A 121896-nucleotide genomic window follows, 5' to 3' on the forward strand; every position below is an offset into this window, starting at 1 on the left:
GGAGTGAATATTGCAGAGTTAAATTGTCTCAATCGTTAAAAAATAAAAATAAAACATCAGGTCCAAAGGAAATAAAGTCACAAAATCAAAAAAACAGTTTTATATGATTCACAAGACCAATCAATGTTCACCTAAGTGTGTGACTGACCATTTATTTTCACCACAACAAGAAGACTCACAAAACATTTCATGAAAAATAAAAAATAAATAAAAACAGATTCCGCAAAAAGGCAACCTGACATTCTTACTAAGATTAATGTAATTAAAACCAACCAACCAATCGTGAAGTAATTAATTAATTCTGATTAATCGCATACTTTGATAACAAAAACATATATTTGCATTTAAAAAAAAAGTAAAGCATATATATTAAAAATATACGTACAAGTTTCTTGAAGGTATGTGCTTTGGTGCAACATTAAACATAAGTAATGTAATGTAATGTATTTATTTAGATAGTGCAGCATAAAAGTATTTGTAATTACAAATAATAAAGTTTATTGTGGAAATCGGTGTTCAATAAATTATGAAAGCTCCTTAACAAATGATTTTAAATATGAGTATAACGTGAAAAAAATGAAATTGTGAGTCATTTTAATTTCAGAATCAGCAGAATTTCATGGCGTGATGCAGCCATAATTCGAGGAGGCTGATCAACGACCTGTGAGGAGATAAGGTGAACAGGACAGGCTCTAAATCTCAGCTTGACTCACCGCCTCCCCCTCCTCTGGCTCACCCGGGCAGCCTGCTGACAGATGACCCACTGAGCAGTCCGGGCTGTATCTCTCTTCTCGGGTCATCCTTTGCTCCAGGAGTGATAAGTGGCTCTGAGCCGCTGTAGCTCATCCTGCTGCACTCCTTCACAGCTGGAAACAAACCAAAAAAACAAAGCTGTGGCTGACATCTAAATCATGAGAGGAGTTTCCTGACGGAGGTGAATTTCATGGCTGTAATTGGTGGACATTTCTACCGTGTTATTGTTTGTCATAGTCGTGGACTTCCAGCACTTTTCTGGAGGCAGCAGCTTCAGCAAGAATGCTGAAAGTTCTGCTCCCTGTATCCTTTGTTTAGGTTTCCTGGGGGACACCGAGACATTCCCAGCCCAGATTAGAGACATAATAGTTAAAAATATCAAAATCAAAAGTATTGTTCAGGAGATCATTTTTTTTGTGCTTTTTTTTTAAGCATAAAGACAATAACAAGTAAAAAAACAGAATGAGTGCACGAATGCTCCTTCCCAGGTGCAAAATAAATAGACTCAGGGACTCATTCATTCCTCGGGCTATTAAATTGTACAATTCTGAGTTCGGGGGCAAGAGTGGAGTAAAAGTATCATGATTTTCTGTTCTATGTTAGTCTTTGTATCCTTTGTCTTTGTTATTTTTCTTTGATCTATGTTCTTTATCTTTATCTTTAGACTTAGATTGTATCATCTTGTTCTTTCTCTTTATTTCTCTTTGTTCTTGTTCTTATTTTATTTTGATTTTTTATTTTTATGAAAAATTGCTGTATTTGCTGTGGATAATTTGGAAAAAAACAATCAATAAAGTTCTATCTAACCTAACCTAACCTAAAAAACAAAAAAAAATTCCACGTTTTTCCATAATCATGGAAAAATGAGAAAAAAAAACAAAAAACCAAACATACATGCAGTATAATGGTGAAGAAATTTGGTTGATAGTGTTAATTGTTTAAAATATTGAATAACAGTTCTGGAAACACCTCTCATCTCTGAAAGTGTTTATCTATATCACAGCTATTTCTCCTATAGATCCACAAATGCACAATGGAATCGGGGTCTATACTGAGATGGTACATGTAAGTCAGGTCAACAAACCTACGCCTACAGAAAATGTAAATCAGAATTAAAAAATAATAGCCTAATGAATTTTAAATTCAACAGCTGTTTGCTGCAACACAACGGAAGAAAAAATCATATTTGACCGAGTTTAAAGATTCATGAAAGCGCCTGCATCGTCATGGTACAATGACGGAGAAGTGGAAGTGTCATTTGTGCAGCTGAAAAGTGATATCGATCCTTGCCCGTAAGCCTCCACAATGCATGAATGCAGTCAAAAAGAAAACGAGTTTTCCTAAAAAATGTTGAGCTATTATAGCAATAAGTGTCCTTTCTACGGATGATCCATGGAGCAGACTGTCAGAGGTTCTGCTTCTGCACAATTCTTTGTCAGAGAATTATGGATCTAATGGTGCAAATTGCAGCTAGAAAAAGAAAAAAGCCTGTATTTCATTCATTAATTCTATTTGGTTTATTCTTTTAATGGGGTCGGGTTCTGCTACATTTGAAGATTTAAAACACATTGAAGAGACAAGGACATGAGCATAATAATCACCAATTGCAAATGTATATTTTTGGACTGTGGGAGGGAACTGGAGTGTGTCAAGTTGGCACAAATGTGGTCTTTGTCAGACATGTTTATAGTGAGGAAATGGTTGAAGTCATTCTTGACTGTTATGGTATATTTTGGAATTGTATAAGCCAACAATACAATACAATAAATGCCTTACTAAATCATATTAATCCTATAAACAATCTAAATGTTTATCACTTAAAGGTAGGGAATTCAAAAACCATTCACAAGTTGATCATATATATATTAAAGGTATAAATAAATTAAAGACATATTTTCATCAGACGTTGTTAACCAATGCAATCTTCTCAGTCACCAGCAGATGTCACTGTACTCTTAAAATGTTGACAATACTTTTGGAAGGAAGGTTATCAGCGGTTTTAAGATAAGCCATACCTATACACTTCTTCTTCAACTTGTGTCATTTCCTTGCGTTAAACGTTTGCTCCCAATAAATCTTAACAGCTTCATTGATCAAATATATCCACCAGTAGGTGGCAGCACCACAGCGTCACGGGAACAAACTCTACACCTGTATTTCTAAATCTTTTCAACCTCGTTTCTAAGACATTTCCAGGGTGTACGCGTTGTCATAACGACTCATTTACCTGTGCGTTCAGGTGAACATGCAGCCGCTTTAGAACACACGCACGTTCGTCACAAGCATCATCCGGGGAGCGAGAAAATATCTAATACCATGGCTGACTTGCTGCTCAGCTGCCATGTCTGGCTGATGTGAGCTCGCTTTAAAAGACATGTACATAAATTAAATTGCTCTTCTTCATCCTCCCAAACAGGAGGACCAAATAGTTTGAGATGTGTTCATTAAAAACATGTAAATAATAACAATTTCATTAGTTTGTTTTAGTTATTTTCTTAATATATTTTAAGAAACTACAGATTTTTGAGCAAAGATTTTCTAGCTCATGCTTTAAATTTTTTTTTTTCAGCTGATCCAAACTAGTTAGGATCATAGTTGTTATACTTTATACAGTAGATAAAGTTGGGCAAAGTACTATTGCCACAGTCTTTTAATTCCAGCCAGTTGGCTTTCTTTCGTAACAGCAGTCGTAGAAGCAGAATAAAAGCTGACAGCGACGCTGGACCGTGTGCTGGCAGGACAGAGCGTCGACCAACCAGAGTGCTGCGTTTCATTAACCAGTAATAAAAGTCAATTGATTTATAAATGGCCAACTTTCAACAGCTCTACAAGTGAAGCCTCCAATGGTTTAACGGCAGGAGAGATTCAGAGATTTCTATGAGGAAACAAAAAGAACTAAAATAAGGTAAGGTTTACATCTTGGCAACACAAGACCCTGTTGTTGAAGCTACTAGAAATGTTTCATGTTCTGTGGTTCAGTTCACTTTACTTCATCCTATCAAATGTGATGAGAGTTTGCCCATTTAAGACCTGCTCCGGGGGCAACATGTGGCCCTTTGACTGTGTTTATGTGGCCCTCAAAGATCATGTTGAAACTAACAACTTTATTTTGTATTTATTTTCCATTATTTATCACTAGTCTTTAATATGAATTTTGTTTTACCCTCCACATTTTAGTTTTTGTTGCCCCTTAAAAAAAAAAAAGTGAATCTTAAAAAATATTTTAGAAAAAACCCCCATAAAATACAATTACATTTTATTTTTTGCATTTTTAGCTTGATATTATAACTTGGTTTTATACTTTTTGCTATTTTTTGCAGCCACTTTATAAAATGTAGCCACTTAGAATATTAAATTGCCAACAACTGGGTTTAACTGGTCCCATCTGTCTTTTTGTTTTACTTAAAGAAACAGTGTGTTTGTAATAATATCATCAGGTAAATGATCTGTAATAAAACTGCACAATGGGCATAATATACTGTCGATTTTTCTCATTTTTTTTTTTGTTTACGTTAAACTAATGTTTTATAAATTTAAATTTCCAATGTATGCATTTAGAAATGGAAGAATAGAAGTACAAATCTAAAACCTGAGGTAAAAAATGTAAATACAATTGTTTCACGTCACAATAATGAAAAGTTTTGTCTGAATTCTCTACTGATGATAAGTTATTATTATTCCGTCTGGATTTTCTTCCTGATTATCGATGTTATTCAGCGCTCACAGGGACAGGAGCTTCGTATGGGCGCCCCCACAAAAGAGGGTGAATCCTGGTGGTGTTGCTGTACAAATATGTGCTGAGTCGGTCCTTCGTGACTCACCCCTCCGTGGCTTCCTGTGCTCCCCCCAGAGCATAAGACAGAAGGTTATCATCTGTCTCCTCATTTCATGCCCTGTAGCACTCAGTCCAGCTATCAAGCCCACTCTTGATTGATACCGAGGACGTGTTTATTCTTGCTATTGACTCGGGAGTTATGCAGCGTCCTCATAAAAAGACGACCTTTTCCTTGTGCGGGAGAAGACATGCTCGCGGAGAAGATCAGCAGAAGAAGAGCCGAGATAACTCCGGTATCAGGAGCAAATGTGGCAGAAAGAGCGGCTCAGGACATTTCCTGCGTGTACGATAACTATTGTCGGAGGTGCAGGTGATGGTTTGACCGATCTCCAGGAACAATTCTTAGGCTGTTGATTTAAAGGCGGCCTAGATTGCCAGGCGTTGTGAACAAGCGGCCGCGGTTCTTTTGGCTCGCTGGGGAAATCTGTTTGGGCAGCTCGGAGTTGAAGAGCAGTTCCCTTTTACTCCCGGTGAGAAGATTGCTCTCATGTTTTATTGAATATTGCCCTCGGCACCTTTCATCCTTGACAGTCTGACTCCACTGAAGGTCCACCTCCTGACCTTAATGTTCAACCAATGAGGTGCCAGGTTCGCTGGTGCTGACCCCTCCATCAATCTCATCCGCTTCCTCTGGTCCTCTGGGTAACATTTATGAGTCGCCCTCCGACTGCGTTGATAAATCGTCTCCTGGCTTCAGCGGTGTTTACCTTCATCATGCCTAAATAATCCACGGTGCGGTCGGTCTGGTTCAACGCTCCAATCACAGACTGGACTCGACATTGTCTGATTCAATAACGCTTCGTTGTATTTTACAGATAAAATGCCTGGAAGTCACTATATCCTCAGACATGACCTCCAAACAGGATTACAGAGGATTTTAAACATTACTGCCCACATAGGTCAGTTGCATCAACTTCTCTACCAGTTGGTCGGTTCCAGGATTATAGTTTTACTTTAGGAGGGTTTTGAGTTTCTGTGTTGGGGAGGTTTGTGTTGCAGGTTTAATATTTGGAAGGTGTGTTTTTGGCCTACAGTATATATTGAGATGTTGTGTGTTTCTGTCTATATATCGGTATTGTGTAGGTTGCAGTGTATATATCGGGAAGTTGTGTGTTTTTCAACTTAGAGTATACATTGAGATGGTGTGTGATTCTGTTTATATATTATAATGATGTTTGTTTTGCAGTTTATTTATGGTTATGGTGTGTGTTACAGTTTATATATTGTTATGGTGTGTGTTACAGTTTCTATATTGTTATGGTGTGTGTTACAGTTTATATATTGTTATGGTATGTGTTGCAGTTTATTAATTGTTATTGTGTGTGTTGCAGTTTATATATTTTTATGGTATGTGTTGCAGTTTATTTATTGTTATTGTGTGTGTTAAAGTTTATATATTGGTATGGTATGTGTTGCAGTTTATTAATTGTTATTGTGTGTGTTGCAGTTTATATATTGTTATTGTGTGTGTTGCAGTTTATATATTGTTATGGTATGTGTTGCAGTTTATTAATTGTTATTGTGTGTGTTGCAGTTTATATATTGTTATGGTATGTGTTGCAGTTTATTAATTGTTATTGTGTGTGTTGCAGTTTATATATTGTTATGGTATGTGTTGCAGTTTATTAATTGTTATTGTGTGTGTTGCAGTTTATATATTGTTATGGTATGTGTTGCAGTTTATTAATTGTTATTGTGTGTGTTGCAGTTTATATATTGTTATGGTATGTGTTGCAGTTTATTAATTGTTATTGTGTGTGTTGCAGTTTATATATTGGTATGGTATGTGTTGCAGTTTATAAATTGTTATTGTGTGTGTTGCAGTTTATTAATTGTTATTGTGTGTGTTGGAGTTTATATATTGTTATGGTATGTGTTGCAGTTTATATATTGGTATGGTATGTGTTGCAGTTTATATATTGGTATGGTATGTGTTGCAGTTTATTTATTGTTATTGTGTGTGTTACAGTTTATATATTAGTATGGTATGTGTTGCAGTTTATATATTGTTATGGTATGTGTTGCTGTTTATATATTGTTATGGTATGTGTTGCTGTTTATATATTGTTATGGTATGTGTTGCTGTTTATATATTGGTATGGTATGTGTTGCTGTTTATATATTGGTATGGTATGTGTTGCAGTTTATTTATTGTTATTGTGTGTGTTACAGTTTATATATTAGTATGGTATGTGTTGCAGTTTATATATTGTTATGGTATGTGTTGCTGTTTATATATTGTTATGGTATGTGTTGCTGTTTATATATTGGTATGGTATGTGTTGCTGTTTATATATTGTTATGGTGTGTGTTACAGTTTATATATTGTTATGGTGTGTGTTACAGTTTCTATATTGTTATGGTGTGTGTTACAGTTTATATATTGGTATGGTATGTGTTGCAGTTTATAAATTGTTATTGTGTGTGTTGCAGTTTATTAATTGTTATTGTGTGTGTTGGAGTTTATATATTGTTATGGTATGTGTTGCAGTTTATATATTGGTATGGTATGTGTTGCAGTTTATATATTGGTATGGTATGTGTTGCAGTTTATTTATTGTTATTGTGTGTGTTACAGTTTATATATTAGTATGGTATGTGTTGCAGTTTATATATTGTTATGGTATGTGTTGCTGTTTATATATTGTTATGGTATGTGTTGCTGTTTATATATTGTTATGGTATGTGTTGCTGTTTATATATTGGTATGGTATGTGTTGCTGTTTATATATTGGTATGGTATGTGTTGCAGTTTATTTATTGTTATTGTGTGTGTTACAGTTTATATATTAGTATGGTATGTGTTGCAGTTTATATATTGTTATGGTATGTGTTGCTGTTTATATATTGTTATGGTATGTGTTGCTGTTTATATATTGTTATGGTATGTGTTGCTGTTTATATATTGGTATGGTATGTGTTGCTGTTTATATATTGTTATGGTGTGTGTTACAGTTTATATATTGTTATGGTGTGTGTTACAGTTTCTATATTGTTATGGTGTGTGTTACAGTTTATATATTGTTATGGTATGTGTTGCAGTTTATATATTAGTATGGTATCTGTTGCAGTTTATTTATTGCATGGTATGTGTTGCAGTTTATATATTGTTATGGTATGTGTTGCAGTTTATTAATTGTTATTGTGTGTGTTGCAGTTTATATATTTTTATGGTATGTGTTGCAGTTTATTTATTGTTATTGTGTGTGTTAAAGTTTATATATTGGTATGGTATGTGTTGCAGTTTATTAATTGTTATTGTGTGTGTTGCAGTTTATATATTGTTATTGTGTGTGTTGCAGTTTATATATTGTTATGGTATGTGTTGCAGTTTATTAATTGTTATTGTGTGTGTTGCAGTTTATATATTGTTATGGTATGTGTTGCAGTTTATTAATTGTTATTGTGTGTGTTGCAGTTTATATATTGTTATGGTATGTGTTGCAGTTTATTAATTGTTATTGTGTGTGTTGCAGTTTATATATTGTTATGGTATGTGTTGCAGTTTATTAATTGTTATTGTGTGTGTTGCAGTTTATATATTGTTATGGTATGTGTTGCAGTTTATTAATTGTTATTGTGTGGGTTGCAGTTTATATATTGGTATGGTATGTGTTGCAGTTTATAAATTGTTATTGTGTGTGTTGCAGTTTATTAATTGTTATTGTGTGTGTTGGAGTTTATATATTGTTATGGTATGTGTTGCAGTTTATATATTGGTATGGTATGTGTTGCAGTTTATATATTGGTATGGTATGTGTTGCAGTTTATTTATTGTTATTGTGTGTGTTACAGTTTATATATTAGTATGGTATGTGTTGCAGTTTATATATTGTTATGGTATGTGTTGCTGTTTATATATTGTTATGGTATGTGTTGCTGTTTATATATTGGTATGGTATGTGTTGCTGTTTATATATTGTTATGGTATGTGTTGCTGTTTATATATTGGTATGGTATGTGTTGCAGTTTATTTATTGTTATTGTGTGTGTTGCAGTTCATATATTAGTATGGTAGGTCTAGCAGTTTATTAATTGTTATTGTGTGTGTTGCAGTTTATATATATTGTTATGGTATGTGTTGCAGTTTATTTATTGTTATTGTGTGTGTTAAAGTTTATATATTGGTATGGTATGTTTTGCAGTTTATTAATTGTTATTGTGTGTGTTGCAGTTTATATATTGTTATTGTGTGTGTTGCAGTTTATATATTGTTATGGTATGTGTTGCAGTTTATTAATTGTTATTGTGTGTGTTGCAGTTTATATATTGGTATGGTATGTGTTGCAGTTTATTAATTGTTATTGTGTGTGTTGCAGTTTATATATTGTTATTGTGTGTGTTGCAGTTTATATATTGTTATGGTATGTGTTGCAGTTTATTAATTGTTATTGTGTGTGTTGCAGTTTATATATTGGTATGGTATGTGTTGCAGTTTATTAATTGTTATTGTGTGTGTTGCAGTTTATATGTTGTTATTGTGTGTGTTGCAGTTTATATATTGTTATGGTATGTGTTGCTGTTTATATATTGGTATGGTATGTGTTGCAGTTTATTTATTGTTATTGTGTGTGTTGCAGTTTATATATTGTTATGGTATGTGTTGCTGTTTATATATTGGTATGGTATGTGTTGCAGTTTATTTATTGTTATTGTATGTGTTGCAGTTTATTTATTGTTATTGTATGTGTTGCAGTTTATATATTGGTATGGTATGTGTTGCAGTTTATTTATTGTTATTGTGTGTGTTACAGTTTATATATTAGTATGGTATGTGTTGCAGTTTATATATTGTTATGGTATGTGTTGCTGTTTATATTTTGTTATGGTATGTGTTGCAGTTTATTTATTGTTATTGTGTGTGTTGCAGTTTATATGTTGTTATTGTGTGTGTTGCAGTTTATATATTGTTATGGTATGTGTTGCTGTTTATATATTGGTATGGTATGTGTTGCAGTTTATTTATTGTTATTGTGTGTGTTGCAGTTTATATATTGTTATGGTATGTGTTGCTGTTTATATATTGGTATGGTATGTGTTGCTGTTTATATATTGGTATGGTATGTGTTGCAGTTTATTTATTGTTATTGTGTGTGTTGCAGTTTATATATTGTTATGGTATGTGTTGCTGTTTATATATTGGTATGGTATGTGTTGCAGTTTATTTATTGTTATTGTATGTGTTGCAGTTTATTTATTGTTATTGTATGTGTTGCAGTTTATATATTGGTATGGTATGTGTTGCAGTTTATTTATTGTTATTGTGTGTGTTACAGTTTATATATTAGTATGGTATGTGTTGCAGTTTATATATTGTTATGGTATGTGTTGCTGTTTATATTTTGTTATGGAATGTGTTGCTGTTTATATATTGGTATGGTATGTGTTGCTGTTTATATATTGTTATGGTATGTGTTGCTGTTTATATATTGGTATGGTATGTGTTGCAGTTTATTTATTGTTATTGTGTGTGTTGCAGTTCATATATTAGTATGGTAGGTCTAGCAGTTTATTAATTGTTATTGTGTGTGTTGCAGTTTATATATTGTTATGGTATGTGTTGCAGTTTATTAATTGTTATTGTGTGTGTTGCAGTTTATATATTGTTATTGTGTGTGTTGCAGTTTATATATTGTTATGGTATGTGTTGCAGTTTATTAATTGTTATTGTGTGTGTTGCAGTTTATATATTGGTATGGTATGTGTTGCAGTTTATTAATTGTTATTGTGTGTGTTGCAGTTTATATATTGGTATGGTATGTGTTGCAGTTTATTAATTGTTATTGTGTGTGTTGCAGTTTATATATTGTTATTGTGTGTGTTGCAGTTTATATATTGTTATTGTGTGTGTTACAGTTTATATATTAGTATGGTATGTGTTGCAGTTTATATATTGTTATGGTATGTGTTGCTGTTTATATATTGGTATGGTATGTGTTGCAGTTTATTTATTGTTATTGTGTGTGTTGCAGTTCATATATTAGTATGGTAGGTCTAGCAGTTTATTAATTGTTATTGTGTGTGTTGCAGTTTATATATTGTTATGGTATGTGTTGCAGTTTATTAATTGTTATTGTGTGTGTTGCAGTTTATATATTGTTATTGTGTGTGTTGCAGTTTATATATTGTTATGGTATGTGTTGCAGTTTATTAATTGTTATTGTGTGTGTTGCAGTTTATATATTGGTATGGTATGTGTTGCAGTTTATTAATTGTTATTGTGTGTGTTGCAGTTTATATATTGGTATGGTATGTGTTGCAGTTTATTAATTGTTATTGTGTGTGTTGCAGTTTATATATTGTTATTGTGTGTGTTGCAGTTTATATATTGTTATTGTGTGTGTTACAGTTTATATATTAGTATGGTATGTGTTGCAGTTTATATATTGTTATGGTATGTGTTGCTGTTTATATATTGGTATGGTATGTGTTGCTGTTTATATATTGTTATGGTATGTGTTGCTGTTTATATATTGGTATGGTATGTGTTGCAGTTTATTTATTGTTATTGTGTGTGTTGCAGTTCATATATTAGTATGGTAGGTCTAGCAGTTTATTTATTGTTATTGTGTGTGTTGCAGTTTATATATTGGTATGGTGTGTGTTTCAGTTAATATATTTGGAAGATGTTTTTTTTATCTTACAGTATATATTGAGATAATATGTGATTGTGTTTATATATTGTGCTTGTGTGTGTTTCTGTTAATATATTGTGATTGTGTCAATTTCTTCGGATGTCTTCAGACCTTAAAGAAACAAATGTAAAACACAAGTGTTTTAAGCCATGTATCGTGCAGAATAGTAGTAACAATGACTAATAAAGGAGTAATATAGTTTCATTGATCATCAGAGGTGGATATATTAGAAAATATGTGCATTTGACTTCACTAACTAAAAGACAAGTAATCTGAATACACAACATGTTCCATTTACAGTGTGTATTACCAGATTCATGCATTGTAACCTGTTTGGATCACCACTGAAATAAAAAATAGAGGATATCTCAATAATGAAGAACAAAACTATCTGGGACAAACCAGTGGGAAACAAAATCTCTTGTATGAAGCAGAAGTGGGAGTCACCAGATCAGAGGTGAAGAGCATGAACCACTCATCTGTGTCAGAAAGAGTGGGAACTGATGATATCAAGCTCTTCATTAATGATGTCATCAAAGAAAATGTGGGGCGCAAAGAGGAGTGAAAAGTTCACTCAGCACACTGGCACAGGATCAGCTGCCAGAAAAAAGCTGGGAACACAGTTCCAAAATTAGAGCTAAACCGGGAAGAGAAAGTTACTCAAGGCTCCTTGAGTTGACCATGATTATTTATAAAAATGTATTATAATAGAAGATGGTATTGTCCAAATCTATGAAGTCCTAATGAGGTTCCCATAGGAAAGAATAGGAGAAGCTCATTAAACTGTAGTAGTACAGTAGTATCACTGTTAAAAACCAAAGGACGATAATTGTAGCACCAGAAGAAAAACTTTAAACTTTAAATGTATGACTAATAGATTACAGTATAATTAGACATGTGTATCATAATCACTTGTTCTTTAGCCAGCTCGGAAAGCAGTGCAGATATCAGTTTCTTAGTATGTGTTTTTTTCCTGCTAAAATCATCCATCTGCACCGTTTCATACATGCACTATTTAGTCCCAAAATAACACTAAAATAATGTACAGTTTCGGCACCGGAATTGAATAAAATCTATACAAATCTCTATAATGGAAAATTATACATCAAAATCAACTTCTGAAAATCAAAGGCTCAATACTTTTCAATGTAAACTCGGGGATTCAAAGGCTTGTGTCAGTGTTCAAACGAAAAATGTTAATACTTAAATGAATATAGAGTCTTTTCTTTTAACCAACCAAATGTCAATTAGTCAGCGAACTGGAAACAGTACAGAGGGGAGTGGGGGCAAGATGCACAGACCACTAAAAGAAAGGAAAAAAGGAGATGAGATGCAGTAAAACTCGCCAAAAAAGATGATTAAAGGAAAGCACTGATGAAAAGGAGCAAGTGTCCAAAACTAAAAATCCAGAAGGCTAACACCGTCAAGAAACAAGGTAGAGTCTACATCACACCAGTCAAACTGTGAACGAGCTGACGCTGGTCTATGGGACGTCTGGTGTTTATAAGGGGATCATGACTGACTTAAACAATATTCTTCTCATTTTGCCTCCCTTATAAATAAACTGGTTTAAAAAAAAGCAAAACAGTAAAAATAAATCAGACTCAGCTCAGGTAAAATATACATATTCGTAAAAGTTTCACTTTTACTTTCTTTTGTCTTACGCTGTCACTCTGTTGCCACAACAACATGAAGGAAAAACAACAATAGCAAGTTAAAATGATCAATACTCGGATAAAAAAAAAAAAAGATCCCCTTTTCACCATTAGAGCACAACATGTCATTTAAACTAAACCAGTCATTTTGATCCCCGGGAGAGAATCAATTGAACAATCTTTATTTAAGAAGCACCTTGCTCGCCTGAGACACAGCTCAAAGAGATAAATGGATAACAAGTTGAGAAAACAACAGTCGCACAATAAACAAAAGAAGACATCTTTAGACACAACTATTTTCATAAAATATTTAATACAAAAATTGAAATGAGAAGAAGGTTTTGAGGTACAACAATTAGTGTTGCTCTCTTTCTTTATTAAGATAATGAATAAAAAACATGATGGGAGGATTTTAAATTTAACTTTTAATATTATTTAACTGTTTTCAGTCAAATGTAGTGGAATTATGTTGCTTCAAAAGTCAGGGGAAATAAATATCAATCATAAATCATCCTTGTCAGGCGATAATATAGGCTGACGTGTGGATTGAGACTTGAGATCGACACAGCTACTCCACATCTGGGATCCATCTGTTTATGCTTTTCAAGACTGAAAAAAATCTGTGCAGATGTGACATTGGACTAGTTTCCACACTGACTGATCCTCTTCCTCACAGAGGCGTCAGTACTAGGGAGGCGAAACAATGTAGAGCAGCTGCAGCATTTCTTTTCTCAAGAGTTAAATTTCAGAAAAAACTCAGGTTTATGAAGATAGAAAATATACATTTCTGTTTAAACATGAAACTCTGATGTGGTTAAACATTAACGCTTCAATAATATTTTAAAGTTAGTCAAGCGTAAGGAGCAAATTTTGAACGTGTGTGTGTGTGTGTGTGTGTGTCTGTGTGTGTGTGTGTGTGTGTGTGTGTGTGTGTGTGCAGTCAGTCCTGGCCTGCCTGCACGGGTGTGTCAGAATACTCTGTTGTGGTTGTGGGATTACTCCAGGGATTAGCAGGATACTGGCAGCGCACATCGATGGGACAGAGATGACAGTTCCAATCACGGCGTCTCCCGCTCCAGCCCTTGCTACTTCCTGGTCTTACAGCAGCAAAAAAACTGCAGATTATACAAGAACGACAGCAGAGAAGAAGTCCTGCATCCCCACTGCGGAGATTAGGCTCAACTAGCTCTTCCTTGCTGCCTGCAAGGATGCAGCAGAAACATGGTGATCTGGCTGTAATGCCCCAGTTTGGACGGGATTAAAGCAGATATTTTTTCAAGGCTCAAACAACCAACTTTTGTTAAGTAAAGAATGAGCGGGAAACCTTTGATTGCGCTGTTTTGCTCCACCTCTTAAATTAAGCCAGCAAAAATAAATGACAATTTTTACAGTAAACAATTTTATTTTGTATATTATTTTTTGTATCTACACTAAAGATAACTTTCTTTAGTTCTTTTTTTTTTTTTTGTAATCAAATTTTGAATTTATGGTTTATAAATTTTGTATGTGCATGTTTGGGTTTATTGTCCTTTTTCGGTAATTTTTGGACTTTTTGGAGGAAATTTTATTGTCCACTTCTGTTCTCAACATTGCATTTAAAACATTTCCAGTAAGTCCACCACCTCCATCAGTGTTTTCTTTGTTTGCCCAAAGATGGTGAAAGGTAGTTGCAAAAAACCCCAAACTATTTTCATTCATTAAAACCAATTAAAAAACCTTAATAAATAAATGTATTCGTACCATACACATATATTACTTGTTCCTGTTCTGTCTTTACATATTTCTTTTGGTTTGTTCATCATTTTGTTTGCACCTTTCATATTTTTAACATTCTTTATTCTTCCATTTATTGATTTATTTTTATGGGTTGGTTTACGAAGTGCATTGCTTGGACTTTGTTATACAATTTTTACCATTCTTTTTATTGTATTGCTTATTTGTCTTTTAAATTATTTTTGTACGTTTTACTTTTGCATTTATTTTGTATTTTCCTTTCTTTATTAATGTATTTATTGGTTTATTTTATGTATACGTTCTGCGAGTGCATGTTGTTTGAAACTTATTTTAATATTATGTTAATGTTAATTTATTTTCTTTTATTTTACTCCAATGACTGGTACCATGTTTTTAATTTAACTGAACTAGCAATTAGTATTTTAATTTCAGAAGGAGTTGATGGTGCATTTTATGTTTGTGCATTATTTTCTATTAATAAAGAAAAAATGTTTATATATTTACTTTGTATAATGAAAAATAAATATGTTTTACTACACATCAGGTTGGTTCATTAATTATTTAAACAAAATAAAAGTGCTGGTAAAGACCTGTTTTTTGTCTTACAAGTTCTCTGAAGCTCGACCTCCTTCTGCACCCATCTGTCATTAAACTTGCAGTGACTCGTAATGGACGACTTGTATATCTCACTAATGCAACGTTGAAATTTTAAAGTCGGTTTTTCCACTTCCCTTAATATGAAATTGGAAATGAAAAGGCTAATAAAGGAGAATAAGGTGCCTTCACATATTTAAAGTCTCGTCATAAGATTTGAAGATGTTCCTGAGCAGGACGTTTAAATTCAATGAATCCCTAAATGAAGAGATGATGGCTGTGGTTGTTCATGGAGCTTTAAAAAAAAAGGTATTCATCAGTTCATCTTAACTTTATTGAATTGACGTATTAAAAAAAAGGAGTATGCTTAAGAAAAAGAAAGAGAGGAAGGTCAAACCATCACGTACAGTCGTTCAGAGTGAAGTCCTCTCAAGACTGTGAGGACCAGTGAAGAGATACAAGGAGCACCACTCAGTCTTGCACAGCGAGGCGATCACTCGTGTGAAGATGAGCTGGCAGTTGACCTCTTCCTAACACTCCGCGGAGCTATGAATCACAGCATGAAGGTCAGTGAAGGTATCATCAATTTCCTCACACAATGATAGGATCCAGTTTGTCAGAGAACGCTTGGATCTCTGTGTCAACAGTGAAGACGTCAGAAAGTCTAGTTACTCCATGAACCTTTCACACTTTCTGTCAAAACATATATAAACTCTAATATTTGACATTTTCAGACACAAATATCTCACGGAAGAAGAAAGATATAAAACGATGTTTAAACTTTCTTCTAAAGCATGGTAGACATTATATAAATTATAGAATAAAACATTTCTGTAACAGGTTACTAAATGAAAATAGCTCTATGTGTTTTGCAAACCCTTAAATATATATAATATATACTTATCTTTGTAAGTGAGAAAGATTAAAACAAAAATAAATCCGTTGTAAGTTTGCTTGTTTTTGCTGTTGAGATACAAAACATTGAGAGAGTTTTCTATTAAAAACTGTGTTTTAAATATCCCTATTTTTTAAATTTCGCCTATAAAATGGTCAATTAATGGGTGTTTCAATTACTTAGAGTATCTAATATATAAGAAGTGTCAATTAATGTATTGTTTTTAACAGACTTGAACCGATGCAGTTCTAGTCATTTACATTCAAGTCCAAGTTGTTGCCTGCAACTATAAGTTTCCACCTGCAGGGGTTAATATAACTGTATTTTCTTTCATCTTCTGGCCACAAAATAATTCATTAGTGCCCACGACATAGTGTATCCTGGGCCCGGATTCTTTTTTTTTTACCATGTCATGTCTGGGGCTCAGTAAAAATGAATTTGCTGTGAAATCGCGAGAGTGGGCTGTGCTCTTTGCCCTGTGACGAAACAACTATGAAAGCTAGATCAAATCCCACGTTGATCATTTTGACTTTTATCTACAGTTTAAAGTTAAAGTGAATGGTGTTTCTACGTGAACCTATGCCAGAGCAGGAAATGTTTGAAAAACGTAACAGATGTACGGCTTATTTGACCCTGTCCTATTCGTTCCTCTCTGGTCACAATGTTTCAGTCTCTGATTATAATGGTTCAGTCTCTGATTATAATGGTTCAGTCTCTGGTCATATTGTTTCAGTCAAAATGTATTTTTGCTGGAGAAAAATTTGATTGAGCCGCACGTTTTGATGTATTTTTTGTTTGTATGCACTCAACAGTGCAGGGCGGGAAAAGTGCCAAAAACGGACGGAGGATGAATAATAATAAGAGGCGCAGGGAACAACGATAGGTCTATTTAAAGTGATATAAGTTAATACATTAAAAACAAATTTGATACAATTCATCAGACCAATCAGTGTCCACTTCAGGGTGTTACTGACCATTTGTTTTCAACCCGACAACTTATATATATTTATTTATTTTATGAAAAAGGTAACAAACAAACAATGTAGGGAACAAAAATGTGATTAAAATGTTTACTATAATTAATTAATCAGGATTAATTTCCCACAAACGTATCATAAAAATGAACAAACCATGTGTAAAAGGAAAACACTAACTAAAATGGTGCATTATAGTCTCCGGGGAAGAGAGTGAAGTTGATCTAAGACGAAGAGTGTGTGGGTGCATGTGTGGGTGCGTTTTTTTTTCGTGTTTATTCATGTACTTTAAGTAAAAAATACATATTAATTTGTGACTACTTTTCATGAAAAATTCCAGCAGCACTCGAGCACTTGGCCAACACCACTTGAAATGATTCCAGTGCCGCTTCTCCACTTCTAACAAGTATATATCACAGGCTGCTTATGATCTGAATAACCTTTATAGTCAAGTCTGATGAATGCTAGCAAATATCCCACGGTGACATCAGCGAGCAGCTTTTTGGACCCTGGAGAATAAAGAGTGATTCGGGCTTGTGGCTGTGTTTCAGATCCGTGCGTCTCCTCGCGTCTCGTTTTCTTTCAATTGGCGTAGAGTTGGGATGCGGGTTCAGCGTGCAGGTGCGTGTTGGTAGATAACAAGCATTTACCTCCCACCTCAGAAGGACGCCGAGGCCTTGTCTTTGTCATTTAGGAGCACAAACTTTCATCTTTTCAATCCGCCGCAGAAGAAAATATATTCCTGCACAGCGCTCATTATGGCACGCATGTGTAGGAATGCACAGTATTGATGATGTGTTCTGTTGCACACCGAGCTGCTGCACACGGGAGCGCCACGATCTCTAATGGTGTCGAACTGTTTTATGACGCTCAGGTTTGATGTCGGATGTTTGTGGGAGAAGTTTGACTTCAATAGCAGCCCAAAGACATTCTTATTGACTGCTGGTTTGTGTGTTTTGCGCACATTGTCTTCTGCATTTTCCCCCCATTGTTGACTTAAAGCACATCCCGAACAGGTTCAGAGCTGACTGTAGATCAGTGTTCATATCTACTTAAAGTCAGTTGGGACATCTTGCTGCCATTTTCAGACCGGCTGATGGTGCATTTGTTTTTATTAATATGATCAAAGTATTGGATTATTGTGTCAAACTCAGGTGTTGGTTTTTTTCAGGGGAAGTGGATCAGTTCAAGAAAAGGGGGAACAAGGGAGGCAGAATAACAGAAATACAAATTCAAATAGGACATGAACTTAATTTTTTTTTTAGTTATTTGTCATTTATATGTTATAAGTTTGTTTTTAATACATTTCTATTTATTACCTTTCCTTTAGACTATAGACTACTCATTTATACTAAAGTGTAACATAACATACATACCTGACTCACCAGGATAATGATTTCACCCATAATGTTGTGACAATTTAATAACAATTATTCAGATTTTTTTATTTTTATTGATTAATCAATTTTAAAAGGTATCATATTTTCTGAAAAGTGTTTAAAGGGTAACTCATGTGAAAACCTAACTCTCCTGACTCACTCACATGTTTCACATGTTGAAGTCTTCCTCTCCAAGATGCAGTAAGTCTCTCATCATGACCATGTTTTGAACTTATTACTTTATAAAGTTTTCCTCTGTCTGAAATCTCGGCAAATGAGAGGTTACAAGAGCAGACTCCATTATGACATAATAATGTCTTCACTCCTCCTCCAGCCAGCTGTAATCAAGCCTCCTGTTTATACAACAACTGGCTTGGAGCTGGAGACTTCAGGGATTGAGGATGTGCCTTGATGTTTGACCAATCACAGCAAAGTGGGTGTGGTTATGATCAACAAAGTGTTAGCTTGTGGGCGGGGCTTAAGCACATTTTCTAATGTAAATATTCAAATGAAAAGAGAGTTTAGTACAAACACACACATACTGATGAGTACAATAGATGAGTTGTAAGATCTATTTAAGACACACTTAAATCAACACCTTAGTTGCCCTTGAAAATGTTGGTTTATCAAATAATTTTCCACATATTTATTGATTTGAATCAAGGATCTTAGTAACTTTAAAGGTCATTTTGTTAAACTCAAAATGTATTAATAATCATATAATTATTATAAAACATGTAATACTGCATTAGTGTAGTATCAGGTTTATTGAAAGCTGATTTGACCCTATAAGTATTTTTGTTTTTGTCAGCATCTAACCCTGGTATTCTTTGTTTAGTCTGCTACTAAGTGTCTTTAATGCTGCCTCACAACAACATCTGGTTAGTCGGATTAGGGGGGGACAAGCCACCATGTGATTAATCCATACCACAACAAATAAATGTTCTTTTTCTCATCAGCGACGTCTCAGTCATTGACAATACATCAACCGGGCTGAAGTGTGTCTAAAAGTTAATGAGGCGCCGCCGTCAGTCTTACAAACAAGAGACCGAATCTTTAATCTTCTGAGCGTGAGTGTGACCATCCAGTTTTTATGGGATTTGGGGATTTGAAGAAGGCCTATGACCCTGCTTCTGTCATCAAGAGAGCTGTGGGAGGAGTCTTATTTGTTCCTCGACCCTTTTTTTAGCTGGAAAATAAGACTTTACATTGACAATAAATCCGCTCCTATCATAAACACTCTTGCAAGCATCTCCAAGTACTATACGGAGAACTTTATTGCCCAATTACTCAAGATATATTGGTCAGTTTCTTCTTCTTTCTGTCTCTTTTATAGATTACTTTATATCTGACTGAAAAGCAGGGGGTCTCAAACTAAAGCGTTTTTAGGGCCACCAGGTTTTGTTGATACAGGGCCACAAAATGAACCGTCACTCAATTCTCTTTACAATAAGTCTAACATTATTGTGGGTCTTTGAAGTGAATAATAAGAGTGAGTCCTTAAGAAACTTTCATCTGGAGGTCATTGCCAAAAATATTGTTGCAAAAAAAGTTATATACTTAAAATATTATATTATTAGTTTCGAAAATTCAGTTCAGACCCACAGCACGTAGTGGTTTAAAGCACAGCAAGAAAGTTGTTCCGCCTGTGATGGCGTTTACTCCAGGCACTCTGGTTTCCTCCCATAGTCTGGAGTTCGAAATCAGTACTCTTTTAGTAACTCACTATTTTCTACTACCTACACTGTTAGTTTTAATATATATTTTTTATACTATGTAGCATTCAGTCACAGTCAATGATGCAGCAAGGCATAGGGCTATATTCCTGACCTTAACCCTTGACACTTGTTCTAAAGGCTGGGGGTAGATTTGGGACGCAGCCTAAAATTTCCATAGGTGTCAGTTGTTGTTTTCTCAATGTGAGTTGAGTTTTTCCTCAGAATGTCTGGTACACTTTGCAAGTATGTTATCCAATAGTGATCATCAAAGTAGCTCATTGGCCTGTTCCAAAAACACTTTGTTTTACATTTTGTAGGTCTTTGATGAATATCTGTTAGCATTGAACACATCAATTTTTCACTAGCACTTCTGTTCAATGGATGGTTTGATCAAAAAGTTTAATCTAAGCTTCTGCTTCTAAAGTAAAGTTTTAGCTGAAATCCAATAGTATACATCGGTCTGACACAGTTCGACAACAGTTAATATGCTGCACTGTCTGATATTTATCCTAAGTTTAACATCAAGATGAAAAGGTATTATAAAAGGTATTATAATAAAACTTTCATTCATGTTATTAAGTGTTAGGAGTGGAGTGAAAGTATCTGGATGTTCTGTTCCATGTTAGTCTTTGTATCTTTGTCTTTGTTGTTTTTCTTTCCTTGACCTATGTCCTTTGTCTTTGTCTTTAGACTTAGATTGTGTCATCTTGTTCTTCCTCTTTATGTTCTTCTTATTTTATTTTTTATGTATTATTTTTTATTGTTTATGAAAAATTGCTGGCTATTGGTAAAAAACAATTTCCCAAAGGAGACCTCCTGAGGGATCAATAAAGTTTTACCTTACCTTACCTTACCTTATTAAACAAAGGGCGCCACCTATTGAGTTTTAAAAATAGGACAATGTTTCATGAAGCGTCATCAACTCTTACTAGTTGCGATTCCTCGATGTTTAACAAGAAAATGATACACAACTGACGAACACAGTCGACAAGAGTAGCTGTTAGACATAAGGAAAACGTAAACACAACGTGAAAAATGTTTAAACTAAACTAGATCTACTTATGCAGTCAACAAAGGAGACACGCCTGGATAATGGCCACTGCATTAACATAAACGTAAATTGACAAAAAGTCTTCCACAAACAGGTTCCATTAACATCACTGTAAATATACCCCATAAGACATTTCACGCACCTATTCAACCATCAGTGCGTCTATTATCGTGAAAAAATGTAAATTTCACTGCTGTTGTTTTCTCACCAAGTAAACCGCTGTAAAGACAGGAGGAAGGTGTGTGTTGCTCAAATATGCTTGTCAAAGAAGGACTGATGCCCGCTGAAATGGATTCTCCTCCTCGTGACACATCTATCAACACTTTATGACCACTTTCCTCACTCCGCTGAATCCATCTTCGTCACAACATGCATATCCAGGAGCTTCATGTTGTTTCTCATGCACGCGTTCCTCTGTACTGTACGTTAAATGTTTGGACAGTTTTGACAGATGGCGCTCGGAAGGGTCAGAGTACCGTGCGGCAGGCTCGGGCTGATTTAAATGAAAATCCAAGCGAAGTGTCATCAATTCCACCCAAACAAAAGAAAGACGTGTTTTTCTATTTGTGTTCAGAGCTCAGTGAATCCCACGGAACGTTTGTGCTCATATGCATGTATAACCAGCATTTGTGTCCTCATTGCACGCTCTGTGCTTGTGTATAAATATGCATGCATGAGCGTGGCTGCTTTATGGCCGCTCTGCTGCCACTAAAACATCAATCCCAGATTTTGGGTGCTAAATCTTGCCCTCTTTAACACTCTTTTTTTTTTTTTTGTTGGTGACTCTCAATGTGTGAGGTGCAGGTGGAAAGGATGGGACCTAAATTATCCCAGGATGGTTCTTGTTGCATCTGTGAGCAGCCAAGAGAGGGGAGAGTGTCCCCTGTAAGTTTGAGGCCATGCTCACTGATATTGTCAGGTTTGGAAGCATTCCACGTGTTCAGATGTTTGTGGAAGACAAAAGAGATGTACTGTTCACAGAATCCTCGATTTCTTCTCAAATATTTGTACTCATGACTCAAAATCTTTTCCTTTTATTCTCTGATACGATCAACTCTTTCATTCATGAAGTTTCTAGCTTAAAGAAAGGGAATAAAGTGCTGAAAACCTGATGATTTATGACGCAACCTCAAGCAACAATGGTTTTTTTTTTTTAATACTTCAGCGACATCTGGACTCCAACCATCAGAGGGCACCAGAAACCAACCTGCTGCAATTACAGAGGTTATGCCGTTTCTTCGAAGAGTGGTTCTATTATCCACGCTGGTATTACAAAGAAGACTATGAAAAAGCCCTAAAGTGAAACATTTAATTTTGAATGAGAAGTTTTAATGAAGTGTGATGCAAGTGAGTTCTAATGAGGCTGGATTGAGACTTCAAGAAGATTCATGAGCCAACAAGGTTGCAACACCTTGACTTCTGGTTTAGTGTAACGTTTGTCTGGTTGGATTGTTGCCTGTGATGTTTACCAAGCTAACACACACATGATGTCCAACTAAGAAGCTGTGCAACAATCAACAAAGGAACAATTTAACTATATTGTACAATGACACTTTTGAGGATGCCTGTCTATATAAAAAACTTTACAGTATATCAGACATGTTCAGTTCTATTATAATTATCTGGTAATTAAACAACAATTTTTATATTTTTGTCCGTTTCCTAAGCTCCAATTTTTTTTTTAAATGTGTCAAAATGTACTTCAAAAAATTAAGAAGATTAAGAAAGATGTCTATAATCAACTTTTAATTGGACATCAAGGAAACTTCAAGGAAAAGGTCAATGTTAGGAAAGTCCCACATATATTGACTACAATTAGTGTAAGTCAACGCACATCATCAATCCCGGAAATCTCCACCTACAAGAGACTCGTTGAATAAACAAAGCGGGCCGCAATTACAGCTGGCTGGAGTAGGAGTGAAGTAGGTTATGTTTTAAATAATGTTTGAAAGGTGTGGGTGAGTCAGGAGAGTCGGGTTTTCACATTAGTTGCTCTTAAAAGCATTTTTTAAAAATTCGATTTTGTCCTTGAAACATTACAACCTACTTATTTATTATTTCTTACTCCAACATTAATTTTTACAAATAAGAAGAAAGTCTCAAGCATTGTCTCACAATTAAAAAGTCAAGCTTATTGTTAACACTCAGAGCAGGTGTTATTACCAAGTCATTACATACGTTATGCTTGTTAATAGTGCAAGTTGCAGTCAATCTGTGGTGAAATTTACCTCCCTGTAACAAAGAGCTTTTAAATGTACTAGTGAGTCACATTATATACTGTAACTGTATACTGTATCTGTATACTGTATACTGTTATTTTCTTGTTCTTATTTTATTTTGATTTATTTTTTATTTTGTTATTTGTTTTATAAAAAAAATGGCTGTATGTATTGGCTATTGGAAAAAACATTTCCCGAAGGAGACCTCCTGAGGTTAAGTTTTACCTTACCTTAACTATTTTGAGGGGCCATTAAACAAAAAACATAAAAGGCAAGCCTTAATTGTTATTCCATTATATTTTATTTTATTTAATACATTGTTTTTTTTCAATGAAAATCATAAACATTTTCCTAAGTATGTTAAACATACATTTATTTTGGAAAAAAATACTCGTAAAGGAATGAAAATAAAACAAGAAAACAAGAAAATCCTGAAATTATCAACTTAAAAAAGTTATGACATGTTTAATCATTAAATAACAGTTTTTTTTTTTTTTTATCTCTGTGTGTTTTGATTCGGAAAATCTGAATTGCATGTATTTAAAAGTCACAGACTAGACGTAGACAAAGATTGCTTTAATTTTATTTATTTTCTTTTGCGCATCTGGATTGCATCCTTCTGAATAATGTTATCATCCATCCATCAAATCAATCCAGCCAAAGATAACACAGGAATGGAGACATCATCCATCATCCAATAAACAAAGTGGTTATTTTGGGACCACCACAAAGTGACTGTTAGGGTACTTGTTTTGTGGTGGAAACATCGCGGGGTTAATCCCAGCAGCTGCGTGGACGTGGCTTCCTGAGCGGATGAGCAGTGACAGATGATGAGTTTAGTGCTCGCAGGATTGCGCACAAGACAGTCAGTGATCCGCTAACAGGCGCTTGACACCGCAGAGGAGCGAGAACAGACCCAATCCCGAGGAGATCACGAACACACAACTCCGTTATTGATCGCAACTGGAGTCCATCCATCGAGCGCGCGCGGGTTTTTTTTTTTTCATCCTCTTTCTTTCGCGGACACAATCTTCGGGACATTTTTTTCTATTTTTTTTTTTTATATCTTCCAAGATTGCCGCGCGCAACTTTTACGCGTGGATCTGCAGACAGGTCGTCACAAGCGGGGAGTTAGGAGTGCACGAGAGTGTGACCACAGCCAACATGAGAACTGCAAGAACTGGGATCAGATGTATCCTCTGCTGAAGCGAGCCATCAGACTCTTAGACCTGGTCTGGACCTGAGCAGTTTGTTGGTGCCAAAATGAGTCTCTCTTGCAGGACCTTCTTACACGTGATGCTGGCGTCCATCTCCACGGTGCTGACACAAGGTGAGTCTTTTTTGAATGTGTGATGGATGACGTGCTTCATATCAGACTAATGAGTGAGTCCAATGGATTGGTTGATTGATCACAAGTGATCGGTGGAAAGTGGGGTTTCGTGTCGGTGTCACAGTGAGGAGGTGGCTTCTCTTCTCAGCCAAGGAAAAAGAAAAAAAGGCTTCTCTGGAGGACCTAAATAATAGATGGCATGTCCTCTGTGCCACAAACTTACATCTTGACCCACTGTGAACAAAGGCTGACACGAGCATCTGTGCGTGGCTTCTCCGCTGCAGTGGGGTGCCAGCTATTAATCATTTAACAAGAAATCCAAGAGAACTTGAAAAGATCCAGAGATGATGACTTACCTCATAAGTACACTTATTCATCTCTCTCTCTCAAAAAAAAACTCACCAAAAAACTAATTTCACTTTAAAGTCATACACTTTGTGAAATGAGAAATTGGATAAAACCATTACTGAGCCATTTACTCTAAAGCCCATAAATACCTGATAAGATAGCTATTTCCGAGGAATGTAGTCTGGCGATTTATCTGGATAAAAAAATATGACAAAAAATGGGGGAAAAAACTCTAAAATCTGATTTTTTTTAAGCAGCTTTAAGAATCTCATTGGACATAGCAATCCCTCCCAATCACTGCACAGGCTTAAGCTCCTCTCAATCTCTCTCTCCCTCTCGTCTTATCTCTTCACCCTCTCACTACTGAGGCCCACAGAGCATTACATGCTATATGATCGGCAGTAGATCATCTTTATAATGTTTCCCGAAGCCCGCGACACCGGGGTGTAATGTTGTCACCCTCACTTGGCGGAGAGATTTAAGCACTCGGGCTAACTTTTGTTCCACAGTGTCCATGATTGGAGTGCTCCGTGTAGTTCATTGACTTCGAGCAAAGATGATATTTTTAATCTAAACTTGAGTAAAATATGGATATGGCTGCGGTTGCTCTGTGTTTTTACCAAAGTTAGGAGCATGAATAAAGGTGGTTGCGCAACTATCAAATTGAAATTGTAAGTTAAACAAGTCTGATATTAGTTTGTTATAATGTAAGGACAATTGCACTTGGCATTAAAAATAAAAATTCACCTGTCAACTCAGGGCACTGGGGCCAAATCTAGCCCGCCAAGTAATTTTATATGGCCCCTCCTGATGGTTGTGCATTTCATGTTGATATTGAGACGTATAAAGCTAGCAGTGTTTTCAGAGTAAATTGATGTCAATGGAAAGTTTGATGAAGAATAAACATTCTATAGCATCAAAGAACCAAAAGATAATTTGGAAATCACATTTGTGCACCTTTTGTGATTGAACTTGACGCCCCTGCTCTGGTTTATTTACATAAGACCTGAAAAATTATAATAACAATCATAAAGAATAAAAAAAAAAAGAAAGACAAAAGTGTACTTGGGTCAAACAAGAATTCAAGTAGAAATTGACTCATTATAAGGGTTCTTTCAACAACTATGTATTTCAACAAGAAGCAGCCATAAACAAAAAGTAAAATAAAGAATAGCATCTTGGGAAAGATCCATTCCATAAAAAAAAACAAAAAACAATTGTACTGTTATGAATCACCCAAATCTGAAATGTAGTTTGAAATGAAATCCAATTGCGAAATGCATATAGTTTCAGCGTCTAATACATGGTATTTGTTGGAGGGGTTAGGCTGAAGAAAAAAAGAAGAAAAAAGTTTTTAATTGTTTTGTGGGAAACTTTCTGTTTGAGACTTTGGCTCCTACAAGGGATTGTGTGATGTCACATATTGGCTTTTATGTTGTTGATTTTAAATATATAAATTATAATAAAACCGATATCATTTACAATTTTATAAAAATGAAAATAATGCAAAGTGACATTTTACTTATGTTCCTAGCTTGTCATTTTGCTCTAATGTATCTACTCTTCAGATTTAACCTGCTGTCTTCCATTACCGACGACAACATATTGAATTTAACGTTGTTTTAAAAGGTCTGTTGAAGTGACAGCTGCCAACATACATTTTTGAGACTATGTGAGGCGTTCATAGACAGTTACTATAGCAACACTGGTCTATTTATTGATTCATCTTTAATGCACTCAGTAAATGGCACACATTTTCAAATTGCTGTCACAACCCATAACAATAAATCCTCCTCCCTTACATCCGATGCGAGTCCGTTTGTTCTGATAAACAGGCACATGTCAGGCTCACAAAGCTGGATAGGAAGGTGGCGTGGTGGCATGTCAAAAGAGTGCCATGTTAGATTGACATATGAAAACCTGCGGAGGTCAAGTTTCAGAAGAGTTTATATCGAGCAAATCTCATTTGTGCATCTTCTGCTACCCAGAGAGTTTGGTTTGATTGGCAACATGTTTGGATTAAAGGTAAAACATTTTCAACATCCAGACTTAAGTCCGGTACTTCTTTAAAGCCTCTAATACAACAGCAAGTCTCTGAAGTTGACCTGCTTGCAAAGCGAGAATCACATATTGTAGATTTGAAAGTCCAATTAGGAGAACGCTAGATAAAGAAGCTGCATGACCTTAGCTATCAAGTCTGGAATAGCAGCGGAAAAAAACATTCAAACTAACTTTACACTGTGTGTCTATCTACGTGGACGTTGAACAGCGAGCGCGACAGAACCTCAATGCTCCACAGAGCCAGTACAGGTTAGCGGCGACAAAAAGATCAAAAGAATAAGGAGACTTAAATATGAATGATTTTATGGTTTGATGTTATGTTGAACACTCTTTTAATGGGTTAGAGTTAAACTGAAAAATCTCTCAAAAGGAGTCCCGTCATTTCTCGGGTGATAAGCCGCTACTTCACCTTTCACAGGTTATCTATAGATCAATGGCCTCCAGGAGGCGCTCTATGAGAAGGAAAAGCTAAACAGACAGGTGGAAAAGATAATCCAGCGAGGAAGACGATGGTTTCCGGAACAAGAGGTGGCAGTAATAGCAAGACTCAGGTAGCAATAGTTATATTTTGAATTTCTTCATCATGGCCACACCCTCATCATGGAAATCACACGGTAAAATGCATATGACGCAACTTTAAAGGCGATGACATGCTATACATTAGCTCACCATATTAATGGTGAGATGTTGGAGACGGCAGCGTTATCAACTGACTCATTTTCGAACTGATTCCCTTATCGGGTTCACAGGGGGCTTGAAGCCTATCCCAGTTTGTTCGGGCGAGATGTCGTACGCACACGATGACATGCTTTGGATGTTGTTTTATTTATGGTGATTACAGGGAGAACATACGAACCCAACACAGACATATCAAAGGTTATCTCAAGCTGCAATTAAACTACCAAACAAACATTCCTGCAGACAGTCAGTCATGCAAACCACTACACATTTTTCCCTTTATTTTTTTCTTGCTGTGTTACTGCTGTGTTACAAGCGCTGTTCAGAAAAATCATGTATTCAGCATTTATCCTTCTGAAGCTTATAGACAGGTGCAGCCGACAGTATATCTGTACAAATTACTTTGTTTCTAAATTGTTTTTTGAGGCTTATTTTCAGGTGCACTCTATAGGCTTTACAGTAGGAGGCTTCTTTTGTTCTCTGCTAATACACACTCTTAAACAAGTCAGGAATCTGCCACCTCTCATTTTACAATGCATGAAATGAATGATATGAACAATTTGTAGTTAAAAAACTCCCCATTAATGGACATTTTCTGGCTCTGACGGTGCATTTCAAGAGCTCATCAAGTGAAATATTACTGTGATAATGCACCAGTGGATGCGATGACAGTCCATCCAAACAATGCATCTTTAATTAACTTGGTCTTATTTACCATAATTTGACACTTTTGACACCACAAAATATCTTCCCAGGATCCAAAGCTGATTAAATATGAATAAAATAAGTTAACTTTCAGATAGCGTTTGAGTCATGTGAGTAAGTGATGTAATATTGGCCAGTAAAGATTTCTAAGCAACAATTACAATTGAAGCTTATAACGAAAAATGTAACCTTAAAAAAAAAGGCAGTGATAACGTTCTGACTCAGACGAGGATACAAAAAAAGTCTGTGTGTCTTGGAAATGAGTAATTTAGAGGTTTGAACAGCTGCCACAGCGGATTGGCCGTCGTGTTTATCAGCCGAATGCAGCGCTTGTCATACTGAAGTTGCCTTCAATATGTGCACAATCATGTTCACGTGTGTTTTTATGTACGAGCCGAAAAACGCCATATGGGCCCTTCCACTGCTCTGCACATCCATTTATAGTTGGTGTACGGAGGTGGGGGAGATTGCCATATTATTTGTTGTCGGTGAAATATTTAAACAGTGAGCTTACACATATTTTTTGCAGGTGATAATTAAATAAATGATTGTCTCCGCCAAAGAAAACTTCACTAGTCAAAATACCCTTGTATGTCAACCAAGATTACCACTCATTTCCTTTTTTACTTCTTACACTTCATTGAACATATTCAAACTTATTTTTTTTCCTAAAATTTAAATAGAATATTTTGACCTTCACAAGGTAATGTTAGTTCTATCAAAAGTTTTCGGCCATTTGCAATACATCGATTTGACACAAGATATTGATATAACTTTTACATGCACAGAAAGTTTGAGGATTCTTTATATGCAGATGATACTTAATGATTTAAGGCAAAATGTGTCTAGTTGTTAGGGTTTTGTTCCTAAAAGAGACAAACAGGTGATAAGAAAAAAAAATATATATATATATGTAAATTGCACTGATGGTAAGATGAAGGGTCTCATTTGGTTAATTGTAAGACCAATTTTTTTGGTCAAAACCTTCAGACCCGGCGATAGTATTAGTATTATAGCAGTATGTGCTCGCTTTTTTTGCACAGTCTCACATAGTACCCATTTTCTACAATATCAATAATATATTAATTTGCAATACAAAGTTTTACCAAGAATATACATAATATGTTCATTTTATAATCTTGTTTTCATAATTGTAGCCCATTCATCATATAGGTTAGCATGGAATAGATGAACCCATTAATTTTAAATTCAAAATTAACTTTTTAGTCACATATATATATATATATATACAGTACTGTAGTCTACTTAGTCTATTCAATCTGGTTGTTTTCTCACGCCAAAGAAAGTGGTCGATTTTTTCACGAGGAAAATTCCAAGACTTCCACAGGTCAGTCTAGTTCAAGGTGATAAAACAAACCAGTCAAAGACTTCATTATCGGGAACTTGACCTGGCCTGACGGTGCAGTTGTGTTGGTGGGAGGAGGATTGAGAGGAGTTGCAATTAGCTGTGTAATCCTGGTTCAAGATGGTCACCTGATAAAGAGTGAGTAATCAAAGACAGATGGAGCCAGAGAACGGGCCGCTGGAAGGAGGATCACTGGCGAGGGATTAGAAGAGGGCAACCTGGGTTCGATGGGCCGTCTGCCACCGGAGAGGGCACCTGGAGATGTGATCTCGGAGGAGTTGTGGTGTGACAGTGAAAGGGACATCAGCGGGGATCAACATGTCGTCGACTCCTTTGCTCGCTCCCGGAGGAGTGTGTGCAATCATATGTAATGGGCACCCCACGTCGGCAGTTGACCTTGCTACTCCGGGGCCCAAGAACGCTCACAGATCACAGTTATTCAGTGTCTCGATTGATTCTAAAGGACAGAAAGAAATAGTCCCTCATTCAGCTCTGAACATTAAACTTTGCCCGTGTAATTCCTTCCGATGATGATCTGTAGCTACTACTAGTTGATTATTTATACATGTTTATTATCTCAAGGTGTGTGTCAATACTTCTGTTTATGACTGGACTCACTGTTGACTTTCATTCACACCCATCTCAGCACTGCCCACTGAAGCCTGGATGTTTATTAAAGATTCAGTCGGGGCCTGAGAGAAAATACGATGAATATATATTCTGGATAAAATAATTGTGGTGACAAGCTTGAGGGAAAGTGAATCCCTAATAACACAATGTCAATGTTTTTCGCCAGAGATGGCGATAATGAAGAGATGATGATAATTACTTTGGAATTCATTAGTGACAGAGAATTGTTCCCAGGTGATTGTTCAGGATTGAATTGTCGTCTGATAGAACTTCTGTCTTACTCAAGGCTCGCCAAGACCAGCCATTATACAGAAACCTAAAAGAAAAAACACAAAATTGTATTCCAAATATTGCAATAATAGTGGCAGCAAAAGGAGAGCTGAACTGTAGGTTCGTCATCTATGTTTTCACATTTTATTCCCCGCAAAATAAAAACATTTTTATACATTTTTGAACACTTAACAATACAAATTGTTAACCGTGACAGCCTCGTAACTCTCTGGAAATCTCATTCCAGCAGATTCCGCTAAAGGAAGAACTTTTTGCCTTAAAACAAAAACTGTAGTTCAGAGCCATTGTCATGATGTACTTTATGTAAAGGATTTAATAAAATGATCAGTGGATTAATAATCTCAGAATAACCCGAGCTCTAGTATGATGAAAAAGATACCCTTGTAGCTCTTGTGTACCATGAGAGTTCCTGCTATTGGAAATAAAGGGTTTTCATAGAGACTTTGCAATATGGTTACATTGCAAAACGACCAAAACATTATTAACATAAACTTTAATATTTGCCATTATTCTTACAATCTTTAGGGGGAATAGATAGAGGTGGTTATTGCACAGGTTAAATCCAATAACATTGACACAAAGGCACTGCATGAAAAACAAAAAAAAGGCCGAAAATTTTAACAAAAGTGATTCTAAAACTAAATTAAATTGTTTGTAATACAGTTACTTACGTACTATGAGTATTGATTTTGGGATTGATTTGTTCAGACAAACAGGGCAAACTAAGTAACATCAAAATGACTTTAAAAGCAAAGAGAGGCACCAAAATAAAGCATTGAAATCTGTGTTGCTGTTTGGTTCGGTTACTACCGCTTATGTCAGAGCCAGTAAATATATTTGGTGCCAATATAGTCTATCTGTACAGATCTCTAGCAATAACAGGGCTACAGTCTGTCACTCTGCAAATATATTTTTCTTCTGATGAGTGATGGTTTATTCTCTTGAGCTAATAACGTACATTTAATTAAAGGTTTCGCCTCCCACCAAATGTCAGCGGAGATATCTGTATCCCTACAGTGAGAAGCAACAGGGATAGATGACACGGATAGTGACGCCTTGATGATGATGGTGTTAACAATGAAATGATGAACCGGTAGATAAGAAAAGTAATAACAGGGAGACGGATGGACTGATGGAGACGGAATGCGAGTTCATGCTGCTGGTATTAAACGGCACATCTGTCACAGGGGCAGCAGGAGGCCAAACCGGGGCAGCCCTGCACGGATGACACAGACGGAGCGAACGTGACAGACGCGTGTCTGGATCTGCAAAATGGAAGAACCGTGTCGCTTGTCCATCCGTCTCATTGTGAAAACACTCTGCTCGCAGATGTGTGCCGTCAGACATTAAGGAGGGATGTGTTTTTCCTAAAAAAGGGAAAAAACACATGTGATTGGTGGACCAGTTAAATCTGTTTGGCAACTGTTTATGATGCTGAAAACCTCTGATTTCCTCTTAATGGACTTGTAATTATAGAGAAATCAGTGGGAGTGTTGCTTTCTCTGGGCCATTCATCATCATTACATGGAGTTAGCTTTAGCGGTTTTAGGTTGGAGCATCTGTAATTATGGTCTTTGATTTGTTGTGGTCACTGTGCATCATCTTGCGTTCCAAAAGACATGTTTTCCTCCCTCTGTTCGCTCTCCCTCTAAAAGACGGCAATTAGCCTTCAGATAAACAGCACGCACTCAATGTCAGCTGCTATATTAATCTTATAATTCTATCAAAACATCTGGTCAGTGAGGTCACATAATGTCCACGCTAGTGCTCCAGCTTTTAGAGAACATCATTCAATGTTTACGCTGCTGGTTTTAATCTCCTTTTGGTTAAAAAACCCCAACTTGCAGCACATTTGTGATTAGTCTCGAGACAATCTTCCCGACAATCAACTGATGGATCTGTCCATGAATGTATATAGTCTGATCGTGGTGCTTTCAGTGCTTTTCCCTACCTGCTGACTTTCTGAAAATCCATTTTTAATGCCATCCAGGGGTGTTTGATTCTCCTGCTGGATGAATCAGATATCACATTTTCACAAAGCATATGATCAAAAAGAAAGATCGCCTCAGTGAGAGATGCCCCCCCGGGGAGAGGAAAATTGGGAAAATAAATGTGAGTGATAATTACGTGGTTACCCAACTTGAATAATGGCTACTGTTGCCTTTTTTTCTCTCAATGATGGTGTTTTACAAAAAAACAAATGTGGTTTTGTATCTGGACTGAAATGTGTAAAAGCACTGAATGTTTTTTTTTATTTTTATTGTTTTGAATCTGTCGTCAAATTATCAGTAAGCGCTTTAGAAGAAGAATAGAAAGAGAGAGTGGAAAGAAAGAGTTCCAGCAGTGAGTTAATTTCAAATTATTAATGATAATCAGTATGAATTAAAAATTGTGTTTGCTAATGGCAAGAAGAAATAGCCTGATCATGGATTAAGGTGCGTGGTTGATGGTTTCTTAACCACTAGGCCACCAGAAATGTTTTTTTTAATCCAAATGTTCTAAATGAACAGCTTTTTTGTCTCTAAAATCACACCAATGAATTAAAATGTTATATATAAAACAGTGATTTGATGTATGCTGTTCTTTATGTAGTCACGTTTTCTGATTTGGCTTGTACTGAACGGAAAACGGTTGTGTTAGCATTAGCGGCTGCTACAAGTGATACCGGTGAATCAAAAGATCCTTACCTAACCTCCGAGGTAAAAGTATTGAATGCCTTTTATTAACTAAAATCAAGATAAAGTTATACAACGTTTACAACAAGGTTTTTTTCACAGATAAACGTGAAAATGCATCAACAATTGATGGGTTAATAAAATGCTTAGTTCTAAAGGTATTAGAATTGAGTGTCAGACACTATTTTTACAACATACACATACCAATGTATTTTTCATTTTTGTTGTGATTCACAAATATTTCAATAACTTCCTTGGCAGAGGTAATAAATGCCCTTGACCAACTTAATATCATACATTTGAATGTTTCCGATAAACCCCTAGAAGCATATTCTGGAATAAGCATTTGCGTCAGAAATGAGCTAAATAATGATTGTACTGATGAACCCTGACTGTGCCTTTGATACTAATCTTTGTCCTCACAGGAACCGATAGGTTAATACTCTAAATGATGAAAGAAAAGGTCAAGACCTTTATTTTTTAAACTTTGACTCTCTGAGCGCAACACATATTAGAGCTTAGAACATGCAGACAATAAGTCTTATATTCAACAATATCTCATAATTATCATTGGCAAAAATCATTTTGCGAAAGCTGCTTGTGGAAGAATGAAATCCATCATGCATCTGTGATTCCGCTCAGATGTGGGCCAGCATGTTTAGGGACACCACTAGACATAAACCCTCTGCACTGTTCTAGTGTTCCCAATTTCCCTCGTTTGTGCATATTTTACTTCATATATAAAGTAGGAAAGAGGCACTCATTTGGAAGTTTCAGCTCCCAATCCAGCTTTTCTTTTCCCTCTGTAAGCAGAAAAGTCACACGACCAGTAAAGTTTGAAATTAAGATTATCACGGTGTTACTGTGTTTTTTCAGGTCAGAACTTCCTGCCCTGAAATCTCCGAAAATCCCCACTTCTCTTGCCGTATTTTACATTATAATCTTGTTTACATGAATTTTGAGGTTAAGCCCTTTTAGTATAATACTTTGATCTCCATTCAGCTGATCATTTGCCCTTGACCAGCATTGTGCTGAAAGTCTGGAGAAGTGCATATATGTTTTTTATTGAATTTTCCATTCCAATCCTTGGAGACCTGTAATCTTTCTTTTTTTTTTAAAGTGGGCTTTTACATTTGAAAGCTTTATAACTGATTTGAGCAATAACGGTGGACATCTTCTTTTCTTTATCTTTCAGATTTGAGCGCCAAAGAGCTGAGTGACAGTAAGAGCCTTACGCCTTTACCCATCTTTCTGCCGGTCAGCTACGAAGTGCGAGATGCCGACTACCTCTTCCTAAAGGAAGCCGGCCAGGACTTCATGAGGAACAGCAGCATGAAAACCCACACGCAGCCCTTTGTCATACTAAAAGCCAGTCGCCTGCCTGTGGTCAATGCGAGCTACAGAACGATGTCCGCTGAACAAGCAGTGCCTCTCGATCTCCTCCAGAGTGTTCAGCTCTTCAACGCTCCAGACGTCTTAACCTTCAACTGGAAGATCCTGTCTTTTGTACTGACCCCGCGGGTGTTCTCTTCCAAGCCCAAAGTGCGAATTCTGTTTTACGTTTCCGGCAGGGATTGGGGCAGAAAAGTGAGTGGTGTGGACGAACTGCCGTGCGTGAGTGTTTATGCCTTCTGGCAAACTCAAGAGGTGAGGGGTTCCTGCGCTCTGGGAGGGGAGAAGGCCACCTGCATGGCCGAGTTATCCCCGCCTCCCGGATGGTTTGCTCAGGGCTCGGACAGCACCAGTCGAGAAAGACAGGATCCATCGGCTGGAAACCCAGTGGAACTGTACTACCAGGCCCGGCCGAAAGTCAACGGGAAGTGCGTATTTGTGGACGGGGGTCGCTGGGGACAGCAGACCGAGTTCGTCCCGGTCACGCCCATGAAGAGGATTGGAAGTGTACGTCTGCAGCAGGTGCCTAAAGGAATGGCCACCCTTTCCCGACTCAAACTGGGCAACTCAATCATCATACGGACATCTTCAAAACCCCTGAAGACCACCGACATCGCCACCTTTTATGTCCTGATGGCAAGCTCCGCTCAGCTCACCAACTTCACACTGAGGTAGGACTCGCTCCGCCTGAAACCCCGTCATTATTGGATGCTTTATAAGGATTCAGCGCAGAGAAGAGTCCTCTAACCGAGAGCGCTCTCAGGAATATAGCGTTATTAGTCAAATTCATATTAGGGATGGATAGTCATTTCTCAGAATATACGATACCTTCTGGGATTTGCAGTGGATTAATCATGATGAATACGAATTTATCTATTTGAGCGGCACAGGCCTGTTAGAAGAACTGACGTCAAACACAAAGTCCTGGAATAAATAATATGACAATATTGGAGCTTAAATTAAATCCCTCTGATATCGACGAGCTCAAAGCAGACGTTTAAACACTTATTGGTGTCCCGAGAATGGGTTTAGGAAACGACTCAATCCCTCATTTATCTCATTATTTGTGTTTGTGCAAATTTATGCAACATGCATGTACATTTTATATGATTTTTTTTATATATATTCTAGTGCAGTACACCTTATTTAAAACAGTATTTAAAGAAGCAGTTATAAACTTTAATTACAGTGTACCATATTGTTATAGCAATATAAATGCATTAATCAAAGAGACACCAGACGGATATAAGATCATAAGTCATCCACTCACGTGCGTCACACACATGTTGTCTTGAATTATTGCCTGTTGAATTGAATACGGCCTTGTGTTCAGGCATTCTATCATTGAATTTCAGGACTGAAAAGACTACAGTGACCTTCTATTTCAATGTTTTTCCCTCCCTATGGATTTTAATTTAAGAGATGAAATCCTTAATGGGGTAATATTTGAAATGTTAAGGATCGTTATTAGGATACGTTATGAGTCATTTGATGGCTTCCACTGTAAGTAAAAGTATTTCACGTATCCTCTGTGTATCCGTGCCATGTTTAAAAAGCTTATTTACAAGGTAAAGCTTCAGTCTACATCCATCAGGATTCAATTAAATGCGTTTCCAAGCCATCGAGGATGTGCTTACATGGGCAGAACCTACTCTAGTAAACAAGGGGTGCCAAACTCAATCACACAAAGGGCTAAAGCTTTAAACACACAGTCCAAGTCCAAGATATTTGGGGCCACATAAAATGACTTGGCGGTCCTGATTCTCACTCAGACCTTGAGTTTGGCACACAAAGTATAAATCAAGATGCACTTTACAGAATATGTTCAAAGCTGATTAGAATCCGAACTCCACGTGGATCTCCTTAAAGTTATACTTTTAATGTAGCATGTCATTAAGCTTTAAAACCTATTTTTTAATTACGCGATTCATCTCCGTCTATAAACACCACCTGTCTATGTTTTTAAAGTTGTCTCTCGACGATTATAAGATTTGCAACGTAAACCTCCTCAGCAAAAGTTTTACAAATGATGTTTGAATTGAACAGAATCATCGTTCTCAGCATGTGTTTATATACAGTATATGAACAGACTTAAGAAAAGCCTCAACTCTTCATAACGACAGAAGTTCAATAGAATTATTGTTTGATTCTGTCAACACAAAATCATAAGAATCATTGGCATCTTATTTTGTCAACATCTCTCATCGATAAGACTCAATTAACCTGTGTTATCTTAGGCCTGAAAACCAATGTGTTTGAGGTATCCCTTGTGTTTTCTCTTTCCTGAAATAACAGGAGGGTTAACATTCAAGTCAGTAAATTGAACATTATCTATGTTACGCTACATATAAGTTTAACAATACACTAAATGCTAAAAGCCAAAAACTGGAATTTGTAGCATTGGTAAAAAACTAAATGAATACTGAATTAAGGGATGTTTAAATTCTCATTGCAGATAGAAAAAACACCGCAATAACTGTCAGATTATCCAGAAATTACTGAAATTACTTTTGAAAATTGACTTGAAGTTGAACTCTGAGGATTCACATTTTTTCCATTGAGTAGATGTTTGTCTTATTAGAACATGTAAAAAAAAGTTTTTGAAATAAAGTTGTTTCTTATCATATAATAAATAAATAAATAATAATAATAATAATTATGAATAATAAACACATTTTATCTCATGCATTAGGAAGAAAAAAATGTTATAATTAATGTTTAACAGGCTGCCAGTTTCAAGATGAGCTAAATACATTTTAGGTTTCTTTTGGGTTGTCTGGAGAATGAACGATTATTTTTGAGTGGACATGCGTCAGTTGAAGTGTTCCAAAGAGTTGGATTGAAGGCGGTTTTTAATGGACAGCCAGTGCTGCTCTTGAGCTATTGACTTTTGCATTAGAATACCACTCGGTGACGTAAGAAGCAGTTCTGTTCCTCAGTTGACAAAGGTGATAAAGCGGTCCCTTAGCGTTCTTACAAACAAGTTCCAAGATTAGTCAAATTTTTTACTTTACAAGACTGATTTCGCCATCTCCATTCAGTCAGACCTATGACCAAAATCAGGGCAAAGCATAAATCAATAGGAAAGTCGGTGACTAGCACAACGCTGATGGAAATATTGCATCGTGTCTGAGAGTCTCTCTCGGGCGTCTCTCTCGCTTGTTACTCAAGGCTACTTTACCAAGGAGAAATAATGCTCCGTGCGTAGATTGATGTACCGAAGCTGTTTCAAAATTAAACGTCTCCCTCTCGCCCGACTGTTTTCATGGTCATTCCCATTACTATTCCTTCGAATATGGTCAGACGTCATCCCACAGCGCAAACAGGTGAAGATTTACCCGAGCTTGATTAAAGACTGATTCCCACTTTATTATTCCAGACACTTGCTGCTGTGAGGACGTGAATAATGGTCTGTCTAATGGTCAAATGCATTTTCATTTTATTCCGCACATTATTGATAGTGTTTGGGTGTAGATTTGGATCAGGGGTAAAGCAAAAGTCATAAATCCTTCTATCTGTGTGCCGGGTAATAAACATAATATCACTGTTTGTTGTGACGCATTTCTTTGGTCCAGTGCACTGATTTTAAAGAGTTGGGTCCTTGAGAGCAGCCATCCAAAAATGTGCTGACCTCGGCAAAGGAGTATCCACCGTGCCAAACAAACTGAGGGGCCGGTGGGACACAATCAATACCTCCTGAAAAATAAATCATTTTCCAGCTATCTGTGCCTGGACATGCTCACGTATGCTTCACAGGAAGTGCAGGAGAGGCGACAGTCAAGAGGAGCTCATGGATTATTCATTCTCCTTTAACCTGCTCCCATGTCCATTCATTTAGTCACTTACTTAGATCAATGCTGAATGCTAGAATAGGTAAATATTGACCCGGGCGCTCGCAGAGCACGCATTGTACGGTATATGAGCTTTAAAACTTACTACAATATATATCCTTCACTTTCAGTGCATTCCTAGTTCAGTTTACTGTCACTTCAGCTTACTTTAGAAATATTCAGGTTTTCTCTGAATCAATGAAAGCATGCCCCGAATTTGCCTTTTTATTTTGTCTCTTCGAATCATCGTGATGGCAGAGTCAACTTTAAAAGAGCCTTCAAATGTTTGTTCAATTGGAAATGAAGCTCAGACTGAATTACAGAGATGTTTTTGAGAAAATATTGATTTTTCTTTATAATACTGGCTTTCTGACTGGTTGCGAAAAAAAGAAATAATGAAATCTCTCTATAGTAAATGTTGAGCAAACAATTGCATTTAGGTCATAATCACCATCTGAATCCGTAAATATTTTAAAGCTTTACGAATGTATACTTTACTATTTTATTTTACAGTGTTTATTAGAAGGAGCAGCTTGTCATTTCTCCATTACATTCTGTTTTTTAGCAAGTCAAGATTTATTTTACACACCTCCGATTTCAATCACAAAAATCAGAATAATAGCCACAAGTCAAACAGGCATCAGTGTCAACAGCTAAACAACCCATAATGCACTGCAAGTGTAGAAGTTATCATTATAATCAACATGAAAGTGTCGACCATTTAAGATAATATATTATTCTATTAGTAATACAGGGGGAAATTCCACTTACAGAAACCAGAAACATAATAAAAATACAAAAGCTTAAAAAAAGCATCATTGTAGTCATTAATAAATACAAAAATATAAATAACAAATCATATACTAAATTATATTTTTACAAACATGTTATTCATTTTTAATATATGGATGTATTCCTGATGGAGGATATTCCTATTCAGAATATTAAAAATATAAATAAACATAATAGTCGTAACAGTACTTGTAATAAATTCACACAAAATAGTGTAGTTTTGTCACAGAAATCCCACATGGAACTGAATTAGACTGAAGCAGAACACACGTGAATCTGTTCTTCTTTGCCAACGAGCATCATGAATATTGAATTGTTTGGGCTAAAACTAAAAGATGCAGAATTCCATCATAGTTAATAATGTATAAAGTAAAAAAGCAATATCTCAAATGAGAACTAAAATGTACTTTTTTTGGAAACGTGTCGACGCCTCTGCAACAGCTGCTTACGTTGAAGCATAAAATGTAATCCATGTAAATACATACATGAATATATTTTATTAGAAATTTTGGAATCCTGTTCTGTTCTTGCTGTGTGCACAATGGTTAATAAACTATTGAAAACAATTTATTTTGGTCAAGGCTCACTTTAATATGATGAAAATTAGTTGAATCTAGTGGAGAAAAAAAGAGACTAGAAGGTCAAGAGACCACAGCTGCACTCTGGCAAAAGATGAGCATCCGTTGCTACGGTTTCAGCTTGTTGGAGACATAAACCGGTTTAATTCCTTACACATCATGAGCCGTTTGGTGCGCCACGTCCCTCCGCTCCTCGGCACATTAACACGCCCCACGCATTTGGCCCTCAGCAGCTGTCTGCTTGCTTTATCACTGTCGGAACGTCCCATTAAGCTCTGCTCAATATTGATGATAAACCTGTTATTGATCTCCGTGACTGGAGTCGTACAAAGTTGAGGCGGATGGAGAGCAAGACGAGTCACGGCCTGAGGAACTGGAGACGGAAAACTACAGTTAACGCATTGTCCTTTAAGTACACGCTTGTCGAGCTCAGATCAATACATATTAATGAGCTACTTTATCGACAAGGAACGGCTTAATAGGGACCGGGGACATTTGTATGTATGACAGCGTAGATTTTTAGTGGCATGCTGTTTGCCATCTGGCACCTGCGACGGCTTGCATGTCTCCTCGGCTCCAAGGACCGTTCCATGAGTATGATGAGCGTGTTGCTGACGGCCGGCCATCAGAGTGGCAAAAAGATGGACACTTGCAGGTATAATTAATGGTTGCATCTGTTGCCGCTCGCCTCGGGGCTCACCGGTGGTACTTCAACCCTACAGTGATGAATCAATGAAGCAGGAGAGAGGGCTGCACAAATTATATCAGGGAAGTAATTATGTTCCCCTCTACTATCCTGGTGGAGGCTATGGGGCGTAAAGTTGGTCCTCTCTGACAGGTGAGCTTGACAAAGTGTCACCGCAGATGGTTTTGACCCAAAATCTAATGGCATCCTGATGTATTTTATCATCTCATTGCCACCATTATGAGCCCTGCCTGCTTTATGCTTATCAGCAACATATTCACTCAAGTTTTATGAAGGTCGCTCTTTATCTTACTCAATGCTTTGCCGGATCAAATCCTTTCATTCATCCATCTATTTCCTGTCCGGACTCAAAATGTCATCCATCTATCTTTTTTCCTAAGCCTACTCAGCCGCCTTCTCAGCTGGAGAGTCTTCTTCTTCTTCTAAAAAAAAATGTAAATCACGCAGATGCTCTATGATAAAGCCAGAACAATCCAAGTCAGGGGTCTCAAACTCATGTAGCCCAAGGGCCAACAGATGCAAACTCTCGTGGAGACTGGGTCACATTCGCCGGGGTCGTTCATCAGTTTTTTCTGTACTTCTTTTAAGAAGTAAGTTCTAATTTTGTTGTTTAAGGATTTATGGATTTTTCTTTTCCTTGGTTTCACTGTAAATTTCGGCAATTTTTGTCTAATTATTTTATTTTAAAAATCTGTTCCATCTTAACCCTTGTGTTATCTCAGGGTCAAGGTGACCCGGAGGCCCGAATGCAATGTGTTTGTAAGTAAGTAAGTAAGTAATTTGTATTTATACAGCTTTTTTCCAGATCAAAACAATACTCAATAAAATATATACTTTAAAAGTCAAGATAATACTAAGAACAACACAGGAGTTCCAGAAAATCAAGGAAAAGCCTGAACAAATAAACATGTCATGAGATGTGTTATACTTTGTGTTGTCTTTGGGTCACTGTAAACAACCTCCACCACTGTATGTGTATTTCTGGAAGCTAAGGAGGTCGATCAACTTGATCCAGAGTCAATACAAGGGATACCACAAACACAAACACATTTCGGGCCTCCGGGTCACCTTGACCCAGAGATTACACAAGGGCTAACTATTTAATAAAAGCTATATAAATGATGAGTGAATGATTATTGTTATTCCCTTGCCATCTTAAATTTAGCAAAAATGGAAGACACTTGCTCTTCCTGCACTCAGAAGATGAATGGAGGGCCACATCATTTTATGACACAGGCCACAAATGGCCCACGGGCCGTTGATTGTTAGAGACAGCTGATTAAAGACTTTCTAATTTTTGAAGTTTGACATCGTCATTGCTGATACTAATGGCTTTGCAAAATGTCTTCCCTCTCATGTCATTGGAGTAGATCTAGTTTTTGTCTTGTCTGTTATTTCCTATTTTTCTCTATATTTCTATTCTCTATATTTCTGGAACATATATACAGTATATATATATATATATATATATATATATATATATATACTGTATATATGTTCCAGAAATATATATATATATATATATATATATATATATATATATATATATAACCTATTTGTTCTCTCCATCTACTTAAGTTTTGTAGTTATATTAACCCTTGCAAGATAACTACAGGGTCAAGATGACCCGATGGCCCGAAAACAAATGTAATTGTGTTATCCTTTGTGTTGTCTCAGGGTCAAGGTGAACGACCTCCCTGGCTCCCATAATTACACATACAGTTGTGGAGGTCGTTCACCTTGATCCAGAGACAACACAATGGTCAATTTAGCTTATGATGCCCACTTACACTTTTCCAAAAAAAGTCTTTATTTTAAAAGCATAACAAAAATAACTTTAGAACTCCTCACAATTTGTTCAGTGACTTCCCAATAGCAAGAAATACAGTTTACTCACCCTTGCATGAGAGGTGAAACTCTACTCAGTCTGGAACCCTATGGATAACCATGACCTGGATGAACCTACGCGGCCAATTAAAAATGTCCTTAGAATCTTTGCAATATTTAGATGTATTTCTCTGCAAGCCTCAGTCTAACTGCTGTGTTGTATTCCACACTGTTTAAGCAGTGTTTCTTAATAATATTCACCAGATGTTGCACTATGACCCAGATCTCATAACTCTTTAATGAAGTGAATCGATCGTCGGCCCACTTGTGCAACCCGTCCCATTGAATAGTTTTGCATGTGTACCGCTGGTCTCTGCGTGAGAGTAAAAGGTGAAACAATAGTGGGATTGAGATTGATGGCAGGTGCGACACCTGAGAGCTGCTTTTCTCACACACTGTCAGATTTGGTCTCCGCAGCCATCTGTCTCCTCTGCCTCTGCACCTCCCCCCTCCTCAACCAGACGCTGTGGACACTGGCTTCTACTTTTCAACCACGCAAAGAAAAGATCGTCCATTTTTTTTTTTAACTCTAGAGGGACTGAAATGATAAAACAGAGCTTTTTGTTGCTGTCACTTTTTATTAGTTGCACCGCGATCCTCTCCTCACGATCCTCAGAGGTGTTTTGTTACAGCGCTGTGTTACTTAGAAGCCAATTCATGCGTTTGGTTTCACTGAAACTGAAATCGTTGGTTTGGATTAAAGTTTGAATTCATTTATTCCAAAAGAAAGAAGTTTAAAATAAGTGGTTAGTCAAGAGAGAACTAGTTTTCCTCCCACAAACCTTACAGAAGTTAATTGAGTACTCATAATTGTCAGGTATGAGAGAGAGTGTGTGTGTCCTGGTGACCTTACCAGAGCGTCAACCACTTCTTTTTAACGTCCTTCATTTTAAGCACAGTTAAATGTTATATACAGTCCCATAAATGACACTGACAGCCAGATGCCACAGCTCTCCTGGTTTTTAGCCGTCTGCTTCGCCAAAATTCAAACTTCACTCATATATTTTAATGTAGCGATAGAAAGTCGTCATATCGTAAAAAAAACAACTTTTAAATTCCTCCATGGTGCTCGTCTGTAACATCCATCTTATATTGAAGCCTCAACTTTAAGAATTGTTCAGAAAAAGATTAAACAAGTCAATATTTAGAGCTTGTTTTTAGCAGAAGCTGATAGGCCATCAGCGTAAATCTTGCTTATTTAAGTGTAAATACAACAAATAACGATGAAAAATTCATAGAAAAGTACAGTTTGTTGAACCACGTTAAGCTTTGATTAAGTCACACATTCACCACCACATTATTTCCAGTAGATTGTAAACTGTCCTTAGATTGATTTAAGTTCAGCATTTTTCGTTTTTATTAATATCTTGTATTTATGATGAGTCTGACATCTGCAGAACAAAATTATCCTGCACATCCTAAATCGAGTTCAGATCTGCCGTCTCCACTTGGGAAAATAATCTCACGCTATCTGAACCACAATCTGATGAATCCTGACATGTTGAGATATCTGGGAAGAAAATTAATCCACCGGTGAAAAACTAAATCTTTTAATATCTTTATATAGTTAATTAACAAAACTGAAACCGAGACCTGGGGCTTATAGAGTGCTGTCAACCTACCCCTGTTAACTCGAATTTATTGAAAGGTTGACTTACCAACATCATAATCAACATCACGACTGGAGTTGGTTATCATTGCCAGTCTCCTAAATCGATTCGATTTGGATTCATGAGTTTCAGAATCAATTTATTTCTATTCATTTTTTCACTTCTAATTCTTTCATGCTCTGCACTCTACATGCTGTTGCTATGGGTTAACTTAAAACAACTCATAGCATAAAACGAAAGGTACAACAATGACCTGTTGAGGGTGTTTTATAAACAATTAAAATAAAATAAAATGGAAAGTCTCAAATGCAACAACAATATTGTTGTATTGTATTAATAAAAAAAATATTAACTTAAAGCTTAAGTCAAGTCCAGTGACTTTGTTCTCACTTGGTGATAGTGAAATTCTTGAGGAAAAGTTGAAATGTTATAGCTACTCCCTCTACCGACTGCATTTTCATTCACACATTCATACATCCTGTGAATAACTGTTTCAGTCAGATGTTGACGTTGGACCATAACAATGTAGTTCTAGCCACTAACAAGCCGTTTGAAGCTTTGTTTTCTACTCCAGAATATGGGTGTTATTTTGTCTGGTACCCTGACAAGGCTGTTGTCGGAAGCTAATGTTAGCGCAGCGTGATACCTTGTTGTGTGGGTTCTGTCTTGAGTTTGACTTCATCCATCAGTGTGCGAGTATTTTATGCATGTTGTAAGCTTCAACCCGACATAAACACGACGCTGCGCGGTGAGGTGTACATAATGAATCTCATGCTACATTAATTGATATTATAAAACTACTTAATTTATTTTATACTGCTACCACAAAAAACAATTCATATTCCTATGTTGTGTTTACAACACTGGTTATGAAGGTTTCTGATTTAAGTTTTTTAGACCAACCCTAATAACAAAGCAGTTTGAAGCACATCTATAGATGGATCCAGAGGGTCAAATTTAACCTCCAATTTGGCCTGCTCAGGAGTAGATCATTCGTTCAGAGTAAGTCAACCTAGTTATCTTAACTAGATAAGTAAGAAACTAGCTTTGATAGCCTTGAGTTAACCCTGAAGTTACATTACAGCATGAATTGAAGCTGAAGTTAAAAGCTAAATCCAAGCAGCGACTCTTTTATGCTTGTCCCTGTTATTACAGAAATACGTCCAACATAGGTGAGTCATGGTGCTGACCAGCCGTACAGAACCAAAAGCCAAATAATGTATTGCAGGAAATAAAAACCGGTAGAACAATAATGTAGCAGGTGTATTGTAAGTAATCCTGAGCGGGAAATAAACAACTGGTTGGCTCCCCTGATACAAATAAATAAGCTTAAACCAGCTGGCAGCTGTTGACACACTTTCTCTGACTCCACCCTATCAGTGCAATTTTGAGATAGCGAGGCCTGGTTCTCTGAAGATCCACTTGACTTTGAAGTCTTATTTTACATTTCGGATAAATTAGAGCCTGTTCTTGCTTTGAGTTTTGAGTTGCGCCCAAATAAGGGCCACGCAATACAAGCTAACATCTGTCACATATAGTCTTTTTAAAAAAGCGTAACGGCGGTTTCTTTCTTTGTGATTGTTTTATTTCATGGCACTGTGACTTCAACTTTAGCCGAACAATCCTTTTCACAGTTCCCGCTTTGTAGTTACCAACTTTCTGATGCATGAACACAGCGTCCGGGGGTTTAGCTCAGGTCACTGGAGATGTTTTCTTAAGGTAAACTGTTTTCATGTGAACAGCTGCTGATGTGGCATGAGATTAAAATCCTCCTCGCTGGTGAAATGTTGCTTGCCCGCTTTTGAATCATCACCTGTGAGTCAGACGCTTGTTTGAACTTGAAGCCAAATAAATAAATAAAAAAAAGTGAGTGTTTTCCTGCGAGACCAAAGGATCAGTCCTCTGCCGGCAGCGATTCAGCCTTGAGCCAAGATTAGTCGCCGTGGAAGAGCGTCTTTGCGTGTTTGAACTGACCGATGGTGGTAAAGCTCACGACAGAGATTTCCTCCAACATTTCTAAATACAAGCTTTATCGGAAATGATTATGGTTTTGCAAACTCGATTCTTAGCAATGTAACCTTTTGATTTACCACACTTCTTTATCATCACGGAAAGCCCAGTCTTTTCAAACGCAAAGCCTGCGACGTGCTCCGTGTCAGATTGTTGTCTGAGATTGCAACCCTTCAGAGATTTCTAATGCGATCAGTTTATCATAAGATTGGGAGATAAAGCACCAGCTTTCTTTTCAGATGGAAACCAAATATCCCAAGCTCCTCCACTCAGCCTGTTTTCTATCATTTCAGATAGAAATCTGAGTCGTGGCAATACATATAAAACGTGGTAAACATGAGTAATTTTACATGATACACATAGCTCCAAACAGCCAGGGTTGTCATTCAGATAATATAAAGTTTTTAAAAATTGCCTCATTTAATGAAAAAAAACCTCTCAAAAGTCTCAAAAAATATTAGCTTAATAGGATGTGGCCCAGTACAAGATATGAATGAATACAAAAAACGTGATAGAAAGAGGTAAAAGTTTGTAAGTATTGTGTATTTTGTCTGAGAGACACCTCTTATAGTATATCTTTGACATTACATTGAAATTAAGGGTTATGTTTAAATCAGGTAGGGTTAGGGTTAGGGTTAGGGTTAGGGTTAGGGTTAGGGTTAGGGTTAGGGTTAGGGTTAGGGTTAGGGTTAGGGTAAGGGTTAGAGTTAGGGTTAGAGTTAGGGGTAGGGATAGGGTAAGGGTTCAGAGAAAGAACAACTACCTTAAAAATGCAGCTAAATATTGTATGTGGCACACAAGAAAAGGGGAGAATGGGGAGTGAGAGAACAAAATTAAACGAAATTGAAGTAGAACATAAAAAGAATATTGTCATTTAGGTACATCTTTCCTACTTCCTGTGAATTTGTTCAACATCCCAGCATATTGTACACTGAATTATCGAAACAAACTATTAGGAATGTATTGTTTAAACTGTGTTGTGTTTGCACGTGCGAGTGTTGATTGTTCCCCAACAAAACAATTTTAATAAATTGTAGAATTGTTTTTATTTTCCTTTTTTAATAATGCAGACTATTATATTTTATTTTCTCAAATTAAACATGGATATCAAATGATATCATTCATTTAGGGGTTAAACTCCTTTAATTCCTTTGGCGGTATTACACAGAGATGAAGTTGGTCATGTGATTAATGCAGAAAAGGGGAGAATAAGTTGAACGGGTGCCAGAGGCTTAAAACGGAAATCAACAATATCGGTGTCCAAAACAACAGTAGAAAAACAAACATGATTACATCAGAGCGCTAAATGAAGTACCAAGCCTAGGGCTGGTTTGCAATCAACCACAGCAGAGAAGAAGCAACTGTGCCGTCAATTCTCATTAACAGAAAAAACACATTAAATCATTTCATAGTCAAGACAAACATGTACAACCAGGAGTCTCTAAGCTCTTCTTCTGAGGGCGTCAGACTTTAGTGGTTTGCTGCTGCAGCTTCAGGTACGAACTAGACAAATGTATGAAGATGGCCGGCTCTGTCCCGGGGTGGCCGTTGATAGGGTCGAGGTGGTGGAGGACAGGATGCTGATGGCCATTTCTACTCCTTCTTTTAAGCAGCTGGAAGGACAAATCTTTTTTATTTTTTTGTGTGTTTGATGTATATATGTAATATATATGCGAAAATACATCACAGAAGTCTAATTTGAGGTTTGTGTTTTACTAGATTGAAGTTTATCTGTGTTAAATATTGCTCTTTATTCATTTGTTCAGTGAATTCAGATACAATATGATGGTGTAAAAATGAGTACAAAGTACAAAAATTGTAAACAAATGTTACCCAAATGGACCCGTCATATTATTGTCGTTTTAGCTTTAAAAAAAAAATCTTGTTTTCAATGCTCACATAGATTAATTAGGGTCAAAAAAGCATTTTTTTAAAAAAAAAATTGTAATAATAATAACAATAAAAGTAATGTGTTAAATAAATAAATGTAGTTAAACCAAGTTACAAAGAGCACCAGGGCCATTAAGCATGAAATTGGAGCAATTTGGGTGTCAATAAGACGGATTTGGGAAGAAAATAAAACCAAAAAAATAGTCAAACTCAGTTGACAAATGAGGAGCCAATGAGTTTGAGCACATAAAGGATTTCTCAGCACTGTATCAAGAAGATTTCTGCATGAGAGCCGCTGTCTGATAAATAATTTGGCTGAGAAATGATGCAAAGCAGCAGCTTGTCTGACACCAGCCACGAACACCAATCTCTGGAGCTGAAGCCCTGAAGATTCACGGACGATTCTCCTGTGGAACACTTTGTATTATTGCTTCGTCAACAAGACACATAAGTTCATCTTGCTTAAATCTTTGTAACAGCAAGTACCATTGAGCTTTTATTTCAGTTTATTTTTAAAATTTTACCAGAGGTTAACATTTCAGCTGAAATGTTAAGTCGATATTTTAAATATAAAACATGAAACTTGTACCCCTAAAAAACATGAATTGTGGTAACGCCTGTTATTTTGCTGTCGATGCCAGGATCTTTAGTAAAAAAAACACTTTTATTCCATAAGAAACATTTGTCAGTATCATTTAGGGAGATCACTGAACTTGTGATGTGTGACTCTCAAGGCTGAATTTCATGCATGTACCAGGATGAAGACAATTGAGACAAAGAAAACTCTTGACACTCTTGAAAGGCTTAGACAAGTAGTGAAGCTGACATTCTTAGAGTCTTTGTGATGTGTGGAAAAACTGCCCTTAGCAGCAGCAGATATGGAGCTATAGGGTCATGTGTTCAAAACTCGATGAGATAAGAAGTTTGGACTTCTGGGCCGTGTTCTTAGTGTGACTTGTCGTGAGTTTCTTTGGTAAAAAAAACAACAAGAAGAAACATTTAATGAGCTTAATGTCTGTCGCAGCCTCTCTTTATGTTTCCCAGTATCCCCTGAGCTCATAACATGGAACATTTATTATTTATAATATAATACTTATCTTCAGTCAGTCCCCCAGAAGATAACTAGACAAAGATAAACATGCAAACATAATAAAAACAATAACTTAAGGAGGCATGTCAATATTTGTGTCATGTGTATCAATAACTAGAAAAAAATAATCACTGTCTTTATTTAGTACCACTACTGGCGAAAAAGAGAAAAGTGTGTCTTAAATATATTATTATTGGACTCTATTGTACTCTAGTATGTTTCTGTTTGTACAAAACTCTCTTTTAATTGAAATATTTACATTAGAAAATCATCAATCCCGCAAGAATCTACCTCAAAGGGACTAATTGTATAAACAAAGTGGGGCGTGATAACTGCTGGATGGAGAAGCAAAACTATCATGGCGTCATTATGGGCTTTGCTCTCGTAACCTCTTCTTCGCTGAGATTTCAGATTGGGGAGAACTTAATAAAGTAATAACTTCAAACCTCATCATGATGAGGGACTTACTGCATCTTGGAGAGAAAGACTTGAAACATGAATGAATGAGTGAATAAATCAGTGAGAGTTGGGTTTTCACATTAGTTTCCATTTAACTCGGTCGGTATTGACTGGGTCTGGGGATCTGTTTTGCATGGACTTGTGATTTAACAGCGCTCACAAAGCATAACGGACCATGATTATCTTTCCTTTTTTAATGATACAAATTACAAAGACAAAACCAAGGCCAAGTTTGATTAGTCTCGGTCTCTTCAGATGGTCCCGATTCCTACAAAACTCACCTGCTAAGTTTGCTTCATCTTTTCTATGATTTCCCTTAGGATTAGTTCATTTATCTATCTATCTTAGACACAGCAACTAATCCTTAGTGTATTATGGGTGTAAAATAAAATGAAAATTAAAGATGTTTTTAATCACAAAGTTTGTCTTCTTACAGATCTACAATCACCAAAGGTGTGGTCTTCAGGACAGCAACGCCGAGTAACACTGCACTCTGGGATATCACTCTGGACAAAGATGCCGATGGTTCCATCGCTGTGAGCTGCCAGAGGAAAGGTGCCATTCCTGGAAAAAGGTATTTGCTTTAGGCAATGATAAGATATTTTCCTTCGCAAACTACTTTCAGCGTATTCAACCTGAAGTGGGTCTTGTTGGGTGGAACAGTTTTAACACATTTGGAGTGATGCCCTTGGAGGACTTGATGGATACTCCCTGAGCACACTTTGACTCAACGTCTTCTTTTTACGCCTCTGGAAGTAAAGTGGCACTATCGTTTCAGTTTTAATACCTCCACTGTGTGAGACGCAACCATCTATAAAGACTCCAGTGAAAATTCCACCTCCATGCTTTGTAGTAAATGGACTTAAACTTGTGACCTCGGCCGGCTGGTGGAATCTCCTTGTGACGCTGTTATCGAGGCTCGTGCACCTGTGGACAGCTGCACCTCTATCCAAGAAGTACTTAACTTGTTCCTAGACCTCATTAAACAGGGCTATACTCCCAACAAGCAGCTTAACTCAGATCTCCTTGCGAGGGCAAACAAGTTTGTGGAGCAGTTCCGCAAGACATTCATTTAATGCCAAGTCATGCACTGACCTTTCTCCATTAGAATACAAATAAATATTTTAAAAGCTATATCTAAACAAACCAACTGTTCTTTAACCCATGATAACGACTTCTGTGATCTGTGCTGATATTAAAATCACAACCCTAAGGGCGAATTAAAAATAAATGAGTGAAATTTGCAGCTTTTATGGGCTACCTTTGAGCATTTTAGAGAATGTGTTTGCTTTGACAGGCGAAACTATTAAATATTAAGGAGCAACGCTAACCTTTACTTTATTAGCTATTGATCCAGAGTAATGGTCAGAGATCAAGGGAGGCGGAGACGAGAGTGCAGGCAGGGTAGAATGGTTGGAGGCACTCGTCTGATGGGACAGAAGAGTGGATGATTAAGTGAAAATAAAGATTAATAGCACAGTAGAGAGGCGTATCATGATGTATGAAGGGTAGGAGTTGTAGATGCTCAGATTTTTAGTAGGAGTGACAAAGAACAACAATACTGACGTGCAGAAAAGTTTGGTGGCAAACAAGAGGTTACGAGAAGTCTATTACTATGTAATAATAGTCTTCACTCCTCTTGATGCAGCGAAGAACGCCCTGCTTCTTTCTTTATACAACAAGTCGCTTGGAGGTGGAGAGTTCCGGGATTGATGACGCGGGGTGACATGTTTTACCAATCAAAGCAGAGTGGGCGTGGTTATGGTAGATGATATTATATCGTCAGTGTTTTCAGAAGGCGGGGCTTAAGCACATTTTCTAATGTAAATATAACAATAAAAAGAGAGTTTTATCCAAACAGACACATACTGATGATACAATAGAGATCCAAGATCAACTGAAGACACACTTAAATCAACATATGATTTGCACTTTAACTGAATGCAGCCCTCATAAGGTTGAAGTTAAGCCGATGAAGACATGTTTCTATCTAACAAAAATTGAATTGGTAGTTGAAGAGGATGCTAGGCCAACCTAGTTAACTATCCGTTTGGATCTTATTTGTAATGGTATTTCTTATAATAGATGTGCAAGTAGAATTTGCTATTTAGCCAACGATTCATGACTAATGCATCATCACTGACTTATATTAATCGGCAGGATAAAATATCACCTTAATATACAGGACATTCAATTTTTTTATCTGCTCAGACTTCAGTCTACTGATGCTGCGAGTACAAAGTGTGTTCAACAGTTACTGCCCTCGAAAAACAACCTCACCACTGCACTGTAGGGGTTCATGGAAACTTTTCTAGTGCATTCATATATTTGGTGCTATAGATATGAGGGAAAAAAACACAGTTTTGTCTTTCCAAAAATCCCCACTATGAAGGTGAGTTGGATTACAATCTTCCAAGAAGGCAGCAGCAGCCAAGTTCTAATATACGGTTTTGTTGATCGTAATCTTCTGGAAAAGGCGTGCACTGGTTTACTGATGTGTATGCACTGATCCCCACGAACAAATAACCACACTTCGAAACGATTCAATCATTCACTGGGGTGACATAAAAAACATCTTTCACAATGAAGGTGGTTAGGTGTTCACAGATTTATAGCATGAAGATGTTTTTTTGTTTTTATTCACAAAGATTCGGTTCAGAAGTTCAATAAATAATTCTTACATTTTCAATTTCTTTCCTCCATGTAGCTCTACCCATTTTTACATATAATTATATTGTGGCCATATTTGTGAGCTTTAAAAAAAAAAAGAACAAAAAAAGATAAATTAAAACCACAAAAAAATACTCTAAAGAAAAGCTATTCTATGTTTGGTTCTGTTGCAAAAGAAAATAACAAAACATATGTTGTACTTCATTAGTTACCAGCCCTGTGATCATGGTCTGTTGCAGAGTTAATGAATGAAATACAAAAAGATTAAGATTAATATTTTACCATTTCACCATGAAATAACATCGCTTAAATATTTAAAACTAATGAGTTAGCTTAAGAATGCTTAAAATAAATTGTTTCTACTGAATAAACGTAAACTAATCTTTTAAGAAGTCCCTGAAGTTCATGGTCAATCCAAACCAGCAACAATTCAGTTGATTCTTAAGTATTTCACCGCAAAGCTCTTTAGTTTCCTGTTAGGATTCTAGCACAGTTTTCCAAAAATAAAAGAAAAAAAAGGATCTATTGAGATTTCATTTCAAACAGCAGGATTAATTTTGCCTCGGGAGACATAGGAAAAATCCAATGCAAAATTAAAGCCCTAATCTGTGTGCAAATTGCTTCCATTGCTGGAAAAGAGCAATTTGTCCATATCCAACTTTTAAAGGATGAACACTGGATAAAAAAAGTGGATAAAGATAAGCATGTTATAGTTTAATAAATAGGACAATGGCATAAGGTCTGTCAGTAAAAGAAAGTTCTTTGAGTGCTGCAGTGGAAGCAGCAGCCTGCCATAACCATTCACTGCACTATTTTCTATTGTTTTGACCTCATTAAAATGTTTTCCCTGTCCTGCATGGATTATGGTATTGTTTATCGCGTCCTTTTTATGGGTGAACATATTTTTTCAGTCGATCGTGTGAGCTAATCCCTTCCAAAATGTCATGAATGGGACTGAACCCCTGCAGAGACTGTCGATTCTCACACCACATCTGGGCTTTGACTTTTAGTCACTCTGCCTTTATCAGGGACACAAAAGTATTTGCTGTATCTGTACACGAGAGCCGTTCTATGCTTCACACGGGGCCTTTATTAAACCACAGTCAACCGTAAACAAGCCGTAAAAGACCCTGTGTTTTTTATAAAGCCTCACAAGAATGATCACAACAGCAGCATATCTGTGTTAATGCATACTTAGGAGGATATACTCATACTTATGTGAACATCTTGTTTTGATACTCCTTTTAATCTCAGGTCTGACAGCAATATGTTCAGATTATTAAATTACACAAAGTGTGGATCTAGACTAGAGGATCATGGTTTGAAACTTAATGTTGGATTAGCAAAATATATCTCCTGCTATTGTCACGTACGTCGCCCTTTTAAAGCCTGTTGTCGTGCACAAACCCAGCATGTTTCGAGACACACAGCTATCCATAACGTGTTTCCACACACATAAAAACACACACACACTAAAAGGTCTGATAATATCTGGGTGGGTATTGTTTTTTTCCTGCACCAATATATCTCCTCTATAGTTCTATAGTTTGCCAAGAAATAAAACAGAGGATACTAACTTGGGCCATGAGAGAAAATTGAATCCGCTGCGAGGACACTTTGTCCTCGTTGGCATCACTGAGAGGCCATTAGAAGTTGCACAGGCTTATAGTCTGTTCAGTATGCAGCAAGCCGCCGTCCTCGGACCACCTTTTATTCTTTGCACATTTCACACAAGCAGCAACTCAACACTAGGAATGTAAGAACAGAACATTGCAGGAGCTCAGATCATGTGTTGTGGATGATGTGTATACAGAACTGGGAAAAGTGGGGTCAGCCCTTTTAAAAGCAACTAATTCAAAAACCCAACTCTCCTGACTCACTCACATGTTTCAGTTCTTCCTCTCCATGATGCAATAAGTCTCTCCTCATGGTGTTTTAAAGTTATTCTTGTTCTTGTCGGAAATCTTGGCGAACGAGAGGTTACGAGAGAGCACTCTATTATGACGTAATAATGGGCTTCACTCTGCAGCAGCGAAGAACGCCCTGCTTCTTTCTCCATCCACAGTTCCCTTTGAGGTGGAGACTTATGGGATTGATGACCCTGAGTGACGGACCTCGATGTTTAATCATCACCGCCGAGTGGTTGTGGTTATGTTAAACTTGATTTTAGTTTAAGAAAAACCAAGCGTTTTCAGTGGGCGGTGCTTAAGCGCATTTTTGTAAATATCTTTATTAACAGAGAGTTTTGTACAAACAGACACATACCCTACAATAGAGGTCCAAGATCAATTTGAGAGACACTTAAATCAACACATTTTGCTGTCATTATGCGGCCCTCTATTTCAAGCATAATTGTTTTTATTCTTAAATACATACTAGAGAAGTGTCTGAAGAAATTCTGAACAACCTTTAAGAGATCACACTTGACATGTTGTTAAACCAGCAGACTGATGGATCAGTACAGAGTCGATGAAAGTACAGAACACACTGAAGTTTAATCACCGACCTTCCACTCAGACATGATTATCTCTGCACGCATGCACACTGACGTGGAGAGGAAATTTCTGGCGCCAATGGTGAAATAATCATATTAGGTGTTTGGTGCTGCGAGGGTAAATATTCTCTGTCGCAGCCGCTCATTAACATGAGAGTAAAATCCTCAAATCCTTGGTAAAAAAGAGAAAAAAAAATATCTTACCCAAGCTCTTATGGGAATCCCAAACTTTCAAGCCAGAGTGCAGATATAAGCTTTCTATGTGGTCCAGGATCTACTTTGTAGATCCACAAAAGTAGACGCTTCTGGGTTACATCCAGAGAAATGTTATATAAGTAAGTAGAACATACTTCAGTTGAATATTGATACTTGGAGAATCAATGGCTCTACTGTGGATGTATGAGATCATAAATTATTCCTCGTCTGATCCTCTCAAGGAGCAGCTCCTTCACGCCGAACCTATCCCGGATCCTCATGCTTCTTTAGGAAAAACTCCTTGTAAACCCAATCAAGTTCTTTTACCAAAATATATTGACTTAAACAAACTTTTTTGGACACTGATCTCCTTTTATTTGTTGTTTGGTAGACAAAAAATTAATCCATTATTGCAACTACATTGACGTAGTATCCGTTATCAACATATGGCCCACAATTCTTTGCATCTTCAATTATTTTCTACAATTTAACGAATTTTTATGAAGTTTGAGTGACAATATCTTCAACTTCCACTCAGACCGGACGGCAGCCTGATCGATGTGCTTCAGATGGACTTCGAGGTGGAGGAGCTGAGCAGTCCCCTGGACAGTCAGGTGATCGTGTGGCGGCTGGAGCTCCCGACCGGGACCAAGACCGTGTCCAAGACTGAAGGAGCCATGAGGATCTACACCACACAGAGGGATTTCGTGGGCCTCGCTCCGCTCATCATGGTACGCCAGGGATCACCCACATGTTTTTCCAAAATAAAAAACCCGCCTCATTAAGCAGCGACTTTAAAAGCAGCACAAGAATCCTCGCCCTTGTTGTCTGTCATAAATATAGAGCCTTCATCCTCCCGTGCAACGGTGTGTGAACACATGATGTATAACGCACTTTGCTTTAATTGTGCCTGCCTGGTTTGCATACACAAAAGGCTGGTCATGTGTTGGGTGGTTAAGTAAGTGGGATTTATATAAAGCAACGTGACCTGGTTGTTGTTCCAGCAAGCTGAAGTTAGTCGCTTGCATGTCTGTCATACGCTGCTGCAGTGATCAGGTGGAGATTTCGCTTCTGTTTAATTCATCAAGCGCTGCTATAATTAATCCTTGAGAGATTACACAATCATTTACACTTATTTAAGTGTGTCTGATTGGAGTTATGATGGTTAAACACGTCCATGGTTTACTCATTCATTTAATGTTCTTGGAGATTTGGACCTTATGCTGGAAACAAAACAGAACGATTGGACAAAAAAACTGTCTTTAACGCCACCATATTGTCCATTTATAATAAATACTGCAAGAACTGGAGGATAGAAGTCGACTTCTGCTCCATTTAGATCAGTTAAAGAACAAGACTCCATCTGGTTTTCTTTTTTCCTGAACAGTAAATCTCACTTTCTACTCACACACAAATCCATACATATAGACAAATACACACAACCTAATGATTTCCACTTCATTTAAGCAGTGTGTTTTACCACGGCACACAGAAGGCATTTGAAACATCCATCTGCTTCAATTTCAAGCTCTGTGAATCCATGGATGCCCACATATGCAGAGAGAGGGAGAGAGATGCGGTGTGACTGCAACCACACTCAGTGTGAATAATATATAACTCAATGATACATACGCTCCTTGGCTAATCAAAGTTCTCCCAGAAACCACTGGAAGCAAGAAGAACCTGAAGAAAATTCAGGCGGAATTTATGAGCAACACTTGGCCGGATGAAGCCAAAGAAAATACGTATTTGTCCAAACATTGAAATAGATCCACAAAGAAGGCGAGGGTCTATGTTTAAATAAGAATTCTATTCAGTATATGTGTTTCAGAATACATTAAAGTTGTCCAGATACTTCAATCGCATACTCGATAACCCGCTCCCCCCAAAGAATGACAAATATGGATGGATAGATAGATAGAGTTTATTAATCCCTCTGGAGATCTTCAGTAAATTAGGGTTCCAGTTCGGTACAGCAAGTTTCATAAAAAACAAAAACAAAGATCATACAAAAGAACAAAGTGCAAGTACAAAGAACAAGGATCAAAAGAAATAATGTCAAGAAAAAAAATACGAAATTTACAATTGTTTTCTGTCTTTTACCGGCAGATAGTTTCCTATTCAATCACAATTAAATTGAAAAAAAAGTATGCAGTGAAGATCCACTTGACCATAAGATGGGTTATGAAGGAACGAGCCAACCTCATTTTGGTTTAACTACGCTACTCGTTCACTGGAAATTAAATTAGCTCGGAAAATGGAAAATAAATCCATGATCATATTCGCCGTATAAGCCTTTATCACATGTTTTATCTGACCGCCGGAGTGTTCAGAGAGATCTCGACAATAAAATGAGGAAATCCCATAACAATATGTCACGCTCTCTATCCTGCTGGCCACTGAGCGAGAGAAGGATGTGATTCAGGGAATGGAGGATTTCTCAACGCGCTAGAGTAGTGTAGTGATGCTGCGCACGTGTTCCACGGCGGGATTAGAACCCATTTCAACACGTTTCATTGCACTGTTCTAAATCAGTGCCATTTACCACAGATGGACACTTTGTTATTGCATGCTGGGTTTTGCTTTTGGATCAACATGTTGTCCTCGAGTTCACCAGCTTTTTGTTCTCTCTAAATTTAGAGGGATATTCTCAGAATGTTTTCTATATTTTTTTGGAAACCCCTTATGTTAGAAAGTAAGTCTAGTGAACTATTTTGTTTCAGTTCTATAAAGAACAAGGTAGCAGTTAGAAAAACCCCAAACTTTGCATTTTCATTCTTAATAAATAAGCAACATCTTATTATTTATAACACACTTTTCAAATGTTCTTTTTATGGCATAAGTCATAGAAGAACATATTATATGTCATATGATACATCACGCAGAAGCACACGTTTGATTGTACATGGGAAGCACCATCACGTATCTAGAGCCACATCAGAGATAATAGTGTGCAAGTAGTGGAACACGCCACTAGAGTCGTGCCATTTGTTGGCCATCATGTCCCCTGATGGGCTTCTCTAGTGGGGCTACCCCAGAGATTAAAGGAAGACAAGGAACAAAAAACAGCTAACACAAGATAGATGGATGACTTTTATAAAAAACATTGAAAAATTGACATTGGGAAAACATCCTATATGTAATAAATAAATGGTCAATAAATACAAGCATTGTGTTACATAAATGCAATCACTTTTTAGTCTAGTGTTTTGTGTGGAATCAAAAGAAATGAAAAAACATATTTTTTATTCAACATGGTATTTGTAAATGAAACAAAAACATAATTACATTAACTAGTCCAGTTGTCTCGATTTTGAACCACTCTCTCTTTGCGCTTGATGGATCTACTGACTCCTTTAAGAAACATTTTAAGACGTTTCTATTTGTTCAGGCTTTTCCTTGAATTTCTTGAACTCCTGTTGTGTTCTCAGTATTATCTTGATCTTTAAAGTATGTACTTTTTTGAGTATTGTTTTGATTGTTTAAGCGCTTTGTGACCCTGGTCTCAAAAAGCGCTATATAAATAAATATTACTTACTTACTTTGATGACAATGAGATGAATGAGAACCTTCACTGATTTATTAAAAGCATTGACAGGATCAAATAAAAAATATGTTAAAGTATTGGAGTATTTTTCAATACATCTATAATTACTTGTTAATGTTATAAAGCAAGTCTAGTTAAGTATTTCGTTTATAAAGAACAAGATAGCATAAAAAATAAAACAATTTTTCTTTTCATTTCAAATTGTCAAGTTGTAATGTCAAGTACTCGTCTCCTCCATGAGAGAGGTTCCCCTTCATCATTAGCAATTGTATTTCCATACTTAACCTGCTGCCTCTGAACAGGACACGGACATACTGAACACAGCGGTCCTGACGGGAAAGAAAGTGGTGATGCCGGTGAGGACGGTGGCTGTGGAGGAAGATGGAGTCGTGACGGACGTCTCCGACTACACTGACTGTGACTCCAGCGATGAAGATGTTCTCAAGGTAGGTTTTTTTCGTTCGTAAGAAAAGAAAGTGTAAGAAGGAATCAAAATTTCATATCCGCCTCTGCTTGAAGTGAGAGATGTATTTGATCCTTCCTTATCCACCTTTGTAAGATAAAAGTCAGGTTCGGGTGCATAAGTGTACAAAAAACAAATCAACAGAAAAATATGTTGTAAAATTGTTTCATTTACTCACATTAACCATATAGAATCATGATCGCCTCACAGCAAAAAGGTTGCTGCAAACTTCTGTGTGAAGTTTGTATGTTCTCCCTGTGTTGCATGGGTTTACTCCGGGAGCTCCAGTTGTTATAAATTCAACATTTTCCGAATGTAATTATAATGGTCATCAACATAATTACCTTCAGTTCGCGTAAACATCCCTTGCACGTTTAAAAATAAGTCTCTTATTTTCCCAAATATTGAACAAAACATTTTTTTGTTGTAAATCATTCTGAATATAATATTACAGTACATGTTGTTCCTTTGGACATATTTTAGTGATTTTATTTTAAAGGGCAATGAGACGCTTTGGTTAAGCACATTTAATTGTAAAAACTCTAGATTAAAAAATAAATATTAAAAGTTTGAGGTAAAACAAATTATGATTAAAGTTGAATTTATGTTGTATATAACCATAAAAATATGATTTCTATGACCTCTTTCAATCAGAAAGTGACGTGCTTGTGACACTATAGTGTTACTAATGATGTTGTAGCGATAGCCAGGAGATAATGCTGGATTAGGAAGTTGTTTTATCTGGAAAAAAAAAAAGGTTGCTTATATACTCTCCCTCAGACTAAACCTGAACATGAATTATGAATTGTATATGATAAGAAAGCTCATTTGAGGCAGTGATGTGAACATGATGTTCATCTTAAACAACTAAATCCAAGATTCCTATTTATCAGACAAACCTGAGCACAGCTGAGCACTGAAAGCGGCTTTGTGTACTGATGAAATTGAAAGTCGAGCTCGTCGACCCCACGGGTCAAAGGCTGGTAAACGTATTTAGTCAAGAGTAAAGTGGCACCAGATAAAAGGCTGCGGACAAATTGAAAGGTTAGTCACTCACTGCTCTCTTATAAATGGTGTCAGGCAACATGTCTACTTACTCTGCCAAGGAACTTGATGAAGTCAGTCAAGATAAAAAATATATATACCATCATATCCGTACTATAATCTACTACTTTTTTACCCACTCTAAAAGCTGCAGCTTATTCAACATTGTATCTATGGATTCAAACGGGTAATAGCCTCCAGGAGGCGCTCTAGCAGGTAAAAAAAGGAATTGGTTTTTAATAGATCTAGTTTTAGAGTTTGCGCTAATGATTGAAAACACACATGTATAGGATTGAGCTTTTAAGTGAAAGCTGGTCGACCTCGCAGTTGAAGAAATAATAAAGAGAAAACGAGAGGAGAACATGGTAGACTTGACAATGATTGTTTTACTATCGTTTTAAAGCCCCGCTTGGAGAAAAAAAACAACCGCCCTCATCATGACAATGTTATGAAGTTATTGCTTTATAAAGTTCTCCCCTGTCTGAAATCTCAGCGAACGAGAGGTTATGAGAGTGAAGCCCATTATGACGTTTACTCCATTTACTCCAGATGTAATCAAGCCCTGCTTTGTTTATACAATTAGTACATTGGTAGATAGAGACTTCTGGGATTGATGACGTGCGGTGACAAACTGTGATGCTTGACAGCAATCACACCAAAGTGGGTTTGTTTATGGTAAACAAGATTTTAGGTCCAAAATTCACGTGGTCATGCGGATGAGAGGCTGGTTGGATGTACTGCCAAATTCTTCGGAGACTTACTGTCAAGTTATGAACAATCTATTCCTTGCCATACCTGTGAGGTGGCAAACTTGCTCACTATAACAGACAGAATTGTGAACAATCTTCGAGAGGAATGGTTATTTTGTGTCTCATAAAAAATGGGACCAAAAACAAAAGTGTTTCTTTCATAATTTTGTTCAGTGTATGCACAAACATAGGCGGTTGAAGCAGCTTGCATTGAGATACTGAAAATGACGGTATATGAAAAAAAGGCTTTATTAACACATAAATAATTCAAAGTCAGGATCCATACAGACATGCCATGATCTTGCTCTATCACGTATGCTCATGGGATGTTGAAAGTCGTGCGTGAGATCACTTGCAAGAGGAGCCTGTGATGACGCGTGTCCTCGCAGTCGTTCAGAACGTCTGCACACGTCTGTGGATCTGCAGCGATGACACAAGGTTCTCTCAAAAATAGCAGCGCTGTGTGGCAGAGCATTCCCGAGACAAGCCATTCACCCAAACAAGAGGAATCCATTTGCGATTTTTCCATTCCTCCATAGGCCATCTGTCAATGTCACATTATTTTTCCTCCCATCCTATACGAGCCTCCTGCGGCTGGTGACAGAATTTCAATGCTACGTTAATTATCTAATTTGTTCAAAGACGGGGCTGAGAGGGGACCACGTTTAAAAAAAAACAAAAAAAAACAACTCCTGATTCACGTCTTTAAAATGTCTTAGTATTTCTCTGTCAAAAGTTTGCCAAGGTCACTTTTGAGATTACAGAGTAATGAATGTAGTTGGTGGTGAAGGACTGATGTTCAGCACTGCGCCACATCATATTTTCATTTACATAAAATTGCAATGCTGCCTCCTCCTAAAGCGTCCGACCGATGATCATTACAGTATTTTATTACGACTCACTGACATTATGTTTGTATCTATGGCAACACACGCTGCGCAAAACTTCTGCAGACCCATTTGTTGTTGTTGGAATTGCCCATTTGTTAGGATCATGACTTTAATGAGAATATTTGATCATTTATTGCTGCCGACTTAATGAGGAAGATCTTCTCCGCTGTCAGTCCAAAACTCTTCCTTCAGTTTTGTTATATAAATTGATCGACATTAACTTTTTTTTCGCAGGTGTCCGACAGGTGCGACTACGTTTACCTGAACGGCAAAGAGACAAAGGGGAAAGTGAAGATGATGGTGAATTTCACCTACAGCCACCTGAGTTCCCAGCTTGAAGTGAACGTGTGGATGCCTCGACTGCCGCTCCAGATCGAAGTCTCGGACACGGAGCTGAGCCAAATTAAAAGCTGGAGGGTCCCAATCGTGACATCCAAAAGGTATTGGTCCATGATATATATATAAAAACTTGGTTTTATTATTCATGGGAACACTCAAAGTATATTCTAGCCTGGATAAATCTCATCTCAAGGCATTTGGGATCGGAATACATTACATTAAAATATTGGGAGACTCCCCAGTTTAATCCAATCGAGTTCAGAAATGAGGTTTAGCCGTCGAAATATATTAAGTTGGAAAATATATGATTGGGGCAGGTGTGACCTGCTTCTGGTTGTCATGGCGTAGGTCCGGCTGGAAGAGCGAGGAGGACGACAAGAAGGGGAAAGGCTGCATGCTACAGTTCCAGCACGCTATGGTGCGAGTGTTAACCCATTTTGTGGCCGAACAAGAGGACCCTCGCGACCCCCAGGCGTACTTCATGGGCGCCGATTGGCAAATGGACGTGACGAGACTGGTTAGATACTTCATGAAGGTGGAAGACGCTCGTGTGGCCAGGCTACAGGCTGGACGAGTTCTTGCAGGGCGAGATCTTGGAACTACCTCTATACAGGTACAGTGAGGAATCGCCTTTAAAAATTGAAATACATCTAATTTCTATGTAAACCAAACAATGTATATTACTCTAATATGTTGTTTCCACAGTTTTATTGAAAAATATGAACAGACGGATTCATTCTTTTCTGCCTGAGATAATCTGACCTTTAAAACAACCACAATAGCATGTGAATCTCTGTCATCAAATTTGACATTTGCGTGATTTCTATTAAAATTTCACATTTAAGAGTGTATAGATGTGGGACTGTTTCAGGAATACCCGTGGGAGATATTTTAAATATTGATTTGTTCTCTTTAGTGTCATAGACAGCTCTGATGTAACATGTTCACCCCCTGTTCCGTCAAAAGGTCAATGGTCTGACTCTATCGTACATTTTTTCAAATGGACCGCACCGGCCTAGAAGACACAGAGAGCTAAAACTGAAAGGACACAGAGGTTGTTGTAAGAACAGGTTCTGGCTAAAAATGGCTAACCGTGTTTCGCTGACAGCCCTGCTAGACATAGATGATTAAAAGCGACAGACAAGTCACCTCTAAAGCCTTGAACTTTCTATGCAGGGCACCATCCATCTTATCACACTGGCTATAACTCACTACATTTGGATACATGTATGCCTCTATAGATTCATTGACCTTATTTATATTGTTCCAGCGTGTTAAAATTATTGAAATGACCAACCACGTTATACCAATATATTAAGTATACAGTGTAGAATTTTTCCCCCAAGACGTTTACTCTCGTAAGACTTCTCTGCCATTACGCATCTAATAATAACAACCATGTTTTTCTCAGGTTTTCTCTCCACTTTCCGACACAGTCTTGGCCAAAACAACAATAAAAGTCACAGATGACAAGGTGACGATTACAGAGATGGGGGTCCAGCTTGTTACTGGCCTCTCCATGAGTCTGCAGCTCAGTCCAGGGAGCGACAGAGCCATACTAGCAACCACAACCACGCAGGAGGTTTTACAAGCTCCAAAGCAGGTACATCACTTTAACCTCAAGTGTCTAGACTCTAGAGTGTATGTGTGTACTATTCACCTGTCACTTTTGTAGTTAAAGCAAGCAAAAGTATATTTTATATATCAGAAAAGTGCAAACTTTGGTTTATATGTATCCAAAAACATGTCTTCATACGTTAAAATTTGGTTTACCTTCACCAAGGAGGTTTTTGTACCCTATCTGTATCTGTGTATGTTACCAAAATAACTTAACACTGTGTTGTCTCTGGGTCAAGGTGACCCAGTTGCATGAAGACAAATGTGTTGGTGTTATCCTGACCTTCACCACTGCCCTAGAGAAAACACGAGGGATCCCACAAACATGTTTCTTTTTTGGGCCTTCGTGTCACCTTGACCCTGAGATAACAAAAGGGTTAAAAAAAATCGGAACATATTTCTAGACACTAATTCAGACAAATAATGATTAAACTTTGGTGGGGTTTTGCGGGTCCATCTGGATTATAGGTAGTTTTGAAGGATCAATAATTAAAATATTCACTTCAAGCAGCTGCTGCACACTTTATTAAAAGAAAAACAAACTTCCATATGATTGTTATGACAAGATGTGTCAACTTCATCGATTCAAAATCCTTTTGCGGCTGCTCGATTATATGTTTTGTCTTTTAGCGATCATGCTTTTCTAGTGTTATTTATTAGTTCGGCTTCATTATTTGGTGACATTATTCAAGGTCAAAATTACTTTTAAACGGCATTTTCAACGTGTGTTCATATGTGTACGGGAGAATGATTATCTCATTATCAACTGTTAAGATTTCTTTTTTTGTTTATTACCTTCAGGAAGCATTGGTCAGCACTTGGGTCCAGTTCAGCGACGGCAACCAGACGCCCCTTGACATTTACGATTCAGCATGCTACCGCGTGACCGTGGCGTCTCTGGACGAGGGAATCGTGTCAGTGCAGCAAACGCCGCTGGCGGTGGTGGCGGAAGGAGAGGGGGAAGGCGATCTGGTCAGAGTGGAAATGTCCATCTGCGAGGCGTGCCAGAAGACCAAACGCAAAAGCACGGTGGCGGTAGGAAACGGCAGCCTGAGGGTCAAGTTCAGCCGACGTGGCGATGGCAACACCAGGAGCACTGAAGGCGTGAACAGCAGTGACTACGGAAGCGACGGGGAGGAGGTCGAGATCCAGCTAAGGCAGAGGAAACCGTCTCAGGACCCTCCGCTGCCCAGCTCCACCTTGGACAGGGAGGAGAGCGCGATGCAGAAAATCACCACCACGTCAAAATCTACTGTACGCACATATATCACCAGTGGGAGTCTTGGAGGGGCGGGCAAGATAAGCAGTCCCACCAGTGAGGGTGACATCCGAATGATGAGCAGCCCGAGCGACAGCAGTAAAACATATGCATCTGATAATATGGTTGATGGCAATATTGGTGACGTGAGCTTCACCAGCACAGTCAAGCCTCCTGGTAACCTGCTCAATGCCAACAACTTCCCCACCAAGGTCGTAAATCCTGGACAAAAGACCCCTGAAGTAGAGATTGAAGGCGAAGAGATGTTGTCCAGTAGACCACTGACAGACTTAGAAATTGGAATGTATGCTCTTCTAGGAGTATTTTGTCTGGCTATCCTGGTATTCCTTGTCAACTGCATTTCTTATGTGGTTAAATTCAGGCATAAGAAACCCTCTCAAGGAGGACCGGAGCCAACAGGTCATAGACATGACTGGGTTTGGTTGGGCACAGACGCTGAGCTGGTGATGAGCGTGCCAGGTAGCCCTGTTCAGCAAGACTCCCATACCACGACTACTGTGATCGACATCGGGCCCGATAAAACCGCCTCTTTGCCCAGGAGGCCCAGCTGTCTAGCTTCGGTCACAGACTCACCCGTGACCTGCGCAAACTCTCACAGAGGCAAAATGATGTACACCGAGACCCTTCACTCGCCCACCAGCAAGAGAAAGAGAGTCCACTTCACCACATTCTCCTCCATGGATCGCCAGCACTCTCCGCAGTTCTCCGGGAGGGAGAACGGTCACGGCATCCACTGGGTTGGAAAGCAGGACAGTTGTGAGGAGGAACCTCAAGTGCCCGTCATAGAACCAGACTATCAACAACACAGAACCTGAGCAGACCTCGCAATAGAGACAATGTGGCTTTGACCACCTCAATGCCTTTGTAAACAAGTAAATAATGGACCATGGAGGTATCATAACACACCCCCTGTCACACTCCATACCTATCAAGGCCTTCACGTGTACATATACTGTATATTACTGTCGATACTGGAGATAAACTGTGCTTGTTTTGAACCACCGATCTCATTTCTTGCACTTGCTCCAATTGAGAGACACTTCAAGAGATTATAAGACCATATAGTAGCGAATGGATCAAAGCCTCAGTGGAGGGCAGAAAATATTGAAATGTGTTCAAACAAAATGTAGCCATGACTATGTTTGACTATGAATACTATTAAGGAGTGTTTCTTTGTAATTTAACTGGTATTTCTTTTTCATTAAACAGATTCTCTTAAGTTCCCATGTCCTTTGATTTCAGATTTTACAAACCAAGTTGCTGAATAAAGCCTATTCTGCCTATGTATTCTTCTTCTTTTATAGGTTGGGTTGAACAGAAAAATGGTTTGTGTAACCTACACTTTTGAAACCCTCATAGTGTTTTCATTTATGAGTTTAACAGAAAAAAATTAAGTCATTATACTATGAGATTTACAATTTGCCCATTTTTGCTTATATAACATGCCTTGTTGAACATTTAATTAATTTATAGTTCAAGAGACACTTGACTAAAAAGTGTGTGAAAATGGTTAATGCTTTTTATTCTTTATATATTAATTAATTACAGTCATCTGTGGCAAACAGTTTTTGTAACAAAATCTAATCCCAGATCTACAGTCAATTTATAAGAACAGGTTTAAGTCTGTAGTTAACATAAAAGAGTCTTCTTCAAATGATCCAGAAAAGATCAAAGAGGGTGAAGATTTTTGTTCTAGCCAAACAAATAGTGTAAGCAACAAGAATTAGAAGAGTTAGAGTTGAAGATGCTCCTGTTTTCTTAGGAGTGACAAGAAATGAAGAGGTGAGAACGGAAGAATCTCATATGGTTTGGAAAGCAGAGACAGAAGAAATGTTGGATGAAGAATGGTATGGACAGAGAGAAAAAACAACAACAAGACAATACTAGACAAGACAAGAATGTAATTGAATGGCTGTTTACAGGATAACAATTTGAAATTGTTCTAAATCAGCTGTAAAATTATTTGTTACTGTTAGTATCCGCTGTAATTGAGCAACATAAGGTGTTTTTAATTCATTTTTCATAAATAATCACTTGTAGACACGTATGCAGTTATGTTCTTGGATTCAAATGAGTACGATTGTGATTGACTTAACACATAATAAAGGATAGAAAAAACTGGTCAGTAATACGAGCAAAATTAAAGATTGTTACATTTAGAAATAACTTAAATGCTCTTTACTTTAAATGTAATGTATAAAAGAGTAGGAAACATGGATTTATTATTTTTTAAACCCAGCAACAGTGTAAAAAGAAACAAAACCTCATAAAGCAGATAAGTGTGGTATAAATTAATTGACTTCACACTTAATTGACCTTGTCCTGATATGGTACTGTTTGCAAAGTTTATTTCTATTTTTTATTTTAATTTTAAAAATGGTAGACACGTTTTCTCCAACAATGTAGGCACAAATAATTGGTAGCGACTGTATCTTTCATGTGACTGAAAGATACCACTTGTACCATTTTCTCTGCACTCCTCTCCAGATCACCAAGGTTGGGATTTAAAAAGACAGAAAAGAAAATATACTATCTATTGATGTAGGAACTTAATTGGTTATTCTTAATAATCTATGAAAAATCTAGATATCTTTCTTCATTAAACTTTTTCTATTGTTTTTTTTATCATCATATTTGAACATAAAATAATCTATGCAAAGTATTCAACAACAGATTAAAGAAAACAAGGATGGTCTGTTTGTTTTCTCTTTAACTCTAGAGCAAGTTTTATAACAAAATGGTGTAGATTTGGAGGATAAACCTTTAACTCACATTTGAATTTTATTTTTATTGGACAATAAATCTTCTTGAGTACAAACATAAAACATCCAAAATATTTTCTCTCTATGACAAGTTATGAATTAAAAATAAATATTAGCTCTTTGTCAGTATGAAAACCATCACTGACTATTTAAAAATGTAAATCGTGGATCAACCTGGATTGGGTTGAGCAACTATTGCTAACAATAGCAAGAGTGTGCTGCAGCTCTACTTGCTCAGACGCTAAGTAGACTTGAACGGTACATCTTCAGGCACAGAGCAGAGAGTCCACGAGCCTCCGGTAGGTTTCTCTTTCCTGATCCGGACTGTGGTGTTTCTTTATGTACAGTTTTCCATTCTTCACCACTTGTCCCCTCAAATCTGGATCTGAAAGCAGCCTCTCGGACTGATGTAGAAATTCCTGAAAGAGAATAAAAAATGTTTCACCTCAGCATCCCTGAACTTGCCTGTTAGTGGATCTTATACAAGAGAAGACGGTGATAATAAAATGTCTGTGAAGCGATGAGTAAACCATTTTAAATTTGGATTTACTGCAAAATGGCTGAAGTATCCATGGCACTGGATGTAAAGATTGTCATACCACGGGTTCTTTTTAGGACATAATAGTAGCTGTCGTTCTTAATTTGCTCGTGAATACAGGAGATGGAGAAAAAAAACTGGGACAGTTATATATCACTACCCACCAGCTGCCTAAAGGAGAAGCAGAGAGATGAAATTGACAATTAAAATATAAGAGATGGTGCATCGATGGAAGATTGATCAATCATCAAGTCAACATCGACAGTGGTATGATGCCAGTGGCCAAACTCATTTTTAGAATCCGCTTGTCGACTTCTATTTCTTTAGAAAAAGTTATGTAATTATGTCTCGAGAAGCTCTTCGCACGTTGACCTCTGATATAAGAGAGTTATAAATCCTCTACAAGATTATGGAACAAGTCATAACATAATCCTCTTGTACAAGTGAGAGCAGAAGCAGATGTTCATTTTTGTCTATTTTTGAATGCACTCAAGCTAGTCAGAGCGATGTTTTGGGTTTTCAGGCTTTCTTTTGCTTTGAGTCACTGGTACTTTTCTAGTTTCTCGTGTTCCTTTTCCTAAAGTTGTTTTCGCTCGGGATGGCTACGTTAACTAAAACATCTTACCTCTGTTAGTCATCTATGATCACAATTTCCAATAGTTGGTCAATGCCATTTGTAAGTCTGCATGTGAAAGTCCAACAGGATCTAGGCTGCGCCCTTCTTCAATCTTGACCTCGAAGGCCTCCAGTTTGTGTTCTGCACAGAGGTTCCTGTACATTCTACCGGCTACTTGGTTATTGCGTTCCATGTATGCTTTACCTGCTAGAATCTTAGCTAGTTTTTGAAAGGAATGCACCAGTTCTTGCCTGGTGAGGTAGATCTGGGCCTGCTCTTGGCTTGTTTCTGTGCCGCTATATTGAGTGTGCTGGCCTCAGTCCAGCCCACTGTAGCCAATGATAGGATATGATCATATCAGCCACTTCCATTGTCTTAAACATTTGCCTCATCTCTTGGGGCCATTGATTCTGATATTATCATTTAGGTTGGATGTTTCATTTTGGATAGTGGCTCTGCTGCTCAATTACCCTTCGGCCTCCATCTTTCTGGCCAAGTGTATAGTCTCTGGATAATGAACTAAGGGTTGAAACCCCCACTGTATGGTGAGCCACTTCCTAGTTTTAACATCTGTAGACTTATTTGGCCAGCTTATTATTCCAGCAGAGAATCATATCACTGGTACAACATAGCTGGTAATTGCCGAGACATTGTTTTTGCCTGACTTTTCAGGACCGACCTTAATAAAGTTTAGGTGCTTGGCTGTTGCTGCTTTCCCAGCAGCTTTTTCGTGGTTGTCAATTACCTGTGCTATGCCAAGGTATTTGGAGATCTCTGCCATGTCAGCAATTCTGCCTTCTGGGAATGCAATGCTATTGTACTACCTTTCCTATTTTTGCCATCATCCAGCCACACTTTTTTAACCCAACATAAATGCGATGACACCGACTGTTTCGCTCACACAAAGTTCATCTCGATTTCAACTTTATTGTATTGTCTTTTCCATTAAAACTCAAGTAAATCACAAATGGAACTAAACTCATAACATTTTACAACAAAGTAATAATGTAAATGGTTAACCTGACTGTTGACTTCTATTGATCCTGAGAAAAGCCTTGTGAACACTTTGCAGTTGTGATTGGCTGGAACTGATCTGGGACAGATTCTCCGTCGGAACGAGCTGTTGTCAGGGTTTAACTTGTGGAAGTCGCTGCTACCATCTGTGAGATCCTATAGCTCGCACACGTGACCCCCCCTGGAGTGGACTTATCCCCGTCTGCAGCATCACGCTACAGAACAACCCTGTCCTACAATCGCTGGACTTAACTTGTGTTGTTATCCTTCAACTGCTAAACTTATTAAATGTCAAACTGCTTGAACTTTTTTCAATCCTAATTTCAATATGCTATTAAATGATGTCAGAGCCTCTCGGAGGGATTTAAACCATCATGTTATGGACGGATTTATATGTTACTTTAATTGAGATCATTCTTTAGAAAAAAGTTTTTTTTTTAACGTATTGAAGAGAAATATTGGCTCCTGAAGATGTTCCCTGCGACGTTGGTGTACACACGCACCACATCCTTCTTGCTTTCCAAACACGAGATTAACTGGGATTAGGGTTTGTGCTGACCTGATTAGGGTTTCTCTACCAACCTGAGGCGATGCGTACAGTAGTCCTGTGACTTCGTGCTGCACTATAGCTGCGTTCCCAGGGATGTCCCTGACCACCACTGGGAGCTCCAGATCCATGGCCTGTGTGCGACAAACAGCATGAGAGCGGCAAAAGTGAAGCCAGAAACTGATTATGTTCATGTCCCCTCACAGATTTAAGAACCTGCATCAGATAATACCTTCAGCAGGTTGCTGAGTCAAACATGCTAACGTCCTAATCAGACCGTAAGCCTACTGTGGATTGTCTTAATCGACTGTGTTTAAAAGAGATTAAGTGGATTTGCTGCTTTGCCTCACTCAGGAACGGAAAGATCAGAGTCAAGGAATTAATTTAGGGACTTGTGCCTGAAGAGGCCAGTGAACTATGCTGTCCAAAAGAGTGATCTGATAAATAGCTCATTTTTTTCTTTTTCCATTAAACTTGGTTATGTCTGTAGGGGTGGTTTCATGTGACGGAATAAATGGATGGTTGTGTGGTGTAAACAGAGCACAAAGATCTATTAATAAAACTGAAGCAGAAACCATAAAGTCCTCGAAGTGTGTTAAGCTTAAAGGAATACTTTACTCAAAATTCAAACTTCACTCATATTCTACTACTCATGTCGACTAAGGGTTGGGATTATTTGTTTTTGAGTATTTTGTTAGTTTTTAGAGATATAGATAAAATGTAAGTACATTTTAATGTTGCATCTAAATTAAAATATAAACATCCAAATGGTGCCCGTCTGTAACGTCGATCTTGTATTAAAGCCTCAGTATGAGGAATTGTTCCAGAATTCTTTTTAAAAAGTCTACAATTTAAGATTTTTTTAGCAGAAGATTATAGACTAACATGCTAGTGAAATCGTAAGTAGAGTAAATATCACAAGGGCCTCAAGTCTACTTTCTACACCAGGGGTCCCCAATATATCTTCATATGAAAACATTTATTCACTGGTTTAAAGGTACATCTTTGAGTAGTCTTTACTGAAGTGTCTTGACGTGTCGAGAGTCACAGGCTCATTTCACTTAACAGAAAATACCATATTTTTTAAAAACTGAACACATTTAAGAAAGTAATTATCAATACAACAAAAATTATATACATTATTTTTTCTGTCTGTGCGCCCTAGTAACATATTCCTCATGGACCGGTACTGGACCCTGGATGGGGGGTTGGAGACCATGGGTCTACACTACTGTCTACTGGAAGCTCTCACTATTACCTGTAGTACTTCTTGTTTATGTAGCATGTTATTGTTTAAACTTCAGCTACAAAAGAGCTTAAAATATTGACTAGTGTAAGTTTTTCCAGAACAACACAAGATGGACGTTAGAGAAGATCACCACAGAGATATTTGGATGATTTCAAGTGTCTTTTTGGACGAAGATTAAGACAAAAACAACTGAGCTCCAGTCGCTACGTTAAAACAAACATACATTTTTGCCTATAACTCTAAAAAGGAAGAGATTACTCTGAAAATAATCCTAACCCTAAACTGACATAAGGGTTAGTAGAAAATTAGTGAAGTTTACATTTTTGGATTATCACATAAATTAATCTTAATATAAACAATAATTTATATAGTATTTTTATTTCATAGCGGTACTCTAAAAGAGAACTTTCTAAAAGATAAACACGGTAGACATGTCCAGTTACCTCCAAGATGGCGGCTGACATGCCCTCTGATCTGGAGCAGTTGACCAGGGCGAAGCACCTTTTCATGGCAGCGTGAAGCAACTCTTGGCTCCTCTCTTGGGCCAAGAAGACCCCGGGTGTTCTGTGATCGTAAGCCTGAATCTAAGTGACTCACAGTTTATGAAGGCATGAATGATGCTGAACGGCGCTGACAAGCTTCGGGTTGGAAATGTGGTTAAACTAAGCGTGACAAACACACAGACATTCCAGGTGAGGTTCAAACCACATATGACACTTTCCTGCAGCGATGTAGGTTCCTGAGTTGGACGATTTATTTGCAAAATTTATATAAACTTGCAGGGACTGGAGAGTTTAGTAATTCAGAGAAATGTTCAAATCTTCTCTGGTTAAAATGCCATTTATTAGTATTTTTGACAAACAATTAAGTTGTTAAGTAATATTTCACATTATAGTGATTAGAATATTTGTCTGAGTCAAATGAGTTCATTCATTTCTAGAAGCAATCACATTTTCTCTCTCCTCTGAGAGAAGCTCTGAAAACGGAATTAAAAGCAAATGTTTGGCAGCTCTTTTTCTGCCGAAGGAGGTTATGAGATGCATTTATCTGACTGTTTTTTATCATATTTTAACGTTGATAATGCAACAAAGAATATATGATTCGGAAACACTTTTTATAAAGATAGCCTTAAATACATTTTGATGCATTGATAATGCATTTATGAAGTATAACACGTGTAGAGATTTGCATTGTATGAATGTTCGGTGTTGACACCAACTAAAGCTCTTGAAGATGAGACGACCTTGTAATCTTGACACTAAAATAAATTATACTATTATGATGTCATCTATCCCATCAATCCAAGGACGTAAGTTTCATTATGAACACTAAAATTATAATGACTAATACCGCCAATGAAAATAGTTGACAAACCTTAGTGTTTCTATATTGGATTTTAAACAGTCATCAACCTTTTGTGTGTGCCTTAGAATGTCTTATAAATATGAGAATTATGTTTCTCACAGAAAATGTTCCCGAATATTGAATATTGTAGCATCCTGAAGGCTCGTTGTCATCAACCTGTATGGCTTCTAACTGCTGCTGCTTACGCACCCTGATACATTCAGAATAATCAAAACAATAAAACATAATAATAAAACAAAGCGTAGGATAAAATATCTGAAATTAAATCTGTGGGTGACTATGATGAAAAATGTGTTGATATTGCTTGTTGGACATTGTTTTAACGTTGCTAAGTAAGAGCTTTGATAACGTCAACGATTGAAGCAGAGCTAACCAGTTATCTAGTGGTAATGGTTTGGTGCTTTGGGTTCGATTCCTTTTCATGGTATTTTCATGTCAGTTAGTATAAACTCTTGAATCATTTAAATGTTATTTAATTTAAACTGTACCTACAAAAAAAAAACAGGGATTAATTTTGAATCTGGAAGTGTAAAACGTATTTGGAAATATAAATAACGAGGGCTACATTTCACTGAAAATGTAACATTGGAGACCTCATCCCATGCAAGAACACACAAGAGACACAAAAAGCAATACGTTACCGCTTAACCACAGCCTCCACTTCAATGGTGAGCAAAGGATCAATCTACGAGAGAAACCGACAGATCAAGCACTTTCTTACTGAGCAACAGAAAAGCCTTATTGTCAGCAAAGAGGATGTAATGAACAAAGGCTACAATTATTATTTCTACCATGAGAAATCATTTTCAGAAATCCTGTATTTCCAGAGATTGGGGTCAGGGTGGAGTGGGTGGCCAATCTGATTAATTGCAACGTGGGATTTGTGTGCATTAGTTTGCCAACAGGAAAGTCAAAGCACAGCAATTTAGGTCAAAGATGTTGCCAAGCAAGGGGCTACTTTGCCCTTTCATATCATAGGGAATTTGGAAATTGACTCGGTTCCAAAGCATGTGTGAATTAAAATCAGCGACTCCAAACAGACTATTTTTGCATCTGGATGTAATCTGGGATTAAGGGGACAGTTGTGGGAGCAGCAGGGGACAGATCATATAGCACAAATGCTGCATTAGGATACTTTTGCCGAGTCAATATTATTGGAACTCCAATCTGTTTTCCTGATCACTTTAATGTTGTTTTGTCTTCATGAGTTTGTGCCTTACACAGTGAAGCGTCATTAACTTCCCACTGTTGTGGTTGTTGTAGTGATAATTTACGATAATCTGAACATTATGGTCACAGAGGACTGAGACAGAAAGTTATCGAAAAACTAACCCAATTTTCCTCAAAATGACGGATGTAGTGAAGCCAGAAATCTTATCATTGAAGCGATTGTGTGTTAATGTCATGAGAACAAGTCGTCAGTCATTCTCAATTTAACAATAATTCATTGTTAATGTTTATAATACGCCTCACAGTTATCAAGTGAATCTATGAAGTAACTTGATGCAAAGAAAGATGGATGTAGGAGAACTCGTCTCCCATAGCAACGCTTTAATGAATTGTCTGGTGTATTGGGTTTGCATTTGTGTTAGTCACCTATTGTGATAGTTAAATGTGTCATTTGTTTGGCTATAATTGAACAATCTTTTGAATCATCTTCTAAATCAAGGTTATTTTCATCTTCTTTTTTACTTCTAATTATGCTTCATATAGACATTTACAGTTATATTTAGTTTACATGATTAAAAACAAAACAAAAAATTTGATATTGATGTCAACATTGCATTGTTAATATTATGTATTAAATGTTTTAGTTTAAACACACAGGTTACAGCCTCATGTGACCCTGACAAAGGGAATCAGTGGTGAGCATTAATTTATTTTTTATTAAACAAAACCTTCAGTTACTATTTTGTTTTGCTACACATGTTTAATTTTGAAAGACACTACAAATAAAACTCACTTAATAAAGATGGATATTTTTATCATACGGTAGAAGGACTTAATTTGGCTATTTTCTAATGGTTGTTATTTTACAATTAGAAATAAATAAAAATGTTTTTATTTATTTATTTTTATGTCTTTATTTAGTTTTAAAGTTTTTTTTTGCTTAATAAATAGAAACAATTGAACTTAGATACAAATAAAAAAAAACCTCTACTGGAAACTTTCTTTTTTAGATTAATAATACTGTTTTATACACTTCAAAGGCCACAATTTTGACAAAATGCATTATTTTAAAGACTCCATTGTAAAATCCTTTGATTTAATATTCAACCAAAGTATGTGATGAGAGAAAGGAGATGGAGTAAAACCAACTATGATGACTCATATCTGTTTCTCCCTCTGGTCTAAAAGTCTTAAGTTTTTAATCAAAATGTTTCTTTGCGATAAAGTATAAAGAGTTTGATCTGGATCTTCACTCAGAATATTTCTCTGTCTCTTGCTTAAAATGGAAACATTTCCAGAACTCTGCCGAAGCACACATTATACTTATTTACACGAGAGGTTATTGTTATTGTTAAGTGATCAGATGGCGCAAAAACATACACGATTTCCATTCCACAGAGAGGCGGGCACTGTTTTCTGTTATTTTGAGGAGTCGAGATGAATCAGGCATCTCTGCCTCAACTGGACCATTTTATTAAACAAGAACAGACAGTGGGGTTCAGAGAAGCAGTAAGACAGTGTGTAAGTTCCCTGGCCGTGTCTTATTAAGATTTTTTTGGATGCAAAACTAAAGAAAAACATACCTTTTGTCTGACACCACTGTTTGAGAGAAAAGAACAGACACTAAAACACTGAACACAAATGCCATATCAAAGCCCATCAACTCAAACCTATCAGGAAATCAAATTGACTGGAAAGAAAATGTGTAAAAACAACAAATTGTACGGTCAGGTCGTGACGGTTAAGAAATGACCTTTATCTTCCAAACTGCAGAAAACACATTTTATTAACATGAAAATAAACATATTTCTTAACTATTTCTATATTTGCTTGCAATGACGCCCTAGTAGACATTCAACCATAAAACTGGAATAAAGTTTAAGTTTTAGTGGATTTATTTGTTGAAAGAAACATCTTTTTCCAGATTCTAACTTTATATTTCCAGGAACAATACATTAGACAGAAGCAGGATAATGTTTGACACGATTTAAATGAACATAAACATATCGGCTCATACATGTGTGGTAGAACAAGAACAATTTCCAGGTCACTGGACAGGCAAGTGAGACAGAGAGAGAAGGGGGGGGTGAAGAAAACAACACAGTGCTTCTCGTGTGCACAGTTGGCTGAAGCTCTCAGGCGTAAATCTACCAGGACGTTAAATTAAAAATAGGAACTATAATCTTCTGGGTTACGCTGTAATCTATTCTTCGAAATGTTTATCTTTGTGTGATAATTAGAAGAGCAGATGGAAGGAGACCTCTCGAGGTGGAACATTGAATTTCTGACGATGTAGTAGAACTCTTTGTGTTTTCATCTTGGAGAATAATACTATAATCCAGTTATTGGAGACGACTAAAGGACCCTAAATTTAATCCCATAGTGAGTATCTCCCCATGACCCGATTCACACTGGATAGAATTCACCAGAGGTTGTGGGTTCAATTTGAATTATTGTGGTAGACGTCCGGTAGTCTTAATCCGGTGAGAACCAGTCATTTATATCATTTACAAATGACTAATTCTGTTTCAAATTACCTTCTACGTTTTAACTGAGGTCATGTGATAGTTTTAATCCGTTCATCATAAAGCTGCTTAATTTTTTATTTTTTTTGCAATAATGTTGAAAATGCAACTTTAATAACCAAGCAAAAAGATTATAAGAATAAATAATATATTTTAATTGCAACATATTTAACTAGTGAAATCAGTTAACAATAGTCCATCATGGTTCAATATGTATTTAATATTAACATAATAGATAAAAGACAAAAATAGTGAATACAATAAAAAACAATAACGCAATACATTCTTACCTTGGGCCCAATTATGACCATGATATTTTGAGGATTCTGAGCGTGCCACTCTGAAAAACAAGACAAAAAAGAAGCAAAAAACACCATGAATCTGAGGTAGCAATTCAATGTGTAGTGAAAATATTTAACTAGAATAAACACAAATAAAACAATAATAAATACTATATTGTGACGGTTACAAACCATGTTGTCTTTTTCTATATTTTTTTGTCTTTGTGATAGAATACAGAATTTAGTGTTGTAATGACTCTTTTCATAGAATAAGAAAACTATAAACTAAAAGAACTATAGATATATAGGGAACATTAGAGTGGCCATCAGCTCGTAGTGTCTGTTAACATCTAAATGTTCCAATTTAGACATGAAAAAAGGGTTTCATCTAAGAGTAACTTCTTTGGAAGTGCATCAGAGCGTTAACACTTCATTGGTCCTCTTTTCCCTTCCTCTAAATATAAGATCTCTCAGTCTTTTTTAAGTCTTTATCCTCTCCAGCTACATCTTCCAGCTTCAAAAGAGGAGACGCTGACACCTTCTGAAGATGCCTGGATCTCCTAAATCGCTCTCTGACAAACCGACTCTGCTGCAAGTACATGGTCTATGACCCTCGGTCTAATCAAAAACCCTGGTTTGTCTCAGTCCTCCTTAAAGCGGTGAGATATAATTCCAGTGGAGCCTTTGAAACACAATCTTAAGAGAGGTTTAAGTGGACAGCAGAAGAAGGACTGCTTCCCTTGACATGTTTCATTATGTAGACGGTGTGTTTATCCTGTGACCTAACACAGAAACACGAGGTGGGCAACAACACATCACACACTGGGCCTGTTTCACTCTGACTTTACATTCATTTTTAATTACAGGCTCATAAAGTGGTTATTAGTGAGGACGCGGGCGTCACTCCACCACGAGCCAGGAGACAATCCTTGCAGCAAAGGGAAGAAAAGAGCATTTTGATGTTGACATGGTACCTGAAAAGACCGGGACGAGATAGAGAGGGTCCTTGACTCTTCGGAGGCCACAGATCAACAAGAAGACACGCAGCTGATCCATATGCTCTCGGCTCACTCCTGGAGAGAAGCCAGACTCTCAGAATGACAGCGGCGTAACAATAACAAAACTCTGCATAATGAACATCCAAAGTACGTCGGCAGATAATGAAAGCAATACATCACCCAAGGTCACGAGGAAAATTGAGACAGCGGTGACTAATGTTGCCACCACAAGTTTCTGATCAGAACTCGGCGAGAGCAGAGTTGACTAAGTGACGTGAGGAGTCGCGGCTGCATCGATGCATTAAGAGCATCGCTGCTTCATTTAACAATAGAAGAATACGCTTCGTCCGTACCCTAGTCAGTATCGATGCAGCTTCACGGAGCACTGATCTGTTTAGAGCTCAGTGGCAAAAAATACTCTTTAAAACAATATATTATAGAGCAGAGAGCGCCATCTTGTGGACCTGGAAAGAAGAATTCTGCTTTATGATACATCATGCATCACAAAAACCGGGCATTAGAAACATCATTTTCGTAGTACATTGTAATTTAGTGAAAACACAAATAACTCAAAGTAGAAAGTGAATTACAAATAAAAGTTAAAGAATTCTTTTTTTTAGAGATAAAATGTATGAATGAATTAAGCTCTAAGATAATAAAAACAATTAATAACTATTGTTGTTGCAATATTTTTCTCAAGGTTCATTCCTACAGGATAGAAAGGAGAGGCATGAACGAGTTTCAATTTGACTATCCACTCATTTTGAATAGGCTAACTTGAATAATCAAAAAAAAAATAGTTTTACTGTACATGCTATAGGACATTTAATTTTTTTTTACTTTTATGTTATAGTGTAGCATCCGGAAAATAACAACTTTTCCATGTGTCAGACATGGCCAAAGTGCGGCTCAAGGGCCACAAGCAGATCTTTGCTGTCTTTCATGTGGCCCTGATGAGGTCGAAGGAAAACTAACCAGAAATGAGAAATTAAGAATTTTATTTGGATTATTCATTACTTGATCAACTCTTTAAAATGACTATAGGACTTTTATTTTAGGACTCTTCCCTTCCTTTTTTGTAATTTCATTTGAGTATATATTGATTTAAGATTCAAGGGAATATTAAATATTCTATATTAAAATATATTAAATATTATACATTTAATATTTACAAAAGTGCTTTTACATCAGATTCAATTTTTAAAATAATAATTTAGTCTATTTTTGAGATAGATGTCGGCGTAAATATACATATATATACAGTATGTATAGTATAACAGTAATGCTAAAGAAAAATACAATTATTCTTACCACTTATTCCCTCATCAAGGTCACAGGGGGCTGGAGCCTGTCCCAGCTACTAAGGGCAAAAGGTAGATGATTCTCTAAGTGCCCCGGTGTAAACCCATGCAAGAAAATGCAGAATTAGTACCAGTTATTGCTATAATTGCTGTACTATTGTTTGTCTCAATAACAATTATGATAATAATAATGATTATTATAGTGTTTTGTGTAAGAATGAAGCCGACGTGGAAGAAGACCATCTCATACTGGCTTAAAAGAGGCTTTTCGATGCTCTTAAACTTCCAGCGAAGGTCAAGGTTGTGAAGAGAAAGAATGAATGAATGAGGGACATTAGGCTTCACTCTGTTTACAGCGAGCAATTGGACGCATCAGTTGTTAAATTGCTTTTAGTTTTATGCCGTCCCTTTACACAGGAACCGCTCACATTTCATCAAGGTTTGCAGCTACTGCATCTACAGCTAAAACACTGTAACCAGGACCCCTGATAACATCAAAGCTCTCTACCATAGGACGAGACCTGGTACAATAATGTCACTATATTAACTTAATGGTTGTTGCATACAATGTTCCGATCCCTTCAAATGATTTGCCGGATGCTCTTTCATGGATTTTTAATGACATGAAAGCAGAACAGACTATAAAGTCAGTGTTTTCCTCAGATATAGATGAAAGAAACTAATGTAGTTCTGAAGATAGACAAACAGAAAGACCCCAAAAAAATTGAAAGACGTAATTTTAAAAGGAAATCGTGTTTCCTTTAAAAAGAAATTGAGGCTGAACAGGCGCCTCATGAATATTTACAGTGTGTGTGCGTGTGTGTGTCTTCCCGGAAAGTTGATAAGTGTTATGATGGTGGGATGTGTTTTAAGAGATCAAATCAATCTTTCTTTCCCCATCGCTCATTCGGCGAAAAATGAGCCGCAATCGACAGAGTGATGACAGGACCATATGCACGGACGAGCACGGTGACTGAGAACACATGGTTTCATTAAGACTGTCCATTTAGCTGATTTAGCGGCGATGATCTAATCTGCGCACGTTTTTACAGACTGCCGCCCCTAATCACTCATTGTGTTGAACTCTATCTTTATTTAGCCGGATTCTGTTACTCGCAACTCATGTTACCGATCCTGCCCTAACCCTAACAGATTACAATAGAAAAGTAAAGAGATAACAAAAGTATTAATACATTTGTGAAAACCAAATGTGTATTTCCAAAGTTATAAGTAGAAAAGCAAAATACATAAAGTAAGGTCGGTCATTCTAAGTGACAATTAACAATAAAAACAAAAAAATAAAATAAAATAAAGGGAAAATGTTGTTCTTTCAGCTGTTTTAAAATTTGTATAAGGTAATTATGTCAATTAATTCAGGACACAGTTAGTATGATTCCACAATGCTGGGATTAAGGAAAACAACAAAAAGAAGGTCAAGAGCCATTAATCAAAAAGAAAGTAAAACAACAACAATATTAGGGTTAATAGGATTTAACACAAAATCCGCTTAATGACATTAAATCTCTTAAGACTTTTGTTATTCTGTTTTATATTGTTACCCAATTAGGTTAACTGTTTATTTTCCAGAGCCAAATCCAGTGCATATGTAACTTCCGCAAAGGAGGTTACGTTTTTGTCAATAGGTCCGTTGGAAAGGCATTTAAATGGAATCTTCACATCTTAGCAAGGAATAGAATGTTACATTCTGGTGGTCGTCCAGAGCTTTTAACTAATTTTGAAAAAGGTTAGTAATTAAGATTTAAGGACTTTTTTTCCAGTAGCATGTTTCTTTTGGGGTTAAATGTTTTTGCAATGATCCAAAACATTTTCACAATTAAATATTTTCTTAATTTGATTATGTGCTGGGATTAAAAAATAAAAAACTCATCTGAAATAAGTATTCCTTTACTTTTTTTTGGTGTCCTTATGTAATTTTTTCTCTTCAGAGAATCAGCAAAATATATTAATATATGATTGGCTTATTTTAATTTTTTATTTGTTTGGTCAATGTGTCATTATTCTAAGGGTGATCAAAATGTTGATAAATTCAGATTATTAACTCCAGTCATAACTGATAACTAATACTGTGAATCTATTTTTTTTTTTACATCTTACTTTAATGTTACTTTTTACAGTATATTTAATTTTTTGATTTGTAAACTTACATGACTTTATCATCTTCTCTTTTAAAATAACACAGCAATATTAACTCTCCTGATGGAAACAAAGGGTTGCAGGCAACACATAGAACTAGTTTCAAATACAGCAGAAAGTTTCCAACAAAACCTGCATAATTCTAAAACAATAAATTACTTTTTGGACATTTTTTTTTTATAAAACAATCTTTTCTCCTGCTACAATAAGTAATTTAAATGGAAATAATTCAAGTTTAGGGCTTTTTTCGGCCACATCAGTTGAGATTAAAAAACAAGATTATTTGGACTAAAACCCTAACCCCTTTAAAAGTACTGTATATGTTTTTAATATTTATTAACCAACCAACGGAGAGTTAAAATAAATCCACAGATCCACAGAAAGGTCCCTGGTTATATAACATGAAGCTAAACAGCGTAACTATGATGTGCATGGACTGTGGCAGGTGCACGGCTGCGAGAGACTTCTTAAACCTCATCAATTATTTAAAAAACAAGAAATCAGTAGCAGGACAAGATAAAAAACAGGCCACCTGCATGTACCCCTTCAATCCGTCACGGTTCTTAGAACCATGGCGTACTCCACAATGTACTCCAGAGCCCCAGAGCTGGTGTACTCTTTTAACGCCACATGACAAGGCGTGCAGCGGGGGAAACAAACAGCATGGTTTTCATGGACCAACATCTAAAGACCAAGGCAGAAAACTCTGCTTTTGATAATTCCACGTCACCCGAGGGATTACACATAAAACACAAAGACTAGTATCTTCTTCCCTCAGTAACAAGGTCCTTTATATAATTCATAGAGGACGTGTTTGAAAGTGAAGCTGTTTATTGAGCAGAAGGTTGTGCTGTTAATGCTACAACATAGTCTGCCAACTAGCTTACGTCCATGTGTGGAAGTTAAGCAAAAACAAACATGAAAAGAGCTAAAAAAAAAATTAAAAAAAAATCAAGCTGCCATATACACAACTATAATTAATCATGGTTGCATGTCCAAAAGTTTTGTTTACACAAGCCTTCCTTTCTACCCTGGTGGAGCAGATGAGAAAAAATAAAGCTCAGAAATATGCAACTTAAAATAGAATAAGAAAGAATCAAATTAATAATAGATTAGTAAAAGTTGAGGAGATGGAAAGTTAAGTTCATGAGAGGGAGAGGATGGAGTGAAAAATATTTTATTTAAAATAAGTTCAGCACTGTTATCAAGGGTTGAAAAAAGTATATATGATAGAAAATTAAGGATCTTAGAAACACCCAGTGACATTGTCTGAAAAAAAGTTACGTTCAGGTCGATTGGGAACAAGTGACTCGACCCAGAAGGGACCATCATCCAGAACCTATTTCATTAAAGTATTTCATGAAGACCAGACAAGATCTCTTGGTGCCACTCAATGGTATAATGACCAGTGTCCAACACACTGTGAACCCAGAAGTGTAATTTGTTTTTTAGGCAAGTAATGTGGTATGTGTATCTCCAGGCTGATACCAGTGAAATACAGTACTATTCAATCTACTACAGTAGCTGAGACATGTAACATATATTTTCAAGATCTGAACTCAGCATTTGTGATTTTGTTTTTAATCAGTAGTTTGTGTTAGGAGTTTGTAGATTTGCTTTCAGACTTAAGTGGAAACTAAAGTGAAAACTTTACTTTCCCAACTCACATGTTTCAAATGTTGAAGTCTCCATTTCCAAGTCCCTCATCATGACCATGTTTTAAAGTTATTACTTTATCAATGTTTGCCTGTCTGAAATATTGGGCGAAGGAGAGGTTACGAGAGCAGAGTCCATTATGACATATTAATGGGCTTCACTCCTCCTCCAGCCAGCTGTTATCACGTCCCCGCTTTGTTTATACAACGAGTCCCTTGGAGGTAGAGACTTCTGAGATTGACGACACTGCATGTCAAACCTCAATGCTTGACCAATCACAACAGAGTGGGTGTGGTTATGGTAAACAAGTTTCCAACTCAAGGAAAACAGTGTTTTCAGTGGGCAGGGTTTAAGCACATTTTCTAATGTAAATATTTCAATGAAAAGAGAGTTTTGTACAAACAGACACATACTGATGAGTAGAATAGAGGTCCAAGATCAATTTGAGAGACACTTAAATAAGCACATTATTATTTACCTTTTACCTTAATTTGAACTACCTAAAAGAGCAACAACAAAAAAAAAGTACTGTAATTTGAATGCCTGGAACCCTGTATCCCACAAGGGTTTACGTCATATCTGCTGCAATTATACTTCATTCATTTTTATAGTGTAATTCAAATAAACAATTATTGAAAATTTTGTATGAAAAAAAATACAAATAATAATGTCTTAGCTTCCAATTGTTTGTGAATTTCTAAACATGGGTAAATCGTCTTTGGTTCTATCTATCAATCTATTCTATCAAAACCTGTCATTTAGATAAAGTTCAGTATATTTTTACATATTTAAAATCTTGTTTTAGCGACTGGAATCATAAGCGACAGGTTTCTTAGAATGACCTTATAAAAGCATCAAATGATGTGCTCAAAAAAAAAAAAGACACTCGCATGTTGAATCCTTTCTTTAAAGTTTGGTCATCACAGCTGAAAGTGAAAGAACTAAAGCAATTTATCTTAGGAACCTAAGACCACAGCAATAACAACAACTGTATCTTAACGCTGGAAGGGTCAGTAAATCATTCCATTTGATTCTAGTATAGTGAATATCCTCTGGGGTCACATTGACTGCTGCTCTCCGTCGTCGATAAACAAGTACAGATGCAGCATTATCAAAAGTATCTGTTAACACGTCGGCCCAATTAATCTGCAACTGAACACCAACCTAAAAGTGTAAGAAATAAAACCAGGTGTCTCTCAGGATAAACACATACCTAGTATTATGTACATTTTTACAACAAAGGCAAAGGCAGCTCTGTTGCAACTCTCATTTCAAGAATAGCAAAGGGGAAGTGACTGTGGGCAATTACTGTGACTTGCACTGGTTGTGAAATGTGGTGACAAATAGCCTTGGGCTGGATGGCTATAAATCAACTGTTTTTCTCCTCACTCAACTGGGATTTCTGTGAGCACCGTGTACATGGGTGGGCTTAACATCGCAACGTCCAATTTAAAGCCTTGAATGTGTGTATCAGACGCGGAGATAGCAGCGCATACATGTTGTCACACCGAGGATAAAAGCTGTTACGACCAATCCTTGCCACCACATGTGTTGCATAACTGCGTTTATTTTTATTTTCAAAGCACTTTCTCCTGAACGTGAGTTGAACTTTTCTAGTGTTTGATTGTATCGGGTAAATCGCTTGCATGCTACAGTTGTGACATGACATCTTGAATTTCCCAATTTCATGCTCAAAGTATTAAGTTGTGTCCGTGTTTGAAAGTGTAATTAGTTGTTGGGGTGGATTTTCCAGCCGATGGATTGACAACCTGTCCACGATCGTCCTCCGTCTCTCGACTCACGCAGGTGAGATTGGGTCCAGCAACCCGCAACCTCAGACCAGAAAACATATTCATGTTCAAAGTGAAAAGAGAAGGCACCGGCTATTTACAATTCAGAGGTGTGAGGAGCTACAAGCATACCCGATTACATTCTGCAGGGGGCGATGGACAACTACATCTACTCATGTCCACATTATCTTCTGTGACTGTTGTGACGCTATGACAAGCCCAGAGTTATAAGTTACATATGATTACATTTTTGTTTTAAATAAATTTCATGATTTTATGAAAAATGTTTTTTTTCCAAACAAAGTTTTGATGGACAATAAATGAGAAAAAGTACAAACCATGGCATCAAAACAAGTAAAAACAAACCACATTTTTAGCATAAACATTTGAAATGACCAAATGCTGTACTTTATAGCTTAGCTAGTCAATAACAGAGCTAGTAGCAGTTTTTCTGGGTTGAAATCTAACACCAGACTTTTATTTTGTCTTGGAATACTAATAAAACTTTAATTTCTCAGATTAAGGGTATTTTATGACAACCTTAAAAGTTTTAAATTCATATATTAGTTATCAATATAGTGCATATTTTTTATTGTTGGGTGGTAAAGATTTATTAATTTATTATAAAAAAATCCAAGTACGAACGGCTATTTTTTTTTTCAGATACAACTGGATAAACATTAAATATTATTGTTAAACAGACTGATTGGCTGATAGGCCTGCATATTGTTCCCTAATGGTTATATGATCATTTGCAATATCATATATTATGTCTCAAATAAAGAGCATTTTTTTTCTGTAAAAGACAAAATCAGATAATTTCAGGTGAATATAATAATTTAGGTGATAAAGACTCATTTATCTGGTCACAAATAAAATGATAATGTTAATCTGAGGTGGGAAAATATTTTGGATATATTATCTCTACAAATACAAATATATATATATATATATATATATGTGTGTCTTGTTTTCAGTTGTTTTCAGTTATTTATACTAATTAAGCTTTCAGATAAAACTGGGTGAACGTTAGAAAGTGTTCCCTGAGGATTATTTTAATGGCTTCAAGATCCAAACAAAGTTTCAAAGGATAAAATAATTAAAAAAGGGAGGAAATAAAACAAACTGTCAGCAGAAACATTCTACATGATTAAAATTAGACCCTGACCTCTGAATGCCACATAAAAGGCCGCATGTGGCCCCTGGACCGCACTTTTCCCAGTAGAGAAACAAAAAGAAGAAGGGATAAAGAAATGATGTTGCCTCAGCTGGAGATAAATGGGGGGATTTCCTACCGTCCGGCCGCTGCACCATCGACACCACCATGTTATTTGATTGGACGAGCTATTTATCCGTCACAATCAGTGACAGCAATTTCTCTCTGGTACGACTACAGACAATTCCATATCACATCTTACACTCTCAGGACACAACAACAAACAACAGCAATAGATCATGTGCGGTGTGACGTCTGTTTGATTTTGTGTGGGTGGATATTGCAGAGGAGAGTTGTTGTTTTTTTTCACTGAGGGGATTTGTAGCATCTGCCTGGTGGCAGTAGCTCGGTATACTGTGATCACAATCAATTACACAGCTACGTTTTTCTTTTATAACTTAAACCTTTGATCATTCTTTGCGTAACATCCTTTTTTTTTATACAATTCCGACAAATGTTTTCGACACATGTATTGTATACCTGCACTCTGTAGGAATTCCAACCAGCTGAAATGATCTGTTGCGTTGGTCTGGATCCCTGTGAAAAATAGACAAAACGTGTAATAGTTATTCTTCAAAATCTATGGTTTTCTATGTTTTCTTGAATAAAATACATTATTTATGTGGTCGAAGAGTTTTGCATTGCACCCCATAACACACCCCATACATTTGAGAAATAACATATTTCTTTAAGTTACATCACAGACAGCGAGATGACTCAATCGCTTGCAGGAGCCAAGGTCTCAAGCAGGCAATTTTTTGGCTCTTTTGACTCGACCTGTTAAGATTAATTAACCAACCTGTAACACATAGTTAGGTAAACTAAACATAGATATTTGTTTTTAAAATGTAATGTAAATGAAGGGAAGCAAATGCTATATTTACTAGCTTAGCTAGTCGATAACAGGACTAGCTGCAGTTAGTCTGAATTGAAATTTACAACCACAATTGTATTCTAAGCTTGGAATACTTTGTGGAATAGAATCTAGATCCATCAAATGTTTGATGAAATAACAAACCTTTAGTGTCTTTTATCAGATAGAGGGAAACCAAATTCTGTACTTAATAGCTAAGCTAGCTGCGTTTTTTCCATGTTGAAAACAAACACCAGACTTTTTTTGTCCTGGAGTACTTTGATGAGTTGAATCAAGATCCTGTGAATGTTTGATTAAACAAATAAATAAACCTTTAATTTATTTTAGATCACAGGCATTTTATGACAACATTGTTATAAAATAAATTAATATATTACGTCTCAATATAGTTTTTTTTTTTGCTGTTGGGTGGTAAAGATGAATGTATTTATTTTGATTAAAAAAAAAATAATAATAAATGTTAAAGAAAAGATATCACATACATATTATTTTAAAATAGATGATATGCCTGTATAGTGTTCCCCAAAGATTACATAATTCACTTCAAGATCTGTTTACCTTGGGTAAATGATAAAAATATATATTTGAAAAGTATAATTAAAGCTCACTGAACCAGAAAATCTGGTAACCAACATAAAGGCGTAATGAAGTATCGGCCAAGCACATCCAGGCAGCCGGCCCAGGACACTCTATGTATAATCTACGATGGGACGTACTCGCCAAACAAGGATACTGGCAGGGAATATTGAGGAAAAGCTATTTGGGATATTCAACATGACAGGGTATCAAAAAGGCAGGCCAAAACAACTCCTTAACTGCATATTAATAGAGGAACATGTATCAATGCTGATGTTGAGTCACGTATAAAGCAGATCATCTGGGGATATTCTTCTTGATCTGCTTACCTTGAGGCTGGACACAGATCGTGCTCCCCTGGGAAAGCTTCTAGGAAACAAACAAGAAGAATTTGATTAAGTCAAACAAGCTTATTATAAATCTCAAATGACAGGCGCAATGTGATCAAGCTAATTCGATTTTGATTTTGATTTGCAAATGCTCCATTTTCACAAACCGGGTGCACACACCAAAGTCAAAGTTAAGAAATAAACACAGCAAGGTAATTGTTAAGATAATGGCTCTTCAGCAAAATAAATCACGAGGGGAAGGAAAGGAAATTGACTAGATGTAATCAGGCTGCATCCGTCCTCTATGTGTGTGTTTTCTGTCACAATAAAAAAGTGTAACAATGTCTCGCAGAGGCTGTCCTGTCTGCCTGCTGTCACCACTAAATGGCAAAGATAAAACATCCCACTTGGTGGAATCAGCAGCCCAGGGCTGGAATCTATTTAGAAAATAAAACACTGTAACATTGTTTAATGTCAAACTATTATGGGTCAGAGTAGCATGAGTAGTGTTGTGTATTAAAGGCCTATGTGTTATATTTATTGAAGCTTTCAGAATCTGGCTTTTTGTTGAAGTACCCTCTAAAAATAAGTTATTCTAAATGTCAATATATTATACTTAAGCTTAAGAGGTATTTAAAAAACTACCCAGATCAAAACTGCAGTTTGACAATTGACAAACCAAAGAATGCAATTTTATTCAATAATACTTCCATTTGACAAACCAATAGGATCATAAAATCTGAACGCTAAAAGAGAAATAGTTGAAGTCATTGAACACATTAACATTTACAATTGTCATCCTTCATAATTCTTTCATCCTTTCCCTTATCCCTATCAACATTACTATTCACACAGTGACAAAACACTGTTCTACGAAAAAGAAAAGCACTGGGGGAGTGCATTAGGGGTGTTAGAAAATATCTATATATTTTCCCATGATATCGTATTGATATTTGACAGCACAGTATCAAAATTATTCTTTGACCTCAAAATATTTATTTTTTGACCAGAGTTGCCATGAGGTCTACAGTTCAATAAAGTTTGGTTAAAATGAAATGATTCATTTTTTTTATTTACCACTAACAAAAATAGTCACGGAATTTGTTCATTTTTGTGTTGCAATTAAACTTCCAACCCTTAGATGGCAGCAGTCTAATATTCTCCGCAGCTAAAGGAAAAATGAATTCAAGACAACCGCTATGTCTGAGGAACCCATGAATTACTCTGGTTTCTGATCAAATAAGGTAGTTTTGACTTTGCCAAGAGTCACGTGGCCTTTAAATTCTGCAACGCCAGAGTCAAGTACTCGAACAATATTTCAAATATATCCGTGTAACTGCCATTTCAGAATATATCTTATCAGTGACTGTGATACGCATATCGTTTATATCTGAGCACATAGAGTTTATACTTGCGCAAAGGCACTGGTTTTCTATCTTTTTTAAAATTAATTTTGTGATTGTGTACACGGACAACAAATAAGACATGGAATCAAACATGACCTGTGAGAGTAAACAAATCAATGCAAACAACTAGACCAGCAGGGCTAGCGTGCTGAATGAAGAAGAGCATAACCATAGTCACATATACAGTGTTTTTCTGTGTAACTTATTAGTATGCTGTGATTTAACAGCTATGTATTTGCATTATTTAGCTATTTCTAAACTGAGGGGAAGTATAGTATAGCTATAACATGTTTCTTGTGTCATTATGAAAATGTCCCTAAAAAACTAAAATATACATTAATAAATGACCACATAACCTCCTTGGAGGAGGTAATAATGAATACATCCATAACATGACAACAGGTAACGTTCAGGAGATCCGATCACGTTGTGTGTGTTATGTACAGAAAATCTTTTCCCACAATAAGTTTCAATACAGCTGACTCCCCTCTATCCCAGTTCCACTTAAACACATTGCAAATCTCCATCAATGATATGAGCATGGCTGCACATGATCACTCAGAGGTCCATAAATGCCCTCTTGCGGCAAAGAATCTTTTCGCTCAAAGATGAACAATAAAAAAAGGTATTCCATAACTGTCCTTGATTTTTACTTCTGATCTCTACAGTTTTTTTGCAGTGCTGCTCTACATGTAAAGCTTGTTTGAAGTCATAAGTGTTTTAATAAATCATAGCACTGTGATTTAAGTAAAGATTCAGTATTTAATGTGTTGAAAATGACTCAAAACACAGTTTATTATTCTAAATTGTATTTATTAACTGTATGTATTTATCCTCATTGCTCACAATAACATTTTCTCATTTTAATGTTAATAAAACTGACCTGATTTTAACCATTTTCCATGAGGACTAAGTGCCTATTGTTTCTAAACTTCTCTTATATATATATATATATATATATATATATATATATACTCATCATTAAAACTTGCATGGTGCGCTAACAAAGCCAACATAAAATAGATAACCTCTTTGTATTGTTTGTCACTTTTTAATACATTTGTTTGAGTCCTATCTGAAAACTTTCATCTCCTTGTTAGCGGCTTCGGGCCCTACTTTATCACAGCCTCCCATGTCATGACATCACAGTCGAGTCAGATAATAGTGTTTTCGTACACAAAAGAAAGGGAGAGCAGTAATGATATCTTACAATCGAGCCATGACACATTAATGGATGGTGGGTGAGGACAATAATGCCTCGTGGGAGGCTACAATTTCATTCATGCTAATAAATTGGCTATTGGCTGTTTGACAATTACAAATGGATTTTGCTCCATTCCTAATGATGGAGAGACAGCAATAAAACAATTGAATCCTAAGTTTGTCATTGTCAAACATCAAGTTGTTTTCTTTTTCAGTTGTTATGTAAAGTGAAGAAAAATGTTATTTGTTTGCTATATACATCAGTGCCATCAGAATATTGAATGGTTGAATTTAACGTTTCATATTTTTGAAATTAGTTTTTTTTTTTAACCATCAACTTCTTTTTTTGAATAACTGGTTTCAATATTTGCGGATATGAAAGGTTGAATGTTTATATGAAATAACCAAATTTTATAATGCAAATATTAAAAGGTTCAATTAATTTTTATTCAATAATTTTATTTAAAAAATTGAACATTTTTAAAATGCATGACGTTTTTTTAGGCGTAGAGTTTGATAATCTAATTCCAATAATTCCAATATTAATGTTTTAGATTTAATATTCTTTCATTTGTAGCCTTTTCAATTCAGCGTAAATGCTGGTTTAACAGTGCCACTAGACAAAACAAAGATTACCGAGCTATTTGATTGTACTTTCAGCCAATCATGCGACACATAGACGATCAGGTGACAACATTGAAGCACTGGCAAATTTAGCTATTTTTGGATCACATTTAAAAAGCATAATATTGGTAGGGATGTTTTATTCAGGGTCACATGTGTGTTACATACTGTGTATGTCTTTAAAATTGCTCATCATAGTTTGTTTTATCAGAGAAATACTTACCAGAAAGAACTCTGCCCTCTTTTTCATTTTTTCTGTGAATGCCACTGCAAACCTGCAGAGGAAAAAGGGACATTTTCATTTCAGAAGATAAAGCTTTTTTTGCATTTTCTCAATCAGTGAAAATAAAATTTACACAAGTTATCACATTCAAAAGCATACAAGAGAAATCCCTTGACTGGCCGAGCACATCCTTTGACCAAATAGACTTAAGAAGCAAAGTTATTTTCAGTGTATTCTTGATCAACATTGATGTCATTCTGCCTCATGATTAACATATATAATATTTAGAAACGTCTGGAGGTGTTGATGAAGCATAAGCCGACATTTATACACTTTAAGACCAAATTATTTTCTTGATCAGGGGTATAATTACATCATGAGGTTTAATTTGTTATTTTGATAAAACACTGCAGAAGTATATGATTTTATTATTGGTTTTATAATTATTTTCACATTGCTTTGAAAGAAATGAGCCTATATAAGATGTTAACATGCCGACAGCAGGGGCCCCTGTAGTGGATAGATATACAAACAGTGGAATAAAAGTATTTGTCCAAAATGATCAATTTTTACCGTTGACTTTAAAATTTTCGAACATTTTGTTTTATCCATAAATAATTCCATCATCATTGGCTTAGTCAAAAAGCGGTTCAACATGAACTTGTGGAAGGAGCATAGTTCAAGTTACATCTCGTACCACATCTGATATTACAATTCCTGACCCAGTCAGGCATTATAAAATAACAAGAATTCTATTAATACACAAGGGAGACATCTGCTCGTTTCTGGCTAGCAGCAGAATCCAAAATGTCTCATTAGCATTTCAGTGTTCGGGGCAGAGGACAGGCATCTCACCTTGATGTCGGACAAGCCTTATTTACAGTTTGTTAAATCGTCAACTGTGTTTAAAAGTCGAGGCATGCACATAGCACCCTGAGCATGCACGGAAACATGACAACAACAAGAGATTCTTGGGTTAGTTTCCATTTTAAAAGACATGCTCCATCTTAAATATTGTAATTTCTAACTTTAGAAAACAGTCACATGTTTCAGGAAAAATCTAAACTGGCTTTAATACTAGTATATCATCCAATTAAAATATATTAAAGGACATTTTTTAATTCAAATTCTTACTGTAGAATGAAGTATTTTTTAACATCTGATTTTATATCCGACCATCATTAAGTTTCTTTTGAAAACATGAGAATAAAGAAAGATTAGATCATATAAGAATGATATAGTGTTTTATTATTATATTATTCTTAAATCTTAAAAGTTTATATGCGACTATATTGATGCAACTTTGATTATTGACGCATTACTGGACATATATTTTGAGGACCAGCTGTATCGTTTTGATTTCAAGAAAATCACAATATACAATATTTGCACCTTACTTCACCTGGCCTTCAGTAGCACCTGCTCCATAACCACACGCTTCGGCTCGTCTTTCACATCTTCATTTATGTCTGTTCCGCCAAATATGACGCCAAAAGGTATTTTTGCTTCTGTTGTGAGAGTGGGACGGAAAGAAGAGCCTTCAGATCGGTGAGGTGGTGCTGAAGACAAAACAAATGCTGAAACAAAGACATGTTTTTGACACAAGGTTGTTTACCTAGAAGCAGTCTGCCGGCTCTAAACAGATGAATGGCTAGTACTCCTTCGAAAGGTGGACTCCGGGAAATGAGCTCTGCCACATCTGAGGCCGACTGGAATTCATCAGCATCTCTGAGTTCACAGACGTGTCCTGCTGACTCGATATGCGACCTTAAGAAAGTAGGATTGCAAGCATGAAACTGAACTTCTACCCTTCCTCCGGTGCTTGTACGATTGGATTAAGCTTGAGGTTTGCCTTGAAAAAATAACTGGTTGACAGAGTCTTTGCTTATCTTGTTTACTTATAGTAATACAAAATAAAGCTGTAACCAAAGCAGATTAAAGCCTTAATCATAAAGAAGTATATATCAGTGCCATCAGAATGATGCATGTACGAAAGTTTATTTTTATATTTTTTAATGTTCTTTGTTTTGTAAGCATTGAATTGTTTTATTTTAAATATTTGTAAATGGAAAGGTTGAATTTGTTTTTATTAAATAGTTTAATTTGATTAATTTGATATTGCTTAAGGCTCTTTTTTTCTATTATTTAAACAATTAAATGATACCAATTCGAACATTTTCAAAATGAATGATTTTATTTACACATACAGTTACCTGTATAAAAAGTATTTTGAATTGCAATTTAAACTGAAATATATATATATACCATTTAGAAAATATCTCTCAAGTCCAATATAAAAATGTTGGGTTTATTATATTATATTTGTTTATAGTGCATATATAAAAGGCTAGGAAAGTAAAGCATTTAATTAAAAGAATATCAATCTGTGTTTTATATTTGACAATATTACTTTTTTTTTAAGTATTTAAAACAAACAAACATTAAATCCAACCTTTTAATATAACAATCACTGATTTATATTTATAAAACTTTATATTATTCTGTACTGACACCACAAAAATCTTATGTTGTGTTTACACCACCTGCAATGAAAGTCTCTGATTCTGATAAAGTAAATCATTCACTATTTCGATGGCACTGAAGTACTTCCATAAATCGATCTGAGTTGGTAATGATTATACAAGTTATGATTTAAAGGTTGTGAAAGTATATGATTTGAAAATAAAATAAAAAACTCCTGTTTTAATTTAAGATAATAGTAATACTTGTGCAAGATATCAAATGATTATGGGAAGATATATATATATATATACGCTAGTTCAGGTCGACGCACTTTAAGTGACATCAAAAGCACATTTTGAGCGAAAAGCACCGAAAGAAATGTAAAAAGGTCGAATGCTGGTGTTTTCCTTAAGGCTGCTGGAGCTTTAACGTCATCTAAGACTCGCTGATCTTTCGCAACAGCTGACCTGCAGCAAGCTTTACCTGATACGTTCTGCTGTGGTTTTGTTCCCAGTGTTTGGACTGATACAAGCGACGAGCAGTATTTTCATCTCTTTACTGTGGATGGCAGTAATCGGCGAGCATCAGGACATGTTAGGTGACTGTGTGCATTTCCTGGACCGTGGTTTGTGTAAACGGAGCCAACAACACAGCTGATGACACGGCAGCGCTGAAGTGCATGCTTGAACTGTTTCTGTGTCCGTCCACTAAACGGTCCGACTGGAAACACGCGACATGATTTAAAAAGTTGCGCTAAAAAAGCGAGGTGTTGCAATAAAGCGGTTTGAAGTCACTATAATTCAGATAAGTCGACACAATCAACGCAGCAGTATCTTATGACATACATACAAATAAAATAAAGTTTTAAAATAATAAAGATCGTTTAATGAGACAAAACCTAACTACTTCCTCCTCTCGGTGAAACCACAAGGCTGTTGCACAGCAGATATACACATGCAGTGGATGAGTTTCTATCACTCGGAAACGCACGTAAGACCGACTGACTTATGATGTACAGATCGCATAAAAGGCACCGCGCAAGTGCACGGGTTTGCCGATTGGACGTGTCACGGGATTGTACTTTGTTGACTTCCAGTTCTGCTTTCAGAAAGTATTGATGGTGGTCGCGCTGAAAAAGTTACCTTCAACCGGAGATTAAACACAAGTGAATCAGGTAAATAAAGTCAGTCTGATCCCCTCATACTCACGAAGCGTCTACTTATTCAACAGTTAATAGTCATGCTAAAGCTAGCATAATATTGTGTCTATATGTAACATGCTAACTTGTGTCGTACTTTGTTATTGAGATTCGCAGATTCGTGCGTTTGTTTATTTATTTAAAGACTGTTTTTTTTTCAGGTTTAAAGAACAACAAAGTGAAGGGGAACTCCGGGTGAGACAAGTCAAGAATGGCCAACGGCGGGGAAGTGAGTGAGAGGACCCCTCTGTTGGACTCAACCAAGCCCTCGACCCCCTCAGTATTTGAAGGAAGGAGACTGGCGTGTGCAGCCATCCTTGTGGCTGAGTCTTTCGAGAGGATCGCCTTCTATGGAATCATCTCAAACTTGGTCATTTTCCTGAACAGTAGTCCATTTTATTGGGAAGGAACCCAATCCAGCCAGGCGCCTCTCATGTTCATGGGCATCACTTACTTGATATCTCCATTTGGAGGATGGTTGGCAGATGCCTTCTTGGGGAAATTCTGGACAATAGCCGGTAGTCTGATCCTCTATTTCATGGGGATTTTACTATTCCCGTTTTTAGCGAATGAAGACACAAGAATACAACTATGCGGGGAAGAGACTGCGTTTCCGGTGCAACCGGCCGAGTGTCTGAGCAATAATCAAACCATTCCAACCAATGTCACCTGCCCCGTCCGTGCACGATACTGCGGCTCCGTTGTCTACAGCGCGCTGTTTTTAATCGCATTAGGGGTGGGAACTGTGAAGTCTAACATCACGCCATTTGGGGCAGATCAGGTAAAGTATATCTCAGCTATAATGTATCATCTAAACGGTTGGTGATTATCCAGTTTGTGTGACGAAAGTCCTATGACTGAGGTCTATGTCTGATTTGGTATGCTGTTCCACAAAGTGGACATGTGATGTGGGTCGGCCATGAGCCTTTACTTAGATGAGGATTTCCAAACCATCACAGAAACTGACAATTACAGAAATGGCTACCTGAATAAGAAGAAGTGAAATAATATGTTGCTGTTGAAACAACAAAGCCATACATATGTTGAGGTAAAGTGATAGTTCACCCAAAATTCAAATTGAACTAATTTTCTATTCACCCTCATGTTTACTAAGTGTTGGTAGCATTTTCAGAGGTATTTGTCTTTTTGGAGTTTATGGCAGAAATGCATGTCCACTCACTTTTCTTCATCCATTAGGCCACACCAAAAGAAATCCATACAACTCCATAATACCTCTAATAGTGAAGCCCCGACATAAGAAACTGTCAAAAAAATAATTAACAAGCTTAAAATAAGGACTTTTTTTATGTTGAGGTTTCAATACAAGATGGTGATGAGTATTAATGTATTTGGATCTTTTTTAGTGTGTCTTTTTGAATGAATAAATGGGAGCCCAGTTTTTAAACTATTATCTAGACACACAGTCCTCCAAGAAAATTCCCTGTAACTTCACTTTATACTAGCCTGAAAATTCTGCTGAAATTTCAATAATTGAACTTTAAGTAGTCAAAACTTGATTCCCCGAAAAAAAATGCATGACTGGAGCCAGCTCTAACACTTGCTCAATAAAAACAGTTGATTGATAAAAAAAACTTTTTCTAAACAAAAAGTTAAATTTATTGAAACTTCTCTCTTGACTGATGGAGGTTAGATGGTCAGCTTAACCATTGAGATGGATTTTGAATCTGACACCGCACTACTCCAGAGAGGAGCTTCAGTAAGATTTATGCCCAGCATCAACTTGATAATGTCGTGACATTATCTCTCCAGTAGTTAATTGCGGCTGCACCACTGCATTTTTTTTCTCATATATAAAGACATATCCACTTAATCACGTAATGATAAAATCTTTTCCTCCACGGGGATAACTGCGCGCTGGATGGCTCAGTGCCATCAAGAGAATAATATAATTTGCCTGTACAGACATTTATCTACATTTCTAGCTGGGCTGGTAAGTTGATGGTGTATACTATCCATAAAAGTATTACAAAGACACAGCAAGTAGAACATTTGTCATATATTTACTGTGAAGTTTGTTTTGCATCTTCTGCCAGACGGACTGAAAGAGGGGGGATAAGGATTGGATTACTTTTAATAGAAGTCTTTTAATTGCACTGAACATCCCTCTCTTGGCTGCGAATATCTATCTAATACTTTTGCTCAAATGAATTATTTCAGTTTGTAATAAATATAATTATCACATTTAACGTATCATTTTATAAAGTGATTTCTGAACAACTTTAATTTGGCAAAGTCTCTTCTTTAAACTATGTTGATTATCTTCCTGAATCACAATTATCCTCATGTCCTCATTTAGGACTTCATTGGTTTGTTGTCTTCTTCATGGGCTTCCTCAAGACTCAAAACGTCTCCAGTTAAGCTGCTTGTCTGGTGTCATGTGACACCTTCTCTCATCACTCCCAATAATACTCTTCTTTTCTCCCACTCTTGCTCTTCTTCCTGCCTTTTAATACATCATGGTTGTTCATCATTCTCTCCTATAAAGCTTCCCTATCATAATCTACTCCAACTCTCCATCTGTTTCACCCTGTCTGCACTCTCTTCTTCACCCTCTATGTCTGTTTCTCAGGGGCTTTTCCTTATTAAATGAATTTTGTTCTCAATAGTTTATTATACAGTATTTGCAAACTATGCTTTATTTTATTTATTTGTTATTCTATATATTGTGTAATTATTGTTTATGTTTTAAGAAAATGATAAATGTTAAAGAGGAATTATCCATTTTTTTGTTAAATCAAAAACTTGTATGTAACATATTTTTCTTGCTGGAATTTAAGTACAAGCTGTTCTAGTAACATTTACATTGAAGGCTGACAATAACAAAAAATTACACAACTGCTGAATGTGGAGAAATATATTTCAAATGTTAATTTCATTACTATTTCTAGCTTTAATTAATGCCAGGAGTACATGCATGAACATGCACATTATCTTACGCCAAACTTATATTATTATACAGTCAAATAATGAAATAAATGTTATACATTTTTTTCTTTTAATCATTTAAAAACAATCTAATTAGTGTATTTTGTTGACATATCACCCAGTACTATGTGTTGCCCCTCTTCTTTTGACTATGTGATGATGACGCAAACCTTTTTTTTTTCTCTCCACATTTCAAATCAGGTCAAAGACAGAGGGCCAGAGGCAACTCGCAGATTCTTCAACTGGTTCTATTGGTGTATAAACTTGGGAGCCATCCTATCACTGGGAGGTGTGGCCTACATCCAGCAAAATGTCAGTTTTTTGCCTGGCTACATCATCCCGACAGTGTGCCTTGGGATTTCGTTTGTGGTCTTTCTTTTGGGTCGCACCGTTTTCGTCACCAAGCCTGCTGATGGCAGTGCCTTCACTGATATGTTCAAGATACTCAGCTTCACTTGCTGTTTCAAGAAACCAAAGGAGCCCAGCATGAATCGGTGAGACTGTTGTGAGACTCTTCTCTCTGTATGTTCAGTACCAGTTCTGATTATTAAGATAATTGAATGTTTTAACCATCAATTAAATCCAAAATAATTCATACAATAATGTTCATTTTCCCTTTGAGATAATGCTCTTTTCCCCAAAATGTTACTTCATATTCAAGGCTTCTATACCAATGAATTCACTTAAAAAATATGTATAAAATATGTATAAGAAAAGTTGGCCTTTTCAAATATTCCTTCCAAAAACCCTTCCAAAAAGAAGAGCTTAGAGGCTTTAGAGCAAAGTTGAGCTCAGAGTTGTTTAACAGCAACTTGTTCTCTGAAAGTTACATCCTATAAACCCTCTCGCTCTCTGAGAGATGCTGTTATTCTCTTTCAGGTGATACTTTTCTAATCAGACAGATAAAGCCCAACTTGTCCCTGTTTTTTTTTTTGTTTTTTTTCCAGCAACAAACCAGGCCTATTAGATAGTGCCAAAGTGTCCTACGGAGGAATCTTTCCAGAGGAAAAAGTGGAAGAAGTGAAGGCTTTACTGAAAGTCCTCCCGGTGTTCTTAGCCCTCATCCCGTATTGGACTGTGTATTTCCAGGTTTGTGTTGTAGAAAGAAGGATATTAGTTTGTGTTGAAATGTTTTTTTGTCAATGCTGAGTTCTGACACGCTGACATCATGAACCTCTCATTGTGCTCCAGATGCAGACCACTTACATCCTGCAGAGCCTCCATCTGAAGATTCCAGATGCTGCCACCAACATAACAACAGATTCTCACCAGGTAACCTCAAGTTATTATCTTTTTTTTATTGCTGTTCCCACCAAAAAATATTGCTTTGTTCAGCATTGTCGTTGATGCTGTTCAAAGACATCTTGTATAATGTTTTGCTGCAAAATGTGTTCAGCAAACAAAAACCAGAACATTCCTATACTTTTATAAAGAACTACACCTTATTCTTCTCAAAACTATTAAAACGTGTTTATTTGTGATCTCATGAGTTGGCCCTGGTTACGGCTTCATGTTAATGCAAAGATTATAAGTAAGTAAGTAAGTAATATTTATTTATATAGCGCTTTTCCAGACCAGGGTCACAAAGCGCTTAAACAATCAAAACAATACTCAAAAAAGTATATACTTTAAAGATCAAGATAATACTGAGAAAAACACAGGAGTTCCAGAAAATCAAGGAAAAGCCTGAACAAATAGAAACGTCTTAAGATGTTTCTTAAAGGAGTCAGTAGACTCCATCAAGCGCAAAGAGAGAGGAAGATCGTTCCAAAGCTTAGGATTATAATCACAATTTATTTTATTGTTATCGGTGTTATTAATCACAATAACATGATTTTTAGGGGAAACATCTGTATCTTTATTCATTACAATAAAGTAGACGGCTTTAAAATGTAAGTAACATTTAATTATTGATCGTACAAAATAACACAATAATAATGTAATGACCCATTTAATAAATCTGCAATCAAAACACTGCAGAGAATTCCTGTTTCCTTTTCCTCCCTCCTTCTTCTAAGATTCTTTGCTCTGCTACTTGCTTTTTATTTTAAGCAGTTTAGTGAAGTATGAATCATTTGGGGGCCCCCTAGTGGTTTTCTGACTTCTGGTTGAACCAGCGTTTGATTAGATTGCTGCGATGCCACATTTGAACTAATCACGATCATGATTAAGATTTGAATAATTGTGCAGCTCCAGTCCAGGTTAAACGTGATCACAATACGCTCGTCCTTGTTCTAACTCTTTCAATTAGGAATTATTGAGTTCATCACTAATCAGACACTTCTGAACACATGCATTTGAATCATCCTTCTCTTGCGTTAGATGATCAAAAAAGTATTTCCCTTTGAGTTTTCACAAACTTATTTTCATGAATCTACTTTATTAATACATGGTTGAATCATCAGGAATAGAACTATTATACTCTATATTATTTATACACTTTTTTATTAAAACTCTTTAACCTACATCAAGGATTACTCGGAAGATCTTTCATTGTGTTTCTTTTTTAATGGATAGTTTTTTTGGTTGATGTTTTTGTAATAGATGTTATTGAAAGCACAGCACAATTCAATCAGTTTGAACAAATAAATGATTGGATGGTGATTAAGAATAATCACGTTTGTTTGTTGTTTGTTTAGTTTCACTGACTCTGTAATAGAATGGGGAGAGTCTGACGAAAGTGGGTTGAACTTATGAAGTAAAAATCAAGCTGCTCAATCGACTCTCCATGATCACCTACCCCACCTTTAAAATTGACCATCACGCGTCCCTTTTTAAATTTAAATTTGCTCAAAACATTAGAGACCAATTAAACATCTTCTCTCATTTTTATTACTTTAAAAATATTATTGTTAAATATATATATTCTATCGAAGAGATTCTATTCAAATTACAGTTTTTTTCTATGCTAAATCGGTTTTATTCAATTTTACTATATTCACATATTTGTGTTTTTACTGAATTGGATGGAGGCTTTTTTTATCAGGAGCAATCACATCAACCTCGCTTGCTTGAACCTGCCACAAATTTAGGAACAAAGTGTTGATCCCTGAAGCTGACTGAGTCAGTAGGCCACTGACACACTGGAGGTAACTGGTGGCAGCGCACACTGTTTATGCCACAAGGATTAAGTCAGAGCCGCACAGACTAAAACCTTCTAGATTAGCAATCTGGCTGTGACTAAACCTTTTTTGCAGCAGCGCCTCCATGCGATTCATTCTGTCTAGCGTTGCCGTGAAACCAGCATCTTCAACTGACAGATTATTGGTGGAGCTGGCAGACGTTGATGACTGAAATTATCCGCATTACTCTGCACAATTCATAGTTAAAGCTATTTAAATTCAACTCGGAGAGGAAGTGGGGACTTTTTGTCAATTCATTTTACTGTAAATGTGAAGTGAAACCACAATGTGTACAATATAAAAGGTTACGTATGAGATGTTATAAATAATGTTCTTTTCACATTATTTGATTTATTTTGACTTTAGTTGACGGCTTTATTTCTTTCTTTGAAAAACAAAGCTGTCTGTTACCAGCTTTAGCATTTATCACATCAAAGAAATGGTTAGATTAAGGAGAAAAGCCTTTAGATGCCTCTGTGGTTCATTTTCAAACTAAAAAAAACTAAAAGTTTGACTCTTTTAAAGTAAACTAAGCTCATGTTATTCTTAGTTTTTCTCAGAAAACAAAGCTATTTTCCCATTAAATTGTTTGTTAAATGAAGGTAATAATCAGTTACTGTTACTTCTAAGCTTTAGGTAATTCATCTTAAACATACATTTTATACATAATTTTCTGCTAAAACATACTTTTGTCAACAAACTACTTTTTATTTATTGTTACATGTAGAAGTAAGTAAGTAATGGTTATTTGTAAAGCACTTTTCTAGACCAGGGTCACAAAGCGGTTTAACAATCAAAAACCGTACACAATTAAAATGTCAATACTCTCTTTTTAATGCACCTTAAACTGAATTTCCATATAACTTTTAGAGAGACTATAAAAGCTTCCTGGTTCACATTTTATTATGACTGGTGATGCATTTTAGTCAAATGCACTTCCTGTTTTAAAAAATACAAAAGAGAGCTAATCTATTTTTATGAAACTACAGCAACTTGTATAAACTATATTTGGATTGTGTTCTAACAAGATTAACTATTATTTTTTGTTATATTTGATATTAGTTAGGTTTCTATTTTTGAATGAGATTTATTCCTAATTTCCTTGTGTTTAAGTTTGTCCACCTGGGGGTGCCAAAGCAATAGCATTATCTTTTTCCCACACTTTGCACAGAAACGCAGTGCTGAAATTAAGTGGTCTCTTTTGTCGTGTTCTGGTTTGTTTTTTTAACCCCTTTCCCCTCTCTCTCTCTTTTTCTCTCTCTCTACTCTCTCTCTCTCTCTCCAGCAGATGATGTTCCACTTCCCGGCAGCGTGGCTCACAATGTTTGATGCAGTGCTCATCCTTCTGTTGATTCCCCTGAAGGACAAAGTGGTGGACCCCATTTTGAGACGACGAGGCCTGCTGCCGTCCTCGCTAAAGAGGATTGCAGTAGGAATGTTCTTTGTAATGTGGTCGGCAGTGGCAGCGGGTGAGTTTAAAAACGGCAGACATGTCCTCTACTCCCTGTCACAGAAGTGGGCCAGACAAACACGGGGGGGTGGGGGGGGGAAACAACAAAGTTAGGGCTTGTTGACCATAGCAAATGCCACTCTGAGTCGAGTTCATACCAGGCAAGAGGCTTAAGAGAAGTTATTAGTGGATTCCTAAAACAATTTGGGGATTATAAAAAATATTCAAATGCAGTTTTGTGTCATCCTGTAAGAGATCGCTGTCGTATCTCTTCAGTTAATCATATCAGAATCTCCATTACTTTTCTCATATCCAAGTAATGGCCGCAAATAAAAAATATATAATTTCTAAACTCTAGTCTCAGTGCAGTCTGCCAGCAGGAACTAATGAACTGAATCATCCAGCCCAGAGTGCTTGAGGAAAACAGGCCTATAGGCAGACGGAGAGCAAATCAACCTCCCTCTTGACAGGCAATGAGCTCAAACTCCAGAAGTTGACCTTTTCTGCAAGTCATTTCTGGAGCATGTGTCGTTAATGACCTTTAACAAGTTGACATCTGTTCATTTTCAAAATTGTCAGATGAATACAAACCTGTGTTTTGTTCAAATTCAACATCATTTTTCCGCATACATTTGGACATTAACCAAAACCTGGTTTCCCAGAAACAAATTAAACGATGTATTGTATCATCATTTTGGCTGCACTGTTTTACCATGATTCATTCTCTAGCTTTTACTATTTAAGATAATTTCATTGAAGATCAACCCTAAAGAATGTGTTTTATTTAACCTTGACATATTTGTCTAAAAATAGTCCATGACATTGCACATGCAGAGTTTAACCTTCATATATCTCATCCTAAATTAACTGTTTTGCTGGTTGTAGGTTTAAATCGATGACCAAAGATGGTTTCATTTAACAACGCAAAAGTCTTAATTTTTTGTTTCCCGGCCTGCGCTGGCGCTCGGTGCCCCGCGAGTGCCCCTCCGTCAGCAGGATTATGCAAAAACGACCGTACTGGAAGATAGAAAGAGAAGTTGATGGAGGGGTGGAGCAGAGGTCGCGGAGGAGCCCATTAATTTCTGCGGCAGATTAGATTCCTTATTTCACGGTCTTCAGCGAATGCCCCTAACGTTTCAATGTTTTTGCTGTACAACCAAAGCAGGAGATTGTAATGAGATTTCCTTTTTTTTTTTTTGCTGTTACCCTGCTATGAATAGAAGTCCCAGTTTATTAAATGAAAACCAAGAGAAATGCTATAATCAGCCATTTACACGTTTAATAAATAATTTAACATTCATTTATTTAACGTAGCATAATGTCATATTTACTATTCACTATTCATATTCACATTCTATTCTTTTTATCTTATGTTAATGAAACCCTTTTTTTATAATGGATTAATATGAATCTCTTATTATTTGCTTTCTTTTTAAATTATTCCTCTCCTCTTTGCATATTTACAAAAATGGTAAAAGTGGAAAAAAAAGAACACTGATGCGTGTCCTAAAGCAAGGCATCTATTTTCCAACAATGGTTGATCTGAATACTAGAAGACCATTATTTCATTAAGCATTCCTGCTGGGAGAAATGTTTTAATGGCAAAGATTTAGTGAAAGCATTCATAAATGTCCATTCAAATTGATGAATAACTTCATATTTTCAGTAAATAATGGTCTTATTTTGGACTGTAGAACTCGATTTTTCTGCCTAAATGCCCCTGTGACCACAACACTGCTTTATAGCTGTTGGTCAGAGAGACTTTTTTTTTATATTATTTCCAGGGAAATAAAACAAGAAACTGACACAAAACCTTTTAGTTTATTTTGGGAACAAATGCAATGTGGCAACCAATGTTGCGTTGCATTGCAGTAACACTGTTCTGACACTGAAATAATGTTTCCAATATTGCATAGTGCTGCTTTAAATATTCAAGTATTTGTGCGGCTGTAGTATACAACAAAGAATAAGTAACATCACAAGTGTAGCAGAGAAAATTTGTGCATTTAGTTCAAAGTATGTTGCCTTCAAATGCGTTTTGTTTGTGACAAATTCCTTTTAAAGGACTACTAATGTAAAAATGAAATATTGTCTTCCTCTCCAAGATGCAGTAAGTCCCTCATCATGAACATGTTTTGAACTTTCTTACTTTCTAAAGTTCTGCCCCGTCTGAAATCTCGGCGACTGAGAGGTTACAAGAGCGGAGTCCATTATGACGTAATAATGGCTTCACTCCTCCTCCAGCCAGCTGTAATTTCGCCCGCTTTGTTTATACAACGAGTCCCCTAGAGGTGGAGACTTCCAGGATTGGTGATGCGTGATGACTATCCTTGATGCTAGACCAATCACAGCAGAGTGGGCGTGGCTGTGGTAAACGAGATTTAATCTCCAGATAAACAAAGTGTTTTCAGTGGGCGGGGCTTAAGCACATTTTCTAATGTAAATATTTAAATGAAAAGAGAGTTTTGTACAAACAGACACATACTGATGAGTAATAGAGGTCCAAGATCTATTTAAGACACACTTAAATCAATTAGTTGCTATAAAATACTTTTACTTTGTTGAAATTTAAGTAATTATGGTTGTTAAATGAACATAAAGTAATACTTGGATAAAATAGTTAAGGTCTCAGGTGAGGGGTGAAAATAACGTGTTTATATAATGTTATATATATATTGTTGCAGTTGCGTCTCCAGTGGTCAACTATGAACGTGTACACAGTCTGACCTCCTCGCAATATTTTATGTTTGTGGTGCAGTTTCCATGAAAATTCAGCCGCGTTCACCTAACAATGATTATCTCGGCCCGTGTGCCTTTCACCAGCTGCTCGGCCCAGCTCGTGTCTATTCAGTGTTACAGATTGATTCCTAGGAGCCACCTCAGAGCTGATGTGTCTGGAACTGAATTCCTCTCAGCAGGGGGCTCCTCATGTCCAAAGTGCTTATCTGCATGTGTCCACTGGCGTAAATGGTGTTGTGCAGAGGCTTTACAGATGGCGGCTCCTGAATGACCAGCTGTACATATTGTGCTCATAGAGCCGCCGTTGAATTGCACAGCACTGCCACTTTACATCCATTCAGTATCCACTATTCCTGCTCTGCCTTAGAATCAGGAGAAAAGAGTCCGTCAAGGTGACATTGGAGAGTAATATTTCTCTGGTGTTCAATAACATGCGAGCCAACGACAGCTGGACCTCCCTTGTACTGCAAAGGAAAGGCAGTTTCTTGTCGTCTTTTAATGTTGGTAAAAAAGGTCGGACAGCTAAAGCGCACACACTGCTGGTCAGATTAGCCAAGCTGCGTTTGCATCACTTTGAAGTTTTATTTAGTTTGTTTTATCACATTCTCTTAACTCCCTGCTAATCTGCTTTAGTTTGACACTCCGTATCTTTAGGTGATGGGAATGATGAATTTTAATAAGCGCGGCCAAGGATCATTCCGGGTTCTGTAGTAGCGGAGGAGCACTGCTTCAGGCAGCTCTGTGGGCCTCATGGCTGTGACTGACAGCTCGTGTTATAGTCAGATTACAAGGCTACAAACTTCTCTCCAGTGCTTCAGTTATGACTCGAAGCTGTCTCCTCAGTTCTAAAAATAGCTTCTAATTACACATCCACAGCCACCGAATTAAACTTTTAATAAAAAAAAAAAAAGTAATCTTGATGACTACTGCTTTGCTGTTATTTCAGTTGTGTGTGCTAAAAAACGGGTACCATGTTTTGCAAAAGTTTTTTAGATTAATTTGGATCATCTTTCTGGATGAGTCAGTAACTTATGTTTGCAAGGATGTAAAAATCCCAATATTTACCCTGTCCTTGTGTGATGTCAGACAATCTTAAAGGTTCCTTATGTTTCAAATGTTGAAGTCTTCCTCTCCAAGTCTCTCATCTTGACAATGTTTTGAAGTTATTACTTTATGAAGTTATTCCCGTCTGAAATCTTGGCAAACGAAAGGTTACGAGAGCGGAGTCCATTATGACTTCACTCATCCTCCAGCCAATTCTAATCAAGCCCCGCTTTGCTTGGAGGTGAAGACTTCCTGGATTGATGACACACAGTGACAAACCTTCATGTTTAACCGAACACAGGAGAGTGGGTGTGGTTATTCATCTCCAGAAAATGACGTGTATTCAGTGGGCGGGGCATAAGCACACTTTCTAATGTAAATATTTAAATAAAAGAGTTCTGTTCAAACAGACGCATACTGATGAGTACAATTTAAAATACACTTGTATCTAATACACAGTTTCTTATTAATTTATATTGCACGAATGAAACGTAAAAACCTTCTATAATAGATATTCATTTTTTATCGTTTTATTTCATTCCATCTGTTCGAAATCCCGTTGTATAACTTTATTATCTATTGTAGCAATTGCAAATTAAGCCATACAGTAGTTAAATATACGAGTACAAATTTAATAATCAAGCTGTCCTGGACTTCAGGCTGTGTTTCAGTTTGTGTATTTGTTTAATTAAACCATTCCAATTGGTTTGTGCAGATTGTTCACTTTCTTGTTAATTGACTTTCAGTTAACTTTTTTTTATTTTTTGTTCTTCCTTCCCTCAGGTATCCTCGAGACAAAACGCCTGGAGATTGTCAAAAATGGTACCATTAACCAGGTGGTGGGCAATGTTATCTACTTCGCGGCAGATTTACCCATCTGGTGGCAAGTGCCTCAGTATGTGCTGATTGGGATCAGCGAAATATTTGCCAGCATTGCAGGTATTGTTTCCTTGACATCTCAAGTGGAATTTGTACCGTTTTATGTTTTAATGGGCTCTCTGTACAGGCAGAGGTGATGATTTAACAGAACTCTATCCCCCTGACAGGCTGTTTAATTATGGGCTGGGGTTACGGAAAGAGAGCGGAAAAACTGTAGGAGACGAATAATTTAGTTTGCTTATGGTTCATAATCCTTATCGTGTTAGTCTGAATAAATGCTAGGTTACAAGCTGCGCGGATCAATATGAGTTTAAAAACTAAATTGTACAGTTCCAACGTTGAAAGTTCTTGACATGGCTGACTTTTCACTTTTCTACTGTCTGTCACCGACATGCCACATAGGTGGGGTTTCAGGGGTTGCATTTTAAGAATCAAACCCATGTCGATGAGTGATAAGTGTTAATTCAAGTTTTTACAAATAAAACTGGTGTAAAAAATCTATATATAAATATAAGGTTTAGGTCCAATAGGGCTGTATTAACCCGATTTCTGCTTGACACAACTAATTGTGTCCAACCCCATTAATAATGCAAACAATTCAACTAAGAAACCCTGAAAAGATACATCTGTGAACTAAAAAACATTTAAGGTGACTATGTCTTGAAGACCATAAAAAGAATGTCAAATGTCTGCATAGTAGTCATCAGAAAAAAATGTGGGTTGTATCACCCTTCGTTTGTTAAGTACATAATTCTGCATGTGTTCATTCATAGTTCTGATGCATTCAGTTATAATCTATTTTGTAAATAGCCATGAAAACAAGGAAAAAGAATTGAATGAGAAGGCGAATCCAAACTTTTGGCCTGTACCGTTTACGCTTAAGTGTGTTTATAGATGTCAGTGGGTTTTTTTCAATGTAAAAGGGCCAAGCCGAGGATTTCAGACAGTGTTTCTGCCTCCCTCTAATATTGGAATTGTGTAACGGCAGCTTCATAAATTCTCTGTTCGGCCGATGCTTATTTTGTGTGATTTTAAATATCTCATCAAAACAAGACTTTTATTCCGTTTCTCTTACTTGTTTATCTTTTTTGCAACATAACGTCTCTCAGTTTGAACACATTTAAATTACTGCTAACGGGTTATACTTGGTCTTATGAGTCACGACTGCGCCATTGCAACATACCACATGCACATTTCTTTACAAATAAGATACATTTTGTGAACAATATAGGATAAAACATTAATTTAAAAAGACAAACAAAAAGTCATAAGTAGAAAATTGTATGATTCTTCATCAAAGAAAAAAGTAGATTTCATGAGATTCATGAGAAAAAGATTCATTTCTTTTTTTTTCAACTTATATGCCATCTTCTTAAGAAGTGCAACTTTAAGCAACTTTTCAAGTGCTTTATCTTTTTCTTGTATCTGTCAGGAGCCGCCCAAAATCATTCAGTATAAATGTAGTTTCTTTTTTGGCATCTTGTGATAAAATGGATTTTCCAGTGTGTGATTCAGCAGTAAAGCACAAAGGCAAATCTGTTAAGACAATTTCTCATTGGAACTGACAGCTGTGAGTAATTTCTTCTAAAAGGTGTCAGTGTTGTTTTTTAGAGAGCCTCAAATTTAGAAGAAGCTTCAGATTTGATAAACATTTTTCTTTGGTCAATAAAGCAAGAGGTAGAAAGTAAGAAGAGAAAGCAAAAGGACAGAGTTTGAAGTTACTGTTTTGTTTTCTGAAAATTAGCTTTATCCAACAATCGTGGGGGAGAACGAGTGACATTTTCGTTGTCCTGTTTTCACTTGTTCTTTTTTCCTTTTTATACCTTTGTTTCCCACTGCAGTCACGTAACTGCCTCAAGCTTCTCTCATCAACTGCAATGCCTCTAGTCAAGATCAGTCAGCCAATACCTTTTATTTCTGTTAGCACAGGTTTGCCACATGGCTCCTGTTTCTTTTTTACCTAATGATTATTTTTCTTTAAAAACAATGTGTTTTACTATTCTTCTTCTGCTTAACTGAAGAAGAAGAATAACTTTGGTTTATTTGAGACAAATATGCATACAAGTTGAAACATTTGGAAAAAAAAATCCACACGTATCCCATTAGGTTATTTATTCTGAAAGTAAATATTTTTTAACGTCTTTCTCGCAGTAGCCAGTTCTTAAGACATGTTGTAAGACTACTGCAGAAGTGAGCATCTGCAGTGCTGCTTAATAGGATCCTCCCAGTCAAACTCTAATCTGTTTTTTTAAGTAGTCAAAAAAACTACAAGAACATTTCCGATGCTCCTTCAGCTATGACTCACCAGAGTTTTTGCGTGAACTGAGGATCCCTTGGAAACGTTTTAATTTTGTTTCTTTGGATGTAAGAACCGCTAACTTCTTAACACGATTTTTATTTAATATTAAGATACATTTAGCTTATTTACACTGACTGCTTTCAGTATGGATGAGTCCGTTAAAAAGATAGCAATGTTACTTTTAATTGTTTGATAATAAGTAATATGTTTGAAAAAGAAATGCACTTGAGTCTGTTGCCTATGAGGGATATAAAAAATACCCAAACTGTAGGATTTAAAAAAGTGTTTCTTCCTCCCCTAGAGTCGGTAAAGTGCAAGTGCCACTGTAGTAGTGTAGTGAAGATTATTCTGCTACATGAGTAATTGAAATCAATCATTACAGAAAATGTTAACAAATAATAATAACCTCAAAATGCTGTTTACTGTTGCTTTGATCAAAATGATCTCAATTATCAATGACTTTGAATGGCAGATATAATGGCATTAGCTTAAAGAAGCATTTGGCACTGATACAAATTGTCATGTCTGTGTGAGTAATAAGCATATGTTTCTGCACAACAACCGCAGGTATCTACAAGCAAAGTGTTCATCACATTAATTTGTGCCTTTTACTCCTCCAAGGAAGGTCTTAAAAAGCAAACGTATTTAAACGCTGCTCTCTAATCTCTTGTGACAGATGTAGCTATAGGGCTTCATTTGAAATATCACATGTTTGAGGTGGCATGAAATTATCAATGTCAGCTCACAGACGGGCACATCTCTTGGCAACAAGAGAAGATCTTTTTTTATTTGCGTCCCTTTCTTTCAGGTCCCTTTTCTCTTCTTTTTTCATCCTCTTGTCGGAAACAAGATGCAAAATAATGTTTCTGTTTTTTTTTGTGTACAAACAAGCCTAAAGTGAACTTTAGATGCGCTGCTTGATCTGGGTCAACACACCTGCACAACATTGTGATCTCACATTGATTTGATTGAGCCTTAGATAATGATGCATATAATCAGGAAAATTCGAATAAAGTTTTATTGACAGTATTTGTACATTTTAGATTAAAAAAAAATATGGAGACATGTTACATTTATAAATTCTCAGCTAGGGTTAGTAAAAACATCAAAAACACATTCTACAGTGTTAAGTTTTTAATATTTTTTTCAGTCTCCTTTAGAAGTTACAGTTAACAATTGTTAAAAAGGGAAAATGAAAAGCATGTCTCAAAAAAAGAAGTTTTTAGAAGTGATAAAAGGAGAAAAATGGAGGAAAATAATAATAATTATACATTAAAAGTAATGTATTGTTTATCTTAATTTCCATTAAACTCTATCTACCTCTGGAAACAAAGTTCCCTTAGTTTCAATCTGCACATCAGTCTCTCCATCATCAATGGATTTTCCACAAAGGTCACCCCCTTCTCTCAACTCTAAGTTGTTTCAGCCAAATGTGTAGTTATATTTTCTTCTTTGGTCAGCTCAATGCACAACACCCTCCATGATACGCATTACAAAAGATCTAGGGAATCTGTTCTGACATCGCACTGCGATGTTTTGTTATCGGGTAAACATTTGTGATTTTATTTATAGTACTGAATATATTAGCTTCGTTTCAAACCATGGCACTTGATCAATATGTGGTGCTATGAGTTGTTGTCGTATTTTCAAATGACTTTTTCTTCACAATTTTTTGGTCTCTTATTAAAGGAGTAGTAAAAACAATAACAATGAAATAAACAATTTTCTCACCCTTCAGGTCTGGAGTTTGCCTATTCTGCAGCACCGAAGTCCATGCAAAGTGCCATCATGGGTCTCTTCTTCTTCTTCTCTGGGATTGGATCCTTTGTTGGATCAGGTCTTCTTGCTATTGTCTCTACTAAGGCGATTGGCTGGATGTCTTCCCACAAAGACTTTGGTAAGTGGAAATAAAACCCACCGTGATAGCTTTGTGACATAATTCCATGGTGTCTGAAATGCTGTTAAAAAGGCCACAAAGATTTTTATTAGTCTTGTGCATTCATCTATGAGTTACCCACATGCCACTCTGGTTGTGGGATCAGATTTTCGCTGCAGAGCTTGCTATTGACTGCGTTGTCTTAAAATTGTAGGCATGGGTTTCCTTTTAAACTGATGCATTTATCAGGACTGTACAGTTGTCTATAAATTAAATTCAGGGATAAATGTGGCGCAGCATTCATTGCTCCTGCTCCAAGTGTGTTTACCATTATAAATGGTTGTGTCAGACAGCCGACAAAAGGTTTGTGTAGGTCTGTTTGAGTGCGCAGATAAATGGCAAGCTTGTGACAGCAGATGAATGGACTTCCCACCGAGGCAGAGCTCCCAACACAGATGCACTTTTCCCTGAGCATGTGGTAAATAAGCCAACATAGTAAAATGTTTACCCAGAAACGCCTAATAGCTCATTAATACCCAAGCCAGCAAATCGTGACACACTTTGATGAGGATACTGCTGTGAAACGCTGTGCAGACTCCACATACAACATCTTCTGCTCAGCCGTGCTTCTCCGAGACGGCCGGGACACCAGGGTCGAATTACTTGTAGAACTTTTCTTGCACTCTCCAAGTAAGTGAGTTAAAAGGTGAGCCCAGGAATAAAAAAAAAAATTAACACCCTCCTGGCTACTTTGGAAAAGCATATGGCTAGGAGCTCTGGCATTAAAGTATCGACTGTTTTTTGACATCTAGTTGGAAGCTTCATCCAACATCTCATATGTAAGTGCTTACTTTTGTGGCTGCAGGCGAAAAAGTGCTGGGAAGTAAACAGCATCTTCGTTGAGCCGCAGTGGCCCGAAGACGGAGACGAGAGCATTAATCACTAGCTCTGGGTCTGATTACGTAGCCCGGCTCCTCTTAAGTAAAGCTGTCCCCGGAGTGCTAACATGGAGATGGGTTTGCTTCACCGACATGTTGACAGTATCTCCACCTGCTCGGCGCGAGTGTTAGTCAGCGCGGGGCTGCTCGCGGCTTTTAATTTGAAGTTCTTAACTTGGTGAACTGAGCACAAAGTGTCATCGTAGCAAAACACTAGTCTATCGACCCTAATAATTTGATATTTATTATATATTTTAGTGCTTCTCTGCTCATGAGGCATTTCTCTAACAAGATAATGGTCCATGATTGAGAATGTAAGGTCAAATAACAGCAGTGATCTGTGACCTGTTAGATTATCTCCCTAATGTATTGAGCTAGAGTTCATTCCAGGTGAAAATTCTAAATAAATGAATGTATGGAGGAGGAGTGCTCAATAATGTAGATTGTATTGAGCACTCCTACCAGTCGATCGCAGAGTTAGTGTGGGTAGATCGCATTACATTAAAAATGCCATCAATCATCCGTCTCGATACTCGCACACAAAGTGGTCGCTTTTTGCGGCGGCAACTCGCACCATGTTTGTTGACCTTAAGGTAATGGGGCTTCACTATGGCTGGGTATTGATCGCAATTGTTTAATACTTTAGTACTGATACGTTCATTTTGATACTGGTTCCTAATTAAAACCATTTTTGATCTAATTTTATAAGATAAATTCTAACATACATATCTTGAGTTTAACTTTTGAGCGTTGTCAAATTTCCCCTCCGAGCTGTTTTCTTACCAAAAGTTTAAAAAAAAACTACATATAATGCAAAATAACTTTTGCTAACAAGTAAAAATTGATCTGATGTTCACTTCCTTAGTCACCTAATAGTTTTTCTTCAGAAAACTTCACACATTAAGTTTTGCACATGCGTGGCTACCAAAACTTGACATCGAAAGATGAAATATGTTTTTGTACAAAGTATTTCAGTTGTTGTCACAAAAGAACTAAATATCGATACAAAGCCCTCGGCTTCTTCTTCTTTTTATTTTTTTATTTGGCATTTTCATTGACTTCTGCATATTATTTACCTAATACTTTCCGTGATGATTCCTTTCATTTCAAACAGTCATAACTGTGGATGGGTACCATTCTCACCCAACGCATTATTTTTGTTCCTTGGTTTTGGTGTCAACTTGTCATTTTTTTGTCAAAAATACAGTCATCATGAATTAAATAATCATGACAACAATATCCATCCCTAGTCATGACGAGCGCTTTAACTCCAGGATGGCCCCCACGTACCAGTGGTCTAGACAGAGACATTGCACGTCTCAACCGTCCTATGATCCCTCAGGATAACCAGACTAGAGATTGAAGGAAAGGGTAAAATTGCTCCCTCCACCTGATGCAATGAGCTGTTGAAACATATGACCTTTTGCTTAACAAATGGCTCTTGTTCATTTTGACTTGAGTGCAATAAAGGTGAGCACAGATAAAAAGAAAACCGATAGTTTCTGCTTAAAAATGTACTTTGAGTGTTTTAAGGGCAAATCGTGCGAAGGTTTATTCATGAGAAAAAAGTACAAGAATAGGAATGAACACGTTATTGTGAATTTGTATGTTTAATACAATAAACATAATATGTATTTTCCTCCCCAACTTATCGAAAATGCAGTTTGGATAATTAATGAACTCCAGAAGGTTCACGGCCTTCGGACAAAATGTGTAGGCGGAAATAACCATGGCAGCAAAGCATATGAAGCATTTGATCTGAGTCTGTTCTTTAGCTTTAAATGTTGTGTGTACAACAAAGCGATTGATCTTCAAACCCCGCTACATTTCATTTTCCTGTGGTTAAGTTTGGACTTCATTATTCATATGAGCCTGAAACATAAGATGGACCCTTTCTTTTCTCTTTGTTGCACCAAATCAATTTATTATTCCTTCCACTGGTTTATATCTTTTGTTTTCAGCAAATGTCACTCATTGCATATCGTAGAACTTTAACCCTTTTCTTGTAAAAGACTGACTTTTGTGAGGTTGATGGAGCCGGGCGACAGGAAGTACTCTTTTCTTTGGCTGACAATCCCACATCCTTTAAGCGTCCGGTCCATTGAAGCATTAAGGTTAGAAAAGAAAGGGATATTTTGTCCATTTCCAAGTTGACACAAAACTCTTTTATGAAAAGTGAAGGATTTACTGTGAAAGGACATCAGAGAATAACTGGTAATTAAAATCAAGTGCAACAAAAAATAGATTTTTCATGGTTCACACCAACATCTATTGATTATTTCTGCCGCTTTAGATGTACCGTAAAGCTTTACATGCCCAGGTCATTGCACAGGAATTCTCAATCAATTATAACATAGAAAAACAAATACTTACTCCCTATCATTTACCCTTTATGCATTTCAAATCTAGCTTCTTTAAAATGTAGGTCGTCAAAGTTTAGGTAGGCAGTGAAAGTTGAAGTAGACATAATGTAAATTTTGAGGGAGAGAGAGCAGAGGAAGAACAGTGGAGGTAGAGTTTGGAAACAGAACCAATGACAAGTGAAAGTTCAAGAGATTAAGGGTAAAGTGATGTTTGTCTTTTTTTATTATTCTGCCATACCATACCATAAACGCCTTTTAGCGTCATGGGTCCAACGTACCATAAATGCCAAAAAGTGTGTCGTATCATAAGTTTCTTACAGCCGATGTTGTCCCATGCTGTTAATGTTTCGCCAAACTCGTGCTGATGGCGTGTAATCTTAATGGATCATGAGGCAAATCTGGTGGGAAAAAAAAGAGGTTAAGAGATCTTGGCAGTTATGAGGAGAAAGTGGATAGTACACATTTGGTGAAGTTAAACAAAGTATATGTTCGGTGACGTAGAGATGAATAGATCTGGCTTTTGCTTTTACAATTTGTTTAATCTTTTATTTATCTTTCGCAACCTGAAGTCGTGAAAGATCAAGAGGACGTAGATTCGAGTAAAGTTAAAGTTGGGTTGATGTAAGCCAAGATAAGTGGACATGGACAAACCATTGTTGTAATGGAAGAGTAAAAGAGTGACCAAGTGCTTACTGGTGAAATGTTTGAGTTTTTACGGATTAAATTATTGTTATTTTTTGGCTGTCATGTGGAAAAAATGTTTTTGGTGGGCAGTGTCAGGGATTAGGAAAGAATTCTGTAGATTAAGTTGGAGTTAAATTAGATTGAGAAAGATGGAATCACAAAACAACGCTTTAGATATTAGACACACAGACTACATTGAGGCCGTATAGTAAAGGTGACATTTTTGCTTGTTAACTGATGTTGATCAATTCACGTGTCACAAACAATGAGTAATTCTACAAATTAACTATCCAAGAACCTAGATTATCTGCAAAACTGGCACTAGTTCTCGTAAATTCAAAAACAGTTATTCAATTAATCAATAAATAAAAACAAAATACTCTGAGGTAAGGGTATGTAATTTACCTATATAATAGAATATGACTTATTATTCTTAAATTCTCCTGGATCGGCGTTTGTTGTTAGATATGCTGTAAATCGAGAAGATAGAGCGGTGGAATAAAAAGACTGGCGATAAGTGAACATAAAGTATCTTCTTCTTAATATCTTCAAAGTGTCTTTGGTTGTTAGAAGTACTTCTGCATGTCAACAACACACCACCTGCTCTGCGCTCGAGTCGATAATCACAAAACACAAGGATCCGCACACCGGTTCACAATCGCTCTCGACGTGCATTCTTCATCTCCAGGTCTCCTGTCACCGACGCCGTTTTGTAGTCCATTAATTATTCAAGCCGCACTCGTGTTTTGATCCATCTCTCCCAATCTCAACCTTGGAGCAGCTGACGACGACAGCAAAGTAAGTCAGGACTTTGACAAAGGTCAAAGTGTTTGTCAGATCCCTCACTTTGCTCCTCGTTTCATTAAAGGCAGAACCTCACAGTCATCCGTCAGCTGCTCTTCTTCTAGATGAAAGGTTCTGCCACTGTGTACCGTGGACGACCCGCCGCACAACACGCTGACAGAAGGATCGGCTCTGTGTGGCGGTTTCCTTGTCATCACAGCGCTTCTTTATTCTTCTTGATTTATAATTATCCCCGAAAGCATGCTGACAACGCGGCGGCTTCGGAGGAGAATTATCTATAAACACAATACGTGCGGCGACATTACGAGGTTTGATCTGCTTCGCTGATCCAAGTGATCATGCAAAGCTCTCAGATCACTTGTTTCAAATAAGGCTAATCCTGCGCTTTGATCGGCAGCACAGGACACCCACTGAACCCATGGACCGGGCTTTTTCGGGAGCCATCGGGCATTTGGTTCTGTTTTTAGGTTATTTTGAGACGATACATTTTTATTAAAGTTTTTTTCTCCAAAGTAGCAATCTCAATTTTAGTTCAGAATAATATAGCAGAAGTCATAACTAGTGCTGGATAAGGTTCTTAAGTTCTCGATACCAGTACTGATAACGATGCTTTTACTTCGATATCGGTTCCTGAAAGATAGTTTTTTTTTATAATTTCCTGAGCTTAGAGGTAACAAAAGGAAATGAAAAAAGATTTTTGACAATTTAAACTCCAAGCTGTTTTACAGAAACGATAAATAGAAATTTCAAATTGAAAGAAACACAGAAAAGTGACAAATCAATACGATATTCACTTTCTTAGGCACCTGTCAGTTTTAAAAAAATAAATCCACAAATTGTTCAAGCTACAAGTGGGTATCCAAACTTGGCACCGAAAGACGAACGTTTCGAAATTCGGACGATGCTTCCATAGAACCAAACTTCTATACCCAATAAGTAATAACCATAATTCATGTAGTATAGAGGGCATCTGATTTTAAGCTGCATTCAGTATTTAAAAAAACTCTATAAAGGCCCCTAATCTTTATAAACCGAAGGTGTTCATGTTGATGAGCTATAATAGTTTGATGGTACACGGACATATTTACGTTTTAAATAAACATTTTTTTACTTTAAAAAAAGATGCTTGTAACACATTATGAGCTCTATCTTCACACAACCAGATAAAAAGATAACCATCCTACCAGAACAAGTCTGTCATTGTCAAATTCTGCTTTTGTCAACTTTTCTACATTGATTTCGTTTTTTACGCTGCCGTCTCTGACCTCTAACCATTTATACAGAACGTCCATTTCCTACCTTAACAACCAGATCTTATATTTAATAAGATTGATGGGACAAAACCAAACTATCGTCTTCCTCAGTGCATTATACGCCCTTGTGTTTCTTCTTTGAGCGCCTCCTACAGGTTGTTACGCAGTAGAAATCTATATATTGGCCACATCATTGTATACTTGCAGTACAAACATGACAATAATTGACGTCATTCATTTTATACTTTAAAAGTTAAAGTAGTGAAATGGAAACAATAGCTATGACATTGATTCACAAATGATTGAGACATTCTACTTCGAAAGACCTATTTTATACTAATTTCATTGGTATGTAAACACATTTTATATCCCAGTGGTACACTAAAATTTGTTTGTTTGTTTTAATAAAATACTCCCAACAGCCTCTGGCTTTTGAAGCATCCTTCAACAAATAGCTTCCTCTACTTGATAATTAACATTGGATGAGTTCATCTTATAGCAGAACTCTGAGGAAGAATAATATTGGATGTAGGCTGAAAGTGTCTGTTCTAGCTTCATAAGTGTTTCACTTTCTCCAGAGAAATATCCAAAACACATCCAGCTCCATAGTTCAACGATTTCCCAACATTACTTTTTGTGAATTTTGCCACCATTACAGCTCTTTTTTTGAATGGTTTCCAAGTCAGTACACGAGGGAAATAACAGCATTCTACACATGTACTTCCATTACACATAAAGCATAGCATCAATAGCATGTTGTCTCATTAAATCATCCGTTTTGTTTGTATTAGTTGCCGTGAATAACTGCTCTGTTAAGCTGCCATGTACATGAAATCTGTGAAGGGTCTTTCTGAGTGTCAACTTTTCTTTTCTAAAGGCTTAACTACTGTAATTTAAAGCCACTTTACATTTGACCCCCTTCATATAATCTTTTTATAAGAAGACTGAAACTGCTTCGCCAAGTGCAGTAGTCTTGCTTGTAATACCACAGCTTGTCATCAAAGTGATGAAAATGTTCTTTCTACTTGAATAAAAACAATATGGAGGCTGGTTAAATCCATACCAATTAAAAAAAAAGGGTTATAGATTGTTTATTTTGAAAATAAAACAAAAAAAAACAAATGCAATATAAATATATTTGCCTTCATTCTAAAAACCTCTAATGTAGATGTTCACGTGATGTCAGAAACTGGTCCATTTCATTTCTAATTTCTAATAAACAGAGTCCAGGCCACAATCATCATTTTATTTTGTAGCAATGCTCACAACTCACTGTACGGTGAGATTATCACTGTAGTTGAGTGTTTTGATAATGAGAAGTAAGCCGACAGTCCTGAGAAGATGTTCTTACATGTTATAATTTGCTTAAAGCTCTCTATGATTCTGCTCAGGGATTCTTCTTTTTTTTCTTTTTTTTTTTTTTTTTTTTCATGATGGAATGTAGGAAATTAAAACTGCTATGATGGCTACAGTACTGTTAGTTTGCCATGATTGAAAGCTGCACTGCTTGATATTCAACATGTTTCTTGCTCCCCCAGTGTTAGGACAGAGTAATTCTCATTTCATTAAACTGGTCAGTTTCCTGATTAAGTGTGTTTTAGTCTATATGGAAATACATGTAAATGCTGTCTCCGTCCACTTCCTCAAATCATTGTACTGTATGTTTAAGAGCTCAGTAAGAGTTGCCCTCACTTGAAATATGACATGAAGTTTTACATAGAGTCGAAATGTTACCAAGTGCTTCTTTAACATGGAGTTCAAACTCAAATGTTGAGATTATGACCGTGTGCTCATGGGACTGAATTTGCCCCCTGCTGAGAATAATTTTCTCTCAGATGTTGATCAAAATTTGATTCATATTCTTTTTCCTTGATGTTTTGCTGATATTTTTTGTGGTTTAACTCTGACTGTTGTTATATAGTCTAATTGTATTTTAATTTAATTTCTAAATGTGTTAAATCGTAACCCTTGTGTTATCTCGGGGTCAAGGTGACCCGAGGGCTTGAAAACCAATGTATTTGTTTTAATCCTTGTGTTGTCTCTGGGTCAAGATGAACGTCCTCCACCACTGCACATCTATTGACCCTGAGACAACACAAGGGGTAGAACAATTACATATGTTTTCCACCCTTTGGGTCATCTTGACACAGAGATAACGCAAGGGTTAACTACGGCTATATGCCTGCTAGCCACAAGTTAAAGGACTGAAACCGTTTGTTCTTAAACCACCTCAAATCATGTTTCTATAATTTTGTTTATTTTTTTCTCTTCTCAGGTAACATCAACGATTGTTCGCTTCACTACTATTTCTTTCTGCTCGCGGGAATCCAGGGAGTCACTCTGCTGGTCTTCCTCATCGTCTCCGTCAAGTACGATCGCCAGAGGATCCGAGCCGGGAGTCAGAGGCATCGACACGTTTCCTTTTGACCCATCCAAGTCCTCGCCAGACTCGCCCAAAGAACCCGTTCGTGGGAAACTAGCCTGATTAACCTGCGTCATTTTTCTTCTCCAAGGTTCGCCATTTTAACAAAACCCTGTATTTAAGTGCCAAAATGAACAAGGATTTATAATAATATGTTTTAAAAGTGTCTAAGTATGAATTCTAACCACTTTGAACTGAAATGTATCGCGTCACATTTTCAAACCACTATCTAAACCTAATCACCGTCACTTAAGAGGAGCTCGAAGAGAGCTCCCTGAAAATCCGACGCACTTTACATGTAAAGATCGATTTATATTTAAAAATTTGTTCTCACCAGTATTTGCTTTTAATGTTTTGATAAAATGTGTCAAAATTTTAAACTCTTCACTCCTCCTTCAAACAAATGTGAACTTGAAACTCATATTTAGACTTTTTAATGTTTTAATAATGTGTTTTCATTGCTGGACTATTTATGAAACTGTGATGGGATTTATTTGTTTTTTTGTTTTTTTAGTTTAAGTCTTTGCTTGTTTTGATCCTTAAAGCCTCTGTTTTGCACACAGCACTGTTTAACAGGAAACTCAGGGTTTGAGGAACCAGTCGAGTGTATTTACTCTCCAGATATAAAAAGTGCCTTCAAGAATTCATCTCAGTCTTTGTTCACAGTCTGTGAACGCACATGAACTTGTTCGACTCCGGCGTTTAATTGGACATTGTGTTGATTGTTGTTTATTTGTCAACTCGGTCGCAAGATCCCTGTAAAGTTTATTTTTGGATTTATTCTCTGTCTTGATCGTAAAGCACAAACTGGATTATTGTTTTGAAGTTTATTTGTGGCCATTAAAGTTTGTTTTATGAGCAAATGAGCGAGTTTGTGTCATTATTTATTCTTTGAATGTCTTGTGAAGAAACTAATTTGTATTGCACTCACTTCTTCTCTTTCTCACAACCTTTAGAGTTGTGTTGATGTAATTTCTCAGTTAGGAAAGGTGCGTCTTCAAATATGGTTAATGACTTTGGTGACAAATAATCATGTTTTTACAGGATAAAGATGTAAACTACAGATTTCCGGACGTTGTCAAATCTGTTTTAATAAGATGTTGACAGATTCTGACTCTTAACTCCTTTTTTAAAGGGTTTGTGTGTTGTTGTTTTTTTCAATCTTCTTTTAATTTATTACGTTTTTAAATTGGAAGTATTTTAAAATTTGTGTCTTCAAACAGAATTTTTTATTTTTATTTTTTTAAATCATTTTAAATGTATTCATAGTGGATGAATAATATCGTGACTAATCTACGTAGTAGATCATTAGCAACGTTTCAAACATTTGCATTACTGGCAGGACTCCCAAGTCCGGTTTCATAAATACTTCACATAATTCCACATCTTATTTATTGGCTAACGACGAGCCTACGGTTGAAAGTAGAGCCTCGGCTAAGATGTCCACATGCCAGTTTGTTGACTCTGAAAACGTGAAGTGGGTGTGAGCAAAAGATTAATGCTGACAGTTATACAGGCATATTTCTAACTTTATTGGACAGCTCTGATAACATTTTATAACATTGTTGTTTTTTTTTAGCCCCTGAGCGCGATAGCATTCAAAGTCAAAGCCTTCTGTGTAAATCATACGTAGGAGGAACTGCGAGTAAACAACACTGTGTAAACATTCGTATATGTTCTACTCTATAACAGCTATTGAGAAAGAATATTAGCGACAAATAATGCAGCTTTCTGCTTAACCCTTTAAAATGTCATATTTAATTTAGTCTTTTCATTTAGATTTATGGATGGATGGATATCCAGCCCAGGGAACTGTTGGCTTCCAACCTCATCCTCTGAGATTGTCTACAGTGTGTAACGTCTTGTATTTTTTAATAATACTTTTCTCTGTGGCTACTTAAACTTATAAAGATTTGGCCTTGTAGCCTTTCCCATACTTGTG

General features: G+C 36.6%; 3 protein-coding genes across 5 annotated transcripts; 2 read left to right on the forward strand and 1 right to left on the reverse strand.

Moving 5' to 3' along the window:
• Positions 1-24202: 24202 nt before the first annotated feature.
• LOC148088278 (transmembrane protein 132D) lies at positions 24203-65937 on the forward strand. Its single transcript, XM_087795890.1, has 9 exons — positions 24203-24772; positions 34722-35589; positions 50207-50344; positions 55668-55860; positions 58979-59122; positions 62057-62262; positions 62510-62774; positions 63573-63764; positions 64580-65937. Exons 1-9 carry the CDS (start codon positions 24706-24708, stop codon positions 65870-65872), a joined length of 3366 nt encoding a protein of 1121 aa, XP_087652016.1. The 5' UTR covers positions 24203-24705; the 3' UTR covers positions 65873-65937.
• A 1894-nt stretch (positions 65938-67831) lies between these two features.
• Positions 67832-94590, reverse strand: glt1d1 (glycosyltransferase 1 domain containing 1). Of its 2 annotated transcripts, none has more exons than XM_087795819.1 (12): positions 94421-94590; positions 93090-93241; positions 92877-92982; positions 91475-91526; positions 88019-88055; positions 86720-86776; positions 78099-78197; positions 77134-77183; positions 73790-73833; positions 72227-72347; positions 70570-70668; positions 67832-68238 (listed from the first exon to the last, which is right to left on the reverse strand). In XM_087795819.1, exons 1-12 carry the CDS (start codon positions 94486-94488, stop codon positions 68086-68088), a joined length of 1038 nt encoding a protein of 345 aa, XP_087651945.1. In that variant the 5' UTR covers positions 94489-94590; the 3' UTR covers positions 67832-68085. The 2 variants fall into 2 exon arrangements, with proteins under 2 accessions (XP_087651945.1, XP_087651937.1); XM_087795811.1 differs by having other exon boundaries at positions 88019-88058.
• A 393-nt stretch (positions 94591-94983) lies between these two features.
• slc15a4 (solute carrier family 15 member 4) lies at positions 94984-120817 on the forward strand. Of its 2 annotated transcripts, none has more exons than XM_087795793.1 (9): positions 94984-95111; positions 95297-95916; positions 98283-98575; positions 99029-99170; positions 99273-99353; positions 102489-102672; positions 107220-107375; positions 111353-111511; positions 119808-120817. In XM_087795793.1, the coding sequence occupies exons 2-9, from the start codon at positions 95347-95349 to the stop codon at positions 119957-119959; spliced, it is 1737 nt and encodes a 578-aa protein (XP_087651919.1). In that variant the 5' UTR covers positions 94984-95111; positions 95297-95346; the 3' UTR covers positions 119960-120817. The 2 variants fall into 2 exon arrangements, with proteins under 2 accessions (XP_087651919.1, XP_087651927.1); XM_087795801.1 differs by having other exon boundaries at positions 102492-102672.
• The last annotated feature ends 1079 nt before the right edge of the window (positions 120818-121896 follow it).

This window comes from Callionymus lyra, chromosome 1 (assembly GCF_982586985.1).
Source record: "Callionymus lyra chromosome 1, fCalLyr1.hap1.1, whole genome shotgun sequence".
Taxonomy (NCBI): Eukaryota; Metazoa; Chordata; class Actinopteri; order Syngnathiformes; family Callionymidae; genus Callionymus; species Callionymus lyra.

Coding starts and splice junctions, on each gene's coding strand:
- glt1d1 (XM_087795811.1), bottom strand. CDS start 94,488: ATGAAAATACTGCTCGTCGCTTGTATCAGTCCAAACACTGGGAACAAA. Junction 91,527..92,876: donor CAGGTGCTACTGAAGGCCAG/GTGAAGTAAGGT, acceptor TTTCCTCTGCAG/GTTTGCAGTGGCATTCACAG. Junction 86,777..88,018: donor GATCTGTGTCCAGCCTCAAG/GTAAGCAGATCA, acceptor TATTTTTCACAG/GGATCCAGACCAACGCAACA.
- LOC148088278 (XM_087795890.1), top strand. CDS start 24,706: ATGAGTCTCTCTTGCAGGACCTTCTTACACGTGATGCTGGCGTCCATC. Junction 62,263..62,509: donor CCAATCGTGACATCCAAAAG/GTATTGGTCCAT, acceptor GTCATGGCGTAG/GTCCGGCTGGAAGAGCGAGG. Junction 63,765..64,579: donor TTTTACAAGCTCCAAAGCAG/GTACATCACTTT, acceptor TATTACCTTCAG/GAAGCATTGGTCAGCACTTG.
- slc15a4 (XM_087795793.1), top strand. CDS start 95,347: ATGGCCAACGGCGGGGAAGTGAGTGAGAGGACCCCTCTGTTGGACTCA. Junction 99,354..102,488: donor TAACAACAGATTCTCACCAG/GTAACCTCAAGT, acceptor CTCTCTCTCCAG/CAGATGATGTTCCACTTCCC. Junction 111,512..119,807: donor GTCTTCCCACAAAGACTTTG/GTAAGTGGAAAT, acceptor TTCTCTTCTCAG/GTAACATCAACGATTGTTCG.